General features: G+C 41.1%; 3 protein-coding genes across 3 annotated transcripts; 2 read left to right on the top strand and 1 right to left on the bottom strand.

Moving 5' to 3' along the window:
- Positions 1-3,721: 3,721 nt before the first annotated feature.
- On the top strand, positions 3,722-4,904 carry LOC310999123 (type-4 ice-structuring protein-like; the record flags this gene model as incomplete). The annotated part of the gene is made up of 3 exons (XM_083989448.1): positions 3,722-3,802; positions 3,945-4,095; positions 4,643-4,904. The coding sequence occupies exons 1-3, from the start codon at positions 3,751-3,753 to the stop codon at positions 4,902-4,904; spliced, it is 465 nt and encodes a 154-aa protein (XP_083845574.1). The 5' UTR covers positions 3,722-3,750.
- Positions 4,905-48,749: 43,845 nt separating this feature from the next.
- Positions 48,750-83,850, top strand: ntrk1 (neurotrophic tyrosine kinase, receptor, type 1; the record flags this gene model as incomplete). The annotated part of the gene is made up of 16 exons (XM_083988859.1): positions 48,750-48,946; positions 54,985-55,059; positions 55,493-55,564; positions 59,965-60,033; positions 61,263-61,417; positions 62,537-62,679; positions 64,072-64,210; positions 66,982-67,314; positions 69,056-69,114; positions 69,217-69,319; positions 70,968-71,123; positions 71,530-71,660; positions 72,723-72,895; positions 77,052-77,292; positions 79,760-79,918; positions 83,665-83,850. The coding sequence occupies 16 exons, from the start codon at positions 48,750-48,752 to the stop codon at positions 83,848-83,850; spliced, it is 2,391 nt and encodes a 796-aa protein (XP_083844985.1).
- Positions 83,851-88,631: 4,781 nt separating this feature from the next.
- On the bottom strand, positions 88,632-117,349 carry paqr6 (progestin and adipoQ receptor family member VI). The gene is made up of 9 exons (XM_083989429.1): positions 117,163-117,349; positions 113,620-113,859; positions 102,056-102,327; positions 98,376-98,503; positions 96,937-97,142; positions 94,159-94,285; positions 93,195-93,291; positions 92,272-92,416; positions 88,632-90,521 (listed from the first exon to the last, which is right to left on the bottom strand). The coding sequence occupies exons 2-9, from the start codon at positions 113,633-113,635 to the stop codon at positions 90,256-90,258; spliced, it is 1,257 nt and encodes a 418-aa protein (XP_083845555.1). The 5' UTR covers positions 113,636-113,859; positions 117,163-117,349; the 3' UTR covers positions 88,632-90,255.
- Positions 117,350-119,078: the final 1,729 nt, after the last annotated feature.

Below are 119,078 nucleotides of genomic sequence, written 5' to 3'. Positions count from 1 at the left end.
ATTACCATTAGTTGGACATTTAGAATTAAATAGAGTGTTGGGCATCACTGGCAGGGTTCACACTATTCACTCACACTCTGGAAGGGGCATAAACCAATGTTTAATTCATAAATCAGGAACAATACAGATTACCAGACTGAGACTTCCACCTTACACTCAACTAGTAAAGAAAGTAAAGAAATGTATACACAAGAGCTTAGTAGCTATTGAACATTTTCCGTATCTTAATACAATATATAATGCCTGAGTGTAGGAAACCTTCAGAAGGGTTTTATTTTTTGGCAGTAGGAGCACAAAGAAGTCAGGTAGTTAGAGTCTTGTCAGACATGGGGGAAGGCTGCAGTGATGTGAGAATAATTGTGAGTGACAGGTTCAAATACCTGTGTTCCCCAGATTATAGCAGTGAGTTTGAAATCACTGACTCCACTGAGTAAAATCTGTTTTCAACACAAGGTGGCAGGCCTCACTCTCCATGCAGCGGTTTCAGATGCCTGCTCTCACAACATTGTCCTCTAGTGTTCAGTGCCAGAAAGACCACACGTCTAACCAGACCAGATGAACCCATTAAACTTTAAAAGGCAAATTAGTCCCTCTCCTCTCCCAGTTTCCTACACAACCCAAAACCCACAGCACAAACATGGACTGATGGAAGAATAAAAATAAACCAGTCAGTTTCTTGTGCCTTCTTCAGCATTTACCACCATGTTGCACTAGTGTTGCAACAGTAGAATCTGTATTTAAAATATGCTGCACGCGGGGTTCAGCTTGGACTAACCACATAAAAGATTTCAATATTTTTAACCATCAGCTTTGTGATCTAGTATCTGACATCTGTCCATCTCTGTCCATGTAGTAACAGGTTAAGAGGTAGACTGTATGTGACACCATTTGACAGTTCTCAGAACCATTAGGCCTGAGGTCAGTGTGATGCTTGTGAGATAAGAACTGACCTGAACTTTAATCTTATGGATATTGAACTAGCATGTAGGCATGTGAATATGGACATCACCCCTGCAACAATAGGCAACTAAACACATAGAGGTGTTAAGTATCACACCTTAATCAATTAGTGAAAACTTTATTGCTTAGCTCTGCAGATGAGGCAGAATTTCTTTTCTACAGTTACAAACTTCTGAAACTCACTGAATGTAACACTTTCCACAATGCTGTGTAATGTATGATGTAGCATTTAGACTCAATGACAGACTCTGCCATCTCATCCCAATTTCTTTACCCACTCACGAATACAACACGAGAGGGAAACAACTTATAAAGGGAAAGAGACGGAAACCGAAATGTACAAGTGTGACCGTTAAAGGACCACAGACTTAGAATGAGGTTGAGAGCACGATTAAAGAGTCTGTATCACTGTCTATTTTTAAAAGAGATTAAAACAAAAACTGCTGCTGAAATATGTCTAAATCAAGCTCGGCTTGCTGTTTTTTTGTTTCATGTAGGCCTACCTGTGCCTGATGAGTTGATATTGTGTCATTATTGTGTTAAACCATAAACTCTTTGTACTTATGAATTACCTTAGATGGTTAGGGTTAGGTTAGATATTATGTAAATAGAAATTGTTTCTCATAATACTGTATTGTTGTTTTGATGTCTCTGGGACCCCGTTCATAAGCTATAGCTTCTGGAGTTACCCTTTTTACAAGATCATGTCTACATAGCCTATATCATGAATTGAATTTGGATTTTGGATTTTAAAATGATTTGTAAAATAAAACGAACCTTGAACCTTTGAATTCTTTCTTCGTATCTCCCTGAATCTGCTGCACAGTCATTCAGTCGTATTTATTCAGCTTTAAATTACAATGATTCATCCAGTTATTTTGACCTCACTGCTCCCAGCAAACAAAACATTACAACTTTGTTTGCGCAATATTTTTCACTGTCTGTTCCACATGCTTTGAAATGCAGGACCCATGACACACACACACACACACAGTGACAGTACAGTCAACTATTGAGATGTACAAAAACAGATTTGTGGGTTAACCACAGACAACAAATGTCCAACCTTTCCCACTGCTGTAACAAAAGCAACACAGCACGATATGTTCAAGCATTTAGACGAACTAAAATGATTTAAAGCAAATCAAAGGAACAATTGGAGGACTTGTGGACACATGATGCAGGGACAGTGTGGTTGTTTTAAAAAACATTAAGTAACAAGACAAAGACAGAACTGATAAAATGCAGGGACTGACAGTGTCTTCTGACGTATAGGCTATCTTTGGAGATGAGTTTATCAGGAGCTCTTCTCTGCTGTATGTCTGCTGAGTGGAGCAACTGCTGATAGGACTGAGTAAATGAGGTGCAAGGCCTCGTCAGCAGAATTGAGCAACTGTCTCATCAACTGATCCTCTTTAGTAGACCAACGATGTGAGGACTAACTGCTGCCATCACAAAAAAACACAAAAAGAGGACATTAAAATGGGTTCGGGGCTATTTTAATACAGATTATGTGAAAACAAAAGCATACTGTGGAAAATAATGTAGAATATGGACACGGTGATGTGATTATATAAATGCATGTTAGTCTTTTATTTCCCCACAATTAGCCTATATATTCTATGTTTTAATCAGTCACTGAATGTGTATTCACATCTCAAACTTAAAAAAATAGCTAATTATCGAGGTAAAATTGCGAGTAGCCTAATGTTCTACTCTCAAGGTACTTTATGTATGCAGTGTTACAGAGTTACACAATATAGTCTCCTGAAGTAGGCCTAAGTACAGACAAGATACTGTCAGTACTAGTTATTTGGAGAGATTTTTTCTTTAGTTGGTTGAAGGACTTTATGTGCTGCTGGGGAATTTGATTGTGATACATCATATAGTGTGGAAAAACCTTGATCTTCAAAAAAACAAAAAAAACAACAACAACTCAATTTACAGTGACTTAATTTATCATAATAAAAGACAGGACACAATATAGCCTACCCTTAAAAACACAGCTTGAGGTGGCAAAAGTGTTGTCCAAAAGACACCTAAACATATAGCAGTGCACACAACTTATAAATACATAAAGTTAAAGCAAAAGGAAAGCATACATATACAGAAACACATACATATACTAGCAAGAACACAAAATAATGAGAAAATACACAATTATGAACATGACAACAGACTAAAACATGCTCAGTGGATAAATAAAGGCAGTGAATAATGTTGCACTGAATCCAAAAAGAGACCCAAAAATGTAGAGCAAAATGTGTGAATGAATGCAGCGATTTCAAAATATGGTTTGGTTTCTTCAGGTCACAGCAGCAGACAGCTCAGGAATAACAGGAATAACGTATATCTCTCTGTTTCCAGCTGTCAGAGTGACCTTTGTGCCTTCCCTGTCACAGATATCAAGCACCAAGGTCCAGCCAACACAGTGATTGTGCTTGTCCTGTCAGGTCAGGCCTTTGCGTTGGAAGTGATTAAATTGTGATTAGCTGTGATTTACTCATCCTCTGGAGCTATAAAAGCTCCCTGGCTCCCTGACAGAAGGCACCACTTGGTCCAAGCACTCCAGGAGTTAAGGTATGTCTCCTGCTGCTCTCACCTTCCTGTTTCTCATTCTGTCTTCATCATATATCAGGAGGAAAACATCTTGAATCCTACTTAAATTTCTCAGCTCGTTAGAAACGTTTTAGCATGAAGCTGCTTTTCCACACTTTGTTATTGTAACTTTGACAACTTTCAGACTGATCCCTCTCACTTTCTTTAGGTCAGTCTCACTCATCCGCAGCCATGAAATTCTCCCTTGTTGCCGCTCTTGTCGTTGTGCTGGCTGTTGCCCATGGTAAGAAATTAAATGTGTTTTTTTTTTTAGAATCACATGTGGAATACAGAGCATATAATATTTTGGGCCTTTGACATTTCATGGTCATATTCTGATTCAGTTTAGTGGATTTGAGTAAAGGAGTTTAAATGTGTGCTCTCAGGCTCCGAGGCCGGGGCCCTGGTGAAGCGTGACATCCAGTCTGATGTGGAGAAGATCACCAAGCTCATCAACACCATGTCCGCCAGCATCACCACCGCAACCCAAGACATGGTGGAGAAGGTGAAGGCGTTTGAGGTGACCAACACTGCTCAGTAAGTAACCATACTCTCTTTTTCTTCTTCATCTGCAGCTTTAACTCAGACATTCACATTCAGTCTTCTAAGGGATGTTATTTCTTATGTGATTTGTTCTGGATTTTTTTCCCCCAATAGGATAGTACAGAGCAAAAAAAAAATTACTCTGCTATTTGACTTTATTTCTTATTTTTTGAAACACTAGAAGTAGTAGAAAGTACAGAAAATGTCATTTAACTGAGAATTTTGAGAGGGGGATTTTAGCAGCAATAAATGTGTCATTTCTCAGGATGAAAACCCTATATTTATTTAATTATGGTGCAAAATACAAGTCAAGGGAAAAGCCTATCTATGTCTGAGTAGAAAAACAGTTTTTTGGTTTGTTTGTTTTTTTACAGTACAACTCATTTTATCATGATCTAAAGACACACAACTGGTAGTGAACAACACAAAGATACTTTCTTCAGAGGCACACTGATGAATTGTCAGGCGGTTTTAGTTCATGTTTCTTTATTAAAACAAAGTGATTAACAGAGGACTGTCTCTTCCTGTGTGTCCACCACAGGACTTACATAGAGGACAGCAGGGCCAGGATCCAGCCTCTGGTTGACAAGGTCCAGGCTGAGGCAACCAAGCTGCAGCAGCAGGTCAAGCCCTTCATCGCCAACATCGAGGATCAGATCAAGCCCTTGACCGAGAACCTCAACGCTCAGGTTAAGCCTCTGACCGACAACTTCCACGCCCAGGTCAAGCCTTTGACCGACATGATGGAGAAGCTGTTCCAGCAGGTGATGGACCAGACCAAGGCCCTGCTCCCCCCTCAGTAAAGCTGTCGCTCCAGCCCAGCTACTGTTAACACCCAAGGGCAAGGACGCACGTTCCGTTCTATACCCAGAATGCTTCACTGGTGTTTGTCTGTCGCACTCCTGTGTCTTGAATGTCATCATTAAAGGAGTTTTGAAAGTCATTATTCTGAGCATGATGTATTTTGTTTTTTTTTCCTGCTTGTCGGAGCTGAATTTGTTTTGCATTCGTTTGAGTCCAGGGGTTAATTTATGAAAAGCAAGAGGGCAAGTAATAAAGCTGAAATGAAATTAATTCATAGCGCAATCTGATGAGAGTTACTCATTGAAGTTAATGCCAATATCAACATAACCTCTAACCTTTGGGTCATTGGGCTTTTCCATCATTCGTGGTTCAATATTCAGAGGTAGGCTGTCAAATAGAGGCAGGGGTCCAGCTAACAGCCTGAATAAGACCAGGCTTATGAGATTACTCCTTTGAGCCAATAATTAACCCAATACACAATCAGAATGATAACAAATTGGATCGTGGGAAAGCTTAACACTCAAGACTCGGAGGGGAAAAAACAAGATGAAGAAAAATAAAATATTTCCAGAAACAGGGAGAAAAAGTTAGCACATTACAAACAGATGCAGATAAGTGGCAAAGTCGATCAATGCCAATATACTGTCAGTGACTACAAGATTTCATATCATTTTTTTTTTTTTTTTCACAAATGTCCTTGCAGACACTGTATGAGCCTGGATTAGTTTCCTGTACTAAAGTCAATTGAAATATGTAAATCAGCCTGAAAGCTAATCAAAAGGGTTCATTAAAGATCTGAATTTCTTTTTGAAGAGGTGGTTATCAGCAATTGCTAGAAGTCAACTATAACACAGACTGGGGTAAAGCAGAAATCTACAATTCAAGCAGTCTTGTCTGACTCAGTGTTGTGTGGCTTCCCCAGAGCGATGGATCTGGATTCGATCCACATCAGTCAGTTGTGCACAATGGCGACACATCAGAGTGGAGTTTCTGCCAGTGCTAGTTGTTCTTGTCAGTACAGTCAACTGGAGCACTTGTTTTTTTTTTTTTTGTCCTCCTGTTTTATTATGTAACTACCCAAAGGGAAAATTGCGAAAGACATTTAACAGTCTTGGTCTGTGTTGGAGCTTGTGTCTCAAAGCAGTGAGGGAGACAATGACTTGTTGTCAGTTTAATCACAGAACAACAAAATCACTAGTCTTCCAAGCTGCTGTGGACTCATTCGAAGGCCACCAGATTTTACTGTTTGTCGAATAACTAAGCAGTGTTTTTCCTAAATATAGGCTTCATCACTGTGGCTAAATTTCTTTTCATGGCAACCACAAATGCACCACTTAAATCATACGAATATGTACTGTATATTAGCCTCCTCAAATAAAATGCATTCACTCTAGTGTGCTCCTTCCTGCTCTGTTGCCTAGCTTCCAGCCATACTCAAGGTGGCCTCCTTGAGCTAACGTACGATCTAAATCCTCCTGAAGGACTGAAAGAGCTTTTTCCACAAAACCTCCCATGGCTCTCTCTTGCCTTCAAACCAAACTTTTACTCAGAACCCTTCAAACCTCTCAGATGAAGGCCGGAACCTGTGTTTGGCAGCAGAACTGGCAGCTCTGAGCGGCCTTCTCCTTGCGCATGTAGAGATTAAATGAATGAATTGGCAGCCTGTCAAGAAACCATCTGTAAAAGTGTTTGAAAGAAAAAGAAAAAGAAAACACTTAAAGAACAGATGAACAAGTTCTCCTGCACAGGGTTATTATTTCAATTACTGCAATTATTTCTGTGAGACTACTTCATAATCTCTCCTCCAGCATTTTTCCTATTTGAAAGCAGGAATCATGAAGTCATCTCTATTTACCTGAATTGAATATTGTGTTCCCTTGCACTACTACACTAATAAATCTACTAATAAATCTGGGTGTTGGTGCATCACTAGAACACGCACTACTCTGACACATGTGAGGGAAATGGTGCAGTGTGAACCTGCTGGAGGACTCAGTGTTTGAGAACCTGATGTTCTGGAGGAAGGACGAGGCCGATGGAGACAGGAGTTTGAAGTCAGGAGTTGGGGGGGGCCAGGAGAAGGTCAGAGTCAGGGGTTATCTGCCAGGACAGGCTGTGTGATCCCAGGCTCGGCACAGCCCGTGACAAGCCCCGAAGGCTGGAGCAGAGAGAAACCCCCCCCCCCCCCCCCCCCCCCCCCCGCTGACACGCTGTCACTCAGTCACTGTGATGGGCTTTTATGTGCTGACGACGTCACTTTGATTCAGCTGTCAGTCAGCAACCTGCTGAAATAAATTAGGCAAATGGAGAAGAGAGAAAAAACAACAACAACTGTATTAATACATTCATTTAGTTCTCTGTAATTAATTAACTTAACACTGACTAGAGGCAGCAATCTGACAAGCTGTTTACTTTTGTTTCAAATGTTCTTTGGAAAGAAAAGCTGCAACAATTTGTTTTGATAATCAATTAACAGTTTCAGGGTTTGTTTTTTTTTATATGAGAATTTGGTGCTTTTCTAATAGTTAAATGAACATAAAACAAGACATCCTAGGATATTGTGATGGGTATTTGTTACATGCAGTGCAAGTTAAAAGAAATAGCTCTATATAGGAGACTACAATGAATATACAAGATTAGATAAACACAATTTAAGAATATACACTGAAGAATTGAAGAAGCTGTGAACAGATCAGTGAATTTTTTGCACCAGATAATGATTTTTCTTTTCATTTCCCAGTTGTTTCAATCAATCACTTCGCTGGAAAAGCTACAAAAATCAATCATTTTAGATGTCAAATCAAAATATTTTGCATTTTTTCCCCCCATGAATTCCGTGAACCAGCTCCCACTGAGCTCTGCCGACTCCTCCAGCTGCAAACCGCTGTATGGATGGAACATTCCTGCTGCATGCATGTGCTGTACTCTCCTCCACAGAGTGAGTTAGTCCACTCAGTGTTTTTATGTTGTCAATAACGATCTATAATTCAACAATAACAGTGTTTTGGACGTATGAAGTCAGCCTTTGAGGGAAGATGTACAGTCAGTTGTTTCTCACTGGCACTTTGCCATTTTGTTAATGCTTCTGCTGGACACATATTACAGTGCTGGACACTTATTATAGTGATGGACACATACATGTATTACAGTGAACAAATTATACATTACATTAGATGGTTGATTTATATCAGGAAAAGCGCTTTAATTGAAAATGTTATACCAACACGTCACCCTATATATTTGAATTATCACATACTCAGGTCATAAATGTACATACAACATATTAAGGATAAGGAATAGCTGTTGGCACGAGGATCGTCCTGTCGTCTTAATGCATGCTTTGTAAGTGTTAGTTGCTTATTCTTCGGTTCGAGCAGATAAAAACATTTTTTTTGTAGCAGACGATAAAGATATCATTTTCTGTTCTCTTGTCTCTTTTTCTGCTGCCCGAAGAAAGAAGTCACTAATCACTGCTGCATTCACTGTTCTGCACTGAGGATTTGTGTGAAATTTCACTTTGTGAAACTGATTCCCCCTGAATTTAGAGAATGATGCGAGTATTTACTGAAACTTGATAGCACATCGGCCAACAGTGCTGCCATCTCTCCGGACCCTCTACACAGACAACCCTGTGTGAGTGTGTGTGTGTGTGGACTGCACAGACACAATGAAACTTGATCTGCATGTATGTGCAGTGTGTATCGTGTGTGTCTGTGTGTGTGCGCATGCATCTACGGTATGTCAGTGTGCTGTGTGTGTGTCTGTGCCAATATTAGGAGTGCATATTTGCCTGCTTGTTTGTGTGTTGTCAATCAAAAACATGTGTGATTGAAACGGTTTTCATTAATGATTAGGAACGACCAGATTTGTCTGGATTTCACGTCTGTGTTCGCCAATTTGGTGTTAAATGCCGGGATGCGGAGACAGAATGGACCAGTCGCACAACTGAAAATCAATAAGAGAAAGCGGGTGACATTGGCAGACAATGGCAACAAAGTCAGGAATCAGAGAGAAAAACGCTTATTTGGGTTAGGGTTAGCGGAGCTAAATTGCAGCAAAAAAAAGGGGAAAAAAAACCCAAACCTGACAGAGTAAATATTCAAAAGGCCAAACAAATATTCTCACTGCCTATCAGTCAAAACAATTCAAACATACACAGCCACGGTGAAACCAGAAACACACAGATTCATGTAATGGTAAAATTGTTGCCACTTACCATTTCTGAATTAGGCACCCGGGGTCATCCACAGGGGCGTCGATTGCAGGTGCACAAAAATGAAAGCGCAGTCTTTTTCAAAAAGAAATAAAAATTAAACTCACTTGAATTCACAAAAGAGGTGTTTTTTTTTTTTTTTAAAGAAAGAAAAAGATGCAGAGAAAAGATACTAAAACGATTTTGAGGGGGGTTAGGAAAGTGGAAGGGCTGATGGGGGCCAGGTCCTAACACCCGTTGAAGACAGCAGAAGTCGATGTTGGCCTCTGAGGAAAAAAAAGGACACAGTCTGTCTCCATTGACCAGTGGAGAACACTGATAGATATGTTTTTGCTGGCATGGGTTATGTTTTTACTCAGAACTGACAGACAGACAGCCCCCATGCACACAGGTGCTATTCAAGGAAACTGTGTAAAAGTGACGTCACTGAGAAAAATCTAGCCCACAAACCTTTTCAACACTCAAGTCCCACCCACTACATGTTGCTCTGTTCATATTTTTCCCATTTTCTTCTTTTCTCTCTCTCTCTCTCTCTCTCTCTCTCTCTCTCTCTCTCTCTCTCTCTCTCTCTCTCCCTCTCCCTCTGTATGTCCACTTTTCTCTCCCTCCCCCTCTCTCTCTTCTCACTTTTTGTCCACCCATCTTTGCGAATTTCTATCTCTCTCTCTATCAGTTTCTCAGTCTATAAAGTACATTTCAACAAAATATGAACACATCATAAACACACCATGTGCTGTAAACTCACATAAAAAAAACCCTTACAGGCATCTCTCCATTTCTGTATTTCTGTTTCAGTTGCCCTCTTTATCAATCCCTCTCTCTGCGCTGTCGCTCAGGCGCACACACATAGCCTATCACACACATACAGAGGCACACACAAATGATATAGGTTGATTGCACTGCACCATATAGATCATTCAGTGTTTGTTTTCATTTTGCCATCACCGGCTGAACACACAATACACCCTAAATGTTCTTTGCTTCTCGGCTGTTTGTGTGGCTTTTGCAGCTCCTGATGTGAAACCACCAAATGAAGCTTCCCCCCGATTTCCATAGCCCTCCAATTTGGAGCACGGACGTCTTTCTCTCTCTCTCTCTCTCTTCCCCCCTCTCTCTCTCTCTCTCTAATGCTGAAACACCACTTTGTGAAATTACTGTACAATTTTGAAAAGTAGAAACAGGCAGCAGGCAATTCAGGTGCTCAGCCTCGGCAACAATGGAGTGCTGGCCTTGGTGATGGTTGCTAGGCGATGGAGGAAATACAATGGCTTCCTCTGAAACCAAAGGCCCTTAAGTGGACTGACAGCAGTGAAAGCACACACACACACACACCCACACACACACACACACACACACACGCCCACAAAATAGAGCGATGCAGGGAAAAGGAGAGTGCAAGTGAAGCTGTGCACCTCTGTGTGCAGACGCTCGACCAAAATATTGCAGTTGCTATTTGGAACAGAAGGAGGGATTGGACTGAATAGGTGTGAATCAGGTTTTTCTTTTTTTTCTTTGGCCAGCACAACACAAGAAAGTAGCAAAAAATAGTCAGGCTAGTCCTGGGTATATGGAAAGCTATGTCTGTATTGATTGTATATGACATACCTATATTGCATAAGGGCTTTTTTTTTTTTGTATTGGTAGACGGCTTGGGACAACCTGATAGTGGCAGATAATGTTTCAGACCGAGCAATGTATTGACCAATCACATGATCAATAGAACAACAATCAGGGGCTGCTCACGTCTGGCAGGCTTGTCTGCTCCACCATCCGTACAGATGACCATCTCTCTATCTGCTGCCTGTCTCTCCAAATATCCATCCATCTGTCAATGCATCCAATCCACCGAGCAACGACACAACAATGAAAACAGTCATGCAAACCTCTACATTTTGTGATTATACTTTACTCCACTACCTTAATTTGTCAGTTTTAGAGGTCTGCAGATCAATGATACAAAAATAATCAGCAAACAAATTGATAGATGAAGATAAAACTTATATTAAACCCAGATGGAAACATTAATGAGCTGTCCTTTAAAAGTAATTAAAATGTGACGCTTCTTCGATTGCTGCATACATTACATACTAATAATTGGGATTAATAACTTTTGTTTGATAGCAAATGTTAGGCCTACTGCTATTTTGCTTTTAAGTAAAAGGTTGTTTGACACTGCAATCAATGAAAACTAATTTCCAAGGTCAATCATTTAGGAAACTTTGGGAAAATATAAGAAATAGCCTACTCCTTTCCCTCTCCACTGATGTCGGATCTGTCTCATCCTCGGCAGGAAGTGAACACACTTGTTAGCGGTAGCACTGACAGCAGAGTAACAACACCAGCATCAGCGGGACAATTTGAATTTCCCTCCAGGAGATGAATAAAGTTGTCTTCTTCCTACATTTGCAGGTGAGTGTGTGCAGCAGCTGAGTAGAAGGACTTCAAGTTATGGAGGAGAGAGCTCCTGTCTGCAGTCTAGTAGGAGTCTGCTGCAGGAAAGCTAACTTAATGAGGGCCTATACTGTACTAGTTATACCGAAAACTTTAATTTTTAGGACATTTAAATATTAATTACAAGTTATACTGATCATTCACACAGTTCGTTCTTTGACCTAAATTGTGTAAAATTATATTTGAAGATACACAGCTAGCATAAACATAATTAGCCCACATGTATTTTTGCTAGCAGAGATGTTGTGTATGGTAGACAACTTTTTTTTTTTTTTTTTTTTTGTATGGTAGACAACTAACAGAGGACCCAGCCTGCCACTGTTCACACAGATAAGGGTCTGTCCTGCTCTACAAGGGTCGCTTACCTCCGCATGTTTCAACATTTTCGTCCGTCGTTTATCAGTTTTTTTTTTTTTTTTGAGCAAAGAAGAGGCCTCGTGTGACGCAGAAGATACTGCCAGGGAGGTTCACCAGTTGCCCTGGTAACCCGTTTCTGTGCACATTTCACTATGTAACCATGGTAGCAACTAGCAACCCACCATAACGTCGCGCATTCGAGTAACGTTATGCCATTTTGGGTATCGCCATTTCTTTCTTTCTTTCTTTCTTTTTTGAGCCAAACAAATACTATGTGCGGAATTGCCATTGCGTACAATTAATACATTGTGAAAAGTTGTGTAAGCTGTAAAGAGGGGAGCCTGGGTAAGTTTAGCCATTTTTCAGGATCAGGCAATTATAGTTCTGATGCTAATGCTAACTTATATATTTCAGGATGTTGTGCATCCTTACAAACAAACAGAATGAGTGTAAACCTGACTGTTTTGAAAATATGTCTAAAAAAGTGGTCTCATGGCACAACTTATGAGGTAAGTTGAGCCACCCCCCTCCTTCCCTCCCACCCATCTCCCACCTCAGGTTGCAGGTGAATACACTGCTGAGCCACCAACTCACTGAGGTTTGGTATGGAGGAGTTCTGCGAAATATCGAATCTTGGGAAGAATCTCTCACCTTTTTCTTAAAGCAGAAGTAAGCGATCCGGTCGTTTTGGCTAACTTTTTGTCAGCCGATGGAGCAGCTCCCACCCTCGTCGTGGATCTATTGGTCCTCGTCCCTACGTCACCACATTCACGCACATCCTTTGGCTGCACACACAGCCCTTCATGCCGTTCTCTCTCCTCATTGGATAAAGGTTGTAGGATACAAGGAAGTATACAAGAAGTTTTCTCCTCGGCTTACAGCAGAGCAGAGTGACTGACAGACCCGTGTTTCGGACCAAACACTCAATGTAAGTGATTGCTGTCGGAAGATATAACTATTTAAGACTTATATTAAAGCAGAAGTAAGCGATATTTTTGTATAAGTCTTAAATAGTTATATCTTCCGACAGCAATCACTTACATAGAGTGTTTGGTCTGAAACACGGGTCTCTCAGTCACTCTGCTCTTCTCTGAGCCGAGGAGAAAACTTTTCTCGTATCCTACAAGTTTTATCCAATGAGGAGAGAGAACGGCATAAAGGGCTGTGTGTGCAGCCAAGGGATGCGCCTGAATGTGGTGACGTAGGGACGAGGACCAATAGATCCATGACGAGGGCGGGGGCTGCTAACTCCATCGGATGACAAGAAGTTATGGTGCGTTCAAGGCAACCTGTAACACGTGTTTTTCCGACCTGTGAAGTCGTACCAGTTCGATCTGGTACAAGTTCACGGGTCGGAAGTTACGAGTGGCCGTTATAGTGCACTTTCACAGGTAAAACAGGTCGGAAAAACACGAGTGGGTTCCCTGGAACGCTACAAAGTCGTAAGTCGTGACTTGAAGCTGTAATTTACGGTTTCAAAAGCCTGCCTGGAACGCAGCATTAGCCAAAACGACCGGATCGCTTACTTCTGCTTTAACACAAACATTCCGCTTACTTCTGCTTTAATGGTGCGTTCCAGGCAACCCGTAACTCGTATTTTTCCGACCTGTTCCTATGGTTACCCGTTAGAACGTACAGTCAAACTCGTAACTTCCCACCTGTGAACTCGTACTAGATCGATCTACTCCCAGTTCCCAGTTCGTAACTCGTAACTTGCCTGGAACGCTGCAAACTCGTAACTGGTGACTTGAAGTCGTGACTTACGGGTTAAAAAGCCTGCCTGGAACGCACCATAAGGTAAAGCGTGGCTCACCATAAACAGTTTTGCTAATGTTTTAAGCAACGTACTCAGTATCACATACAGACTACCATATCTTTATTACTCCCCAGAGATGAAATGGTGAACTTTTATAGGGTTACCACAGGTTGTAGCTCATATCACAACAGATGTATAAAACAAATTTATAATTATATCTTTTGGTAAACACAATTCCCATAAAACAAATTATCGACTAAATTCACTTTCGACAGTGAAAAATATTTTTTTGGACATAAATGTCAAACCACTTTACCTATGTGGTCCTTACCTTACAGACTCCATGAAATGATGCCTTCCTCCTAAATATTTGGTCACGTGCTCAATTTTTCTTATGGTTTCATAGCAACAAGGGGTGGCTCAACTTGCCCCTATATGCTCAACTTGCCCCAGTTTTCCCTAATGGTCACTTCTACTATTATGCATTGCCCTCACACTGAAAGTATCACACTAAAGAATCCAAAACGTCATTACTCAGAGTAGCTCAGTCACTGTTAGTGAGTAGGAAGTAGTGAATGAGTGCGTGATTTTGGACACAACCCTGCTCTCCCTCTCTTGTAACAGACTGGCCTGTGTACAGCTTCTCACACTCTTTCAAAGCATGACCATGGATGGCAGGAAGGACTGCTTCTCTCTCTGTGGTGAGGATGCTAGTGTTGTTGATAATATAGACGGAATGGTCAGTTTTGTTTTTAATTTTCAATCAAAAGAAAAAGTAAAAGTGATAATTAATTGTCCCAAACAAACAAACAACGTCCCTGTCCCATCATGTCACCTTGAATGAATATATATAAATATATTGGATGTTGCACTTTGCCATATTGCAATTGCTTTTACACTGCAAATAATTGTGCAGCCGTGACTATACTACATCGACTACACCTGCAAGTGGATAATCTGATGTTGAATGTCAGCTCCTTCAATTCAGTTGAATAGTGAAAAATACTGTCAAAGACTTTTCCTGTTGAGACACAAAGAGAGTCAATACCAGAGGTATTAGCAGATCTGAGTGTCCCTAGAAACATAAGAAGACAGACTAGAAAGCCAGATAGTGTGATTTTGTATCCTATTCATTTATTTCTCCTATTCCCAGGTTTCAGCCAGTGCTGCAGTGGCACCTGTAGCAACAAGAGAGCGATAGGAGAGTATAGCTGCAGCTAATGATGAAGAGAGGTGTAGGAGAGGAGGAGGAGGAGGAGGTGGACAGCAGCCAGCATGCCTCTGTGGGAGAGCCAGCTAAAGCAGAAGCAACAGGTGAGACTTACAGCTAACAGAGACACACAGCTATAGATATTATTCATCATAACTTACAGTACTGTATATGGCAATTTAAAAAAAATTGCAGTGGAGCATCCATACAGAGTATAGCATAGATGTCCCATATTCTAAGGGTTGTTGGCAGATAATGGTCCTGAAGTGACCATACTGTAACTCCTAATGGCTGGCCTGAGTGGAAGTAAAACAATATGGTTCATTATCCTATTTAAATATTAAGGTGTAGGCTACATAAAGCCCATAACTTAAAAGTGTTATCACTTAACTTGTGTCGATGCTGTGTATTTTTACAGAAATTGAGCAAAGCTCCACCGACTTCCATTGTGGACAGTAGCAGAAATAAACACCAAATAAACCTGAAAATCATAAAAGCGATGAAATCAATATGCAAAAATAATGGTGAGCACTAACAGGCACTGCATCCCTGACTCTCTCCAGCGCGTGCAGGCAACAGTAATCAGGGGTAATATATCCACAGGCTAACAAGCACAGGGACTACTGTCTGACTCCGGTCACAAATCTGGCAAGCTGTGAAGTCCCCCTAAGTGGTCTCTTCATTATTCTTTGGCATACAGGCTGTAGTTGGCCATATACTGTACAGGAAGTGTAGGGGATATAGAGTATGTACGACAGCTGGCATCAACAGCAGCTGAGTCGTGTATGAATTTGTGAGGGTTTATAGACCTGAGCACATAAAGCTCCAGCAGCAGCAACCTCCTGAGTCTTTGTCAGTATCTCCTACACACATCCCATCACACATTAGTGGAGATTAAGAATTGTTTATTTTTCTTTGGGCACTACTAATAATATAGAAAGAGAATAAGATTATATGGAGAATAAAGATTTCTCCTTGGTCTGTATTTTTTTTTCTAAATGGAGAACTCAGGACAAGTAATATTGTACGTCAGATTTCCCCCAGCAACATTTCTATATAAAACAATCACATGTTGAGCAGCAACATGAAGCCAAATTGCTAAACGGTCTTGAAAACAGCATTAGCTGCTGTGTACTTTTATACTGATCTTTTGTTGCATCCCAGTCAGACAAGTGCACTTCGCTGTGTGTGTTTGTCGAACTGAAAATAACAATGTTACATATAAAGAATACTTTATGGTAATTATTTTTTTTCTTTCATGGCGATAACAATCTCAGGATGTAGGATAAACTTGAGTGCATCGGTGAAAATAACCTAATTAAATGTCTATTGTCCACGACTATATGAGATATATTTCAGTGAAATTAGCTGTATTAAGGCAACAAAGGGTGTATTCAAGAATGCAACAAGACCTATGGTAATGTCTTTATTTTTTTTAACAATAGCCATCACAATTTGTCGGTGCAGCTTGGATAATTACAGCGTGGAGGTTTGGGCTTCCTGGCCGCGCCATAAACACTGTGCAATCAAATGAGTCGCCAGGGCACACGCTGACCTTTTGAGACATTTTTAACAACGCTGAAAATACTACCAAGGGCAATATCTCTCTGAAGTACTCCCCTTCCCCTTCAATCTCATTTCCACCCCACACATCTCCCTCATCTGCTGGAGAGAAACTGAAGCACCACTTCAAGCCAGCGCTATTATTTGCTCCTTTCGGGGCCCGGCCCCTGAAGTACTGCACTCAGTTAGGACCTGTAATGTAGATTCCATTTCAGCTGCTATTAGGCCTCATCCGTTATATCAGACCTGCCTGTTATTTCTCTACTGCTCTCTCCATCTTCCGTGTCTCACGTCTACACGTGGCCATATACATCCCCCCCCCCTCCCTTCCCCTTCTGTTTTTTTGTTGTGCCACCCCTCCACTCATCCTCTCATTCCTCCTCGCTCCTCCACCCATCTGTCCCTCTATCCCATCCTGCCATCTCTCCACTCCAGCACTCATCTGACCACCCCGGTTTCTTTCCTGCTCCCTCCCTCCTTCCCCTCCTTCCCCTCCCTCCCTCCATCCACTTCACTCTACTCTACTCCCATCCCCAGCCTTGCCCCCAGGGGAGCCCTGCAAACTGCTTATTCAACAATCGGCCGCCATAAAGATATGTAATGACATTTTTGAAGGCAAAGAGGCCTGTGTGGTTTTTAATTCATATTTAATGGCTGTCAGGCTAAATAGCCCACTATCCTAAATGGGAGAGAGGCTGCTGCTCTTCCACTTAAGACTGAGAGCCGTCTGCTTGTGGATATCTGCTGGCCGTCCAGAGCTGCTGCTGCTGCTGCTGCTGCTGCTGTGTGTTCTCAAACCCACAGTGCAGCAGAGTGGGGGCTAGATCTTACAGCAAGAAGAAGAAGAGAAAAGCTTATTTCTATATTATTCATATCCCACATTATGAGAATAAACCTGACAGTCTTATCCATTAGAGCAGTGGTGGAAGATGTATTAAGACATTTTACTTAAATGTAAGGAAAGTTTAAGTCCTGCATTTGGGCTCTTTCTTCATAAAGCTATTATATAGGAAAATGTTAGAAAAATCATAAATTCTTTCTGTCAGATACTATATTATTGGATTATAATCATCACAGTTCCAATCATGTCTCAGCAGCATGTCACTTATACAGCTGCTGCATATGAAGCTATTTCTAACTTTATTCTGGGGCTGTTTTTTCATTTCTGATTTATCTGCACACTGTTTTATTTCAATGTTGTTGTTTTTTTGTCTATTAAAAAAAAGATCCTCAAAGATGTTCTGTTTATTTTCAGAGATGAGCATCAAATCCTCATAAAACCAGCAAATATTTAAATTTTTTGCTTTAAAATGATTAAAATGAAAATGTAAACTGTAAAGTTGTCAAAAAGTAGTGTTAAAACTATGACCCTTTGAAATGTAATTAGCATCAGTTGGAAATACCCAGGTCCAACTACCTCCTGTGTGTACTTGAGTAATCATTCCACCACTCATCATGAACAATTGTTTTGTACACAAAAGACACTAAACACTAAAGAACGTCTTATAGAATGTCTAAGAGACTTCTCTTTAAAATCGCTCGGTGATTACTACCTGTTTGCACTTTCCTGAAATCGATTGTAATTACAATGTGGCATGAAATAAACTCATAATAATCAAAGTCGTGATGTTGGTATTTACTGAGGCTATAACAGTAAATAAGCAGGTGGCTGTTTGGTATCAAAATTTGGCAGAACGTCTGGCTGTGCAGTCTGAATTTATGACTTCTACTTTCTGCATGGCTTTGTACTTTCTGTTTGGCTGTCTTCCTGTTTTGTGATGTCACTGTGTAATCTTTGATACACTGTTCTCTAACTGTTACATCCCTTTCTATAGAAGCTGAGTTGTTATATTCCCATTTCATTTTTTATTTTATAGTCAGCTATAAAGTTTTTAACTGTTGCTCATTCACAGATAAAACTTACCAGGTAAAAAACTAGCCTCATTCAGTTGGTTTCACTTGCATCTCGTCAGTGCTGTGTTTATTTTGATTATACCGGTTAACATGGGATAGAGCTACAGCTAACAGTCAGTCTACAAATCCATTGGTCTGTTGACTGAAATTTAATCAAATTGAATGTTGATAAAGAATGAATCAATCAATATCTTTTAATGTAAGAACTCACTGGTGACACTCTCAAATGGTTTTCTTACCTCTTTGTTCTGTTGTTAAGTGAATGTTTGGTTTTTCTGGGGCCAAACAAGGCATTTGAAGACATTTGAGCGCCTGAAAATGTAATACACAGACTTGGATTAGATGGATGGAAATGTTTGACAGATCCTCATCTGCCCAACAAGATAAAATCATTCTGTGGTGACTGCTAAGACTAACATCAAGTCAAAACTTTCATTTTCTCAGAACATTGGTTTGCCAGTTAATACCTGAAAGATAAATGTTACTCTAACTATCTCAGCTGTATGATGGGGTTTGTGCTGAGTAGCATATCATTGCTAAACATGGTTATCATTGCACCTGTCAAAGGATCAGCATCTTACAACCGTCACTGTGAACATGTTGTCGTGGCCTCAGGATTTAACTCCAAATGCAGCTTCACAGATAAAAGCTTGTGAATATTTCCCCACCATTTTTCCACAGACTTATCTCTGGCTACCAGCTGGCAAAGTCGCTCTCCATCCTTCACCTGCCAGCCAACGCTCGGTCGATTGCCGGCTGCTAACCTTCATCCAGGCAGGAGCCCAGAGGTTTCAGAGCTGGGACTGAGTGTGGGGTGCCTCCCTTGACCGGCTGGAAAACATGAGTGAGAATTGATCTTTTCCTACTTTAGAGTTACTGAGGCAGTGTAGACTGTTGTTGTGAAAATCATTCAGATGATACTGGGGGGAAAAAAGTGTGTTTTATTGGTAAATCTTCTCGGGATGGATAAAAAATAATAGGTAAATTAACACTAAGCAGTCAGAGATGCAGCCTAAAGCCTGAGAGAAAATGTGGCATTCAGCGGCTGATTTGAAGTAATTACATGGTAGGCACAAATTAAAACCTTGAGGGCCATTTATAATTTTAGATTGCACATCTGGTCTAATATTTGCCTCAGTGGGGGGTTCTGCAAAAATGTCTCTAAGCCTTTCAAAATGAAGTGACAGCCTGGCCATTTGGAGTGACTTGAAAGTAATCATAGTGGTACAACAACTGAGAAGTGCTGTAGTGTGCTCACTCAGATGTGATAATGCAATCACGTTCATGAAATAGCAATTGATTAAGTGTTAGTTAAAGTTAATTACAGATTTTAAAAAAAGACTTTCAAAGCCCTGCTGAAATTTGCTCAGCCATTTGAAAAGAATATCTCCAGAGGCATATTGTATATTAGCTATCCAAATGTACAATAGGCTGCATGTGTATATGTGATGGCCAGTAAACCGCTTGTGTCCATCCACTCCCAGCCAATGACTGACCGGCGCATCATGCAGCATCACCGGCGGCAGCATTAAGTCATGAAACAAAAGATCTGGGGGGGGGGGGGGTTGGGTAAACGGGGATCATCACTACTACTACTACAAAATATTGATGCCCCGGCTGGCTCGTATCATTTTTTTCTGAGTGGGGTCCAGGCGCTGAAATGTAAATAAATCTATCAGGGCAAGGAGCTGGGGGCTCCAGTTACCACTCCTAACAATCAAGAGGCTTTTCATGCTGCCCTGGAGGGCCATTCCTGTAACGCTAGCACACTGGAGAGAGCCACAAATCATCATCTCTCCTCCACACTCCCTCCGTCTGTCACACTCCTCCTCTACTGTTGCTCCTCCTCTTGGTCTTTTCTTTCTTTCTTTCTTTCTTTCTTTCTTTCTTTCTTTCTTTCTTTCTTTCTTTCTTTCTTTCTTTCTTTCTTTCTTTCTTTCTTTCATCCACTCACACATACAGTAGCCTACAGACACACCGCTGTCTTCTGTTCCTCAGTTCCCTCTTCAGCCTTCCTTTCTTCCTAGCACCTTCCTTTTCATTCTTAATGCTCTTCATCATAATCCCCTCATGCTCTCTGCTCTCCCACAGCTCCGTCTTTATATTCTCACTCGCACTCTTGGCTCTTCACAGCTCCCTGGCGCTTTTCACCGAAGCCCCCGCGACAACAAAATGAAAGACACATTTATCAAAAATCTCAAACATCATCATGTCATTTTAAGAAACACCCATCAACATGGCATTTACAAGATACTGTAGGTTCAAAGCCGGTTGAGGACGAGCGTCGAAAGGTGCTGCCTGTTCCTTTCCATTTGCCGTATCTTTATTTTCATCTTTTCTATCTACACTGGCGAAGTCTGTGATAAAATATTGTAACTTTTGCAGATAAGATCCTTTCATGTGGCTCTGTACTGATGTCTACAAAACCCAACAAATCCTTCAAATGACTTGACAAAATACATTGTTTGTATTTATCCTTCAGAGGGTTTAAGGTTAATCCATTATCATTTTAAACATGCTTTCACAGAAGAATGGAGTTTGTACTCGGGTCTCAGCAGTGCAACAAATTGACAGTAAAAAGCAAATGAATAAAAATGCCAGCATAATGTCCACAGCAGCAGCAGCAGCAGTAAGGGGCAGACGGTTCAGTTTCCTAGGCAGTGAGTTGGACACATATAAAGGACAGAAGGATACAAGCATTTTCTGAACTGACACTTGTATCAGTCATTTTATCTGCCATTTAAAGATCACTAAACAAAACTGTTTTCTCATCTTAAAGAGCTATGGACAAGGTTTGGTTAGGAGCCACAAAAATAACCTTGGGTTTATGAAAACATGTGGTTTTTTGGGTTAAAATGACAAATGTGTTAAGATTTGGGGACTTTGGTCTTAATAGTAACAATAATAACACACAGTTAAAGTCCTCTGTCCTCCGCTCCCAGTGGACTAGACTTAAAAATGACCGTGACCTGGATTTAAGCATGAAAAACCACCTCAATGTTTTCTAATAGTCTTCTCTGTAGAGCTCTAGTAACAACAGGTCATTGTCAGCCAATCAGAGGAGAGGAGGCTCTGAACTTCTCTATGACTGGGTGACTGTTTTCGGAGTGAAACACTCACAAAGTCTGGACTTTCACTGCTCACTTTCTGCATTACAGGACCTTTAAAATCAGCTCAAGTATATATAGCAAAGGTGCATATAGCAGGAAATGATGTAAAAAAGTAATTATCACTATCATAATGAAGTCACATTATTAGACTATAGTCCTTGATAGAATGACTATACCAGTGGTTTTAAATTTTTTGACCTTTTACAATGAATCGCTTTGCTTTACATCACAGCCAGCTGCTGAAACTTTGCTGTGCTTAGGGATGTACGATAATACAGATAATTTTCGGCCCGATATTGGCTGATAATTATCATCCAGTAATTATTGGCCAAAATATAAAGATACGTTTGATAATGACATTTTTGCCGATAGCCAAGAGAGCCAATTATAATAAGCCAACATTGCCTTGATTTCTGTTTGCCCCATAAGTTGATTTGAAACAATAATAAATGTTCATTTTTGAAGAGTCATAAATGTTTTTGTTTTTGTTGTGATTACAGTAGGGATGTGGGTTATATTATTTGGTTAAGTCAGAGGCTTAAACAAATAACCACATAGAGATAACCAGAGAGATCACGACTCTTAGCCTTTCTTGAGTTGAGAGTTATCGTGCATCCCTAGCTGTGCTTAAAAAACAGTTTTCATTCATTTGTGTTCTTTGGGATTGCACAACAAAGTCTGCCAAATGATTTTGGCACAATATTAAAATGAATAAAAACACAACTTGAAAGGAACAGGTGGCCGCTCTTAATACAACAGGAAATTAGTTTTGATTTGTCGCTCATGTTTACAAGTCAGCAGTCGCAGCAGCTGGAGCGGCCATGACACGGCTCACTGAGGCAATTAATGTGCTTGACATGGAAAAATGAGCCAATATTTGATATCAAGAGCATCACAGCCTGAAACTACAGCAGCTAAACCAAAAAGAGTAACATGAGTTGACTTTTTTTTTTTTTTTAAGTATATTTTTTGGCTTTTTGCCTTTATTCGATAGTACACAGTAGAGATAGACAGGAAAGGGGGAGGCACAGAGAGGGGGAATGACACGCAGGAAAGGGCCGCCCGACGCGGGATTCTAACCAGGGCCGCCTGCGGTGAGGACTGTAGCCTCTACATGGGGTGGCAGCTTTACCCTGAGATGACTTATTATTACTTATGACTGAGAAAACCCTAAAAGGCGAGATTGAAATAGTTGAGGAGGTGATTGATTTAGCGAAACTTGTGAACCCTCAGTACGTATTGACAACTGAATGTCTTTCTGCAGTCGTAAGCACATGGAGACATAGGTGTGGGACGTGGACACCAGGTTTTTCCAGCCCTCACGCAAAAAACATCTGTAGCTGCTGCTCGTAGAGTGATGATGCTATCTTTGTCCATTGATCAATGATGGCCTGAGCCTGTCATTGATCTGTCTGGCTGAGGCTCTGGGACTCGGTCTGTTCTGACCCACAGAGGCCAGCTGGGTCTCACAGGTCACGGCCACAGTTTGCGCTGGCACTGTCAGAGGTTAATATGGAGCAGGTAAACAAGAAAAACTTGACACTAGGAAAGCGACGACATGCTGCCCCTAGATGGTTTTTTCAGAAAATCAATAGATGAGGCTTTTCTCATTTTCTTGTCATTTTTGGCAAATAATCAAATGAACAATTGAATGAACAATGACTTTAGTGCACCCTAAGATTTTCTAGTCATTTCAACACATTGATGATGTTTTTGAATTTCTTTTTCTTGTAATGTCTGCAGCCAGACACTGCAAAAAAAAAAGTCTTCTCAATCAATAAACCAAAGGATATGTTTACAGTAGTGAGCTCCTGCCTTGGGTAATAATTTCAACCCCATGCAGAGCGTAATTTCTCCTCTCTCTACTTCCTGGGTGAGTAACTAAATCTCATCTCTGTTCCTCAAGTGTGATTTCCCTGAGTGCCCACTTAGATATCAAGCTGTAAGGTGGATTAGGTGGTGACAGTCGGGAAAAACGGGGGATGGGAAGCCGAGGGATGATCTACAAAGATAGGCTAAAAGTTGGGATTTGTGATAGACTTGCCAAGTCATGAATGTGTATAAAATTTGGTCAATATTTGATAAAGGGGATGTTCATTTTCAAATTTGATTGTTGAATTAATATTACTCTAAAAAATCGATATATAGCGCATGTTCCATAAAGTTTATATCAAAAGAGAATCATTCACTTATTAGTCTTTTTGAACATTCTACACATTCAGTCATTTACATAATAAGTGCTTTTATAAAATCTGTTTGGTGAAAAGAGCAGGAAGTGGCTCAGTGGTTTTGACCATGATAAAAGCACCAATCAGTGTATTTAAAAAAAATTAAAACCAGATTAGAATTAGAATTAGAATTCCACCAGCACTGGACCAGTGATGTACAATTTTCTGAGGCAGGCCCTAATTAAGGCTGTGGTCTGAAAGGACTCACCCTCCCATCCTGGTTTTCTAAAAATTACATTCATGTGACCAATTTGCAACACATTTTGAGATGACAAAAATGCCATAATCTTTTTAATCACATTGAGGAAATGTTATTAATGAACATACCTGCCATGTCACAAATCATTGAGGTTGTACAAATCTGAAAAGGCACTCGCAGCTCTTAGGGTTAAAGCAAAAGCGAAACATGCTTATTTGCTGTGTTACTGAGAACTATAAGAGAAGGCTGATATATCTCATGATTGTACAGTAAATATGATAAGAACTGCCTGTAGCCCATTAGCTTAGCATAAAGACTGGAAACAGGTGTAAATAACTAAACATGGCTATGTCAAAAGAATTAAACAAAATCCGCCAACCAGCACCTCTAAAGCTACTGATTGACAGGTCGTCATTTTACTGTTTGTGTTTGGACTAGTTGGAATTTTTACCCCTCAGATTCTATGTTAAGTAGTGACACACATGCAACATGAGTAGCTAGCTACAGTAGCGTCTTAACACAGGAAGTGTTCAGCTACAGTACAGAGTTGGTCACCTGAATGTTTGATATCAGAGCCCAATAGACAGTCAATCTAGCTGTGAGTTTTTTGAGATAGTGTTTTGTAAGTCAAGGCTTCATCCAGGATGTTGTGTGTGATGAACAGTCAGTTTAGTTTAAATACTTAGCTCTGTAACCCTGAAGGTTGATCAATATTTTGGTTGTGGAAATCCAAGAATCCAAACATCAAGGATGTTTTCAGGTGTTAACGTTATGTAAATGTGACATAACATTCTCAGAATGAACTAAAGAAACAGCAACAGGAGACAGTGACTCTTCAAGTTGAGGGCAGGATGTGGAGGTTGGCCTCAGTCCAAACCACTCGACATCAGCTTGTGTCGCTGTGTTGATCGATGTCCAACTGGTTGGATAGAGAGGCTCTATCCACAGCACCTCTTGTCATGTGACACAGCCACTGACATCCACCTTCACGATTTGTGCTAAGTTTGTGTCCTAACCTTTTATCCATATTTCACCAAAGCTGATGTGAAAATGTGACGCAGAAACCATTCCCCATCAATTTACTCCAGTTACAGCCAGGCCTCTGGTGGGCCACATCTCCCAACCCAGTTACTGATCCCCATCCATCCTGCCAAAATGGCAGCTTTATAGCCTCCTTCCAGGATTGGCTTCAGTTGGCCAATGGGATGGGGCAAGTCTCAGCCTGAACAGGGGGCAAACAAAGGGATACATCTGGTTGATGAATTATGATATTGCCCAAAGGGTTGTTGGTTGTGTCCTTGGTCAGTACACTCACCAATTAAACCATCATCCAGCAGTCGTTTATGTCTGCCTCACTCCACTTACTCTAGTCAGGATATTGCTAATTACTCTGATGATAAATTCTTTACTGCTTTACTATCTAGTAGTCTGTGTGCATTGCAGTACAATGAGGAAATCACATGGATAATCTAAAACTATAATAGGATCACTGCAAATTTTTGTACTTGATATATTGCTGTGGTCTGTCGATCCACAGTTTTGGTAGAAACTGAAACATCTTAATTATTGGATGGAGTTTAACCCATGTTAATGATCCTTAGAGGATGAATCCTACTGTCTTTGGTATGACATGTCTTTTTCTTTGAGTCACCACAATATTGGATCTTTCAGTTATTAAAGCAGAAGTAAGCAATATTTTTGTGTTAATATAAGTCTTAAATAGTTATATCTTCCGACAGCAATCACTTACATAGAGTGTTTGGACCGAAACACGGGTCTCTCAGTCACTCTGCTCTGAGCCGAGGAGAAAACTTTTCTCGTATCCTACAAGTTTTATCCAATGAGGAGAGAGAACGGCATGAAGGGCTGTGTGTGCAGCCAAGGGATGCGCGCGAATGTGGTGATGTAGGGACGAGGACCAATAGGACGAGGGCGGGGGCTGGTAACTCCATCGGCTGACAAGACGTTATGGTGCGTTCAAGGCAACCCGTAACTCGTGTTTTTCCGACCTGTGAAGTCGTACCAGTTCGATCTGGTACGAGTTCACGGGTCGGAAGTTACGAGTGGGTTGCCTGGAACGCTACAAAGTCGTAAGTTGTGACTTGAAGCTGTAATTTACGGTTTCAAAAGCCTGCCTGGAACGCAGCATTAGCCAAAACGACCGGATCGCTTAAAATAACTTAAAGGAGACATTATGCCCCCTTTCCACAAATTCAAATAGTTCCCAAGTGTCTTAAAGACATGTATGTGACATGCTTCGGTCAAAATACCCCAAGGATCAAGCATCACATATCTTTTCATCCACTCAAAACAGCCCTGTTCAGAACGGCTGGTTTCAGTGCCTGTCCCTTTAAATGCAAATTTATGGGGGCTGAAAGGCAAAACAAGCACCCAAATATAAAGGTCCCATATTATGATATGATTATGATATTATTATCTGGTCTCTATATAAACTGGTCCTCCCTGAGCCCTACCAACTCCTAGAATGAGGAAAGCAAACGGGTCCTGCATCGACTCTGCAGCCCACCCACTGGTAAAACGCCGCTCATACAGGCTGTTCAGACTCAACTCCTGTGGTGACGTAACGACAGGAGTAGGCCGGGCCCCCTCTGCGCGAGGACACTCGCTGGACCACGCCTGTTTCTGAGCTAAGTTGATGAAATACCGACCAATTTTAAGTCACAAAGTGGTAATAATCTTTGCCGTGTACAGTAACGATGTTACTTAAAAAAATTTAATTTATTGTAGACTGATCGGTTCATTGTAAAACATTTATTTATTTACATAAATGTGGTGATTTCAGTACGTAGCCCAGAGGCAGGACTCACTTTTCATTCAAACAAACTAATGCGACTGCCACAGTTGTTAGATTTCATGAGAGCAACATTAATCTCCTAAAAAGAATTTAACCAGCCAGTGCCTCTAAGAGCGTGCAGATAAGTTACTTGGCTCGTTTTCTTCCCCTGGATGACGACGGAGGTTGGCCCCGGCAGATCAGTTCAGAAGACCTGACGGCTGCCGCCGCTGTGACAGCCGCTGCCACGGTCCCCGGTCAAGGGGGCGACTCTGCACTTCTCCCAAAACAAACGTCGGAGCAAATTTCCTAACAAGCGTTATAAACTGACTGCAAACTCTGGATTAAACTGTGACTTTCTCGCATTAAACAATATTAAAACTGTGACGTGTTAACAGCGCTAAAGCCAGAATTAAAACAGGTTTTAGCAGCTTTACTGCTATAGCTGTCGGTTGCCACGAAATGGCAATATTTTACTTGCGCCCAGTGTGAACGCACTGTAACAGGCAAGGCAGGCGTTGACAGACGGAGCTCATTAGCATTTAAAGGTGCAGGCACCAACAGCCTGTTCTCAGTAGAGCTCATTTGAGCGACTTTTAGACAGATGAAATTCAGGACCATGGATCAGTTTGGGGCAATACATTTTGAATACAGTGTAGTTGGACATCTGACAGCTGTGTGAAATTGATTAAAAAGAGTATAATATGGGATCTTTAAAGAGCCTTCAAAAAGTGATATTTCCATAATAGGCCTATGTCCACTTTGAATATTCCAATTGCTTGAGAATCCTAATTTAAACTAATATAAATGGAAATGTTGTATTCTTATTAAAAGGTAAATGACTAGACAGACAGGGTTCAGTCAGTTGTGTTGACCATGTCAAATAATTGGTCCTGCAATTATACTGAGAGTCCCCCCACAATGTAAATGTAATCAGCCAATTATCTCAGACAGAACATCCACCCTGCTTGGTGCGCTCTGAATCCTGGAATTGGCAGTTCATGTCATACTTATCTTACTAGACTAGACCAGTGATCCGTTCTATTGGATTGACTGGAGTCAGGTCGTCCTCCCACTGCACTGGAAAAGCACTTGGCTCCTGTTGATGTTCAAACCTGCCCTCTTGACAAAAATGTCTTTTTTCAAAATCTGTTAGATGGCACTTTGAGCCCATTCCCTATAATATTTTCACATGCATAACAAATATGGAAATTGAGTTACTGTTGCCTTGCACCTGTTAATGGCCCACTTCTGCTACAAGAGTGAGAATGACTGACACAAATGCTATAAAATTGCAGGTAAAATTTTTCTTTATAGTTGAGTAAAATGCAGTTGTGACACTGGAGACAGTACTATTCATCATTACAGTATCACCAGCACCCTCTTCATGCACACACATGCGCACGCACACACCCACACCAAGAAAAGGGAGAGAGTGCAAGGGAAGCTGTGCATATGATATGCCAAGCAAGCATAGTTATGCACAAAAGATGCACACATGCAGATGTACAGACACATTTTGTCTCTTGTACGCACACACACACACACACACACACACACACACACACACACACACACACACACACACTGGTCTCTAGTGCTTTTCTCATCAGGGTTCTGTGTGACTTGGAAAGAGCTGCACTGACTCCTCCTGGTGTTGCTAACCACTAATCTGACATTCTGATCACAGAGCAGCAGCCGATCACACCAAGTCCACACTCAGCACACACCAGCAGCTTCTTGATGGCACAAATGTTGGCTTGTACCAGTGGCGTGCACAGGGGGGGGGCAGGGGGGGCGGTCGCCCCCCCTCGTGGCCCAATTGTTGAAAAACGCATGCTAAAGTGCCCCCTGGGAGCCAAAACGCGCGTTAAAGTGCCCTCTTGGAAGCCAAAACACGTGCTAAAGTGTCCTCATGGGGGGCAAAACGTGTGCTAAAGTGCCCTCTAGGAGCTAAAACGTGTACTCAAGTGCCCTCATGGGGGCCAAAACGTGTGCTAAAGTGCCCTCTAGGAGCCAAAACGTGTGCTAAAGAGCCCTCTAGGAGCCACAATGCGTGCTCAAGTGCCCTCTAGGAACTGAAACGCGTGCTTAAGTGCCCTCTTGGGAGCCAAAACGCGTGCTTAAGTGCCCTCTAGGAGCCAAAACGTTTGCTAAAGTGCCCTCATGGTAGCCAAAACGTGTGCTAAAGTGCCCTCTTGGGAGCCAAAACACGTGTTAAAGTGCCCCCTTGGAAGCCAAAATGCGTGCTAAAGTGCTCTCTAGGAGCCAAAACGTGTGCTAAAGTGCCCTCTTGGGGGCCAAAACACGTGTTAAAACAGGCCAAATCAACGTTTTTTTTAGTCTTAAGGTATCGATATTAAAACAGGCCAAATCGATGTTAAAAAAGGCCAAAATTTTTTCGCTGCCTACCTGTGGTCGCCGGCCAAACGCACCATGTCGCTACAGTCTCACTCTTGTCATTTTCTGAAACTTGGCAGCCCTGAAAGTGCCCTCTAGGAGCCACATCTAGGAGCCAAAACACGTGTTAAAGTGCCTTCAGGGAAGCCAAAACGCGTGCTTAAGTGCCCTCTTCAGTGGCGAGGACGCGCTATTAGGTGCCCCTTTTTTTCCTTTTCGCCCCTGCCCTTCAAAAAGTCTGTGCACGCCACTGGCTTGTACAAATGAAGGAGCTATGTTCTGCTTTTCACTGAATGTTACTGTTGTTGAGCTGATGAATTTCATAACAGACTTGAATGATTCATTAATTTTCCTAATGATAACCATGGAATTTAAAACGACTCATTGACAGAAATGCATATATCACCATCCTCCCATATTTAAGATACTAAATTGTCATTATGGTATATTCCCACACATACAATTAAAACACAAGGCTTAACCCCTTACCTTCACACAAACTAACAGAGTAACAACAAATATTATAATTAGTCTCAAATCAAAGGCCAAAATCCCACCCCTCCATCCATCCATCCATCCATCATAATGATTGGTTTTCTTACAGAAAAAAAAACATTAGAAAGTGACATCATGTGACATGTAATAGCAGTCACAGCAAAGTCATTAGTAATCATAGTATCCTATGCTTGGCTAGAAGAGACATTTGAACTGGAATAGTAGGCTATAGAAAGTTATATAGACTAATGAAGCAGATAGCTTTAAGTGCAGATTATTTAAGACAAAAGTATCATGATATGTAATGATATGTGGTAGGCCTGGGACGATCAGCGATCAAATTATGTATTGGCGATTGGAGGGTTACTAGGCGATTTACACGCTGATTTATAAAAGAGTAGCTCTGTTTACAAACAGACCTACAATCCACTTTCTCTCTTCTCTTCTCTTCTCTTCTCTTCTCTTCTCTTCTCTTCTCTTCTCTTCTCTTCTCTTCTCTTCTCTTCTCTTCTCTTCTCTTCTCTTCTCTTCTCTCCCCTCTCTCTTCTCAGAGCACAGGGTGTCACTGTCAGCCCTGCGCTGACAGTGACGGCCCATCTCTTTGATCTGAACGGACACAATTTGCTCATGCTTCGGGATCGTTCAATAGAGTAACTGCAAATAAATATTGTTTTAATATGTTGAAATGTTCACTAGGGCTTTCATACATTTCTTCAATGTTGCGCCACTGCTGCCTTTGTAAGTTAAAAGTTAATGACAGCGTCTTGAAGTGCAGGAGCAGCACACACTACAGCTGTGCTGTGCTGACAATCTTGTTCACAGTAATTGAGTCTAATGTCAATATGGAGCCAATCATTACTGCTGATTAAAAATTAATAAAAAACGAATAAATCGATGTGCCCAAGCCCCATACAAATAAGACATTGTAACAGTAAAATTCATGGACACACATTTGTTGCAAATGTTGGCAATTTAATCGTGTATTGGCAATCTAGAGCAATGACAATCCACAATATGAAATTTCGAGGCAATCGCACAGCCCTAATATGTGGTCTGATTCTAGACAGTCTGAGCTTTGACCAATGTGTAGCAGGTGTAGATGAATAGTACGGCAACATGCCACCAACAAAGTGTAATTGTCTGCTGCAGACACATTCTTATGCAAGGTGTCAATATGCACTCAAAGGGATCACCTGAGCCCCATGCCAAGTCTGAAAAGTGCCGAGAGCAAAGTATTGGTGCAATGCAACTAATGTTGTCACATTAGTGATATAGCCTTTCTTTGAGTGTGAGCATGTACTTGAGTATATGCTGTATACGAGTCAGTCATTGCAAAAATGTCCACTGGTTTGACCAAGAGAACAATTCTGCCAAAGTGTTTATGGTTAAAATGTGAAGCAGTCATCAGAGGAGGACTAAAAGACTTAGGGCCTGATTTACTAAAGCCACTTTCCCACTAAAATTAGCGGGTCAACGCAGGTTTTTTAAATGCGGGTCGACCCGCTAACACTCGGCATTTGGCTCCTTTCCTTAGAGATAGAAGTGTGCTGCTAAAAACTCTAATACTAACCTTCTGTTTATTCCTAAGTACCCTGGTGTTCCAGTTCACACAGGCTGACTGGCAGAGCCCTCCTGTTACAGGACTCCGAAAAATCTCAATGAGCTGGGGTTACAGTGGTTATTTTTTGTTGTTGTTTCCGAGTATACATGAAGTGATTCAACAGGAAAGACTAACCAGACTCGGTGATTAAGATGCTGAAAGTAGGGGTTGAATCATTGTTGTGATTCCTGTTCCTAGTGAGTCAAGGTAATGGGCAAATCAGCCAAACATTAAGATGAAGTTGTTTCCCAGAAAAAGTAATTTTACTTTAGGTTTATGTTAAACAAATCCCCTTTCTTTTCTTGATCAAGTCTACCTGAGATAATTACATGCCTGCATGACTGCTTAAAGAATAATTCAGAAATATTATCAATCACCTCAGAGAGCTGCTGTTGTTCTCCATCAGTAGGATCTGCTGTTCTCCAGGTTTCTCCATATTTGGACTGTATTCTCCGCTAATAACTCCCACCATCACAGAATAGAAGCGGTACATGATTATAGTGTTCTTTCTGTGTATTTCACAGCATTATTGACTTTTCCCAGAGCTCCGGACAGCGTATTCCATAAACCTATTTTACGGGAGCGGACCGAGATGTAGAACATGCAGTGTATGAGTCATAGAAAGCCTCCCAGTGCTAATATCACAAACAATTCTGGTAGTTCTGGGAAGTTTGTGTGTGTGTGTGTGTGTGTGCTTGTGCAAATGTGTGTTTGTTTGTTTATATGTTTTTGTTTCTTTGTATAATATATATATTGATTTTTTTTTAAAGTATATTTTTGCCTTTTTTTTTGCCTTTTTATTTGATAGATCAGTTGAGATAGACAGGAAAGGGGGAGGCAAAGAGAGGGGTAATGACATGCAGGAAAGGGCTACCCGACGCGGGATTCCACCCGGGGCCGCCTGCAGTGAGGACTGTAGCCTCTACATGGGGCGGCAGCCTTAACCACTGTGCCACGCACCGCCCCATATATATTGATTTCTAAAAAAAAAAAAGAAAAGAACATATAACGTCTAAATAGTACGAACTTTGTCATCTCAGAAATAGTGAAGATTTGTCTTTGCTGCTGTGAGATGAACTGCAGTGCATGAGATGAATAGAGGGGTTATGGCTGTGTATTGTGGATAAAGTGGCACTTTACTCTCATTTTTCAATTAGGATAATGGAGAGCAGCTCTTTGTAAACATGGATATGAGCTGGAGATGTGGCTGCAGGGAGGGAGGGGGACAGAGCGACACCCACACAATGAGCGAAGGAAAGGGAGAGAGTTGTCTTTTCTTTATCTATTTGTTTTTCATCATGGCAGGAGGCAGAATTTATAATGTAGCACCGTTGGTTTAAATGAGAGAGCATGACAGCAATAACTGTTAGTTGGAAAACCTATTCCTTTGTGAATGTACTAATGAATTTGCACACTTAAGTGTGCATTTGATAGCTACATCACTTGCCCAATGTATAGAGGGATTATCAGCCTACGTCACTTCTACTGCGCATGTCGCCTGCAGAAAGAGAGCAGCAAGAGCCGTGATCATGTCTTTTTGTGCTGTTAGTTGCACTAATTGTTTTGATAAAAATAACAAAACGCGCAAATTTTACAGAATACCGTCAACTCGCACCCCTTTCAAGGCAAACGAGAGAGAAAATAGTACATTGGCGATTAATTTCGAGCAATATAACGTGTTAGATACGTTGGTTTGAATGGTGATAAAGCTGGATATGCCCACAGGCACAGCTGTAGAACTGCAGCGAATGAGTTGTGAAATGTTTACTACGACAGTGACTTAAGACGAGGTCACATACTAATGGAAAGCAAGCTGAGATTAATTAATGTTAAGATACTCAGTCATGCAGGTAGCGTTACAGTCATAGACTGGTTACAGTTCGGGTCAGGATGCAGTTGTTCCAGACTTTAGACAGGTCCGTCCTCTTCCCTCGTCTCTGACCAGGCAGCATCAGTCCTCACAGCCACATAGTTTTGTAATCGTGAGTATTTTCCTGAACATGATTGTCTGTTAAATAGCTGCTGGTAATGTTAGGGATGCAGTGTTGTTTTTACTGATGACCGATGTGTGAGTGTCCGTGGCTTGTCCCGTGGCCGAGTTGCCGTTGCCGTGGTACAAACTCGATCCTCCGCCCTGACGTTTTTTTTTTCCTGCCATAATAAAACCTACAGTCTATGTAAACACATACTACATCAGTAGCTGGTAAACTGTTGTAGTAGGCTGACAACATCGCTAGCTAACACTGCTTTGACTACACTAGATCCATAGAGGTAACCATGACAACCGGTTCTTTCTGCTACTGACTTGTTGGTAAACATATAATCCCTCTATACTGTGGTTTACTGACATTACATTATGGGATGTCTTTAGGTTTACTGAAATAAAAACACACTCTCACTGTATTCTCTGAATTCGGTGTATCTCTCGCCATTGGCCAAGTCTGATGCTCTTGACCTGTTATAGAGGTGATAATCGTTGTGCAAGCCGGAACAGTTGACAGAGTGAAGAGTAGGCTTTACACCGATCGGATCGGCCGATATTTTGCATTTTATGCAATTTTTGTGATCGGCCGCTGGACCCGTCCACGCAAAGCTACATTTTTACAACCGCACCCTTATGTCTGACCCAAGACACTGGCAGCACTGAGAGACAGTGCTGCACTAACAGGGATTTCTTGCCCGCCCCAACAATATATATATATATATATATAATTTAAACTTGGTGATCAGTGATCGGCCCAAAAAATCCTGCTCGTGTAAAGCCAAGTGAAGAGTGACTGCAGCAAATGTTAGACTGGACTATTTGAAGAAAGAAAGAAAGAAAGAAAGACGAACGCAGGGTGCTGCTGTGAAGTGGTATAGAGCTTGATCAGGAGTTTGTCTTTTTTTTTTTTACTGTCTTTTTGAAGGAGGCTGTGTCTAAAACGCACCAAATGAGTGCGTTTGAGTGACTCACCAGCTCCAGACTGGAAGGTTGGTACAGTAGAAAGATGAAGAGACAGAGAGGTAGGCCGAGAGAGAAAATAGCTGTATCCAAGGTAAAGTCCTTCAAAATAAATGAGAAATAATGGCCTTCACCTGAGTGACACCTACTCTGGAGGCATTTTCTGATGTGGTGTGTCTGATATTGTTTAGATAAACATTTTCCAAGAGCCTTGACAGGAAAAGACATTCCCAGAGCTCCACTAGATTGTTCAAGTGAAAAGTGCAACAAATAGCTATGTAGCAAATGGAAAAGGAGAGGTTAGGGAGAAGTGTGATCTTCAGCTACCTCTTCACCTTTGCATAGTCGGCCAGTTCCTGACACACTCTACCATCCCACATGGAAGTCTGGACAGGGTATAAAGCTGCCTACAGGTGTTAAGACACTGTTAGAATCTGGCTAGTTCCACCTGTCTTTCCCCGTGTCATATTGTTCTACAAGTAGCCTATGTATGTCAACCACTCCCAAAAACACTTTCCTTGTTAAGGTTAGGGAACAGTTGTGGTTAGAGGAAACGAATGCTGACGATCGATGGATATCAATTCAACCTCCTTGGTCTTTGAATTTGTGGCTCTGTAAGGCTGAGTACACACCAGCACTCTTTCATGCAGTGAAAAAACAAATAAATAAAAAAGAATATGGAACAAATCCTGGCTGAGAAGATGATACAGGCATAGCTGCAAAAGCACACAACATTCAAGGCTCTGACTTGATCTGACTTGTCTGATTCCATTGGTATTTACACAACACACTTCAAGATTATTTTGACAAATAAATGAATTGAGTGCGAAGAGCCTTGAATTGGGCCCAAAATCATTTTTTGTGTAGCCGGTGTAATAGCGTCAAACTACTTTGTCCCAACAAACACAACACAGATACTGCAGCATCATTGGGCATTTCCTGAAATGACTGATGCTGATGTTTTCTCAAGTCTGAATGTCTCCCTAATCCCTAATCTCCCTAATACAACTTTTCCCATTAGTTTGACTATTTAAAAAAAAACTATGTTAAAAATGTTGCGCTCACTGTACGACCAAATAAAAAACAAAGGAAGAGAGTAAGGTAGGAGATTAAGACATCAGAGAAAAGAGGGATGGCAACAACAGATACACACAACTGTGGATGAGATGTTGTTGTTCATTAGCCTCTGAGCTAACTGCTGCTGTGTCTCACCCCCAGCCCCCACAGCTCCTCAGGTTTCTGCTCATCTGCATGAGCCTCTCAGAGGCCTCTGGTGTCCACAGCCCAGCTACTAATGAGGGGCTGAGACGGGCCGATCCAGTTACACACACACACACACACACACACACACGCACACACACATTCATAGACACACATGCGCACACTACTACTACAGCTTACTCCAGTCCATTGATTCTGGGTTTACCCTCGTGGTCTGCTTGTGCACACACACACACACGCTCATAAGACAAGCATACTACTGTATCCATCAGTGCATGCACACAGACACACAGGGCTGACTGCATGCTTGCTTGTCGAGAAACACACACATGTCCAGCGACCACACACACACACACACACACACACACACACACACACACTGATGCTGGCATTACTGGTTGGGTGTTGATGATCCAGCCACAGATGCAAATGGAAAATAAGATGGAAGAGGGTTGGGTGAATGTAAAAAAAGACGAGTGGAGCAGTGACGAATTTGAGATGACTACACCCAACACCGTTGTTTTGCTTGGTGGTGTATCGATCAGGGAGGAGAGGATTTCGTCTGACAAGGGGCTGGGGGGTGGCTTTAATGGTCAGATCTGTAGATAAAGACACTGCAGCATGTGATGGTTTACACAGATTCCCCTCTCTGTATCTTGTTCCATCTGCTTGTTCTGAACTACAGCTCATCTGATAAGAGGCAGAGGACACATGCTGCTGTAGAGCTCTGAGGACAACGTATGGCGTGTACATGACCGGGGCTGCAGCTCTGATTTCGGGTTTCTCAGGCCACCACCGCGTGCTGAAACCTCCCTGTTACTCTCTTGGTTGGCTCTCTTATCACCGACATACATGCTACCTTTAGATTTTTTCAAGAAGCTGTGTTTGGTTGCATTTCTTTGAGAAAAATCAATAACATTGTTGACCATCACTAATGAAACTCCTCATACACGGATTTAAAGATGTTCAGCCTTGTGGTCTCTTACAAATACATCAAGAACTGAACAAGACGTTTAGAATGGCTGGTCCTTGTTGTTGAATTGGTTAAAGTTCTCCTGAAGAGTTTTCTTGTTAAATACAAAGTTACAATTACATTCAAGGCCATAAGTTTCACAGTTTTTTAACCTCCTGATTTCCTTCTTGAGCTTTGCTTTTTTCCATCTGTGTGGTATGTTGGTGCCAAGAACAGAGTGTACTGTATAGTGCACAGGTGGGGATACAGGTTCAGGTGGGAGACTGTTCATTCAAATGAGACTAAATGAATGAATAGTTGTAATTTCTGTGAGCAATATGTCTTCTTTGACCCTGTGGTGAGAATTGACTTCTTTCAGAAACAGTGACTTGTTTAAGACATTATTATTTAACCAACACCGTCCTTTCCTAACTTTCTCCAATTTGCAATTGTTGTTACCCTAACCACATGTAGGAGTTGTGATCCAAACCTCAGTCTTTGGTATCTAAATTGTGCGTTTTGTAAGCCTTCCTCCCACCCTTATCCCCACCTGCATGAAATCTTTGCATAGAAAAACAATGGAGCACTTGTATCTTTATTATTTCTTTATTGATGGTTTATTTGATAAGGACAGTTACATTATACATAGACATACTGAACAGCTCTCCAATGAAAGTATCATAGTGTTTATAGGAAATAATAACTTACAGCACCTGTTGCTGTTGGAAGAAACATTTCTCCAGACAGCAATTTCATTTTCCTCATGATGTATGTGGCACAATAGCTTTGCAATTTATTAAATTAATTTGTACATGATAGGTTTGCCAGTAACACGGGCAATAAAACAAATTAGGATCTGCGAAAGTCAAGTTACTCATATATCCCAAAATCACAAGTTGGTAATACAACAACATACATCACCATGACACCATCTATCCTGTTGAATGGCTGCCACATTACAAAACATATAGTAGCAGCAGCAGAATCTACATGGAGAAAGAAGTGAAAAGAAGTAAATCCTACAGTAAACAAATCCATGAATAAATCTCACTTCAAATGTTAATGTCAATGTCAATGTTTATATTTCATGAAATTAGAAAGTAAGTTATTATATTACATTTGTCCCCATTCAAGATAATATTCAGTTGCTGCAAGTTGTTTCTTAAATGCACAAACATTTGAACAATAACTAAGAAGTGCACAGGTCAAAGCAGACCTTTTCTTTTATTGAATTGAGAACAACATTTCAGGAAGAGGAGGGACTGTATATATAGATTCATCGTGAACATCAAAGTTTAATCTACTCCCATTTTCACAAAATGAATATGAACTGTAAATCATATTAGGTGTACTTGTATCCCTGGTGTAATTGCTTAGAGCAGTGGATGTCAGTGGATTTCCAAATTATCCTCAAGTATGTTCAGTTAATAGAAATGTTTTACAAAAGAACACTTAGGACAAAATGATCACATTCATGATAAAAAGCACATTATTTGGCAGAACCATTGGTCGAGCTTTTAATAATAACAATAATAATGGTAATAAAAGAAACTTCATGACCAACTAAGAGAGGGTCATTATTTTTTTTTTTAAATGTGCTCAGGAGTTTTTAGAAATAGCAAATGTAATCTCCTGTTGACCCAACCAAGGCCTCTGCTTCTCTGAAGTAAATAGAAGGGGCATGTCAAAGTTTTTAGAGGCAGATGGGAAATTATAGGGTTTTTGCAAAAGCAAAAGTTTCACCAGGATTTGGAGTTGGATTGAGATGAGGCACAGGAACATGGTCAGGAGCAAAACAGACAAGGCACAAAGACAATCAGACAGAGCAAGTGGATACAGATTGGTATGTGTACAGCGGGGAGCAGGTGGTTGTAATGGTAGACAAGGCTGGGTCTGTAAACAGCAGAATCAGGACATACTGTAGATGGACAAGCAACTTGACCAAGTGCATGAAGGAAGAAATGAGGACATAACACAGGCTCCAGTTTTTAACTCTACTTCCAGTAAAGTAGTTTTAGTTGTGATGAACTGGAAAAACTCCCCTATGCATCCATAATGTTTAGTCCTGATGCTGACTCTGTAGTCATGCTACATAAGGTCTTAACCACTTCTTATGTTATGTTATGTATCCGTGGCAGTTCGCTGCCAAGTGAAACCAGTTATAGGTCCTTTAAATTCACTACTTGTATTGTAGTAATGCTAATATAAGACCTTAGTCGTCTACTCTACTGTAACCTGCAGTGATGATGCTCTAGTTGTCTGAGGTGAGGACATCGTCAGTGTCAGATGTCTTACTGACCAAGACCATAGCCTGCTGAAAGGTTTGTTAAAGGCCACTGAAAAATATCAAGCAAGCCACATGACATACTGTTGAGAAAGCTGCTGTTTCTGTTCCAAGGCTGAGTTTTTCTTTTACTTCATAACCTTATGTCAGCAGGATTTTGAATGAGGCTTTGTTACTTCTGGGGCAGAACCTGGAAGGTACAGATTCAGCTCTGTTCCCTGTAGTACTCCTCACTGATGTTTTTCATGAGACCTGCCCTGCTCCTCACTACCTGATTCTGTCTGACTCCATACAGTTTGAAGAATGTAGGTTTCAAATAAAAGCCAAGGCAAGACTTTTTTAATGTGGTAAAGCTCCTTTCAGAGCCACAATAGACATACAACTGCTTACCGTACTGAGGTGTGTGAAATTATTTAGTCCTTTTAGCTTTTTTATGCCTCCACTGTGATGACCGTCATGACCAGAGTCAGTGTGTTTGACTGGGGTTTTTCTTTCTAGTCTCAGAAGCACATTATCTCAGGAACCCTGAGATAGACAGACAACAGAAAAATGCAACACAAATTTGTATAGTAGAAGTAAATCACTTAACCTCTCACCTTCTAAAAATCTATCAACAAATGTAATGTTGTTGATGTATTTTTTCTTTAAAGGTAGAGTCTGGAGGAAGTGCTAGAATTATACAACTGAAATCCGGCTTAGTCATCACCTATGGGCTTCTAGTCCTGTGTGATGGTGACTGTGTCTGCAGAGCCCCCTGCCTGTATTTTGGTCTTTTGCTTTGTTTTGTTGAGCACGGGGACGCTTCTGGGTGGAGAGTCGTGTTTTCTCTCCAGTCAGAGCTCAGGTTAAGTTTTGTGCAGCACGAGTAGGAGAGCTGCTAGCCCCGCTAGCTGTCCTGGATGCTAGCGAGTGCTAGCGGCGGATGCTATCTGCCACCACTAACACCCACGCTAGCAGTGGCGGCTAGCATCCGCCTCTAGCACCCGCTTTCCAGCTCACCGCATCGGCCCTCCTACTTGTTGCAGCCTAATCCTCGAGGCTCCCGTTGCCAGTGGCGGACGGGTATCACTTTACAAACTGCAACGAACAACCCTCTACTCTACATTTAAACAAGCATAATAGAAATATAATGAAGTCAAAATGAAGTACAATTCTTTATGTTGGAAACAGCACTGTGAGGTCCATTTGGTTGTGGTTTGTGGGGCCTTTGACCATATCTCATGACCTTCATCAGCAGATGAAGTTTTACCAATCATCACACTGTTAGATGTTTTTACATTTGAAATGCTCTTAGAATTTCACAATTCCAAATGATCAAGATAAAATGACCTACAATGTTTTTAAACTGTCAGTTCATAACAAGTTGATAAACCCCATCCCCTCAGGAAGATCACTGATAAAAAGCTCCAGTCTGACAATAAAAGGAACCATGTTTTCTCATTGTCAGAGATTTTTTTTTTAAAGAATTAGTAAGTATTGTGTCAATGATGTCTGTGGCCTTCCAACTGGAGGGAATTTATTTATTGAGGCAATCAGTTTGATATTCAAGGTTGATGCTGGGGAAACCAAACTGGTTTCATTTCCCACAAAGATACTGAAATAAATAATAAAGAACATAATAACAATCCACCATATCAGTGCTCTGTACGTTAGTCGGTACAGGTAGTGAATGACAGCCAGTAGCAACACAGTCTATACAAACAGGGCAGCTGTGTGCATTTACCACTTAAAGTGTAAAAGCCTTTCCTTGTCCTTGGTCCAAAAGAGCTTTTACTCACCTGCTCATTCTGTTGTTAGGGTTTCTCTCTTTCTTTATCTGTCACTCTCTCTCCATCTCTCTCCATTGCTGTGCATATGAAACTGATTTGTTTGAAGTGCAGCCTCCCTATGACTCCTCCTCTCTGCATGCATTCAACATCCCCTCACTCAACTCCACCTCAACCCAGCCCTTTCTGTGCTTTCTCCCTACAGATGTACTGTTCATCTGCTCTATATAAAATAACATAAATGCCAGTGTTTATCACCCTTGGAAGTATTTGCGAGTCTTTAAAAAAAATGATGATAGGATGAATGGGAATACCTTGGTAACTTTCTCCAGACTGCCTGGAGGCATTTCCAACAAAAAGGTTTAATTTTTGCAAAAATCTCAAACAAAGATTTTCCGTTTCATAGATGGCTTCTTTGATATTTTCTACCAAATGAGTTACAATCAATGTGTTTCCTTTAGACATAGGAAAACAGAAGAAAGCAAAACAATGGTTTGTCCTTCGTGCAATGTAATAGTTGAAAAACATAACATGTTCAGGGAATGTTGGCTTCAATACTATATATTATGTATCTGTGCAGACGTAGTGGAGTAAAAACTGTCTACTGCCATGCTGGCAACTCTGTCAGGCAACTTACTGTATGACCATGCCCAATCAGTGGAAGGCAGTCGGCTGACGTCACGTTTTAGTATCGCTTCGGCTCGCTTGGAACCAGGGCCGAGGCGGTACTAAAATAGTACCTGGTACCAGGTACTAGGACTAGTGGAAAAGCAAAAAAAAGCTTGCCGTGCCGTGCAGTGCTGTACCGCGCTAGTGGAAAAGCGCCATAACATGCTGATGATTACTGTCTTAGTTTATGGTGTTGGAATATTAACATTTAGCAACACAAAAGCTGGAACTGATGGAAATATCTTAAGATTTTCAGGTGTTTCATCATAAACCAAAGAGCAGAACAAATAAAAACTTTGACTAGATGGTGGCAACAGATGGAATGTTAGCAGATTCATCCATTATACCAAATTTCACAGCAGTCAATTTGATCATTTTCAAGACATACCAAACCATTCTGTATTTTATGAGAGTTCTTAAAGGGGAACTATTTAAGTCTGTTAGCTTTTTCGCTGTTTTGCTATGTTATGTTACTTTGTAAAGATTTCATTTATTGTCTTAGTTGTTAAGAGTTGCTCTTTGGCAATATCTGAATTTGTTCTTTGCTATTTTATATTTTTGTGTATTTGATTACAATCATGCGCTGATCATTAAACAAATAAATCAGAGGTTACTCAGCAGTTACTCAGTACTTGAGTAGTTTTTTCACCAAGTACTTTCTTACGCTTACTCAAGTAAATATTTGGATGACTACTTTTTACTTTTACTTGAGTAATATTATTCTAAAGTAACAATACTCTTACTTGAGTCAATTTTTTGGCTACTCTCTACCCACCTCTGTCTGTCTTGTCTATATTGATCTGTCATAAACAACAGATTACAGGTTACGGGGCGTGTTCGTGTCGTGATGTCGCCAAGACGGGATCTGGGAAGCTGTGTCGGAGGTGCTGATCTTGCAAAGTTGGTTTTCGGCCAAGAGAAGCTAGGTGGAAGGCAGAGAGCCTCCATTGTCCCTGTGTAACAGGTCATTTAACCATCACAATTACTCCAAAGCTGTTTAATTAAGGTAAAAATCTGGCATAGTTCCTCTTTAAGCCAAGCAGATTTCTATTTATATGGTTAGCTTGACTAAAAGGACAAAGGTGAAATAACTCTAAGGCAGTTTTTGGCAAACTTCACTCTGTGGGCCCTAGTTTCTTAGACCGAGCGAAGTCTAAGTGCAGCGCAGCTTCGCCACGCCAACGGGGCATGGACCAGGTCCTTTTCGCAAGATTGGTGGGCCGCGCAGTCAGACTTAGACCAGCGTAAACCCTCCCCTCGTCCCTCCCACCGGCGCAAACGGCAAAGAGGGAGGAGAGAGGGCGGGAGGGAGACAGGAGGAGGAGAGAAAGGCGTGGAGTGGGTTTGACACAGCCGAGTCAGATCTTCACCAATCAAATGAGCTCCTCTCCTCACCTTTAACTGCGCGGCGGGTGATGCGCGCTGCAAGTTTGTCATTTTATACTTGGACATGGACGGAGGAAACAGCGACGCCAGAGGCCGAACCTCTCCCCGGAGGAAACAGCTGTGCGGTCCGGAGGTCCGAGCTCAGAGTGACCAACAATGAGTTTACTAATATACTTAACCAGGATTGATCTGATACACTGAGAACCGGTGCTCAGTGTAAGAAACAACAACTAATAAACTAATAAAGAAACTCACAGTTATTCAAACCCTGTGTAAGCAAGATGAAGGTGTAGCCTACACTAATCACAACATAAACAAACACCATGCGGAATGAAATCAGCGTAAAGGACGCTCTCTCTCTCTCTCTCTCTCTCTCTCTCTCTCTCTCTCTCTCTCTCTCTCTTTTTCTCTCTCTCTGTCCTCCTCTCTCTCTCTCTCTGTCCGTCTCTTTTTTTCTCTTTTTTTTTCTGTGATAGAGAGTATACTGTAGTAGGCTATATACTGACTATCTGATACCGAGGCTGTGGTGGACTAAGAGAGATGATGATTTGTGTTTTGTTTTTCATTACGGCTGCGTGATGCGGTCGCTCGCTCTAATGAATTAATAAGTAAATAAATAAATAAAGCATCATCACAAGGGCAGAGTGGTATCTCAACACGGCAGCGACATGCAGTCATCCACCCTCAGTCCTGCTTTTGGGACATCCACAGCTGCTTTTCAGTGCCAGTTCGTCCCTGCTGTGTTAATTCAGGTGGAGTTTCCTTTACGCGCCGACAGCCTTTGATCTCTGCTTTGATCTGACGTCAGATGTGACGGGACAATCTATATAGATATAAATTCACGTGTTGATTCCATTAGTTGCATTAAATAGTGGTTATTGTGGATATTTATTGCATTGAAATGTGTCTGGAACTGTGGAGATCTGCCTGTGAGGTCTTGGTGACGTGTGTGCACTGCAGGTCAGTCAGTCAAACTTCCACTGCACCTGCTGCGCTCCGCCCTGCGCTGAGAGTAGACCTGGTTGGAGGTGGCGAGCTTTCAGCGCAACCTCGGCGAGACATTTCCGCACAAAACTTCCACTGCACCAAGCTGAATCTGTGACGCCTCCCCCTGCTGCGCGGCCACGCCTATCTCAGCGCAGCGCGATCTACAAATCTCCCAATCTGACTTTGCGCTAGGCTGCGCTGGTCGAAACTTGCATTAGACCAGCTGCGTTACCTTGCGCCACCTGCGCTGCGCCAGCAAACTAGGGCCCTGTGTGTTTGTCGGTGACTATTTCAGCTGCAGATTGATGCACATTCAGTGTTTATTATTTGCAGCACAGGGGCTGATGGGAGAAGGGGAGATGTCATGCGGTGCATCAGTGTGGCCCACTGATGTGTTTTTAATAGTTTTTGGACAACAATGGGGCTCTATATGTCAAGAGGAACAAGATATATTGAGATTTGTTTGCTAGGCCTTTATCTCAGAATGATTTAATGAAGCTGCGCTGAGCAGTTGCACATTCGTGTGTGTGTGTGTATGTATGTATGCACCAGCGAGATAGGGAGAGGAAGTTGTAGACACGTGGTGGAGATATGGCTGGTAACATGGTCAAGTCTATAAAACAGGATGTAACAGTGGCTGTGTCTGTTCCTAGTGAGCTAAGCCCTACCCAGTGTATTTATGTTTGACGTGACAGGAGGAGATTGATTCACAATCCCAGTGTTGCAATTAACCCCTTCTATGACCATCAATCACCATGATGCATAAAAAGAGTAATCTAATTAAATACCAAGAAAGGGGAGGCCGTTATTATCTGTCAAACGTCCACTATTTCCAAATGATGGGAGGTTGAAAATTGTCACATGGCTCGTACAAAATTAGATTATTCGTAAATGAATTGTGCTGATTGACATGAGGACAAGAGCGGACAGAAATGAGCACGATTTGGTAAACTGGCAGTCGAAATCAGGAGACAAAAGACATGATGCAATGATGTCAAACAGGATTCTTTTGTGCAATGATGTAACATGAGTAGCTGAAGTGTATACAGTGTATTTAAAATTGAAAATATTATTATTACAAATATTACAAAACCAGTATGTTATGAGAAGGACAATATTTGAATTTAGTGTTATTTATTGTAACGTGAAAATAATAAGTGTCATATTTCTCAGCTGGTGGATATCTGCCTGAGTAAAACTTCAGGTCAGGTCTCATATTCGTCTATTGTTCAAAGCAGACAATTTTCAATGGATGTTTTATTCTAGTTGTCAACTTTATGAAGTTAACGTGGACCTCCAGAGGAAGCTGATGATGCGTGTGGGCGGTGAATGTAAACTGCTTGATTGGTTATTGTTTTATCAGGACTTATTGTGTCCAGCTCAGCTGCTGATTTGTGCCAACTCCTTTACTGTGCTGCTGCAGTTCTCTGAAGTTTCAGCAAAGTACAACATGAACAGGGGGGAACTCGCGTTTTACTGAGGTGCTAATTCTGTGTCTCTGATTGGATACTTCATTCAGTACATTCATATATAGTGCACCATGTTCACAGTGTAATCATTGGCATTGTGCATGACTTAGTATTGCCCCTATATGTCATATTACATGGAAAATGTTCAATTGTCTGAAAATGTGTCACGTAGCCACGATGGTGACCATTGAGGGTGAGGGTAATGAATGAATGCATCTACTTGTAGCGCCCTTGTCAATGTGATCAACTAAACAAACATCCATACATACAGTACATGCCTACAGTTAGTGGACAAACTGAGACATAGCATATGAGTCTATAGTCATGGCGTGATGACATGATCATGTCATGTTCAGGGGCAAAATCTAATTCAAATCACAAACCCACTTAGCGAGTCAGTCAGATAGTTTGGACCCTTTCTGGTTTTAATGGTTCATTAACATCCATACATGTACCTGTATATGCTTTTTTCAGTTTCCATCCACAGAGTCTGACCTACAAATGAGGTATGAGTATTATTTTTGACCCCGTTCGGTCATGGTTTTCACAGCCCCTTGGCTTCTCTTAACAAACACAGACAGTCTCACAATACACATTTTAAAACATGAACACTCTAGGCAAAAACCAAATATATGCTTTTTACAAACATCTTATATAATAATTTATGCATAATAACAAACAGGACTATCATACATAGCCAGTTGTAGCTCATGATAAAAATGAGAACATGCTTGTGGATGATGATGATGATGAAATTATTTGTTCAGTCACATCATATAATAGCTACAAACATTATCGACAAAATAGTGACTGAAAAGGCACAGACAGAAGCATAATGCTTATATTAATGCCTGTCCTACATACCAAATTAAGCTACCCAGCATTCTTACAATATGAAAAACATATTGGTCCATGGCCATGGTCCATGGTCACCTGAGAGCTGGGAATGTCATTGTTTTCAAAATATTTTGTCATAAAGCTAAAGTATATAACAAATGCACATTTTGACCTGATGTTGGTGCTATATCAAGCTTCAATAGGTAAAAAAAAGTTCACCTAGTAGATGTTGAGACGCTGTATTTCCCAGGATGGTGGCGCTAGAGGAAAGGTCAGATCACCACTGTGCTCCTTCCATCCAATAGCGGAGATGTTTCAGTTTTGATGAGTGTGGTGGACCCACTGCTATGGTGCCAATGAGTTAAAAATAGAAAGTGTTTTTAAAATTTTACAGGATATGTTGAGGGTTTTAAAATGAGTGCATATAATGTACATTACTATCTGTTTACATGATTTCATTTGCATAATGTTTATGTAGCATGATTATGCTAAATGTTGTCAATTACACCCCCCGTATGCCATTTCTCATCTTGTAAATGCTCGGCCGGACGAGCCCTCAAACACGTTTCCTGTGAATGAGTGCCTTGTCCTGCTGCACTATTTGCTGAGCTAAGACCAAGAAACGGAGGGGCGTAAAAAAAGGAAGAGTAATTAAGCCACCAGATAATCCTGACGACAGCAGCAAAAACGGCTATTCAGCTTATGGCCAGTAATTGTGGTCGGGACACTATGACCCTACTCATGTGCAGAGTGACTAAGAGGAATGGGGGTGGGGCACAGTATTTGTCCCATGGGTAAAAACCAGCTCCACTCATGTATGGAACATATGTGTGATGGACGGGGCCGAGACTCTGCAGTGGGTTAATGTTAGCAGTTATAGGATTAGAGGCACTGTCAGTGATGTCACATGGGGTTGACCTGCTGCCGTGGTTTCACTTCACTTACAAAGTGAAACCGTAAAAGGTGCAGTGGTGTAGGTTTGGTTTCAGTGGAGAGATCAGAGGTTCACCAACCAAAGAAGAAGACCTTTAAATACCGGAGTTCTTTTTCCTTATTGCACTTGAACTAGTTAAACTATTAATATGATTAGTGTTTTATCAAAGAAAAAATAAATGTTTTGTAGGCTTGATTCAGTATTATATATAGCCTGGCTAACACCAGACCTCATCTCAATGTAGTAGATTGAGATTCGGTTTGGGAATCACCCGTTCATTTTTTCGTATTTGAGGCGTGGTTTACGAAAGCCCAGTGCCGTTTATTGGGCGCCACGAATGTCTATCAAATGCGTCTGTGCGTAGCTTATAGCCAATTGTATCAATCATACCCGATGACGTATGTATCCGATGAGGAAAAAAATGCTAAACGTTGCTCTTTTTTCAAAATAAACTTGCGGCCCAAACTACTTAAAACACTTTCTAACACTGCATCGAAAGGTAAAGCGTCTGCTGTCATGTTGGATCCACAAGTCGCTTGTGTTGTGTGGTGTGTTTGTCTTGCTGCCCCCTACCCCGTTCTGTGATTGGCTGGCTCCCTCTCGGGAAAATTGGGTCCATGGTTTCCAGGCTGACTTGCAGAGCGAATAAAATCGCGCGCAAGACAGCATGGGTAGACCCAGGCTATATTATATGCATCTTTATTTAAAAGACCATTTTCCTTTCATATCTGATATACTGTACATGTATGAGTTAACATCATCCTATATGGAAGCAGGTTTTCTCCTCAGGCTGCAGGTGCAATTTGTGCCTGCTAGAAATTATGTTTCTATTCAGCTAAGCTGCAACAGCAGATGGATTTTGTATAGGAAACATAATTGTGACCATCCACCCAATCACCTGCTGGTGACTCAGCTGACAGCCTCTGAACATATTGCACCCAGCATTATTTTCTCTTGCAATGCAGTCACATAGAAAAATACCGTCATTTCTATGAGATATGAATTTTGAATTCCATTGGAAAAGAAAAGCAGATTTCAGAGGGATGTGTTTCAAGTGTTTGGAAGATTATTTCATTTCAAAACCAGTCGCCACCAGGGTGCATTTGTCCAATCTTGTGTAGCAAGAGATAATGTTCAAGCACTACAGTGTACAGTGTTGGAGTCTGTCAGTTGCCGTGAACACCACTTGAAATGTTTCAGGATCACAATGAGCGACATGCAAATTGTGTAGCAACATCTGTGAGGCTGACAGCACAGTGTATGTGCCAGGGAAGGAAAACAACACTCTCAGAGACTCGTCCTCCTTTTGCTTTCATTTCCTATCATTAAATCCCGCTTGGAGTTGACACTGTTTGAAACAGCTTATTACTGACAGTCATTTTCCACAGCCATTAAATTCATCACTGACCTCCCAAGTCTCAACAATCACAAAGCGTCCAACAATCAATTCTCCCGAGGACAGGGAGCTCCGTCCGTCCGTACGGGGAGGACGTCGCAGCAGTAGTGTGAGATTGATGCTGTGTCCTAAACGGGCGCCCGAGGGCCCTGACTTCTTGGCTCCGTGTGTTGGCGGGACACCAGACCTCTCACCCGGCGGGAGAGGAAGGGGGGAGTAGTGGGGGGGGGGCAGATGAGATCTCCATCACCATCTCCTCCTCTCATCATCATCATCATCATCATCATCAACAACACACACCCTCCTCCCTCTTCCTCCTCTCTCTCCGAGGTGTCTGGTGACTCTCTGGCCCCTGTTATCTTGCCCCTCCCTTCATCTCGGAGGAGAGGGAGAGAGAGAGAGAGGGAGAAAGAGAGAGGCTGCAGCCCACTACCACCATGTCCCCAGAGGCCCCTTGCCTGCCTGCCTGCCTGCCCCTCCTGCTGCTCAGTACAGCTGTGGCTCAGTCCCAGACCCTGACCAGCTGGGATCTAAAACCCTGCCAGGGAAGCCAGGAGAGGAGTGTGTGAAAGCACCTCTCTGGGCTCACTCTTCATTAAGTGAACCACACAGAGACACCAACTCCAGCTACAGCTGCCAAACCTCTGCACTGCTGCTGCTGCTGCTGCTACTGTACTGCTGCTGCTGCTGAGAGGATCCTCTTTTCAGCATGGCTGTGGCACCCCGGGCCCTGGCGCTTCTCCCGCCCCTGGTGCTCGCCCTGCTCAGCCTGGCCCCGGCGCCCGCCTCGGGAGGATGCCCGTCGGCCTGCCGCTGCTCGTTCGCCATGCTGCAGTGTCTGGAGCCTAACGGTATCACCGGCGTCCCGATTCTGGCAGCGCAAGAGAGTGAGAACGTGACAGAGATGTGAGTAAGACGTGTCACCCGCCCTGCATGTGCCTCTAAAAGGAGCATGAGCGTTTCAGATGCACTCACATGCCTTGATGTTTTGGGTTTACCAAGCTGGATTTTTCTGTTCACTTTTATTGCTGTGGGTTGGATTTGTGGAAAAGTTTTGGTTTAAATGGAGCATTTGAAGCTGGTTTTATAGCTGATTGTAAATTTTGGGGTTAGGAAAACACTCGCTGATCGTTTTGGGTTTTGGGGTTTGGGGTTTTGCCCACTTGCTCACGTACAGTGGACCAGGTGTTAAATTGCTCATCATCTGTAGAGTTCCCAGGACGAATGATACAGAGGCAGAAATCTCCAGCAGTCTGAAGATGGAGCAGCTGTGTTAACTCTATCATCTCAAGTTGTGCAAAGTTGCTTTCTGTTGCTTTTGATCAGAACAAGTGTTTCTCAGGATGCTGGGAGTGATTTTGTTACTAAATTGAATCGGAGCAGCTTTGTTTATCTCTTATTCTTTGATCGGCAGAGGTCCGACGTCAGTCCAGGGTGTTTTTCCAGTCATTGTGAGCAACAAATGATGTTCATGCCTCACCAAAGTGATCCAGCAAAGTACTGGACAGCATCATAACTTCAGTCCCTCGCAAAATGAGGACTGGCTTGGTGGTTTTGTTTATTCCTCATTGTTTGACACACTTAGATTCAGCTGTGTTTTCATACCACAGAGAGTGTTTGTTCTCATCCTTTGCCAAACCCTTGTGTGGCTTCATCTACCGCTATTTGAGATGCATTAGCTTGGCAGTGATTCAGGCACTATGGTTATTGGGAATCAATTACGGATCGGCGGTGACAAAAAACTGGCATAAAATGACGGGAACTGATGTTGTGTCGTCCGGCGTACAGCGAACTCTGGCCTCAGGGTCTTGAGGGACTCGCAGCCTCATCGGATCCTGGTTTATCCGAGCACGTGTTGCTGAGAGTCAGATTGTTACTTTGCGGAAAGTGAATAAAACCAACGAACAATGGGCCTCTGAAAAATGCTTTTACACTTTATTAGCAGAAAGTTACAGAGGAGAACCTTTACTCTGCTGCTCTGGTGCTGTCTCCTCAAAACGCACTTTAAAAGCATTTTACACCCATCTATCAGCAATTAAACACTTGATTCTCAATAATGACTCTTATATATTTGATGAATAGCATCTTCAGGTGTCAGTTTAAAAACCTCAGCTAATCTGCTTTTCAGTCCTACAATTTCTTTTCGTTAAGTAACTTCTTTTCATGCTGGAAATACAGAATTATTCTGATCCATATACCTAAGATATCTGGATATCTGCTCCAGTGTAGTGTAATGAGTAAACTTTTTGCATTATTAAACAAGATACCTGTGTGTTGAGATGAATGAATCACTAATTCCTGTTGCTGAAATCTGAGATCAAGTATTTTTCCATTTCTGAGAGAGCACAATGTAAATTATGTTCCTGCTTGTACCTCTGAGGTTGTCCTGACCTCATTGAAGTTCCCTTGCTGTGGCTCAACAGATGAAACAAGAAATTGCTCATGGTCCATGCTGTGGTTTGGAGGGAGGCTTGGCTCGCTGTAGGCACTGTAGCAGCTCTTAACAGCCGTACCTGGCGTGCTTTCATGATCACGTCGCTGATGGACGGACAGTTCCCTTGGGGAATGCATTTGAATAAAACTCAACCGAAGCCGGTTGCTCGGATGAACCGAGACTTCTCGCTCAGCTTTACAGCGTGTCTGCAGCAGATGACTGTTATTTAAAACGCTGGCTTTTTAAAACTTTGTATGGGAAAAGAAGTAAAAAACTGACCACCTGTGATTTAAAGGAGGCTGCTGTATTATTATGCAACCCACCATCAGCTCCAGCATGGAAAACTAAATGTCACTCTCTACACCGCCACGCTGTTCTCTCTTTGTTCCTGTCCCCGGATCTGAGCAATTAGCACTTGTTAAGACGGAGCTACATTTGTGAAATGCTGTTTTCGGTTGGAGTAAGTAAATTTTCCGACGCTCTCTGCCTCTATTCACCTACACCCCGCTCTCCTTCGCTGTCCCTCCCCCTCTGTCTTTCCTCTTTATCTTACCTCAGAGGTATTTCCTTGTACCTGCAGTTAAGCATGCTTCGCAGTGCTCTGGGTGAGGCTTGACATTCTCTCTCAACCGTTCAATCAATAAGTAAGCGGTTCTTTCTCTGCTTCTGTTTACCGCGGTGCTCTACATGCCAGCAAACAACAACACTCGCCGTATTGGCAGTGCAAAGGGAATACAGCCAACGCGCGGAACAAACAAGAGGCCATTAACTGTGGAACAGGGGCTGAAATTCATCATACGCTGAGTTATAAATTCAATTTTGTGAATTGCCAGTCAATGCCCCCACCCGGGAACAATAGATGATATACAACCCACTTGGCTCAATCCAATAAGTATGGGCTATGGGTGATCCTGGGCCCACCTGCCCTGTAATCACATTATTGCTGTGTGGGTCAATCAGACATGAATAAAAAGGTTTGTGTGTTGCAGCTGACAAACAGAGAAGTGGGAGGTTGAAACAATGTCACATGCTGAGAGTGGCTGTCATCATACAGAAATTGCTGCAGGTGTATCTATCTATCTATCTATCTATCTATCTATCTATCTATCTATCTATCTATCTATCTATCTATCTATCTATCTATCTATCTATCTATCTATCTAGATTATGATGTATTACTAGATTTACACAGAATAATATAAACATGCCGCTTACATAATGCACCACAATACAGTAATATGCCACTGACAGGATCTCTTCCTTCACTATAACTCTCTATCTCCCTGCCTCTGTCAGTGAAGGACATGCAGTCAACTAGACACACACTGTTTGGAGGTCTATCTACTTATCCGTGCCTCCATCTATCTGTTTGCCTTGACAATAATATCTCACAGAATGGGGCCATTAAGCTGCCCTAATCTGTGTTTATTGTTTTGATACTTAAAGTCATATTTCTCTGATAGAACTCATGCACTTTCCAGGAGGATATCTTCATTCTCTTTAAGTGATGAACATTAATGTAATATTCTCTCGAAAAAAAACCTCTGGAGATGCTGCAGCCCTATATGTCATATGACTGACTGGAAATCAGCTGGATCTTCTTTCTACTGCCCTCTGCAAATAACATGGTGCCTTTTTTTTGTTTCTGCAGAATGTCATTTAAAAGCATTTTTCTGACTAGCCTATTAAACATTTTAGCACAATAGTGTGCATTTAAAGCAATTCTTAAATTTGCCTCCGTGACATTTGAAAGTTAGACAGGAAGTGTCAATGAAAACACTCTGTAAAAACAAACAACATCAGATTTAGATTCAAATATGGCTTAATCCTTACTTGTGCATGGAAAACACAAGAGGAAAACAGCACAAAAACCACAGAATACAGACAGATCTTCTGTCAAATAACACAAACTGTGACCTACTACCTATGGCAGGTTATTGGGTGTTCATGTAGGATTCCATGACTTGATGTTTTATTCAGATGTGTACACCACATGCAGCTGAATCAACACAGCTTCAGCAAAAAACTGCACATCATAAACTTCTATTTGCTGTTTCCTAGTGGTACCTGGGGTTTGGAGTTGGAGCAGCTCCAACGTGCAGACTTTGACACCAGGAGGCTGTTTTCATATTCTTCTGTCAAATCATAGTTTTCGACTTGTTTTACAGGATAATTATTTGACATTACAGCTAATTCTGAAGTCAGCTAAGGTTCAATATGTTACTGTGAAACCTGAAACCTGCAAACATACACTCAACATGGATCTTTCAGTGAAGACAAAGACATGTTGGGTCCAGCACTTAAAACCTGAGCAAATAAGCAATAGTTTCATATTGATCAGTTTTAGATTTGATTGGATTTAGATTGTATTTTACTATTTTATGTCCTAAGCTTTAAAAGGGGAACTCCACTTACAAACCGCTTTTTTTCACAAGGGTCTCATCTTGAACTCTGCTACACGTATGAAAACGTTGCATAAAGCTTTTTGTGGCTTCAGAATATGAAGTATCTCAAATGATATCTGATGACGAGCGGTTTGAAAATGAAGAATATGATGGTGTTGGGTTAGACAGATGTGAGACCTCTGCAGATCTTTGTTTAAAAAGCTGGAGACCTCATTAGCCCCCAATAGCATGTTATAGCCGGATCTCCAACTTGGCTGTCAGTGGTTGAGTTGCATTGTGCGTACTGGGCACGAGGTTTTGAGAACAAACAACGCATGGCAAAAAAAACAAACATTGATTTTAGTAGGTACATCTGACCGGGAGAGCAGAATAAAGCTAAATGATTTTAAATGTACAACAAGCCTCTTTTCCAAAATAAAAGCATACAGTTCTCATTTTAGAAAAGCATTTAACCTCAAGTACCTCTTTGTTTGAGGCACATTCAGGTTGTTTTTCTGTTGTTTGTGTTGTTCGGTTGTTTTCTTGTTTAGAGCATTTTCAAAACGTTTGCAACAATAAAATCCAGCAAACTCACCTTCACGCCATAGTGCTCCTGTTTACCTGAAAATAATCTAATGTTTGTTACATGTCCATTCCCATTTCATCTTTTTTTTCCATCTTCGATTGTCCTCATTGCTTCAAGGCACTCCCCCTGAAAATAACATTACTTTTTTTTATAATTTCTTTTTATTTTTGCTCATTTGGCTCATTTTATGTGGAACAAGATGCTTTTTTTCAAGGATATTTTGTTTTATATGAAGAGATGAAGACAGTCACGTGGATAAAATCCCTCAGTATTTGAATTGGACGAATCTTATCTTTTCAGAAAAGCTTATCAAAAGAAGTGTCCTCCTGTGCAAAATGAACAACGTTCGTATATAGGACAGGAAGGAGGAGGAGAGGGGGGTGGAGGGCAGAGAATGGGACGGAGAGTTTGCTTTGGCGAGATCCTTGGTAGGTCCGATCAAACCATCTATTCAAACATGTCATGAAAAGGGATGGCTGTCCTTGCGCTGAGTGCTGAATTGATCTATAGCTCACTAGTTATTCTGAGTGAGGCTGAAAAGCGGAAAATGACTCATTGAGAAGAATTTCCCATCAGCCTCATCTACCTGGCGTCTCTTCAGGCATTATTTTTTTTTCCATATCCAGCAGTTTAAGTTGTGATATGCCGTTTGTGGGTCCCTGGACATCTCGGGCTAGTTTTGTGTGTTTGTTATTAGTTCGTTCAGTGGATGTCAGGGAGGTCATACACATGTCAATGAGGATGAATCTGGATGCTAACCACCTTCTTTTGTGCCATTATCATAATTTTGTATCCCACTCGCTCCCAGGGTTGCATTGTCTCTTCCCATCCTCTTTCTCCCCTGTTGTTCTCCTCCTCTCTGAATGACTGTACCTTTTAAAAAAAGGGTTAATGGTCCAAGTAATTAGCTGCTGAGTATTGACACAAAGGTTACACAGGTGACTCTAATTTGATTCAGCCTCCTCTGTTGCTTTCGGTCTTCAGCGTGGATTGTTATTGTTAATAGACTGGCATTTCTATGCTTTACTTAGAGTAAAAATAGGAGAACCATTTCTCTTTTGTTCTCTTTACTGGAATGGTCTTGTATTTGGTACAAAACTGACCTTTTTAAAATGGCAAATCAGTAGTCTGTGAAGATTCTCTGTCATCCAGGTCATGGTTATTCAGCTCTGTACTGAAGGAGCCTCTTAGATGAGAGGTGAAACGTCTTCAAGCGCCTATAGCCAGGTCCAGTTTGCATCTATTCAGCCCTTGTTGGATCAGTGTTTTTTCACTCATTTGTTCAAACTCCCCAAATGAGAAAAACAAAACTTATATGTCCCTGGTGAAGAAATTAATTCACTTGTTTTTTTTTGTAATTTTCAAGTGTTTTCTGTCTTTTTTTGTCTGTTTTCTATTATGTTCATTCAGCAGAGGCTTGAGAGAACATCAGCTACGCAGTAAGCAGCTGAAGGTCACAATGAAATCTGTGTATTTACCTTGCATCTCTCTCTCTCTCCTTCTCTCTTCCTCCCCCTCCTTTTTTTTATTTATTTACCAGCTATATAGAAAACCAAGCCGGCCTGGAGAACATAACAGAGTTTGATCTTGTTAACTACCGCGAGCTGAGGAACCTGTAAGTAATACACTTCTCACAACTTACCGTACGACAAAGACGCATATTCAGCAATTCATGCACCCAGACCACAGAGTAACACAAAGCTATAAAGCTGCGCTGCACTCTCCTTAGACCATCTGCGTCTGTTAGATTCTAAAAGAGAAAGTGAATTTGTGTATGATAGAGTTACTTATATTTACATATTACATATTACATTATAAGAAAATCAATTAGCAAATGTTTTATTACAGAAACATTTTAATCCTGCAGGTAGGCGAGGAAGGAAATGTGCCAAAGACTCAGTGGTCAAACTCTCTGACTTTGACTCTCGGTTACACAAAATGGAAATGTATAGAATTTCACAGAACTTCTGATTTCCAGTGTTTTTGTTCACATGTTCAGAATTTATAAGAAACAAACATTTTTGCGTGTTCTGCTTTCTTCCCTCCAGCACGATTACATCATGTAACCTCAGGCTCATCTCTCCCGCTGCCTTTGAGAACAACCCCAAGCTCCAGTATGTGTAAGTGTCCTTGTCAATACAAAGGGATTGTCCCTTCCCGTGTCATGTTTTGACCCGTGTGTGTGGGTCAGCTTATTTGTCCCTGTCAGTCAGTGCTCAACTGGCCTTTTAATAGTGCACGTGTCACATGAAGTGAGAGGTACATTTCTCTAAATTACAGGGCTTCAGTCGCTTGTTCAAATGGGGGTAATAGTCATCCACAGGTCTAGGGGAATCTGTGAGTCCATATAAGGCAGCGAAATCACCTCTAATCATCTTTCTAAATGGATTTTATAGATTGGATTGTTTAGTTGTTGAAAATGTGTAGGATGATGTAGCATCCCATAATGGACACAAGCAAGTTTAGACAAATTAGTATACTACTGATTTGCTGCTTTTCTCATTTTTAAATTGGTTTATCTAAAAAAAAAAACTAAAAAAAAACTACCCCTACCTTTCCAGTTGCGAGTAGAAAACACATCAGCAAGCAGCCTGGAGTTTTTTTTTTTAAGTCACATCATGTCAGTTGCTAATAATATGAAGACTTATCGACTGGAACCATCAGATTTCTCTATTCATCAGCAGCTGAGACCTTATCGCCACCATCTTGTCCTCATCGTTTCACTTGAGTGTTTGCGACATGTCCGATGTTGTTTATCTGAAAGACAAGCGGGTTGTGAGGAACAGAGATGGGTGGTAGTGGCGGTGCAGGTGGCGAGGTGGGCTGGGTGAGCTGGAGAAATTGGAGAAGACATCCACCAGTCACCTTTTACTCGCTCACTTTGGCGGATTATCGACAACTGATGCATAATAAATACACTCCACTAAGGGTCCATTATCACTTAATCAATATTTCACAGTGGAGGGAGAGGGTGGGCGGGGGTCGGGTGGAGTAGAGGTGCTTCTGTGTGACAGATGTATTTCTGAGATTAAGAGGGGACCGACTATAAACCAAACTGTGTGTGTGGAACTTGTGTGGGCTTGGACCGCTTTCCTCTCCCTCCTCGTTCTCTTGTTTCCATCCGCAAACCTCCCGGAGCTCGATTGTCTCTCCTGCCAGTGCATTCAGGTCTTAAAGAATCACTAACGGCTGGGCTACTGTTCCCGGCTCTGCTCCCCCTCTGGACTTAGGGAGGAATCGAGCTGGTAATGGATAAGCCCCAATGGCTAACCCATCTGACATGAACTTTTGGGAGCAAGGAAAACAAATAATTGAACCCTTGGCCCTGCCAGAGTGAATATGTATTGGCTTCCACATGCGTGCTCCCCAGTGTGGCTTTCTGTCATCTTCTGAGGGGAGTTTATTTACAGCTTGGCTTCTCGGCTGTCTGACGGTCATTTGAGAGGCTCTGTCATGATATTTCAGTGGTCTGAGAGAAGTGACAATAAGATATGCAGCAGTCATCTATCATAGCATTACTATTACATCTATCATTCTAGATGAAAGCTTAAAGGTGTTAGCTACAAGTTTAATTCCTCTCAGCCAGTAGGTGTCGCACTCACACTCGCCCGCTCTCGTTCCAAACATAAATTGTAGTGGTTGCCAGGTATGTCTATAGGCATAGGCGGCCTTACCTATGTTTCAACCGTTTCAATTGAAACGGGCCCCAGCCACCAGGGGGGCCCCCAGCTGCCAGCCACCAAGTAAAAGACAGAACAATAATTCATAGGGTTCACCTTATCATACACACACACACAGGCCTACATCCACCACACACACAAACAGCTCTGTCCACCGTGCGGTCACACACTCGACCCCTGATCCGCTCTACAATGACTGATGCGCGTATAATGCCACACAGCGACGGTAGCCTACTAATCGTAATTCCTCCTAATTAATAATACGGCAGGAAATATCAATAACAACGTAGGCTTACCTTTGAAAACGCCCGCAAACTATCAATAGACCCTCGTTTTCCTTCTCCCAGTATTATTCCTTTTCTCTTAGCGTTTCTAATGTCCTTTTGTTTTTCCTGCTTTCCTCCTGATGTGCGCCCAGTTGCGTAACCTGATGATTGACGTCTGTCAATCACTTTCCTCCTCTTTTCTTTTTTTTCCTCGGGTTAAAATGCCTCCAAACAGGCGATCTATGAGTACGTCCTAACTTAACAGAGAAATAAAACACAGCGAGAGCCACTGGAGCAGCTTTCCTCCAGTGGCTGCTCCAGCACGGCAGCACCGACAGGATCAGCGCCTGTAGACGTTTGTCTCGTCCTTTCCTTGTCGTGGTGCTGAAATAACGCGGAGCACTTTGCTCTCATTACTTTTGTTGCCAATTTAAATTCAGAATATTGTTAAAGCCTACAGTTTTTGACTGTGTTAAGATTCCTGTTCATGTCTGAAAATGTACATAATGATTTTGCTTTTTGATGAAAACCAACAAGTCCTCTTGCCCTGATAGTGATTTTAACACTTAAATGTGTTGTGCGTACCTGGGATGCATGGATAGTGCGTTTACTGCGTCCTTTCAGGGTTTAAAGCATCAGCGACACATGGGCACATAGCTGGCAAATAATTTTATGTTTAGGGTAGGGCCTCATATGAAATATTGAAACGGGCCCCCAGATGTCTAAGGCCGCCACTGTCTATAGGGAGCGGCTAGTAGCTAAAGCTAAGCTAACGCCAACCGTATTTAACCAGCAGCAGCTCCTGTGTTGACAGCAGACTGGAAACACATCTGAATCATTTCACACTAACTCACCTGCAGACAAACCTGCAGCATCGCCTGCACCGGAAACGTTACACACCGGCTGACCGTTAGTTAGCATTAGCATTAGCACAATGCCATTTTCTCCAGAGAGCTATCACAATCTGGCTCCCCCTGAGCTCCACCTCACGTGACATCAACGTACTGCTGTTGGCGCAGAGACATTTTATGCCGACGTTGCCAACGTAACCAGATGTAAATATTTATATATTTTGGACCCGTCAAAATTGATAAAACAATTATTTATATATTATTTGAAAAATTAATACTGTTATTCTGCACCCCTCTAGACGTTCTTTGGATGTAGTGTTTTTGAAAAATGTATCATTTTGATGAAAAAGTTGTAGCCATAACCTTTTAGTAAATCATAATCTTCATTGTTTCTGGCCTCCATATACGGTAAATTTGATATTTATCCAGTCAATATACTGTGTATATATATCCCCCCCCCCCCATATTTCAACAGTAGACAACACAGCAATTGGCTGTGCTGCTAGTAAAGGTCAACTTAACCCAGGTCAAAGTTCAACAAATTTTAACAAAGTGCATCTGAGGTTGATGGGAATGCCATCAGCAGGTTTCTGGTGATGAATCACAGCATTAGACAAATGACAGTTCCTACATAAGATGAAAATCATCATTATCACCACAGTGCTTACAGCTCATCGCAAAAAGGTTTTAGTTTTTTGGCTTTACATTTAATAGTTGTTGAGATATTTAACTCAAACCACAGATTTGAACCATGTCCTTATGCTAGAGGAGTAGTCAGATTCATCTTCTGGTAACCAAGGATTGTCTGTATCAAATGTCAAGGCAGTCAACCAACCAAAAGTCAGTAGGATTCATCATCTGGGGACCACGAATGTCGATATAGAATATCATGATAATCCATCCTGTAGAGATGTTTTACCCTGGACATGAGTAGTTAATTGAAATTTTGCTGAATGTCAGCCCTCTCATTCAGGGTGCACAGAGAGTACAGCCTGTAATAGCCTACATGTTCAACCTTCAACGACCTGAAATGAGTTGGTGAGGGCTGTTGTTTGTTTGATGCAACAAATACAATCTAACTCTGTCTGAAACACTGAACATTTCTATAATACAAGACAGAACTTTTAAAATGCAATTAAAACTGTGTAGACGAGGAGTGTCCTTCCTCCTCGGAGTGTTTGTGACTGATCACCTAATGTACTCAACGCTACGCAAACGCTGAAAGTTGTGCTGGAGGAGTTTTGTGAATGTGGCTCCTGGCTGGTGTGAAATACTTGTCAAGGTAATTGATCAGAATCCATTTGGGTACATTAACGTTTTCCGCTGAGAGTAATTCAAAAGCAGGTAAGCATTGTTCTGAAAGTGAGCAATCAAATCACATTGTGACTCAACTGCAGAACAGGACTGGGTTACAACAAAGAAAAGAACATTTGTCTTGTGTATTGTGTGTGTGTATATGTGTGTGTGTTGTGGTGAATCAACAAGCTTCAACAGATGTATTCTGTTCAGCTGGTTGTTTCCTCTCATGCTAACTCAGTGCATAAACTGCTGTTTGTGTCATTAGAAAAGTAAGATGTTGGCAAAGCCGCGCTACCTCATGTAAAAGCTTTTCACAAACTGGATATAAATAGATTAAATTACTCTTGTGTGTGTTACATACAGTATAGCAGCAAAGAAGGGAAGGATATGTTGTCAATATGTGTTTTCTCTCTCTTTTTCACAGGAACCTGGCATCAAACTCACTGAAACACATTTCCTGGAGAGTCTTTCATTCTCTGCCTTTGCTCAACCTGTGAGTCCCTTTATATCCAGACGGTCTCTAGGATTCATATGAAGTCTTAAATAAACTCACTGACTGGGTCGGACAGACAACAGAAAAAGCCAAAAAAGTAGCCAAACCTGAACAAGCAGATCTGCAGCTTGCCAGCTCTTCAGAAAACATGTCCATTAGTGTGAGACGCAGAAGACATTTACTGTATAGTTAGTTCCATTTGTGCCCTCAGCGCTCTGCAAAGCACAGTGATTTGGTCACCTATCGCCTATTACCAAGAATCAAATGCATCTTAAAAAGTCATTTCTGGGATTTCACAAAATGTGTTTTCATCCACCTGTTTTTATGTGCATTTTGCAATATCACAGAAAAAAAAGGCTTACAGTGCAGGTGCACTGTACTGCAGTGGAGAATTAGCGCCACCGTGCACCCATCTCCTGATATTTCCCCACGTTTTTGTTTTGGTTTGTGAAACTCTTTGCGAACTTGTTGAAACACGACCCAGCTCGCTAACTACGGTACATTTACGTTGGGCTTCCTCTTTTCTCTTCCTTAAAAAGAGAAAAGAAGTGATGTTATTAATGTACATTGTCCTTTTTAAATAAATATATAAATTAAATTAAATTAAATGAAACTATCTGTAGCGTAGCAAGGTTTATGACTGGTGTGATTTACTTTGTCTGGCTGAATGTGCGTTTTTATTCACTAAGTCTAAACTAAGTCAAACCTGATCATTTCTTTTACAAACAGAAAGGCCTTTGTGCTCTTAACTGACTTTATGTGCATCTTATATTTGGATCTTATATGACTACAAAGATGACATGTAAAAAAATAACAAAGATTCTGTCAAATTATGCATTTATATTAAAAGTAAATCTCTACAATAGGTGCCCTGACAATGGCATTTCTTACATTATTGTGCTTTCACTAGACTTTAGACAGTCTAATTGACAACATTCTTCTTATTTCACTTTTTCATTAGGTTTTTGAAAGCACATTGAAAATGGAATCATCATCTTATCTTAAGTTAGTTAGAGGTTATAAAAAGTTACTTTTTATATGCATATAAGATTCTTCAAGGATTTGTATTATATGAACATTTTTACATGTTTATGATAATTGAAGTTGATTTTAAGTGGCTTTAAAATGAAATAGTTTCAGAGTATATTCCATTCTATCTTATGTTTGATGGTTGAAGCTCTTGTCTTTCCGACACAAAGAACCTCTTTTTCTCCCTTTTCTCCCCTCAGGGTTTTGAGATTCAACCCTCTGATCTGCTCGTGCGATCTCTACTGGCTGCAGGAGTGGCAGCGTAACGACCGCGGCGACCTGGACAGCCAGTTGTTGTCTTGTTTCACTGACAATGAGGAAAAACTTCTCAACACCCTGGTCATAGAGAACTGCAGTGAGTTGTGTTTTCATTTTCATATCTGTACGGAAATGTATATTCACAGTGAGACCTGCAACATTTTTTAAATCAATAATATTTCATAGTGAATATAAGGCCCACACTGAGTTTTGTTCACTGTTGCTTCACATGGATGTTTGAGCTTCATCGTGCTGATTTATAGCATTGAGCAGAAGGTTACTCACTTTACTAGTAAAGTGAGTATGGTTTCAAAAGTAATACTATGAATGCTTTCAGTCAGTAGGTGCTTTTAAAACAACAATTCCCGAGGTACACTTTCACACTGTACCTCAGAGAACTTGCCACAGTTCTTCTGTCTCAGTGTCTTCAGCCTCTTCATATTCTCCCAGACTGACACTGTGAAGTTGAGGTCAGGTCATCTGTTGCTGGACCTTGTTCCTCTTGTCTCTAAAGATAGTTCCCTATGACTCTGGCTCTTTTCCATGCTGTTTGGGACCACTTATCTGATGAGACTCCAAACATCCTTTAACTTTTGCACGGTGCCGTATGTGCAGAACTTGACTCTGAAAGGTTGTTTCCACTTTTATCTGCTTAAGTGGAAAAGAGTCTCTGTTCTCACCTCAAACCTCAACAAGTGTCAGTGCAAACATGGTCTTCACATGGTCCAATATTCACATTACACACATGTGAAGTGTAAACTCAAAGTATCCAGTGCGCATTCTGTAAGAACTGAAAACTTGACTATGAATTTCTAAATATCTAAACTCAGTCATTTAATTCTTTTTTTCTGGAAAATGCCAAACAACAACAGGAAAAAACCATGAATTGAAAGCAGAGTGATTTTCTATGTTTTAAAATATGAAAGAAATTTAAATGATGGAGCTTCATCCAATATCCTTGAAAAGGAAAAATAAAAATAAATCATTTGTTGTTTGTATAACACAAATTAATTCCTTCCACAGGCAGGTGCAGGGAAAATGCAGGGTAGATATTGGCTCACCTTTGTTGCCTTAATCACATACAGTAGGAACATCCTGTTGCCAGGAAACTATTAGAGAGTTTTTGGCCCTGTGCTGTTTCTCTAAACTGCTAGAAAGCCCCAGCTCAGCTCAGTCCAGTACCATATCATCAGCGACCTTCCTTTGCTGCTCTCAGGTCTGCCTGAGGTGAGAATCAACTTCTCCAAATCCAAAATCCAAGAAGGAGGCAACCTGACGTTTGAGTGCCAGGTGACAGGAAGTCCCACTCCTGATGTCAGATGGAGAACTGATGAGCTCAGCTCCACCTTCAAACCTGAGGTAGGGAAAATATCTCAGTAACAATATGACACATGATCAAGTTTGAAAAAATATGATAGACCGATAGTAAAATGTTATCAAGCACTCAGCACATCGCTGTTGTTACGCTAATTTATATTTTCATAAGATAATGTCACAGCTGCAATTCTCTGCAGCGAGATTCATTTACAAAGTCTTTTATTTAGTCCACGGCATTTAACCTCATTTTGCATAAACATTTTAGTCATCTACTGCATGATTCAGACAAGTCGGACATGTTTTATTGAGCTCTTTTGGTCTTTTTTGTTCACATCAGTTATGGTTAGTCTGTGTGTCTTGTGAAGATTGACTCCCCTCCCCCGTAGATCTCTTTTTTTTTCTTTCCTCCTTGCCGTTTTTTTCTGATGTTTTTATTACACATGTTACATGAAGGGTTTGAATTCATTACTAGTTATCTATAACTACATTGCTAAATTAATCATTTTTTAATCCATTTTCTGGCTTTTGTTGACATGAAGGTTGTATTGGTTTTCACATTAAGCTTGGAAAGACTAAGAATGTGTAAAAAAAAAAAAAAAAAAAGCCTACATGTCTATGATCGGGAAACAGCTTTAGGATTATATTCAGTGTTTATTTGATGAATCCTGCAGAAAGTCCCTGAAGGGAGATTTCTGATTTGTGATACTGAGCTCTACAATAAAATCAACCCATCTTGTCAGATCCAGTTTTAACTAACCCATATATTGTTTTCAAACTCAGGACTTGTTACTGTGAGATTTAGGAGATTTGTTGCATGTACACATTCGTATCCTTAATATGTTGGTGTTTCTAAAGGCTAAATGATTGTCTTCCTTTTTCTTAATGTCCACAAATTCCCCACTGTGAGATATTATTCCTCTGTGCATCTGAGCCTCATTTATGTTCAAATAATGTTAAAAGCACATGAGTGAGCCACACTGTTAGACGTGTTCCTTCATTACCATGAACATGGGCTGAGAGCCACAGACAGACTTTTTATTTTCTTCAACCTTTCTCCGTCTGCTACACTTCCTCCCTGTTAGTGAAAGCCTTTAAGCGCTGAGTGGACCCCAGACCACACAGTCAAAGATATAAAATCGGTGGCTGTCTTGGTCATACCTGTGGGACTCGGTTGCTGTTGTATTTATTCTATTTTAGCGATTTCTGTCCCTTTCAGATTCCCTGGCTGTTCTGTTAAGCTCTTTAGATCAGCAGAGCTTTGTTTAAAGGTTCAGTTGGCCACTGTAATCTATTGATCTACAGCCGAGTAAATTGGCTCCCACTTCATCCCTGTCACCTGTATACCTCTAAAGTGACCCAGCAGTGATTGTGTGTCTGTGACCCATCTGGATTAACCCTCCTGTGCTCTTTGTGTGCCGCTGTCGCCCGCTGCAGAAGAGAATCTGGGGCTCCACATTAGAGCTGGTCCTTTACCTCACTAACGTTTCCTCCAAAGACAACCTGCACAATCTCACTTGCGAGGCGGAGAATCAAGCTGGGCCCAGGGAGGACATGGTGCAACTGGACATTGAGTGTAAGTGCCTGCAAAATAAAACCGCACTCCTGAAAGCTCACAGCCTCAATACAAGTTGTCGGGCTTAATGGAGGTTAGGGCGAGAGCACACTGGGGCCATTTTTCTAGTGCAGGCAGGGTGGACAGCCAGAGAAAAGAAAATTGCACTGCACTGATTTCTTCTAAATGCCCCTTCTACAAATACGAGTATGTACCCACCATGCTTCTAATGGAGCTCTCTGTCATCTGCCACTCACTCTGGCAACTGCTGAAAAGTGTTAAAATAATATGAGTGAAGTGCTGCAGGTATGGCTTGCCATTTAATGCAGGGATACAATGTGAGGACAAAGGAAAGTGAACTTACCTCTCCTTGCTCTTAAAGGAACTCCTTCACCCCATATACACCGCGCTGTACTAAATTACACTTGCAGCTTGACCCAGGAGGTTTACTGTTGTTTCCTCTTTTCAGATGCATTAGTGCATCTGGAAGTCAAGGAACACTGAGGAATGACAGCACCCAGTGGTCCCACAGAAAACGCAGCGAGACGCATTAGTGATGCATTACTGAAAATACTGCCCAAACAATATCATATATCACCAACTCAGTGACACTCATTAGAAAATAAAGCCAAAAAGAGCGAAGGCGCCAATCAGCTGAAGCCAAATGCACAAGCATCAAGGGACAGATAATGAACATCAGGAAAATGGGGCTGATAACCCTCGCGAATATCTGATTTGAGCCCGTGCTAATGGACTTTTCCCTCCTACTCCGGAAAACCGCTTCATCCGCGGTGATTGACAGTCTCTAAATGCGTTAGTGCAGCTAATCTATCAACATCAGCCCCCCTGGTGGACGGACACTCGTTAACCGCTAGCCCTTTAATTACTCTTAATTACCTCCCAGAACAGTGGGTGTTTACTGCTGAGTGGCTCTCTGTGCCATTGATTCATATGGTGCTCGTGCAGCTTCCCCCCTCACAGTGGAGCTTTTTTTTTTTTTAATATAAATTCTGGTTTTCACAATCTGTTTTTTTTAATTTTAAAGTTTAAAGGTGAACTCGGGGCATATTCTTTTTATCTTTTTACTCTGCGTGCAAAGGTTCTGATTAACTATGAGTCAGCTGGAGCAAATCATTTTTTGTTTTTGCCACATTTGTTGAAAAAAAAAAAAAAGTTTCATTGTCTAATTCTGTGGTGAAGTCTGAGAACTGGCAGGCTCATTAAACATAATTCTAGCCTTCCTTTTAACCCCCGCAGTAAAATCACTTGTGTAAGATTATCAGAGGTCGCTAATGGATGATTAGTTAAATGTGATAATAGCGTTAATTTTCACTGGGTGTAACAGACTTTAGCCCTGAGTAAAGAGACGTGCGCCTCGGTATCCCCTTAGCACAGCACTTTCTGAGGCTGGGTCACGGGTTAAGAGCAGCAGGATGAAGGGTCTCTGCACTGTTCGATCTAAACGAGGCCATTTCCTGTAGCTTCATGTCCAGACGCGCTTCCAGGTAGCTTTTGTGGTCAGGGGCACGAGGCACGACGACGACCGGGGTTCATTATTCATAGCGGGTCAGGACAGGTTTGCAGTAGAGATGGAGAACATTGATTGGTGGGTACTCACAGGGAACCTGCAGGGCACTTCACTCACCTTTGTGTCATATACAGAATGATCGAGGTGCACATTCAGCACAAAAATGTAACGTGATGGCTCGTGCATTCGGAAAGTGCATTTACAAACATGATCTACTAAGTTGTTTAAAAACATATTGATTAGCTCATGAAAATACATGAAAGAGTTAAAATGAGATCCATCCAGTACATCATAATGTAGCACATCATATATAGTAATAAAAGTAACACTGTAATGCTGCATAATGAGCTACCTCTGGTGCTGTGGTACATTCGGCTGCTAATACTATAATAAGTCCATTTTTGAATGTTGTTACATAATGATATCCCACTCTTTAAAGCAATTATCAGATATTTTTGGAAAAGCACTCAGATCACTTTATGGCAGCAGCTGAACACCATCAACTTATCCAAAAAAATACGTGTTAATTATTATTACTATACAGTCTCAAAAATCATGACAGTAACATCATTAAACACAGTATCTTTGTCCCTCCGACCTCTGAGCCTAAATATATTAAATCCACAATGATATCAAACAGACAGAAGGAGCTCATCTACACACACATGCTTACTGTAACACACACACACACACATTTTTAATACACAAACATGTTTTTAATACAGAAATGTCTATTTTAACCCACGCCCACAAAGCAGAATACTGTACCATACATTGTTATTTATTTATTTATTTATTTAATCTATTCACGAATGAATTTTCTGTTTGTCTGTCGGTGTCTTGAGTGTGGTGTTATTGTTGTTTTTTTCTTGCCAGAGCCGAATCTCATCTCATGTAAGATAAATGGACAATAAAGTTTTTCTGAGTTCTGAGTAATGGTCACATCGGTGAAACTGGAAGTGTAGAATATTTGGAATTTCTGCTTAAAAAAGATGAATTATAATCCTATGAATAGTTGTAGTTAAGTTAGATGAGAAGATCTCTTACTGTAAAGACTGGAAAAGGGAGGAAATAGTAAGACTGGGTAGGAACTCTAGAGAAGCTTTGGCGCTAACCTTTTGAAACTGGCTTGTAGCTTCTCTTCGGTGTTTTTGCCAAGATAAGATAGCTGCTCTTAAGATAGTCAACTCTTGCTGAGGAGGAAAGAGAGCTACAGTCCTTCTCTTCCTACCCCTGAACTCTCAAATCTGTCGTCTGTCTACAGTTCCAGTCAAAATCATCTCCCTGAAAGACGCCGTGCAGCAGCATCACTGGTGTTTTCCCTTTATCGTGGATGGAAACCCTGAACCCAGCATCACCTGGCTGTACAACGGCAAACTGCTGAATGAGACCATCTACATGTACACCCAGTTCATCACCGAGTCGTCCGACGGATCGCTGAAGCACGGCTGTCTCTTCCTCAACAAGCCCACCCACATCAACAATGGCGACTACACTATGATCGTGGAGAACAAACTGGGAAGGGATGAGGCCACCGCCACTGGGATGTTTATGGACAACCCCTTCGACCCGCTTGATCCTGAGGGGATCATTCCCGGTGAGTTCCTGAAATTGTTTTGTAGCTGCAGGATGTTTTTTTTTTTTTTTTTTTTTCCGAGCAGCGTTTCATAACAAACCAGAGGAGGCCATTAGGACGGAGACAGAGCGATGAGCGAGGAACGAATCAGAAACAACCTGACAAATCCCTTGTAACTAGTTTCTCTGCACTGATGACTACATGAAACAAGAATCCATGAATCAACATACTGACCACTTCCCTCATCCCTGATTAAGCCTGAATTAGCATCTAGCCTCCCTACTGCTCACTAATTACTTAAATGTTAGCTTCTATTTTTTGCCCCCTCAATTTAAGTGGTGCATCCCACTGAGAATGTGCAAGTGACTCTTGATTAATTGTATCATCCAAGTGGTGGTGAAGCTTTGAATGGAGAATTTACAATGAGTTCCTGAATAACAATGCAGAGACAACAGCATCCAGCCCCACAATCTGCACATGCACATACAAAATTCACATCTAATATTATGTTATGTAATGTAAAGTGACAGGTTGTTACTGCAGATTGCAGTTATGTTGACTTCAGCCCCCATCAGTCAGTAACAAAGCCCCCTTCATATTCTGGCAACCAGACACCACAGCCTTAAACAGAGTTTGAAATTGGTACCATTGTTTCACTGATTTACACCATCATGGTTGAAGGTGATTACTATATGTTGTGGGAATTTTCAAAAACTGAGTAGTATTCAAGATGAGCGTCTTGCCGGTTTATTCACTTGCAAGTGGACGTTCCCGAACAGAAACAGCCATAGTCACAAGTTGGGAAAAGCGTAACGGCCTTGGAACAAGAGCCTGCTTATATACACGTCACTATGTTTCAGCACCTGTGGTACATACGTCACTTCCTGACGGCTACTCCATACATGGTCTTGCGCTATGTTAAGCCTTACAAAAACAGCCACAGGTAGATAAGGACAGGCTTCAGAAAGTGTATTTTCCCAGTGTTACACCATAGGAACTGTTTCTAACAATTTTCAACATAGAAGTGAAAACATGAAAAATGAAATCATGTTTCGATGACATGAAAACAAAACATAATTCAAATGATCTGTGACTTATGATATTGATAAATAGGAGGGTAAAATTACACTATTGCAGCAGCCAACTCACATAAATTACATAACAAACAAGCCAGGTAAGAACCAATTGCAATTATGAAGCCTAATGTCTACAGTATACACTGCCTGGTGTAGACCACATTCATTTAGAGGTACATATAGTATAGAATAAACAAAACAAAATAAAATGTATGACAGCCATAGATTGTATTTCATTGCATATTGCACCTAATTATCTACACATGTATTGTTATATAGCATGTAGACAGAGGAGGGAAGAGAAGAGTAGGAGGTAGATTACTGGATGCTTGACACTGTGATGATAATTGGAGTGGTACTTGGGATTGATTGACATTATGGATAAACAGATGTACCGTATTGTATTGTGCACTGCACCTCCATCTATATCAGGCCTTCACTGCTCCGGCTTTGATACTGAAAGAGGCTGCAGTGCAGTGAGCGCAGCCTTGAATATCACAGGCTGTATCATTGGATCTGTTCACCGTATGCTTATACAAAGTGTTTGTGCTCTCACTTCCAACATGCCAGTCATTGTGGATCCAGGTAAGTCTCTGATTGATTTTTGATTCTCCTCAACATCTCCAGTATGTCTCCTCACAACTGTGAAGTGTTTTCCTCAACAAATCTCATTTTCTGACCCTCAGTTCCTACAAACAAATCAGACATGGACGTCACTGAGAACCCAGAGAGCCGAGTCTTTGTGGTACGTCCACGAGTCGTCTTCGCCATCACAAATGTAGTAACCACTGTATTGACCGGTGGTGCTTCTGGACGTAATTGTGACTGTGTACCTCTGTTTGGACAGGTGTCTGTGGCTGTGGGTCTCGCCGTGTTTGCCTGCACTTTTCTTCTCATCATGGTTTTGGTTATTAACAAGTGTGGCCAGCATTCCAAGTTTGGCATTCACCGTAAGTTTGTCTTCACCCCGAGAAGCTTAATAATCAACATTTTACTGTATATCTTTGTTTGCTAAAGACAATCTAACTGTAACCATGACAAACTGTGGTTTTTAGGAGCGACATCAGACCTGATACATAACGAGCTGCTGCACATAATTCACTGCTAAACCAGAAGCAAACAAACAACAGTAGCATGATAACTACACTCACTGTTTCTATGATATTTCCTCTAGTACTAAACATCTTGATGTGCTCGGCTCTTTCCTGTGAGCCAACCACAAACGATGGTGGGCGGGGCTTAAGGCCTGAATTAAGCATAAATGTGCCTCCAAGACCAGTTTTTATTTTATTTCTTCCACTTTTTTTATCAGGGTAAACTATGTTAGATCAAATATTAATCATAGCACAATATTTTTTTTCACATTTTTAAACATGTTTAGAGATTAACTTTATCTATAGTTTGTTTATTTTATTTATTTAATTTTCAGCTTCCTTTCTGATGAATGATAAGTGGATTGACTCCCATGTCTGTCTCCATACTTAACACACAGACATGAGAGTGGTATCGATCATCTCATCTACTCTCATCCCAAATCTCAAACTATCCCTGTGTCTCTCCATCTTTGCATCACTCTGAGACAACAGGGTTGGAATCCCAAATTTTTTTTGAGAAAGCGTCTGACTGGTGCAACATCACTTTCACCATCATATAGTTCAACCTGCATATCTGGCTGTTGCTGTTCCTGTTGCTGTTGCTGACATTGTCTCAGGCCAGAGCCACGTGTGAAAAATGCTTTTGTGAGTGAGCGGTAATCAAACGTCCTACTAAATTATTGTTTCAAAGTTGCGGACGGCTCTGTCAGGCTCTCTGAAGGTAAAGCATAGGAGAGACTGGCTAATATAGGATTTCCACTGAGCTGTAACTTAGCACGCAGGCAGCCGCTGTGTCGGCCGGGCTAAAGTGCCTTAATTACTGCATGAAAACGGCGGCAGAAACCTCCCTTGGCCACCGCCACGTGGTGAGGGCCATTAAAGAAGATGGATGGATGGATGGATGGATGGATGGATGGTAGAGCAGCTAGACGTGCTATAGCTCCACTTGGACCCCACCCCCTACACACACACACACACATACACACACACACATATCCACCCTTCTCACTCTCAAAGTGCCTAAGTGGGCCTGATTGCCTAAGTGGACCCTGCTCCCTGTTTCCTTCCCTCCATTGCCTCTGTGCTCTCTCTTTGTTGTTCCATTTTCTGCCGTGTTGGACTCTGGGGGTTCTGTGGTTTGCCTTGCTGAGTGGAGTTTTACAATTTGGGCCCCACTTGTTTGGCTTTTAATACGCGCCGTATTCAGGAGTTGCTAACCATTCAGGCTTTGCTATATGGTCATTTTTCCAGTTCAATGTGGCCTGATTGCCGCGTGGTTGATGATGGTGATTATTAGGGTCTTGTCATCATCTGTCACCATGGTACCAGCAAATGTGCGACCAAGTTGGTGGTGGAAAGCGTCGATTCCTCAAAAGGGGGTGAAAAAATGGGTTCTGAATTACTCCTTTTGATGGGTCATTGTAATCACAAACGGTTAGAGGCTGATTAGGAGTTCCATATCTCTCAGTTTTTGCATGTTTGCATCCCTCCCACATTTCATTAGGTTCATCAGTTTTGGGCAAGGAGGATGACCTGGCCGTGTCACTGCGCTTCATGAACTTTGGAACCAGCCCGCCCTCCTCAGATGAAGACTCTGGTTTGTCCAGCTTCGTAGAGAATCCACAGTACTTCTGCGGCATCATCAAGGACAAAGACATGTGTGAGTTTTATTGGTTGCTCTGCTCTAATGTTTGATAGCTTGTTACACTCAATTTCCATGTCTTGATAGCTGGTATTTATTTATTTATTTTCTTAGGTATATTTTTGGCCATTTTAGAGAGAGAAAGGAAATGGGGAGGCAGATAGAGGGGGAATGACATGCAGAGAGGACTATTAGCCTATGCATATGGGGCGCCTGCTCAACCCACTGTGCCACTCGGCATTGGTGGTATTTATTCTAACAGGTTTTTATGTGGGGTGTCTACAAAAAGTTAAGCTCTAATAACTAAAGTGGTGAAATTTTCAGCAAATATGACAAAGAAACGTGACAACACATGTGATGTTCAGGTCCCTCCAAATGTTTTCATTCAGATTTTTATATTTTTTTTGTCTTTTTTTGCTATCAGGTGTCCAGCATATTAAACGGCAGGACATTGTGTTGAAGTGGGAGCTGGGTGAAGGAGCGTTCGGGAAAGTCTACCTGGCAGAGTGTGCCAACCTGAGCCCAGACAGTGACAAGATGCTGGTGGCCATTAAGGTGAGTAACTCTCAACCAGGTCCTCTCCACTGTATCAAAGGCAGTGTGAAATTATTCTTAGCAAAAGGCTAAATCTTATTATTAAAGCTACCAAAGGGAGAAGCACAGCACTTATACTTAAATGTTCCATATACTGATATAACACCCTGCGGTTTCAGAGTGAGGCGTCTTGGTTAAAGGACAGTCAGGTGGTTTTAATACACGGCTCATGTTACAACAGGTTAATGCAAACCACAGCGGATAAAGACAAGACGATGAATCTATATCATCCCATTAATTGTGTTGCTTTTATTGCAACACGTCATCACTGGTGGGAAGCTGTTTAACAAGGAATTCAGGGAACAGAAACAAAATCTCAATGGAAACATACCAACTAGACAAAAAACCTCACAGTTTGCTGCTTTTTATGCAGTTTATTTTTTAACTTTATTTAAATTAGATATTTTCACAAACTCTTAGGAGGCCTCTGTCCCTGTATTCAGAAAGCTCCATCAGTATATGACATGAGTAGGCTATTCATTAGATATGTATGTTTATAAAAAATCTGTACATCTTACCACTTTTTCTCACATCATCTCTTAGCTTCATCTTTTATTCTTCAAGTCTAAGTCCCTAATTTATTCTCATAACACTTTGGCCATTCGGACAGTTGTTCCCTCACATATGCTATAGCACAGATGTGAAATACCACAGTAGCTATAATCAAAACATCACTGTGTTTCAAAAATGTTTTAAAGAATTTGTCATTACATTTAATTCATGATGTCTAATTACAGTAGGTATTGATTATGTTCTATTCTTTCTTTGCTTTACATTTCATTCACATTATTGTCTGCTGTTGAACTTAGTTGTTAATTTAGTTTTCTCATTGTACTTTAATATCTTTGTGTATTTATTTAATATTTATTCTGATAAATTGTGCTGTACCGTTTGTTTTATATGTTTTGTTTTTTATAAACCTTAAACCATCAATTTTATTAAAAAAAAAAAAGAGAGAAAGAAAAGAAATAGAATGAGCACCATGCATAAGTACGTGTGCTGTATGATCTTCGGTTGTCACAGACTCTGAAGGATGCCAATGAGTCGACCCGGCAGGACTTCCAGAGGGAGGCGGAGCTACTGACGGTGCTCCAGCACCAGCACATCGTACGTTTCTACGGCGTCTGCACCGATGGAGAGCCGCTGGCCATGGTGTTTGAATACATGAGACACGGAGACCTGAACCGCTTTCTCCGGTATGTACCCATCCTGAGGGCCACAAACTCAAAACACAACTCAAGAAACATCAGGCCTTGAGTCTGTTTCTTATCTTAATAACACAGAAAAAGTCACACCAGTATCTCCACATCACCAATCTGGATGTTTTTCTTCATTACAGACTTTGATTTAATTAAATCACTGACTCTGTTATATTCAAAATCAGTGTGACAGTGAAACAGCAGGACACTGTCATGCCCATGATTCATTTGATTCTTTTTTACTTTTAAGTTCAAATCAAATTAGCTGATTAATCAAACTTCACTTCAGAAAACTGAACAACGTTTTCCAGTATTAATGAGCTAATCTAATCTTTAGGTGCAGTCTAAAATCACAACTGCCAGCCCCTGTACAGTTAATCTGTACATGAACCAACCACATTTAGTATTATCATAAACTGTTTCTAACAAGTAGAAATGTAGTTGTGTGCAGATATGATGATGTCACGTTTGCAATTAATGTACACATATGTCAACATGTGCAACTTCTCCTATGAAGATATATTATTTGATTTATTTATTTAAAGGTCCAGTGTGTAAAATGAGGGGAAACAGTGACATCTAGCATTTATCTATTATTTGTCTATTAGATAATTCTAGTCTTTATTTATGAACGTGAAACTCTTGAAACATGCTCTCTGGTTGGCTGGATTTTCCATTCATGGCGGTGCAAGATGGCGACACTCTCTAAGCAAGACCCTTGCTATATGTATATATATATATAAAAGAAGAATTATAAGGCTATGAAAACCAGACAGCGATTATACACTTATACAGATACTGTATTCATTAGTAGTGTATTCAGATTTTGCCAATAAACCTTGACAAATATTACACACTGGACCTTTAAACTTTATTTAGCCAAGTAAGTCAATTGAGAACCATTTCTCATTTACAATGACGACCTGGGCCAGAGGCAGCAATAACAACATGACACATACATAGGCACATCATGTACTGTACACCTTATCACAACTGTAATTTTACTATATTTCATTACAGTGAATAATGTAGAGACTGTAATAATCCTGATAGTGTTTTGGATGCTGCTCAGTGGTTGCTGTGGTTGTGCCCTCAGCTCCCATGTGAGCATGTTTTCGGTAAGTGGCTCCGAGAAGCACATGGACCACACTTCTGTGAGCGGCCGTGCTTCTTTCAGGCCAACCTGACCTGCACTGTGCTTAAAGGTTAAACCCACTTATCTGACCTCAGCGGACTGTGTGGTTCCAGAGCTCTTTCAGCCTTAACCATGGACCCTTTGTGTTCAAGCAGAAATGCACGACTGTGGTAGAGTTTACAGATGCTGTTATTTTTTTAAATATTTTTGATATTGCTGCTTTTCCTCCATCTTTGCACTTTCTTTTAGCTCCCATTTGCATGAAAAATTATCTGGGGACCTCGAGGTAGTCAGTGATTGAAATCCCCTGGAAGTGTGGCTTTGTTTACAAATCTAAAATAAATTGCCCACTGTTTTTTGTTCAGGTAATTCAGACCTTGCTTGTCTTCACCCACTTTTCTCTCTCTTGCTATTTATATCATTATAATTTTAGAGAAAACGAGGCCGCAGTGAACTGTATACAGAGGAATATTTTGTTTCTAAATCAAAAATGGTAGGTCTCATATTAGAGCGCAAATGTGATTCAGAGCATGTCAGGGGGCAAATATATAATTTACCAGGTGTTCTCACATCATAATAGCAAACAGAGTGAATTTGAGATGTGGCAGGATATTATTTGAATATTGATGGGCACTGTAAATTACCACATTCAGCACTTAAGCAGAAATAGAAAAGTTTCCTTGAACTATATTCTGAACTAATGTGATATCTTAAGAGGAAGTTCTGTAGCAAATTAGCTCGTAACGACACTTGACTTGTTGTTTGGCACGGTGATGGAGGAGTCTTTTAAAACGTGTTCTTTCCACCATTTAAAGTATAATTTTTAAAAAAAGTTGAGAAACCTGCAGAGAGGCTGAGACAGTGTTTGACCTGTTAGAGCTCGCTCGGCACCTGGGAAACCATCTGACAAAACTGTAGAGCAGACGCAGTTGATGCTGATGTCTGCCAGGTGTCTTCCACAGGAGACAGATTGGGAATGAAACACACACACACACACACACACACACACACACACACACACACAGGCATGCACACAGACTTTGCCTGAGATATATGTTCACCAATGGATGGAAAATCGCATTTCCAGCAGACAGAATGGGTGAAACGTCTGAGGGCCCCCACAATGCAGCTGCTTTCCCACCCTACCACCTGCCTCTTAAACTAATAGTGATTGTATAGACAACTTCCTTTGTGAGGAGGGGACAAAGTGCAGAGGAGAGATATTAGGATGGATGGAGACACATCATCTGTGATTTGCTCATTTAGGCAGGAGTTAGATGTGAGAGTGGGTGTTTATGATCCACAAGAACAACTGAGAGTCAATGTGCTCTGCATCTCTGAATTGCATTATTGCCAATCAGTTGTAGGCGTATTACAAGCCTTGTGTTTTCGATTAACCATCACTGTCAAATGGCTTTATTATGGCACGGTCACACTGACCATGTCTGTAATGCTCTCAAGAGCTCATGCATGTCAGAAATGTTCAATCTGCAGATTGCATGCTGGGTTCATTGTCCCCGCAGGTCAGGCAAGGTTGATGCCATAGTTACCAGCGTACTGAGAAACCAACCCCACTCTTGCATTAATCCCATCAGCCAATAGAAACGGAGAATAATAGCAGAGGCCAGCATGTTCTGTTCCTTACATATGGAAATACAGAGTGACCCCTTTACTCCACAGAGGACACGAGTTCAGGTGCTGCTGAACTGCAGTAATCTCCTCAACAAGTAAGAAACATCGTTCTATTGTTGAATAACTGGAAAAAGCTGGAGAGGGTTTCTTGGATCTACCGTGAAAATGACGACCAACCCTTTTCACCTTTCAAGTACACCAACAAAGCAAGTGGCATACACCACTGTAATATAATAACACACCTAATCCTCATTAGAAACTCACTGACTTGAGAGATTTTCTTGAAGCAGGTGTGTGAAGGAGAAGAGAGAGAAAGAAGGAGCCATTTGCATTAGTTCTTTCTAAAACTGAGATTCAAAACTCACCGAGGACATCCAAGGCCTGTTGAGACACTCACCTGACCTCGCAGTCTGTTGCAGCTCTGTTTGAATCAGCTGAGCTGCTGAGTGACAGAAATGAAACTACTTGGTTCAGAAATGGAGGGGAACTGAATACATTCAATGCGCTTAAACACAATTTAGGTTGCTTTGTCCGAGTATGTTGGGATTAGGTGTTAGGATTTTTCTTGTACTTCTACTGCGCTACAGAAAATATAGGATCTTTCATTGTTTAAGATTAAATCAGTGCCTTGGTGACTACCTGTTTCGCCGTTTACTATAATAAATACTACCTTGTCAATAAAATGCTGCTCTTACTTTTATATATAAAAACATCATCAACACTTCATCAGTCACTGAATTATAGTCTCTTCAAAAGCACATTTGGCTGGTAATATTCATTTATTTTCACTTAAATAGGCTTTTGAAGCACTACTCTTGACAGTAATGGTGTATTTTTACATTCTTGTATGATATAATGATAATAATCTTTATTTATACTGTATAGCATTCTTCTTCGCAACTAAATGGTTACTATTATAAAAGATTTTAAAAACAACAAGACTTCAATTAAAACAGTAATAAAACTATAATAAATAATACAAATAAAACAATAAAAATTATTGATGCAAACAGAACTTAAGTTTTCATAAAAGATAAAGTATTCACATTTGAACTAAAGGCAGTAACAGACTGAGCAGACTTTATCTCTGCAGATAAAAAGCCCCATGACCCTTAGTAAGTAAACGTGTTCTGGGAGCAAGCAGAAGACGACTGCCTGCTAATCTGAGAACATCCAGCAAGTTAATAGGGTGAAGTCAAATAAAGCTGATACATTTTGAAATCTAGTAGTACAGTACTGTTATGTCATAGGTGGGAAAACTTCTTCTACCACTGTCTGGTTCTGTTTTTTCAAACCTCAAATCTCATCAACAGTGTGGACTGTGGATGGAGCCGCTTTTGATCTGGAGACTCTCACTCACACCTGATGTTGTATCTGTATCCACAGAGCTCACGGTCCTGACGCCCGTATCCTGGAGGAGACCAAGATGCCCCCGCTGGGTCAGCTCACTCTGCCTCAGATGCTGCACATCGCCGCCCAGATCGCCTCGGGCATGGTCTACCTGGCGTCGCTGCACTTTGTCCACCGCGACCTGGCGACGCGCAACTGTCTGGTGGGCGAGGGCCTGGTGGTGAAGATCGGAGACTTCGGCATGTCTCGAGACATCTACAGCACAGACTACTACAGGGTAAGTGGCTGGAGAGGATGGAGACCAGAGTGCGCTCATGTTTTCCTTTGGTTCTGAGGTGAAAGTGTTTCGTTTTTAGTTTTGTTCACACACATCCATCTCATGTGTCAGTGAAGGTGAATGGAAATTAGTTTGCGGTGCTCACAGCACTTAAAAATGTCCTGATCTCTCTCTACTGTCAACAGTTTTTACCAGAACTACTTAAATAACTCCTCTAAGACCCTTTTGGTTTAGTTCTGTCTCACAATGCACAGTTATAACCAGTCCAATCATAGGCAAAGCTGGAATCACAGCTGTAAATCTGACAAATCCTCTATAACTGAATCAATGCGTTTGTAGAGTTCATAGGGTTATCACTAAGTTTGTGTGAAAATTTGCATATTTCACTTTTCTTTTCTCAGCACTGTGATGACTGTAAAATATAATCTGCAATTATTTTTGATAACTGTCAGGTGTCTGATTATATTTGTCATGAATAACAATGAACAGAACAGAGGACAAAATGAAAATACAGGAGACACACGACTGAATTTGTGTCTGAATCGTCTAATTTTTGTAATTTCGGAACACAAATGACTGATTCATTGATGAATGGTTGGTGGTTCGATCCCCTGCTCCTTCGGTCCACATGCTGAAGCATCCTTGGGCGCTGTGTGAACATGTGTGTGCACTTTGAGTGGTTCTAGAGAGTAGAAAAGCACTATATAAATGCAAGTCCATCTACCATTAATGAAATTACAGTCAATCAATGTATTTTTGTCAAGAGGAGAATGGACTGCGTGCACCTATGTAGAAGCAGCTGTGATGCTCTGATATGGAAAGAAGAAATAATCCGACAAACTATTTCTTCAGCCAACAGGATTCTGACATTGTAACATTTCTAATGTCAGGATTTCTGGGCACGAAGCTCTACCGTCCAGTCAGATGCCAGGGTAATGTTGTTTTCCGTGGTTTAAAGGGATAGTTCAACATTTTGGCAAATTGGCCCATTACCATAATCCCTATAGTCATAGCAGTAGGTTCATTACCAACAACTCTAAAACGCTGTTGTGGACAAGTTGTGACCTGCACATTCACCAAGCTATGAGATAATAATGTAACATTACAAGACAGAGTTGTTTTTGAGGCAAATTCATGCAGAGCCGCTGATGCATGTTCCCATCAGAGGCAGTTTTTCAGCAAGCAGTCTCTGCATTTACCTCGAAAACAACTCTGTCTCGTAACGTTGTGTTATTATCTCATAGAGTGGCGAATGTGCAGGACACAACTTGTCCACCAGAGCGTTTTGGAGTTGTTGGATTATGTATTTGATGAGTTTGATGAGGGAAACCAAGAAATCCCATTAGCCTCCGTAGCGTAGCTCTGAGCAGCTCGTGGTTCTGCTCTGCTGTTCTAAAAATAGCTTGCACCGACAATTAAAGGTAACAAACCTACTGCTATGACTATAGGGATTATGGCAATGGCAAATTTGCCAAAATGTTGAACCATCCCTTTAATATCCGTATGCAGGGCTTAGGAGATGCTTCGCTGTCTCAGTCTTCTCACCATCCAACCTTGTTTTTATCATTCATTGCTAATGAAAAATTACTGGACTTCACAAAACACCCAATAACTTTTAATGTCCAGGCCTTAGAGTCGAATGTCCTCACTGATTTTAGTGACCAGACAAGTTCCACTTCATTCTTATTCTGACTCTGAGACTGTCAGCTGGTGTGGACAGGTACTTTTCTTTTTATTTTTTGTTTCCTTTCAAATATGAAAAATTGAATTAATATGAATCATCACAGCATGTTTTTATGTCATCGTTTTTCATCTGCTGATGGTGTCACAAACTGTAGAGCTCTGTGTGGTATTACACTATTTGGTTTTCAACCAGACTAATAAACGTTGCTGTGTTTTCTTGTTCAGCTGAAGAGGCCTTGGTGATTTGAGGCTGATTGTGATTGGCCAAGGTCGTCTCTGTTACAAAATGCTTTATCTCTGCGGCAGTTTGAACTAATAAAGATTCATTCCTCTCTTCACATGAGAGTTCTTCATACTTTCCAGTCATTGAGGCCGTGTCGGTGCACGACTGCATTGAGAGCTCCGAAATTAAAATAAATAAATGAATTCAAACTAAGCAAAGAGACTATTGCAGCTAATTTGAGTTCATTTTCTCTTTCACATTGAACTACAATGAACTGAAGCTCTTTTAGATGTTAAACCTTGATTTTTGTCCAGAATATTTGCCTCACATTGATTCCAAGCTGCTCTTCATGTTTGTTATACATAGATAGTTCAAGGAGAGGAGCAGGAATGTGTCTGACAGACTTCTGTATAGTTAAGAACAGCACGCTGCTGTCTGCTAAACTCTGCTAAAAGGTGAAATATTCACCATTTCACTGTTCAGCCAGTGAAATCCTGAGAAAATGCTCCAGGTGAATGCCAACTAATATGTTCATAAGCACCGCCTCCCCTTCCTCCACAGGTGGGTGGACGCACCATGCTGCCCATCCGCTGGATGCCCCCGGAGAGCATCATGTACAGGAAGTTCACCACGGAGAGCGACATCTGGAGCTTCGGCGTGGTCCTGTGGGAGATCTTCACCTACGGCAAACAGCCCTGGTACCAGCTGTCCAACAGTGAGGTGAGTCGGCACTGGAAGTTGTACAAAAAATAAAGTGTTATTGTTTTGTTTTTTAATTCTAAGGAAAAAAGGATGTGTCACACTCATAGCCTTAGATGCAGATGCAACCTTTTGCAACGGTCGACAACCAAGACCATCATGGTCGAAACATTGGTTAAAGATTGCGGTTTTGTGGGATGTAAACAGCCTAAACAGCGTAAGATCGGTCTGCTCCCATCATACGTTGCTGTGGCGATGCAGGGACAGGCAGAACCCCTGCAAAACAGGAGACATTAGGAATCTATAGCCCCAGGTTGAATTTGCCCGGAATTGTCCTTTAATAAAAGTTTGAGATCCAAACGCCTGTGAGACAGAGTTCAGTGTTTTGAACTTGACACTATGAGCTCAGATTTCCTGTCAGACTTAGAATTTATTTTGGCATCAGGTTAAATTGAATTTGGTCTAAAAAACCTCAACAAATGAAACTTCAACACTCTGAGTGGCTGGTGCATCAGTGTGTTGTTTTGTGTTTGTGTGATGTGTGTGTAGTGTTGTTTATTTTCAGAGGCTGAGATGTTCTGGTGCTTTCAGCAGCACTGGATGTTACTTGTGTGTTACTATTATTTCTCAGTGTGCTTTAGTTTCCACTTTCCTCCTCCTAACTATGTAGATTTTACACAGAAAACATATAAATGACATATAGAAATAATATAGTGTTATAGGTTAAATGACTAAACAAGTGAAAGGATTCCTAAAAGTCAAACATTTGATGGTTTCAACTTCTCCAATTCTAAGTTTTGCTGTCTATTTTCTGAATAAATTTTTTGAATTTATTTTCTAACCATTATGATGTTTGGACAAAACATCACAATGACTCTGTTTTGTCCAATCTCAGCTATTTGGCAATTTTCTGAAGCTCTCCAAACCAATCAATCAATCAGCTAAGAACATAATCAGTGAATAGTGAAAATGACTACTGGTTACAGTCTGAAATAAACTAGTTAAAGATGAGCTGAATCTCGACCAGCGACAGAAGTTTGCAAGTTTGCACTTGCAGGATTTTTTTAACGCTGTTCTTCTACTTGGAGTAAAAATAATCTAAATTTAGTAAAGGACCTGCCGGCTCTCGCATTATCATTGCTGTTGTAGATGCTCGTGGGGTGAACGTTGCTGAAGTTTTACACGGCTCTTAAACTAATCAATAAGTTGATAGTAATTAGGGGCAGTCCAGTCTGGCGCTCTCAGCTCAAGCACCAAGAAGTGGGACTCCATTGTAACCACAGTGGTGCTATTACTGCACCAAACCCTCTCTCCTTTCAAGAGCAGGGTAGATCACTTTCCCCTGCACTCAATCCTAATCTCATTGCTTTTCATTTCTGCCCGAGGCCAATGAGCCGTAACCTCGTTAGCCAAATCCGTCTCGGCCAATGAGGGACAGGTGAAATTATCATGTTGCCTAAACATGCAGTGGCGTTCATAAATCATTCCAAAACACTGACTCTGCACGCCGGCGGCCATTTTGAGTCTTTTTCTGTGGCTCCGGGCCTCCGCTGTCCACCGGATCAGGACAGGGTTCAGACTGAGACAGTGAGCCTTCACATGGAGAGCACAGGGAAGTCCTCACTCTCATCTGCCACACTGAGTTATCCACTGAGCACTGAGTTTTGGCTGACTTCCTGTCAGCCGATGGAGTTAGCAGTCCCCGCCCTCGTCCCTACGTCACCACATTCACGCGCATCCCTTGGCTGCACACACAGAGAGGACTGCCCCTTTATGCCGTTCTCTCTCCTCATTGGATAAAGGTTGTAGGATACAAGGAAAGTTTTCTCCTCAGTTTACAGCAGAGCAGAGTGACTGACAGACCCGTGTTTCAGACCAAACACTCTATGTAAGTGATTGCTGTCGGAAGATATAACTATTTAAGACTTATATTAACACAAATATTCCGCTTGCTTCTGCTTTAAGATAGAAACATCTTGTCCTCATGTGGAGAGAGACTTTGGAGATTTCTGAAGTCTCCGAATCAATATCTGGATTCATTATTGTCATGGTGTGTAATTCTGTCACTGTGTGTACATCTCGATTGCAAGCTACTGTACCATGGGACTGCAGGCGAGCATGAACTTATTCTATGTGGGTCCTTACAGAGAAAACAAACTGGGCCGGCAGTCGGTGAAGCGTACATATACCTCCACCAAGGCCAAACAATCCGCATGTTCAGAAGAATGTCTTGATTCTCTGAACAATATTTCCTCAGAATCTGATGGAAAAAAAATGCTATATTCTTCTTACAATGTTAAGAAAAGTCATATTTAAGACATTTAAAAAAAAATCTTGCATCTGTGCCATTAAGGGGAGCGGTACCAAAATGACAGGGCTCCCTCCCTGATCCAAACCTCATCACTCCACCAGAGTGGTTCAGTACTTTTTGTGTAATCCTCTAAAATAAGATTTGTGCTGCCCCCTCAAGATAAAGCAGATGAACTGAGCTCCACTAACGAGGGGCACAGCTTTGAAAAGTCTGCATTAAAAAATCACCAGCATCTCTTTCCAGAAACAACGTCCCTGTCGCTCCAGACAGATCAGATATTTATTATTAGGCTATTATAATTATTATTATCAAATGTGTTTCAATGTTGTGAGCAACACAAAGAAAATTCAGTTCACCTCCATGGGCAGACATCTGGACCCTCTGACAAATAATCCACAACAGAATCAGGGTTTGTTACCAGAGCTGCTGTAGACAGAGATGTGTTTGAGGTGGAGAAGCAGAGTGTCCATTACATGCAGGAAAACAAGAAAAAAAAGGCTTCATTTTGTTAGGTTTTGAAGTCATTTTGCAAAACAACATCTTGATTGACATATAATCTATATTTCCTGTTCAGCAGAGTATAGGATATAAAACAAGAGGTCATCAGTTAAGTATTTTTTTTTACTTAGGTGTTCAGTGGTTAGAAAAACTAGAAAAGTTCTCCTGACAGAGGTGGCGACTCTGTTGTTTGATTTGAACTCGATGCTATGAGCTCAGATTTCCTGTCAGACATCAGAATTTATTTTGGCCTCAGGTTAAATCGAATTTGATGTAAAAACCTCAACGAATGAAACTTTAATATAGCTGACACTGATAGTCTAATGCACTTTGATTGACAGCTGATATTGCGCAATATGGTGGTGAATTAGTAATACAGGTATTGATTTGAGTCAAAGCTTAAGTCTTGAGTTATAAATCTCAAATATCAACATCAGCCTTAGGAATCTAGTGATGGCGCAGCGGGTCAGACATTTTATTTTGAAATTTAAAGGGATATAGACATAATCTTTATAGTTTTAGGAGTAGGTTTGTTACCTTTAATTGTCGGTGCAAGCTATTTTTAGAACAGCAGAGCAGAGCCGCGAGCTGCTCAGAGCTACGCTACGGAGGCTCATGGGATTTCTTGGTTTCCCTCGTCCACGTTTTGGAGTTGTTGGATTGTGTATTTGATGAGTTTGATAAGGGGAACTAAGAAATCCCATGAGCCTCCGTAGAGTAGCTCTGAGCAGCTTGCGGTTCTGCTCCACCGTTCTAAAAATAGCTTGCACCGACAATTAAAGGTAACAAACCTACTCCTATGACTATAGGGATTATGGCAATGGGCCAATTTGCCAAAATGTTGAGCTATCCCTTTAAAGTTTATAGTCAGTCAATGACCAGAGAGATTTTGATATACAATGTATGCAATTTTCAACACAGACACACAACATTTTTTTAAAAATTCCTTCCCCAACAGGCCATTGAATGCATCACCCAGGGCCGGGAGCTGGAGCGGCCTCGTACCTGCCCCAAGGAGGTGTATCTGCTGATGCAGGGCTGCTGGCAGAGGGAGCCGCAGCAGAGGATGGTCATCAAGGACATCCACAGCCGCCTGCTGGCCCTGGTCAGGAACCCACCGGTTTACCTGGACATCCTGGGATAAAGGGGCCGGGGGGGGTGGAGGTCTGATTTGAGGCTTCAGACTTCTTCTTTTCAGTCCATTGGGTTTCTCCTGGTTTATGTTTAAAAGTCTGCTTTTTTTCTTTTATCCATTTACGACCAGTAGGAAGTAGCAGTTCCCCAGTTCTCCCAGTTGCTGCCTTGATGCTTGACGGACAGTACGCACCGTACACACAGCAATCTTTTTTGCTTCCTTTTAGCCTCCTTTCCCCCCTTTGACCCTGACGCCTGTTTAATTCCTGTCAAATAACCTGTCAAATGTTTACCAGAGTGCTTCGTGTTTATCTGAGGGGAGGGGGAGGGGGGCCGGTGGAGGGAGGACATGCATGGGTACGTGTTGAAGTAACGCTATATGAGCTTTATGTTGCTGGGGGATGTGATTTGAGGTGACGGCTCGTCAGGGATCTTTGGTCCCTGCAGAGGTTTGGGAGCGGAGCTGCGACTCTGCCGGCGACACTTGTGTTGAAAGGTAATTAGAAAAGGAAACGGATGATTACAAGAGAGCGCACTTCACTTCATGAGGCGAAAGTGAAAACCAATTTACAGATTTGGGGACAAAAAACAGTCATTTGTATAGTTGAGCCTGTGATTTTGGAGATGTTTTGATATAGGAGGTTGTTATAAGGCTTTCAGTCAATGTATATAGGCGAACGATGTACAATCAAAAACCTTCCAAAGCCTGTTTGTTTGTTTCTCACGTGTCAGATCGAGTGTATCATATGAATATTTTTCAAAGGCAAGAACCGAATGTCATCTATTAGCAGTGAAAGTGTCTCCTGGTATATTAACTACTGTGTTTACATTTAATGCCGTCGGTTTTGCTGTTCAAATATGATATGAAAAAAAAATCGAAATATATATATATCCACACTTCCAAGAGAAAAGCAAAAGCCTGAGGTCTGACCTGCGGCCCTGCTCTCAGGAGCAGCTTTTTGTACCAATGTTTAACATGCTACTGTAACTACCCTCAAAAATCAAAGCACTGCAGTGAAACTCGGTACGGTGGGAGGGGGAGGGGGAGGGCGGGGTGGTGGGGAGGTGACACACTGAGACGGTTTCAGAGGTAACAGATGGATTAAAGTGAGTGAAACTCCAGGAGGAGGCGGACAGATGGCTCTGAAACAGAGACTGGAGCTGAGGCCGCCACCGTGAAGAGAGAGAAAGAAAAAAAATCAACCAAATGGGGCGTTTAGAGGGTGAAGAGACCACTGTGATGCCTTCAAGTGTAAATACTGAATGTACATACTCTGTATTAATGTCTAAATACATCTATATATATATATATATATCTTCATGTATTGTTACTCCAGCACTTTGTATATTCTGCCCTTAAAGAATAAACAAACTTGATTTAAAAAAACTGTCTGCAGCGTGTGCAAGGAGCATATCCCCCGCCATCAGTCAGTCCATCATTATGGGATGCTTCAGAAGGAACAATGATTTGGGATGCCGTCTGTACTTAAAGTTAGACATCTTAACAAGGCTATTCAAGAGCTTTCTATTATTTTGACGAACTAATCAGCAACCTGCGTCGTCTCTACGGGATGCTCAGCAGACAGTTATTGAAAAGGAATAATCAAGTTTCATATTGCCTTACCGCCGGCCTCCAACAAACAAACACCCTTCAAAACCAAACCTCTCTCTCTCTCTCTCTCTCTTTACCTCACACTCCCAGCACCACCCTCCCTCCATCACTCTGTATGCAGAGCGTCTCCAGGGAGTGGTAATGGATTGTGAGTAATGCTATCATCCCTTTCTCTGTCTCTTTCTTTCTCTCTACCACCTCTGGTCTATTGGGGGGTGAAAACACTCGTGTCTGGCTTATTGTTTCTTCTTCTGCACTCGGAGCCTCCAGCCTGAATAGATGTGAAACATGACGACTATAAATAAGAGCTGGAAATGAGGCCACTTTAAAGTGGAGCTCCTGGTGGAGCTCCTCAACGGGGAAACTTTACTTTTTAATCTTCCACCTGGTCCTTTAATGCACAGAATATTGATTTGTTATGGTAATTATTTCTTCCCATTCCTTTTTTGCTCTGTGTTTACTGCTAATAATAAATCACTGCGTGCTTCACTATTCTTCCTGTGAGGCTGTGAAGACGACGCAGAAGGACGATAACTGTTGCACTCTAACTTAGAGTCACATCTATATAAATAAATGCTAAAGAATAGAAGAGAATGGAAAAGACTTCAGTTTCTCCACTTGGAGGTCATGGTTATCTTGTCTGAGTTCATTATTCAGTAATACAGCTTCACAGCTTTCAAATCCACAGATATTACAGAAAAAAAATGAACTTGGACATGTCGTAAAAAGAAAGGAGCATTTAAATGTCCTGTGTTTTTGTGCTTTTTTTATATACTGTAGGTTTTATCTTACAATGTTGACCCTCATTTCAAGGCCACTTGATAAAAGAAAATCTCCTCTGGGAACAAAAGGAACAACCTTAAACCGATGGATCTCAAATTAAGAATAAAAAATCTGCCTTGAGGGCCAAATATTGGACTAATTATTTTTTTTATTTTTTTGCATCCACCCAGAAGATAAATGTTTGGGGATCCACACGCTGTTGCTGATCAGTAGATACTGTACATCAATGTGGACATGTTCTTGTTGTGCTGCTCTGCCCTCTGCAGGACCAACACACACACTGCTCACACTCACACAGGTTCACATGACAAAGCTGCCAAGAAAACTGATTTTATATCAATTTTCTTTCACCACATGAAGACAATCAATTTGCACAGTTCCGGCAAATCCACATGACCACAGGCTGCATATTTTGATGTAATATTCATCTGTGCAACAGCAGAGCTGCAACAATAAGTTGAATTAACTCAGTCAATTCACAGAAAATTATTTTGCGGTTATTTCACCTATTCAGGCTTGTTTTAAATGTGTAATATTTAAAAATAGCAAACACAGTGTGGAAATGATGCTGAGGAAACATGTTTTTCTTTTTCACTTATAAGAATATTTTCAGGGTTTGGCCAGAATGTAATTAGAAGAAATCGCCCTCGTCTTTTTTCCTCTGGTTTCATACACATGCAATAAAGACAAGAATAATTAGTAACCAATCAGGTTTTATAGCTAATATTTTACAGATTATGCAAATACACAAAATGTAAAAGTGAATCCAATGTGATTTGAGAATTAATAAATAACAGAGACAGTCATTACATTTATAAAAGGCTTAATTTATTACACAGGTCTAGTAGAACAAAAGTAGCAAATTACAAATTATACACAGCAAAGAACAAATAAGTATTTACACATTTTAAGAGTAGTTTGTGGTCATTTTTTTTTTTGCAGATGAGGAATAAACGGAGCATTATATCAAAAGAAAAGTTGCATAAAACATTTTTAAAAAGGCACCAGTAACTCTTCAAACCTAGTTTTTCCTTTTTTTTGACACAGAAATATTGTTGTAACAAATGGTTCATCCCACACTCGTCTTAACTCTCTGTTTCACGTTATCAAACATCCTTCAATACACTGTATAAAAAAAAATAAAAAAAAGTTTTCAAATGCATCGACTTGTCCACTGAGGAGAAAACCGAGACGGTTTACAGGACAAAAAAGTCTTCAGAGTAACAGTGACCTGGTCTGGACAATATCTGGATTTGTAATTCATAATTTGGTCAGAATAAATGTTTATAATTCATAACTCACAGAGGTAACGTCAGCACTGACACATGAGGATGAGTGAGATGACAAAAACACGACAGCAGCTCAGAACTGAAGGAGTTTCCAAACTAGTTTTTGGGTCGATGAGGAACGAACCACATCAGAAGCCAGAAATGATGCAATTCCAAGAATCAACAGGGTCAAAGTGAGGAACGCTGTAAGATGATGAGTGTGGGGAAAATAAAAATCGATCAACACTCGGCAGGAGAGAGGAGATAAAATAAGAGTCGGTGGAAACCACATGGAGGGTAGATACTGCTCGGCTCTGTCTGCAGCATTAAAAAAAGGAGACGAGACTTTTCTACTGTGCTCACCAATCCTTGAAAACATCAGAAACAATGCCCTAATAAAAAGTGTGCGTCTGTGTGCGTGTATGTGTGTGTTTGTGCTCTTTGTGATTCTACACATTCACTCTGCGTCCGACATTTCCACCTCGGTGTCCAACATGCACCTGTTACCGCACCTCAATCCCATAATATCACATACATTCCCCCTCTGATTTAACTCTCCACCAACATATAAAAACAGGTTTATGTGTGTTTGTGTGTGTGTGTTAGACACAACTAGTGGTGTTAGTGTGTGTAAATGTGTGTCACTAAAACGTGTTTAATACAGAAGAGTCTGTTTGTGAGATGAGTGTGTGTGATTTAGTACCTGCTGTGTGTTAATGCTACTACACACACTTTAGTAATGAGCCACTCCCAGTTTCCCATTAACACTATTCACTGCTACTTTTTTTTTTTTTTGCCAGTTCCTGAACCACATGGTGTATAAAATCCTACTATGGTTGCTATGACAATAATATCAATTTTTATTTAATCTAATTTATGCATCTTATCAAGTGACTTTTGTCCATTAAAAAATGTTTTAAATAAAGAATAACCAGAGATGGGAGATGATTAGTGTTATCACCAAGTAGTATTTTCATTATTAAACTTATCACTTTCATCATTTTCTCATTTTAATATTTTAGCTATAAAATATGGGAAAAATGCTCATCACAGTTTCCCAGTTTTGTCTGATCAACAGGCAAAAAGATATTACATTTATCATGGTGTTAAACAAATAAAACACTCAATATGTGCAGATATGAGGCTGAAACCAAAGATTATTTGAACATTTTTGCCTCCTATCAATTACAGTAGTTCTGATCAATTAACTGGTCTGATATTGATCTGTTTTTTTTTTTTAATCCACAAATAAGATAATTAGTTCTGGCACCTACTGAAACAAATACATTTAGATTGTTTTAAGGCTTAAAAATGGTCAAAAATAACATGATAAGATGGACTTTGTTTCAATATGAATCAGTTTAATACGAATTCTAGTTACCTAATCTATAATAATCTGCTTTCCCCTGAACAAAAGGAAAATAAGAATCTTCATTCCTATTGCTGCACCTAAAATAAGCAATAAATATCATAAAGATCTATAAATAGAAGACAATTATTATTTCAGTGGTAAATGTAAACATCAGTCTCCATGGGACGACAAGATAACACAGTATATACCGAGTCTTTTTTATACTATGTATGCACCAAAGTACTGCAATACCACAAGACTCCCACATTAATGCAACCCCTAATATAACTAAATGTTTGTTTTTTAAATAAAAATCACAATTTGTCATAATTGCATCAATAGTTGGAAAGTGTTGGAAATTTGGCTGAATTGAAAATATGCAAATCCTTCCAAGCCCAAACTGAAGCCAGTCATTTCTCTTCTTCTCCGAGCGTAATAACACATGATGGATGTTCAGAATGGATCTTATTATATGTGATGGAAGAACAAGAGAAAATGGTGCCGTTATATCAGAATATAAAAACCGTTGAAGACCTTCAGGGGGCATGAGGCCACTATAGCGCTGCCATGGAAACGCAGTTATAAAAATGGTATCTGTCTTTTAATCACCGCTGTGCTGTAACTTTTTTTTCTTTTTTTCCCCCTCCCCCTGTCGAGGGCAGATTGTGGGGTTCATAATTAGGCGGGCAATCAGAAAAAGCAGCACAGTGGCCTGCTAATCAATTCCAGCCAGTGTAGAGTGGAATCAATAAGTGGATGTATAAGAGCTGGCAATCCAATCTGCCTTATATTATGTTGAGTTGAATGCAGGTCGTCGTCTGTGCTGCGTCACACCCGGAACAACCACACTAACCAATTAGTCCAGTCCCAAAGAATATGTTCAATTAATCCCTAATGAAGTAAAGACACTAGTGGCACAGTAAATATGATGAATAATCCCTGCTAACTGTGACGTTCACTGGTTCCAGTTTCAGATTTTAGCCTGCACCTGTAGTGATCTACTGTAAACACTGTCAGTAGGTGTATGTCTACAATAAGGCATCGGTGTGTTGTGTTATTACAGTGAGCTTCCTTCAACCCAGAGCCTCTGTGACTGTCCACGTCCACACTGAATGAGACATGAGACAAGAGGCTTCAGTGAGCCAGACTGGGTCCTCAGCTTCTGAATCAACACGTGAGCAAATACTTCAGTTGTGTAATGTTAGAAAAATGCTTGGTCAGAGACCTGGTCGTCTCTGAGCTGATGGAACTACAGGTGTTAAACGGCGCTACGGCGCGAGGCTGTTAATGCTCATCTCAAAACGCACACACACTGCTCAGACAGACAAGACAGCCCGCACCTTTCCTTTGGAAGGTGAATCGGCCGTTTGTGAATGGGCCGGTGGGAGGAACACCGGGCGCTCACTGCTCCTTGCGCTCGCAGGTGGACGCGTGCGGCTGGCCGGAGCCGCGGCGAGGGTTCAACAGCAGCGGCGCGCTGAAAATGCCGATGATGCCCAGGTTGAGGACGAGGCTGACGACCAGCGCCCCGATGGTCCCCAGGAAGGCGGGCGTCCCGCCGTGGGCCACCAGCCACGCCCTCCGGGACGTCATGTCCGCGATCACGCCCTCCATCTGGAAGTGGGTCCCCACCACGGCGCTGACGTGGAAGAGCTGGTGGCTGTGGCCTGAAAGGACGGACGGGACAGGGGTCAGTGTGGAGACAGAGTGTCCATCCATTTATCTATCTATCTATCTATCTATCTATCTATCTATCTATCTATCTATCTATCTATCTATCTATCTATCTATCTATCTATCTATCTTTCTTCAGATTCTTCACACAAGCTGCTGTTTTAGCTAAGAGCAGAAATCATTAAAGTCATTCAGGAAAAATACCACATGGTACACATCTGTATTAAACCTGAGAGATGGTGATTGATCACTGATCTTCTTGACCTTTTCAGTTTCAAGCAAAAATGTTTCAACATTTTTTGGTCCTCAGCTTCTCAAAAATGAGATTTTTCTGCTTTTCTCTGTTTTGTTTTATTGAAGAACTGAGATGTTGATTGAAAAAACTTCTCATCTAATTTTACGACTGACATGAAGTAGCAGGTTTCCATCCAGCTGAACTGAGTGGTGTCCAATACCCACTTTTCTTCTCAGCTTGAGCTGCAACAACTAGTCAGTTGTTTAATTAGTTGATCAATTGGAAAATAACTAGAAAACATTTCATAAACTCAGTGAAACAAAAACAGCCTAATGGGCCAATTTCCTATCATTTTATAAGGAGGTCATTAATCAAGAAATGTATCAGCAGATTCATCAATAATGAAAACAATGATGGTTACAGGAAGAAGAATTTAGAATTTACTCAGTAAACTGAAGAAGTTGAGTGAACTGATGCTTAGTTGACTAGTTGATTTTATATTGAAGAATGAATAGAAGATTTTGTACTGTGCAGAATTTAACTGGCAAAACACAGGACGAGATAATGAAACAGAAACAGAGTGCAGAGCATAAATTAACACAATTTCACCGAGATATAATAGTTTCTATGACAATGTTAAAATTTGATGGATTTATCTATTTGATTCAGTAACTGTTAATACAATTTTCTATTGATCTGACGTGGTTGTTTTGAAGGAAATCTTGAGGCACACACACTTTTACAGATTCTTCTGTAAAATACCACAACCATTTGTGGCAGATGTGTACGGAAAACATTTCATCTGGAGACTGGTGACCTTAAGTGGAATTGAGACGGCTGCGTATTAAACAATAACGTCTTTGTTTGGTGCAAAACGTTCCTGAAAACGACATTCTATTGAGCCGGTTTTAACATCAGAAGAAAACTCTCTCTTTCTCCTCCTCTGAATTTGAAAGCGTGTGAACCTCGGCCAGACATTTGTAGACAAAGAGACTTGTGTGAAACCTTTCCCATAATAAACAAAACAATATAATAATAGTGTTTACACGCTATCGAATCAAAAGTAAGTTAACACACCACTGGTTTTTTTGTTTTGTTTTTTTGTGTGTCAATTGTCCAGTGGTCAGCAGGGAAAACAAAAGACAAAAGACGGCAAAAATAAAAATTATGGCTCCATGTGGAGAGTAAAAGCTGCTGATAAAGTCCAGTTACGACAGAACATTGTGGTTTGAGTGTTTTTTCCTTCACCTGTGTGTGTGTGTGATTCACAAAGCTGCACTTGATCACACCTGGGAGTGGAAACGTGTTCATGTACGACTGCATTGCAGCTGCTGAGGATACAGCACCGCTCTCACACGTATTTCCACTCTCCAAGTTGATGCTTTCACTGTCTTTTTTAATAAACTCCTTTTTGCTGGCGCCAATATTTTAAAGCATTAGTCAGCGTTCGCTGTTCGGAGCCAAACAAGCCGGTTACAACCTACGGCGACATCCGTGGAAGGACGTACCAACGTAGTCGAATCGCCCTGGGGCCAGCCTCTCCGGGAGGTGGGCCGTAAACAGGAAGCAGGTGAGGAAGGCGAAGAGGAGGTGGTAGAAGTGACTGGACAAGGCGTCACTCGGGCTGCAGCTTCCTCCGCAGCACAGGAGGATCTACACACACAGACAAAGAGAGTTTTAAATGAAGTACTTTCAGAAAACAGTGATCAGCAAATTCGCCGGAGACACTCAGAGGAAACAGGAGCTGAAATGCTGTTACAGCATTTCTGACCTGGTTAAAGGACAAAAACCAAACATCGACTTGTGTATTACACAAACTCGCCATCACAGTGATTAGTGGGAATTAACTGATGGCAGCAATACCTTTGTGTTAGATTAGGAGAGGAACTCAGTTCCTGGGTTACTGAGCCAAAGTCTTGCAACAAGTATTAAAACCAGCTCTTTAATATTGTTATGTAAAAGCACAAACACACAAACCAGTGAATCATGTGGCTTTAATGAAATAGAAAAGTTAACAGTGGAAATGAAGGTTTTAAAGGGATAGTTCAACATTTTTGCAAATTGGCCCATTGCCATAATCCCTACGGTTTTAGGAGTACGTTCGTTACCTTTAATTGTCTGTGCAAGCTATTTTTAGAACGGCGGAGCAGAGCCGTGAGCTGCTCAGAGCTACATTATGGAGGCTAGTTGGATTTCTTGGTTTCCCTCGTCCACGAGAGTGTTTTGGAGTTGTTGGATTGTGTATTTGATGAGTTTGATGAGGGAAACCAAGAAGCTCGCAGCTCTGCTCCGCCGTTCTAAAAACAGCTTACACCGACAATTAAAGGTAACAAACCTACTCCTAAGACTATAGTGATTATGGCAATGGGCCAATTTTCCAAAATGTTGAACTATCCCTTTAACATGTTGCTAACTGCAGACGTGCACTCACCCTGTAAAACAGAGGGACAGTGTCAAATATAAACGGCAGCACAAACGCTCCTGTCCTGATCGCTTTACTTCTCTGTGGGAACTGCAGCTCCAGGAACCTGTGGAGACAAACAAAGGCTCGTACAGAAAACTGAGGCTTCAGGTGATTTTTTCATATCAGCAGCAGGTTAAACAAATGCTGGTCGGCCTCTACTTCTTACATTGTAAGTATGCAAGTTAGTATTATGTAACCGCCGAGCCTTTGACCCGTCAATGAATGGCTGCGGTGGGTCACCGTGTCTTTAAGAGCTGCTGAGACTTAGAAGAATTTAATTTGTCTGGGCAACAGCGGAGGGTTTAACCGTCACATGACGCTGTAAACGTTTTAGAGACTTTTCCAGCCGAGCAGCAACAGAAGACTGAGGGAAGCACTAAAACTTTGGCATAACAACAAGTCACGTTACATAATTTATGTTCTGGAGCAGGTTTTCCTGCAAGGACCTCTGTGGAACTGGCTGCATTCGTCCCCTCCTGTCGATGTGATGTGTCCCCTATATAGCATGATCCTGTGCTTCAAACAGCCTGTCGGATGTGGCCACTCCGAGTCTCATAGAGTGGCTTCTTAGCTCTCCGTCACCTCCCTGACTTCATCCATCACAGAAGCACTCAAACATTTAGAAACTGTAGATCAGGGCCACAAAAAAATAAATAAGTAAATGGCTGCCATCTACACAGAGTTTTTCGGGACATTGTGGCACAATTCTTGTCCTGAATTGTGGACCTTGTGTATAAAGGTGCATGCCTTTTAAAAAACTATGTCCAGCCCAGTCAATCAGGTCCTAGAAGCATCTCAAGGATGATTAAGATAAACAGGATGTACCTGAACACCATTTGCCTCAACGAATGTGAACTTTCTGAAGCCACTGTATATTTACCTCAACTCCCTGAAAGGGACATTCCTGTAAATCCAAGACAGAGCATCTCACCTGGAGTAGCAGGACAGGCTGGTACAGAACAATGTGTTTCCAATGGCGATGGGGACAAAATGTTGGTGGAGGAAGCTGTTCACCCAGCAGTCTGGCATGACGTAGTAGCCGTAGCTAATGGCACAGCCTGAAAAAAAAAAACACAGAGCATGATCAAAATTTTAAGTGGCTTGAAGTGAGAGGTTCATGTAATTCCATTGTGCCTCAATTTATACAAGCCTTCAGATTCCTGCCTCTACGGCACAGGCCTTGGTTGACTTCAGGTATGTTCAGTAGATTTGGGTGAAAGCGTGTTTGTATATACACAAATATATCTCTGCACATATCATATGTTTTCTCATAGTAGTGTTATTAATTTTTTATTGTGTGTGTTTTTTTTTTAAACACTCAAAAAAAAAAAATTCATTTACAATTAAAATAGTATTTGCAGTTATTTGAGTATTTAATGCCACAGCTTGTGTCTTTTCTGATTTAACCACTGGGAGTCGCCAAAGTATGAAAATTCTGCACAATGTGGTTTAATTATATAATTATTATATTTAATTATATTAGTCTTTAAAATAATTTCACACAAGCCTCATTTACGATTTTACAGTTTGTTTTAAATCACAACCAATGTTTTGTTGCGCTTCAAAGCTTCTCAGTGCTCTGGAACAATCGGAAGAAGCGCAGTGCAGATGTTATCTTCTTCCCTCTGCAGCATCTACATGTTTCAAAGGACTCCATTCATCAAAGCTCAGCCTGCGACTGCAGAGTTTGTCAAAACCCTTTGTCCTGCAGTGAGAAAACAATCCTGGGGCTCTTATCCCTAAGACAAACTTTTAAACGTTTGAAACTGGATAAATCTTGGCACTGAGAGAGGTTTGTTTTAGATCAAGAGTCAGACTGTCAGAGGCCGTGTGAAGAGACCCTCACTTAATGTTTAGCTGCTGGTTTGCAGATGAGATCTTACAGCTCATGGTGTAGGGATCATAAACACCTGCATAATGACAAATACACTATATTCTGACATGCACACACATCTGTGCAGCTGTGTGAACATGTACAATGATTCATACAGTTGGATGGGAAAGTCAGGTGCTAACAGAATACATCAGTCCTGCATGTAGCCGTCTGACAAACCTGTTTCCTGCAGCATCTGCTGTCACTGTCTTTTTTCAAACGCTCACTTTTGCAACAAGCTCTGAATTGTGTGTAGCGGCTGGTGCACAGCGACAGGGAAATATTATTCATAGGAGAAGTGGATGTGATGCCAAACAAACACTGTCTGGGGCACGGACAAGCCATCAAACAAATCATTTCTCAGGGAAGAGGCAGAGAGAGGAGAGATATGATGACACGTGGTTTAAGATGATATGGACATCAGACATGGCCTGATCACACCCAGCTGAGCTGTGAGAAAAGGCAAACAGGCGCAACAATGCCTTTCAGTGCTCCGCTATGTCATTCGCCAGGCAAACAACATATTATAGAAAAGTAAAAAAAAAAAAAAAAAAAAAAAAAAAGAATCCAGATACTCTGCCAGCTTTCATCTCATTTCAACCTGCAGACCATAATTAACACTGTTTACATGTTTTCTGGTTTCAAACCCTTCCAGGTTGCTGTCAGAGGGAGAGCACCGAGATGCTTTTCTTTCTCATCACATTTTCCATTCTTCGAGTGGCTGACAACAACACAAACGCATTGTGTGACTTCAACATTATGAAATCCAACTTTTCACGAGAGCAGAGGAAAAAAGTCAGACTGAAAAACAAATTGGAGAATTTGGATTCAGCCCTTGGAGCTGGTCATGTGCACGGGTGTTACTCTGACTCATTTTCAATAAGTTGCCCACAGAGTCAAAGTGAAGTTTATAATGATACTTGAAATCTGATCACAAGACTTTGTCTAAGCAATGACAAGTAGCTTCGCCTTCATTTGATAAATGTTTCTCCTACATGTTTTCATTTTTCCTACTGTTGTACCAAACAGCTGCACACTCTCCCATTCATATTGGTGAAATCTTACATTTATGTTAATATTTCTTCACATTTTCTATTTTGTATTTTTGTTTGTAAAAAACAAAAATTTTCGCACATCTATTTCTTAGGCAGGTGCGTCGAGTTCCCGCACACATGGCCAACTTGTTTGAACAAACATTTGCTTGAAAAAGGTCTAGCACTGAAACGTTGCAATACAATAAATTCTGTGTACGGGAACTCTTCTTTTTCTGTATTTTTGTTTGTAAAACTGTCTTGGAAACATTGCCTAATTTTATATTAGCTGTGTCACTTGCAGTACTTACTTTGCTTTATTTTTTGTTTTTCCTTCTTGCTATTGTAATGCATTAAAATATGGTAAATTATGTGAAAACCTACTTGGCAATTTGCCACGGTCAACTTTGACTTTTCTAATCTAACTAGTAAATCTGGATGAACGTTTGAACGAAATATTAAGAAATTTGCCCCAAGTCTTTCTCAGCAGAATGGGATGTGCTGTACGTGTTACGACACAAAAACTGTCAGCAAAAAGATAAAAATCACACATGATTGACACTTATTTTATGTCAATATGACGTTTGCTGTAATTCTCATACAGCAGGTGGTTGTGTGATGTTGCAAACTCTGGAAATTCCGCACATAAAGATTGTGGAAAATGCAAATTAGCTGTTTATTTATGATTTACTTTTTTTTCCCCTATTGAAAATGAATTCAGATATGCACCAAGTAGTTTTAAGGTGCTAGAAGAGCTCAAGCTGCCCCTAAAGTCCAGTAGAGTATTGCCTGTGTGGGGCCTTACCCAGGCTGTAGAGGCTGAGCGCTCCGTAGTCAAAGAAGTAGCAGATGTGGCGAGACTCTGGAGACATGGTGCTGAAGGTGTGTGCGCAGCTGGAGGTGAAGGGGTAGATGCAGATGAGCAGCATGTACACCAGCAGGGGCCAGGTGTAGCTGTCGGTCAGGAAGTTGAAGGTGGAGCAGAGGACGAAGAAACGCCACAGGAAATACCTGGAACACAGAAACAGATTTTCTTTTGTCTCATTCCTTTGTAATAATCAATTCAGCCCGGAGCTGCTTCTCCTGCTGTCCCACGCTCTACATGGCTGTTGTGCTTGGCCTTTCCCAACATCCTGGACTTGTCCCGTGTGCATTTCGATTCATGCTAATCTAATTTTTTTGCGCCAACTTTTTCCCACCTATTTGAAAATCTTAAAATGATGTTTTACCCGCCAGTTGATGTTCCTCCAGCTCTATGAAGAGTTTAAAAGATTACAACTGAGATGGCAAACACAGATCCTCATACTTCTTCTGATCCTTCCAAACCCCTTCATGTTTTTACAACTGGAAATAAAACCTGTGCTCATTGTACTGCTTGTTTTTTCTGCTCTCAGTCATAACTAGGGATGTTATAATACTGATACCAGCATCAGAAAGGCCCCTGATGAAAGTGCCGGATCAGGCATCGGCAAGCATGTTAATCTATGACGCAATCTGATACCACGTCTTTTATTAGTTTCACCCAGATTAAACTATAGTTTTCTTACAAATATTATTAGTTTTGAAGTTTTACACTATTACTGAAATACACAGATCAGAAATATTTTATTACTCTAAACTGTGACGGCCCTACTAACAGTTTTACCAAAAATGAACTGTCATTTATTCCTGGATATAGGTAGTTATGGAGTTACTGTTGCACTGCCGTTTGATACTGTACTGTTTAAAACTTAAAATGTCTTTATCTTAATGCACTTTGGCTGCATTTTAACGGCTGTCCTTTTTCTGTCACGATGACCGTCAGACTAGATAATAAAGGAAGTTTCATGGTTATTCAACATTTTATCCAAGTTGTCGAAGGTCAGGCATCAGGAAGGAAAGAAAAGGTATCAAAAACCTCTAGTCAAAATATGCTCTTTGATAAAAACACCACGTTATAATGATGAGGAAAAAGACCATCAGCAGTGCTTTAATGTGTTCTATGTACTGTATCTGTGATTGTGCAAATTTTTTTATTAAAATGGCATAAAAAAACCAAAAAAAACCCTGCTGTGTTACGCATAAAATACAGAGTGGTAAATAATGGGTAAAAACAACAATGTGACGTGCGCTGAAAATAAAATCTTAGTATGAATTTGTTTGTTAGTTTAAGAGACATTAAATTAATATGAACAGGGAGAAATCAATACATTCAGTCAGTTTGTGTTATATTCAGAGATTTCTTTTTTTTTTTTTTGCACACACCATGTTGGCAAGAAGTGGGTCCAGATGTTGATGGTCTCATTGTTCATCTGGAAGCTGCTGAGGACACAGTCCAGCGCTGAGCTCCGAGGGTGACGGTATCCAGAGATGATGCTGTCCTCCCTGAACACCTGAGGACCAACCACACCGTGCAGGTGAGTGATGACATAGTACAAAACTTTGTTGATCCCTGTGGGGATAAATTCATCCTCACTGTTCCCTCTCACCCCGAAAAAGCCACAGTGTACGCGGAGTCTGCGCTGTCGTAAAAAGGCCTTCTGTAACTTTGTGATATCACAACAAATCTGTCTGTACGATTTGGTTTCTTTGAGTGTTTTACCTGAAAAAAACAGCCACATTTTCATTTTATCACTCAGGTGATAGCTCACTGACCTGTTGCTGTTCTCCAGAGAGAAGCCTCAGAGAGGAGATGTGAAACTACAACTACAATGTTTTCATTCATACTTAAAATCACAAATCTTTCTTCTTATTAGGGCTGCAACTAACAATTATTTTCATTATCGATTAATCTGTCGATTATGTAAACCATTAATCGATTAGTTGTTTGGTCAAAAAAAATGTAAAAAAAATGTTGAAAAATGTCAATCAGTGTTTCCCAAACCACCAGATGACGTCCTCAAATGTCTTGTTTTGTCCACAAACCAAAGAGAGACTCTTTATTGTCATAAAGGAACAAAGAAACCAGAAATATTCACATTTTAAGAAGCTGAAATCTGAAACTTTTGACTTTTTTTCTTAAAAAACTACTCAAACTGATTATTGGATTGTCAAAATAGTTGACGATTAATTTAATAATAATTTATAATTCATTGTTGCGGCTCTACTCCCATTAAGCTGGCCTGCTTTCCCTGCCTTCCCTCCCACCAGAAGCTGCCTCCATCAGCTCTTGTTAACATTTCCATGTTTCCCACATTCTGTGTTATAAGCTGTTTTCTTGTCTATACACAACATCTATTGCACATCACCCCGTCCTGGGTGAGGGATCCTTCCTCTGTTGCTCACCCTGAGGTTTCTCCAATTTTTCTTTGATGCAAAAATACTTACCTGCCAAGTGCCAACACATAAACTGCTGCATCTGCAGTAAAATCATACATCAACCTGTCTATTTTACCGTTCTGGCTCTACTCCAAACTTGTTTTAATCTCTTCAATCATTTGTCACAGACAGCAGCACAGAGCGGTTTCTTTCTAAAGGGTGTTCAGCCCAAAAGAGGCAGAACTAGTGAAAGATCAAAGTTTAATGAAAAGCAAAAAAAAAAAGAAGAAAAAAGAAAATACCCTGAGGCAGAACTCTGAGAAACATCTTAATTTCAGTCTGCCTCACTACTGTAATTGACACACAATGAGTGGAAAACAGGTTTCTGTGAGCCACAGTGTCTCAGCCTATAAGTATATGTGCAAAGAAGGATGATGTCAAGATAAACAATGACAACAGAGTAAATATTTCCCCAAGCAGGAGAGATCTGATCAGCTGTACTACACAATTTCACTGACTCAAGTCATGCTTTAACACTTTCAAATCTGACAGGATGTTTTCTACATGATTAAGTGCATCAAGCTGAGATCTAAACACTGTTCAAATATCACAAGCCAAATTTCCACAGGCATGCTACAGCAACTAAATACTTTATGTGTTCCTACTACAAATATTGTTCTTTTACATTTGCTGTTTTAACAACTTGACAGTGCTGTTTGTACCTCACCCATTTGTTTAAAGCACAAAGACGAGCGCTGGAACATTAACAGGATGGACGAGACAAAAACAAAAGACTAATCTGCAAAATAGAAACTCAAATATTTAAACTCTACCGATAGAAACTCAAGGAGACGTATCTTTTTAGACTTAACACTGTTAAAAGAGTTCAGTGGGAACGTGATGTAGGACGACTGCAACAATGAACACTTGTCACCTCAGATAACGTCACCACAGCGGAGGGGACGTCTGCCAACAGCAGTGTTTGAACTGTCGGGCTCTGCTGCCTGTTGACAGTCTGTCTGACCCCAGAACCCATATTGTGTTTACTACTGAGGTGTGAATGTTTAAAGGGATAGTTCAACATTTAAGCAAATTCGGCCATTGCCATAATCCCTATACTGTAGTCATTTTTTATTTGTCGGTGCATGTTGTTTTGAGAGAGAGGCGCAGAGACGCGGTACACGGTACTTTCGGTTTTCTGCAAATACACACTCCAACAACTCTAAAACGCTCTCGTGGAGAAGTTGTGACCTGCACATTCACCACACTATGAAATAATCATGTATAATGTAACATTACGACACATGAAGCAAATGCTTGGAACTACTTGTGTTTTTGAAATCACTCCACGCAGCAGCCGTGTCTGGACTCTAGTTCCGGCTACGCATTTAATAATAATAATGGATTACATTTATATAGCGCTTTTCTATTGTTACCCAATACCCAAAGCACGTACAGCAACCATTATTCATTCATACCACATTCACACCGGTGGTGGTAAACTACGTGTGTAGCCACAGCTGCCCTGGGGCAGACTGACGGAAGCGTGGCTGCCATTTCGCGCCAAACGGCCCCTCCGACCACCACCATGATCATTCATACGCATTCACACGAGGCAAGTGGGGTTAGGTGTCTTGCCCAAGGACACTACGACAGAGACTGGGAGAGAGCGGGATTCGAACCGCCAACCCTCTGATTATTGGACGACTGATTTTGACTTTACTCTACTCTACTTGACTCTACCGCCTGAGCCACTGCCTTGAAAACAACTCCTTTTAAAATCTCATAACTCAGAGCAGCTCGTCATCTAAATTATAAATTAAAAAATAATTAAAAGTAAATCTTAAAATGCAAACCTTTAATCCACAGAACTCAAATACAGAAGCTGCCCCTTTACTATTGTGGAGAATTATGTAAAGCACTACACTAGAAAAAGCTATTTACATGAGCAGATCCTACAGATATTCCAGCTATTTAAAACATGTAACCATATGTGTCCTAAAGGTGACGACACAAATGTTACTGACTGTTACAGAGAAGTGACTCTACTGTACATGTTGAGGTGTAATCTGCACTAAGTCAGACCTCATGTCTGCTCAAGTCCTGACAGACAAACCTGCTACATACCTACTGTTACATAAGAGGACTTCCTAAGGAATTTCAAGTACTTTGAAACATGCAATACACATAATAATGTCAGGACATGGAACCCAAAAGATACCAATTTATTTCGTTTAATTTATAAATTTCCCTAATAGTTTCATTTTAAGTCTCCAAAAAGATAAGTCTTGTGGTGAGCAAGTCAGAGAAAACGGTTATATTTATCGAAACATTGGTATAATTAGAGCTGCAGAGAAAAACATCACTAAAGAAAACGACAGTGGCTTTAATAGAGCTGTGTAGTTTCTCCAGGATCCAGCTCCTGTACAGTGACTGACTGAGCTGCATGGTTTACTGGTTTTCTATCACAGTGTACAGAGTGCCTCCAGTCATTCAGTGTCCCAATAGACTTTAATTACAAGTTACTCAAGTCACTCAGCATCATAAAACTACCCCTCCTCGTAAACATCACACCAAGAACTAATTTAATAACGGCCCTCTTACAGACTTAATAGGGACTCATTTGACAAATGTGTAAAGAGCAGTAAGCCACACCTTTATTGAACTGATAATCACGGCATCCTTACCTTGGGCACCTGGTTGATGTCAAAGAGCTGGGGAAGCTTGATGCTGAGCATGTCTGTGGGCAGTCTGATGGCGCCCCTCCCCCTCTGACAAACCTCCTTGAGCCTGGCACGCCCCCCACGACAGAGGACTAACCAGACGGGATAGTCAAACACCGGGATCCGGGCCCCCTGTCCTGGACTGTTGGGCTCCCATCGCAAGCAGCGCCCCCAACCCTGGCTCCACCCACCTCCAACACCGCCGCTGGCCCCGATCCCCCGCCACACGGGAAACACTGCAAAGGACACACAGCAAAACACACAACAAGATCAATTTAAGATGCCAGTGATCCAGTGATCCAGTTGCGTGTTGAATTAATCGTCCCTGGCAGGAGTACATGAAGTTATAATAGGTCAGCTGGAAGTTTATCACTCTAATTGAAGCCCATCTCATTACTTTACAAATTCAATAAAGTCATCCTGTGTCTTATGAAAGTTATGAAGGGCAACATTATCAAAAAAAAAACAAATTGACAAATGTCAATTAAAGTCTGCAATCAATCAATCAATCAATCAATCAATCAATCCTGCTGCACAAATTTACATTCAACATTGCCAGGAAGTATTATGCATTTTTGCTGTAATCAGTAATTGACATTTTTCTTAAAATAATCATAATTTATGCCGTTTTTATTCATCTTGAATCTGTATTTTGTGTCTTTTGCTTTATGTTTTAATTGTGAAGCACAGAATGTTATGCTCCTGAGTAGGGTTGTACGGTATACCGGTACTAGATTGGTACCGGGGTACTAACGCATTTAAAACGGTACCATACTGCGCTTAGATGGGACCGGTACTTTCATTCTGCGCCGCCGGCAGCGGTGACGTCGCCGCGTGAAGTCGCCGCATTGTAATTTGAGCCGCGAGGAGCGAGAGAGCGAGTCACAAACGAAGCAAGGTGCTTTTATCATTACCGTTACAGCGCCACCTGTCCATGTGCCTGTGTTTGTGTGTGTGTCTGTGTGTGTGCGCCGCGCGCGAGAGAGAGACGGCCGCCACAGCCTCGTTAATAAGTTTTGTTTTTACCGCGGATCACCACTGGCTGCATGCTCTCTCTCTCTCTCTCTCTCTCTCTCTCTCTCTCTCTCTCTCTCTCTCTCTCTGTGAGTGAGTGAGCACGGCGAAGCAGCGCTACGCAGAGATGAATTAACGGAACGATATTGCGTTGATGGGGGTGGGGGGAACAGAATCAATTTGGTCTACATATGGGAAACAATAGGTGTATGTTTGAGTAACATGAACATTTGTGTTTCATTCTATAAACTACTGATAACAATTTCTCCCAAAAATTACAACTGGTCAAAATAACAAAAAAAGATGCAGTGTTTTCAGACCTCAAATAATGCAAAGAAAACAAGTTTATGTTCATTTTTAAACAGACATTTTTTAATTTAGGAAGAGTTCAGATTAATATAGATGGAATGTTAATCCTGCAGCAGCAGTAACTGTTTACTGATTTCCTGTTTTATGGTCCAAAATTTTTCTATTAAAATAAAGCCAATAATGACATTTTTTGTGTTCTCTTTTTATGTGGAAAAGTACCGAAAAGTATCGAAAAACATGTTGGTACCGATACCGGTACCAAAATGTTGGTATCGTGACAACACTACTCCTGAGGGCTGCTCCAAAACACACTCCCTTCCCTGCTCTTACTAAATCTCAACATAATTTCCAAACATTTATGAAACAGAATGTAATGTGGTTGACAGATCAACAGATGTTATGCCTCCACCTAGATGAACTTTTTTTAAAACAGGGCAAGATAAGACTTCAGTCATCGATCATAAACCAGTGTCCTACATGTTTTGCTTTTTGCACGCTGCCCGGGTTGAGGTATGAAACTGGTAATGGGATTTGTTTTCCCTATAGGAGGTTCAAGTGGTGAGACACCAAAGGAAACATACACTTCTATAGAATGACCGGTAATTATTGACCTGTATCCAGAGACCTGTGGTTGTAGTTTGGTACTGTAGCTTCACTGTTTTCAATTCTATGATGCAAAATAAGCAACATTAAAGGGATTGTTCAACATTTTGGAGAATTCGCCTATTGCCATAATCCCTATAGTCATAGGTGTAGGTTCATTACCTTTATTTATCGGTGTATGCATGTTGTTTTGAGATCCAGGGGGCAGAGACGCGAGCTGCTCAGCGAACACAATGGAGATAAACTCAAAGCTCTCGTAGACATGTTGTGACCTGCACATTCACCATGCTATGAAATAATATTGTAACATTACAAGACAGAGTTGTATTCGAGGCAAATGCATAGCCGAACTACAGTCCAGACACGGCTGCTGGGTGGAGTGATTTCAAAAGCACAAGTAGTTCCGAGTATTCGCTTCATGTGTCATAATGTTACATTCATAGTGTGGCAAATGTGCAATTCTCAACTTCTCCACGAGTGTTTTGGAGTTGTGGATTGTGTATTTGATGAGTTTTGAGGGACAGGGGTCAATGTACCATTCACCTCCATTGTGTTCCCTGCGGATCTCAAAACAACATGCACCGATAATTAAAGGTAATGAACCTACCCCTATATTACTATAGGGATTATGGTAATAGGCAAATTTGCCAAAATGCTGAACTACCCCTTTAAGTTTTCCATTCTGTCGTCGTTTTCCAGCTATTTAATTAAGGTAAAAATGTAGCATACTAGCTTCAACCTGACATCGACAGCAGCAGAAGCTGCTTGGATTTCTGGATGTTGCGTTACAGGTTCATCTTTTGTGATGATGATCACAGTTATACCAGCATTACAAAGATTTTGTGACAGATTTCAGAGTCCCATCGAGTGCGATGTGTTTGTTGACTGGCACTGACACTGGGAACAATCTGCCATTGTGGCAGCTCTTGAGATGCACCCAGACATCGATTCGAAGAATGCCAGGCATTGTCACGTCGCAGTTGCCTGTGACAGAGAAGCAAGCATGATAATAACACCATGTGTGTGGGAGCCAATATTACATAGAGCATTCCTTCTTGTGTCTGCACAAGGGATATATCATCAGATGCCCGTCTCTTTAGCCACATCTTTTTTTTTTACTTTTGCCTTTAAAATTTGGACATTTGCAATTGTGCAAGTAGTAAACACTCTGTTAAAGTAATTAAATTCTGCTTAATACTCAAAGACAAGTGTAAAAACATATGACTATTTAGTATTGTGCAACACTGTTCTCTTTTCATTTACTTATAATACGTTTATTTCAGAAAAAACTGGAGAAATTTCTATAAAATCAAACCAACCTCATTAAATACTTCTCTGTGCAATGAAATGCTATAGTTCTTCAGGGTGAAAGATATTCAAACCACTTCGGCCTATCACAGACACAGATACTGGTGCGTGCATGTCAGAGGATATATAACAGGAAAATGATGCGGTTAAATTTCACGGATACAGAATGAAAGGGGCTTTTTTGTTTATGTAACATGATAGAATACAAACATGGGTGAATCCCAATATTGGCATGTGGTTTGGTTTTTTTTTTTTAATATACACCAATCTGTTTTTATTGCCTGACTACCCTCTGTTACTGCAAAAAACGGAAGAAAAAAAAGTCACATAATTTTATTGTGCTGCGTTGCTGTAACACAGTGTGTCACACTACATTTCTTGCTCAGACCACATTTTGATCATGATTTTTTAACCACCAAATCTGATTTGTGGTAAGTATGTCAAGCGTTTAATGTTGTAAACAAATATAAGCCTCAAACAAGTAGGTTTCTGGATCTGCTGCAGTGTAAAGAATTTCATTCTTATCTCACATACTCAGAAAACCTTGCATGTTTTTCCTCTATGAAAGTGTCCCGTGTGATCCGGCTCCTCACACACAAACAAACTGTTCTGCCGTCATGTCGTTAACTCACCGTGACCGTCAGCATAAACTGTGGGGACATTCTTAATTTGCTGTAATTATGTGTTTGTATCAGAAACTAGGCCAAGGAAACAAACATGTGTCTTTCAATATATGCAAGTGAATATTACCGGTAGTGTCAACTCGGACTTCATGGAAATTTCATTAGATTTTAACCTAACCTTCGGACCTTCTTCAAAATACTAAAGAGTCAAAACTAATGAGAGTCAGAGCTCTCATTAGCCCATAACCCCCGACAGTTTTATGGTCGCCAGCGTCTCATCAGAGTCGGGGCATCTCCCCCCAGACCTGGCAGGATAAAACATTTCCTGGCGTCTCTCCTGTCATTACAGCTCATACCTTGAGGGCCTCCACTCTGGCCGTGTGGGAACAACGAGAGGCGACCTCCGCTCACTGCAGCCCAGCTGCAGGCCCGGGCCTGTTAACTGTGACAGAGTGAGCTTTGTGGAGAGTAAAGCCTTGAGAGCACAGGGGCCAAGGGATGACTGTTACACACTGCGCTGGATGGAAATGAGGCGGCTAGCACTCTCGCACGCACACACAGACACACTATCTGACCCTGGAGAACACGCACAAGCTCTCTGTGCGCTAACATGCGTGCACACTGGTACAAATCCTGCTTTCATCACGGCTGGAAGAAAAAACATAGCAGCACACAAACAGCAGCACACACAAGACCACAGCTTGTGCTGATAACAATAGCTACTAAAAAGCCACTGGGTTCAGTGTGAAGGGGAAAAAAACTCATTTGAATTCAGATCATTAGCATCATGTGGTGCCAATGATTTGAATAGACAGTTTGAGATTTGAATGTGTTGTCTGCAAGCTGTGTGACTGATTTGAATTTTACATCTATGTATGCAACATCTCTTTCTTGTGCAGCAGCACACACATATTATATAGTATCTACGCATGGAGAGACATTATTACTCACTGTGAAAGATGAAACCTTGAGACTTTAGGAAGCTGTGCACAGCCTTCGAGGAGCTGAATGAGTTATAGAGTTTTTGTAAATGGCTTTAACAGGGGCTGATTTAAAAGGGACATATTATGGAAATATCACTTTTTGAAGGCTCTTTAACATAATATTTAGGTGTTTGTCTTGCCTTCTGGCCCCCAGGATGTGAGAATTGACAAAAAAAAATCTGTAATGTGCAGGTTCCCTAGATTGAAATCCATGTGGTTTTGTGAGCCGTTCCCTCAGTTGTCCTCCCGTGATGTAACTAGGATTCAAATTTGCATAATACCACCCCTACCTGGTACCAGTAGAAGGGGCGGGGCTAGCAGTGCATTTAAAGGGACAGGCACTGAAACCAGCCGTGAACAGAACTGTTTTGAGAGGATGAAAAGAGCTGTGAGGTTTGATCCTTGGGGTATTTTGACCAAAGCATGTCACGGACATGTCTTTAAGACACCTGGGAACTATTTTAATTTCTGGAAAGGGGGCATAATATATTTCCTTTAATGTGAAATGGGAATACAGAGACTCTCCTCAGACATTCGTGTACTGTAGCTCCACAGAACTCAGTGACCCAGGAAGTGTGTCACTGTGTCCTGTCGTGCTTTCGGACTGCGTAAGTAAGAAACAGCGTGACAAAGTTGTCCATGCTCTACATTTGAATGCAACACAAACAGAAGTGTTGACTGCAGAAGCCCGAGAGCATAAAAATGCTGTTCTCAACTTCAAACACAAGATAGACGTGAAAAGAAAACAGCTTCCAGTCAGAGTCAGCAGCTCAGGGCCAGAGCCAAAACATCAGCACAACATGCTGATCCTTCAATAAACAAGGAGACACTGAAGAACCTGATAAGTGAGCGCTGTCTTCTTCACAGCTGTGAACCACAGACACAATACATTAGTGGATAAAAAACACACTCCAACTTGACAACTTCACTTGCATTAAAGGCAAAAACACATTTGTGTGTGAAGTGATTAACATCCTGGATTTTTCAAAAGAAGTTTCCAAGGATCCTCGAACCTGTGATGCAACAGTGTTGATGTGCAGCGTCATACCACCATGTACAGGCCAAAAACACACTCCTCTCCACCCCACCCTTCTCTCTGAGCTCATCCTGCTTACTTGATGGAATAAATGAGTCACTTCTCCTCCTGTTCTCAAGAGAAAGTGTTCACATGGTATAAAACACATGGATGTGTTTGTGTGCTGAGTTAGGCTGGACAGACACTGAAGCTGCCCCATACAACACATAGGATGCTGTTGTTAAAAACGTTCCCTTTGTACAGCCTCTCTAAACCTTGGCTCGGACACAGGCTTTTGGTGTTTGTTTGTTTTTTGTTTTTTCTAATCTTGCATGCATCCTCCCTCAAAAGATAACATCCACCATTAGAGGAGGTGGTTTCCTGGAGACGTTGCGAAAAGTTAGACGGCCGTTATCATGTCATATACAGAAACGATTGAAGAGCCGTTTGCTCCAGGTGATTTACCTCACTGTTACATGTTTGCAAAAAAGAGAACACAGTGTGTCCCCATTAACCAAGACTTCAGCTTTGCTTTAACACTAAACATTGTGGGAGATCTCCAGCGTTTTATAACTCAATACCGTGCAGCTATGATATTATCATGGGGAGAGTGGGGCTGTTTCAGATTCAGTCAATGCTGTCACTAAACAGCAGTTCAAATTCTTGTTTGTAGCCAAGGTGCAATCAATGTTCAGAACTGAAAAAAACAAAATGGAATAATAAATATCAGCTCAACCATAGATGATTCTTTAAGTCCATGACAGCATGCCTTTACAAACATCAATCAAATGAGAATCCATGCCGCGGCCTTAAAGGGATAGTTCAACAGGAAAGTACGGAGAGAGACTGAGGGAACAACATGAAACAACCAGCGATCGACTGCTTTGGGGCAAACTCTGCCCAGACGGGACGTGCTCCAGTCCAACCACTCGACCACAGAGCACCCTGGGGCTAAGATACTTAATGTTGGGTTTTTCTTCACTTATTCTCTGATCTGCATCTTCGCTGGTGATGCTCTGCCAGGTCCACACTGCTACTCTTCACTTTTCAGTCTGGTCTGCAGCAGGTAAAACACTAACATTTGCTGAACTGGACTCCATGGATGGTCTGTCTGTAGGTTTCATTTCATCGTTCCAACATCGACAGGATCAAGGACCAAGCCCTACAAAATATGACCCACACTGACACTGATATAAGCAACATGACTGTGAACACGTACTGTATACTGACAAAAACGCTCTTGAAGAAAAGTTCAGCCACTTTGTCATTTTTACACAGTGTTAAGCAAACAACATGTTAAATATTGACCCTCTGAGATGCTGGAGGGGTGATTTTACTACCTTTAATAAAAAAAACAGGTTAGCTGTTTATCTGTTTCCAGCATGTACTGTATGTACAGTATTAACACAATACCAGACTCACCCCTGGGATTAAAATAGTTTACATGTGCATGAGCCTGAAAAGTTTTCTAGCTTCAAGGTTTTGCATTGTGTTGCATTTCCCACCACGCAAATAGACCTGCACACACTGGTCTTCATACTATACACTGAGATGACATCATGATAAAATAATGAAGATAAAATGAGTGGCGCCGCTGTATCCGGCTCTTTTTGTGCTATAAGCTAGGTTAGCTGGCTGTAGGGGATGAGAGCAGTGCACAGTATCTTCTGTAGAGCCGCAACAGTTAATTGCACAGTAATCGATTATTCGTCAACTATTTTAATAATCTAATAATCGGTTTGGGTAGTTTAAGAAAAAAAGTTAAAAAAAATCCCTGATTTCAGCGTCTTAAATGTGAATATTTCTGATTTATTTCCTTTATGACAATAAACTGAGTGTCTCTTTGGTTTGTGGTCAAAACAAGACATTTGAGGACGTCATCTTGTGGTTTGGGAAACACAGATTTTTCAACATTTTTTTGACCAAACCACTAATCGATTAATCGACATAATCAACAGATTAATCGATGATGAAAGTAATAGTAGTTGCAGCCCTAATCTTCTGATGTAACTCATGGCCAGACTGTCCCAAAAATATGAACTGTCCCTTTAAAGCCGAGGGTCAACACTTCAACCTCATAGTCAGTGTCTCACCCAGTGTACCAGAGTACAATGGAGCCACAGCAATAAATCAAATATGTGTCACTGCATTGATACTTTCTTGTGTAGATATAAGGAGCCTTTTTTCATGTTCTTTCCTCATGTGTACACAGTGGTGCTCATCTGCTACAGGGAAGAAGAATTAAAGTCTAATAATTAAAGACGCCAGATATTTTATCTGACCTCTCACATGACCACAGACAAATATCACCTCCAGACTGCTGTGGTTACCTGCGATTCCTGTCTCAATGCTGGATTTACTCAAGCAGCAAACACTTCCTTCCCTCTTTCTCCTCGGTCTCTGAAATTCTTTACCCTCGCTTGTGATTTCGTCATGTGACCTTTCTCAATGGACGTCTTTATTGGCCTGAGGCTGACAATAAGACGGCTATGCACGGAGCATGTTGCCCACACAGATGGACACACACAGTCCCTTCGTCAGCCTCGCCTCATTCTTCTCCTTAAGCTATAATGGAGCATTCCACCGTCCTGCTCCAACATGCTCGGCCCAGCAGGGCAGACAACATCACCCATCAAGCTGGTTGGTTCACTGCTGGCTGTCACTAAATTGATATGGCATGTTGTGATCGTTCATTACAGTTAATCATGAACCGATCATCTATTAAACTGTGGGTATTTTCCCCAGAGACAATTTAAACAGACTGCATTCATATTGCATATTTCTTGTCCTTATACACACAAGCACTTTACACCACTAGCCTACATGTAATGTGCTTTTCTAAGATATGCACATATTCACACACCGATGATACAACAAGGTCAATATGGGGTTTAGTATTTTGCCCAAGAATTAGGTCTGGGGATCACCAGAGGCCCTGTGATACGATATTATCACAGCACTTGAGTCATGATACAATATCATGTAATCATGAATGATTGTGTACCTTTTTGAAACTGTGTATGATATCATAAGTTCATCATCTCAAGCTTTCAGTCTGTTCATTTCACTTAAAATCAGTTTTATTCTTACAAAATGAGACTCAATACAATATTGTCACACAAAGTATCATGATACTTTGCTATATCGATTTCTTGGACTAGTAGGGACTGAACCACCGACCTTCTGATTAGTGGACAACCCACTTTACCTCCTGCGCCCCTTTGTTTCCTACATTGAATTTCTAGTTTGTCTTGAACTGCAGCGCTTAAAAGTGAGCGGAGAAGATGCACACCTGACTTGACATCAGTCAGAGAAAGCAAAAATGAATTGACAGAACAATGTGGTAAGAAAATAAACCATCAACCATTCTAATTAGATTAACTATCATTTTAGGATACAAAAGTCATTCCCTGATCACTGCTTCTCAAAAGTTGAGATCATCGATGACCGATTTACCCATCGACTTCTAAATAGATCAGTTCATTATCTGGTCCAAAAAAGAAATAGCGAATCGAAAAAAATAGAGGGATCATTTCCTATCACAGACAACATTTAAAAAAACATTCAGCCATTACCATATTTACTGTTACTGGTTATTCAAATCCCTGCATATTGATAATATGCAAGAATTCACAATATCACAAATTTCCCTTTAGGGCCTGGTGCCTGGACCATTTTCACCATTTCCTGATGGTTTGTGGAAAAACAACTACAACTGAGTCCCCCTTAGAAAAAAAAACACATGTTGTCTCACACAGCACAAATATAGGCTAGTAGCTATATCTGACAATTTGTGGGGAAACCGTGCACAAAGTTTAAAAAACCATGTCATGCAACTTTAAAACTTCCCTATTTTTGCTTTGTGTCTTAAGTCACGCAGGAACGTTTTGCTAAATAGGTGTTCCTCCCTGGTCCCCCCCTTCCCAGTAAGTGTCTACACTTCACGTGAAAAGAACAGCTTCGGGTTACGTAACACAGCTCCTATGTGTTCTTACAGATGACAATATAACTGCAGAAACTAAAACGTCTCATATACAAGACCAAGAGGACATCAACATATCTTTTGTATTATATCATTCAACCAAGAACAACACCAAGACAAAACCTTCATCTGAACTCTCTGACTAACAGTCCCGTCAAAGAGTCAGCATGTTACTGCAGCATGTGACTCTTGGCAGCATTTGACAAATAAAAAGGGAACATGATGTCAAATAGAAACTGGTTTTAACTCACAACTCATCAAACATGAGCTCATAAAAGTCATATAGAATAATAATTTAAAAAAAACTGAACAGGCTGGTCCTGTTATGTTGTGGAGACATATCCACTCTTAGCCCCTCCCCCTGTTCCCCAACATGTTTGTTATCCTCAACCCTCACTCCATTCCAATACTACAGTACTTGCACCTGAATATCAACATAGCTTATCCTTGTTCCTGCACAAGAATTTCCTGTTTTCTCTCTCCCGTCTCCTACCACACTCACTATCACACTTTTTTTTTAAATAATAATTGCAAGCAGTAGAATAAAATAAACAAAATATGGGGTAGGTTTGGCTACAAATTGAAAAATGGCTACAAATTATGTTACAGTAGCATCCGCAGGCTGTTTCCTCAATTACTCACATAATCTATACAAAGTCAGAAAATTGTGAAGAAAAAAAAAGCATAAGTCACAAGTTAAAGTGTCTTATTCTGATCAATAGCCTACTCCAAAAGCCCTAAATATTCCATTGACATCATAAAAAAAGAAAGAAAAACACATCAGAGTAGTGGTTTGTGAGAAATCTAAGGGAATGTTATCTTGGAAAATTACTTATCCTAACTGACTGACAATACAACACAATTAGAGATTAACTTCTAAAGTTTACTGACCAATTTGTATCTCTCTGTAGCTAACAGCTGCAGCAATTAGTCAATTAACCCATGAGATGCTCAACTGTGTCAAGTAAATCATTTTACATCATCTAGTCTGGAAATTGCTAAATATTCAGCTTCTCAAACGTGAGAAACGTAGATGATAGTGAAGTGAACATTTTGGGATGTCAGGCTGATGGTTTTTCTGTGGACGAAAACAATGACATCGATGACATGACCGCGCTGGCTGATTATGCAACTCTGCGCAGTGGAAATCATGAAAACATTATCAAACACGATAAAACACTTTTCCTTCTGTGCTGTTACAGATGACAACGTGTGAACTGGGAGCTGGAAGATGACTTTTAAATGCATGTAGCTAACTGCTAACAATACGGAAAAAGCCAAACATCTCAAAGCTTGGAAAAACACAGAGAGAGAGACTGGACTGTGTACTGGACACATCTCCAGAGCAACCAGTGGGAAAACACGGCAGTCACATGCAGTCAATTCTGAGAAGGACTTGGGTTTTCTGTCTCAAGCCTTCAACCCCATGTGTGTGTTTGCCATTTCCTCCTCCATCCTCCTCTCTAAACAGCTGCACTCTCTCCAGCAGGACGTCCTACAGTGCAGCGGCTTTAAAAACCACAACTTGTACAGACTTGTAACTTAAACAAACCAGTTGTAAACACAGGAAACAAGGGTCAAAGACACAAACTTCGCCTCAACAAAGCTACGGTGGACAGCGACGGGGGGGGGAAACATAGGCTATAGTCCGCGTCATTTTCGCGTAAATTGCGTTTAGTTCGGGGACTTACCGCGTCCCTGGGACATGAGGGCTGTGGACGGGTCCCCGACGTGTGTCCCTCCGAGAAAACGCTAGAAGCTGTGGGAGGTGGGACACGCAGGACTGTCTGAAGTCTGTCTGAGTGTCCTCTGTCTTCGGTCCTCGCCTTTGCAGTTGTGTGTCTGTGTCAGGTCTCCAACTCAGCCTCCTTTTCTCTTGTCCCCCTCAGCACGAGCCAGTAAGAAGCGCTGCTCGGTGCTCACGTGGACCACTGGAGGAACAACAACACGAGCCATGTGTAGTCCAGCAGCTCAGCGCGCGCCAATGGTGACATGATAATAGTTACTGTAACCTACTGTATGTGGCAACGGTTAATCGACGAAAATCGATTTTCGAGTTTTACACACGAACAGATTTAATTTCTTTCATTTTCATTTGTTTCATTTACACTCACGGCAAATTATTCTATTAGAGCTCATGCAAAAGATAGCCTACATGACGTTTCAAAGCATATTACCATTAAATGATCATCAGACAGCTCTATAGGGTGCAGACATAGGGGGCTTTGGCCTAAAGTCTCTAAATGACGTTAATAGTTATCCTATGACAGTTACAACTCACTGAAAAGCACAAGAGACATGACACTGACTCAAATTAAACACAAAATGTAGCCTATAATCATCATAATGATACATAAACAGCTAAAATGTAGCCTACAAAAAATGACAACAAAGACAAGCAAAACAACCACAAACGAGCAAAATGAACAAAAAAAAGAGAGACAAAATAACAAACACTGCAGCTGGGATCATGAGGTAAGGATGGGCCCTTTTTCACTATTTTCACTATTTCTGTAGCCAAAACACTGAATTACTGAAGAAAGTAGCCTAACTGTATATTGGTAATGAAGATGCTCCCTGGTGACAGCTGCTACATCTGTGAAAGGATAATCCAGCCACACACTATTCCCACCATCCATTACCCCACCACACAGGGGGGGTTTACAACCCTGGGTAGTTGCCAGCTATTTCCCAGCTTGTAATCTAACACCATATGAAAACATAATAAAAACCTTAGAACAACACTATAGTCGTGTGAAGCTTGTTTCAACAGCAGCCGACACTTATAGGTGTCAACAGGAATGGTTAGTTGTTGACAAATACTTAGTAGGCTAAATACTTTTATACATGTACAACTACATTGTAATTTTAAGTCATCTATTAATACTTGCATACAAAGGCAAAAGAGTGGGTCTTAAGAGACCACTGTGTAGGGTTAAATGGAATCTATTGAAATACTATAATGAGTTCATTTGTGTATTTAATCATGCAACTAAGTTACAGTAGCTTGGAATAAGCCCTTCATATTTACACAGGGATCAGGTCCTCTTCCTTGGGGCCCACCATGCAGCACAGCCATGTTTCTACAGTAACCCAGATAGGACAATACAGGGTCTTCTATACACAACCTTTTATTGATTTAACATTAGAATTCAGTAAAAGCCACATCAATCCAGCAGTAGCACTCAACTCTGTTAAGGAACATGGACCGGCTGGTGGTACAAGAAAAAAATCAGTAATTTTTTTGAGCACTGTAAGTGTTTGTAAAAAAAATTGCAAAGACATCCATAAAATAGTCCTTGAGATATTTTGTAAATGTCCCAAAGATTACAGGAAGTCGCCTTTGACTTACTTATGTCACATGACTTCACTAAACCTGTGGGAGACACTCCTTTGTCCCGAGTCTAACCACAGAGGACATCCTGTTTTATTCTGCACAGGAAAAGCATCTAGTTTTATGTCAACACAACTTTCTATCTCATCATATGTCTACAAGGGTATAGCGTTCACAAAAGTCACACAAAAGATAAAGATATAAATTATACCAGCCCTGACGACACACCACCTCACCAAACTACTACAACTTGAGGGTCAGTGACCTCCATCCACCCTTCCTCCCACTGAGTTTATTTGCTCAATCATCATTGGCTATGAATATCAAAAGGCCAGATTAGACTGAACTTCATAGGCCCAAGGCAAATGCTAGACCTTACTGTCCATGAATTCATGTTTTGGCTAAATAAGTCACTGGTTGTGTCATGTTCCAAAAAAGCAAGTGAAACAGTCACAGTCACACTCTGTGTCCCGGTCCAACGACACACCCAACTGCACAGCGTATTACTCTGGATCCTTAAAATAACAGACTGTACTCAATAGAAAAAACAGAAAAAAAGACAACAAAACTTTATTGTCCCTGTGGGAAAATTCCACAGGATTGATACTGCCTCCTTTTGTATAAAATCAGTAACACAGCAAGAAAATCAACAAAACAATAACACTTTGTCCTGTTGAAAGTTTGTGAACAACTCAGCTGCTGCACTGAAATTATGAAACTAGCTTCCCACAAAGTTTTAGTGCCTAGTCCTGGAGCCAGGAGGAACCTTTCCACCAAAGTTTTAGGCTTTTCAGTGATACATTTTTGGTCAGCAGTTTTATCAAAACAGCTTCAGATAATACTGACTCCACATGGCTCCAAGACTACGGCTACAAGTCACTCATACCAGCCATGTTAAGCTTTGTGCCGACTTTCATGAGACTCATTACTGTTCAGTTAGTCTGGGTTAGGGTGTCCGCTCTGACTCCACTCACCTCCTGCTGTTTATCTATGGACTATGTTGAATACATCTACTATCTTAAACTGCTTCACACCATGTTATCTGTACTTGTTTGTTGTCTACTTTATGTTTTCTCATTATTCTGATTATACAAGGTGCTTATGCACTGACACTTTCACACAAATGTAATTCCTAACAGATAAATAGTTATTTTAAGTTTGAATTGAGTTGATCAAAGTGTAGCTAGTTAATATTATTATCATTAATAAAAAAAATTATGGTGGAGGCAGTACTGGGGCACTAAGCGAAAGTAGAAGAACACCAGAACAAAACAAAAAAAAGAAGTTCCTGCAGTCAAATATTTCATTAATCACTATATTTATATCAAGACTTTCAGCAAAATGAAGTTAAGTGAAATTTAAAACACTCAGGCAGAATGGCCTCTGTCAGACTGGTTAATGGTGAATTTGCATTAATTGGAGTTCATTTTCAGCACTGATTATATTAGGCCATTATGGTTTGAAGGTAAAACATCAGTTTGTTAAATAACTATAACAAAAACAGATGGTAATTAAAAAAAGTTGGATATATAAACGTAATAAAAAGTAGTTATTATTGTCTTCATGTCTTTCCCATGGACTTTGAGCCACAGACACTGACACTGGATGTTCCCTCAAACTCTTAAAACATGCCCATACAAATAGAGTTTGATGAGACGTTCAAAGCCCTGTAAATTCTGTGTTTGTCACATTGAAGTAAGAAAACACTCAGGTAGATATTTCGCAAGTCGTTCTTTTTTTTTTTTGTCTTGTCCAATTCTCAGAGATGGGAGTGACTTAGGGGTGAGAGTACATGAGGAGGAGGGGGGTCAGGAACATCAGACAGTTCAGTCACGCTCGGTGTAGCTGCGCTGTTATATGATAGAAAACCCGCCGCTCAAACACTGAAACCTGCTCTGACCTTTCAGCTTTATGTGTCCGATCGGATCATTGCAGACAGACGAACCGAAGAGGCGTCGAGTGGAGAGAAAAAGTAAAAAAAGAAAAGAAAAGAAAAAATCAATTATTATAATTTTTTTTTCTCTGAGTAGCTATCTGAAAAGTTATAAGTCCATCCTTATGCTCCCATGCAGCCTGGCCCGTCCCTGCTGTACCAAACACCCGCCTCTCTTCCTCTCCCTCCGCACATTCCTGCAGCCAACGAATAAAAACAATACTGGACCCTCCGATGTCGAAATCCCTCCCTCAGGGCTGAGACTTTTTTTCTATTGGATGTTGCAAAGAAAAGAAAGCTTGTCTTTCTCGGTTGGGAGACGAGGCAGAGGGGACAAGAGCCCCAGCATCATTAGCATGGGGGCAAACATGGACAACATCAGTCCTGTGCAAAATGCATGAAGATGCTGCTGTGCAGAAAAATGACCAGTACAGTAAGTTTAGGCCCAGACATTTTTCAAAGAGTCAAATAAAGGAAAGTTACTCACACATAAACTCCAAGCAGGCGAGGCATTTACCCACTGCAAGCACTGACCCCTGCATGGACATCTCTCAGACAGATCACAGGCACTTTGAACTTAAAGTTAGGAATCCAAACTAATTTGTCTTGTGCATGTTTAAACCTCTCATCCTGTCCCAGCAGCCAGATCCGTCCGTCCACTCTCCCAGACCTCTCTGCAGCCCTACAGCTTCATGGGCTCCCAGAAAGAGGATTGCGTTGGGTCAGTGAGGTTTCCCAACCCCCTTACCCAGCAGAAAAAAAAAATTGGGCCGGCAGCAGTGCCAGCCGTCTCCTGTTAGGGTGGCACTGACCCTGCTGACAGGGGATTGGTTATTCTGTGTGTTGGGCTGGTGGTGGCGGTGGTGGTGGGCATGAGGCCCGGAACAGAGGAACACAAGAGATGGAAGAGAGGGGGGGGGGGACTGGAGAGAAAGAGTGGAGGCACATGGAGACCTAGTTTTAGAGAGGAGGCAGACAGGTGTTTTGGGGGGAGGGGGGTTGTGAGGGTGTAGGTCGCTCAGGTTCACTCTGAGGATGTTAGGTGCAGGATCAGTATCAGTATCCAGGCTGCTCCACTGTCAAAGGACCAAAGAATGTTTGGCTTGATAAAAGTCTTATGTAACTTCAGAGCACACTGTTGTTACACCTCCACGGTTTCATTGAGTTTCTTTGCTGTATTTACACTGACTTGGTTTAATCAGTCTGAATAATCCTAATAACACTACTCACAAAAGTTAGGGATATTTGACAAGAATATCCTATAAAAAGTTCATGCTATGGTGATATTCTATCATGAAAGCCTTTTAAGTAGAAGGATGCTATGGTAATTTCTTTATCTCAAACAAAAGCTAACAACAGTGGTGGCTATAGCACAACAAAAATCTCAACTTGATCAATTTGATCAAAGTGTTGTCTTGGTCTCATGATGACAACATGTGAACATGGTGGAGAGGAGAGGGAGAGAGAAGAGGACTGTATACAAATTGTCATTGAACCAGAACATTTAGTGGTTCAGTTGTCACTGAATCACTAAATCAGACGGTGCTTGTAATGTTTGTGGTTAATCACCTTGTTAGAGAACAGCATGTTATTCAATAAGTACTGAAACATTGAGCAATTGTGGACATGTGCATTCAAAAGTTTAGAGAAGGTTGAATGAAGTTCACCTGGAAAGATTATAGTGCATTCTGAAATTTAATCCAAAAGCCAAACATCCCTAACTTTTTGTGAGTAGTGCATGTTGAATTGCACTTTTATTTTGGCGAGATTTATAGAAAACGCATGGTAGTGGTAACAAGAGAACACACTTCTGTTTTTGAAGAAGTGAAACTGGTATTACAAGCCAAACATTTAGTCTACATTGTAATAAAAAAAGCATTTAA

The sequence above is a fragment of the Trachurus trachurus genome (genome assembly GCF_905171665.1).
Source record: "Trachurus trachurus genome assembly, chromosome: 16".
NCBI classification, from domain to species: Eukaryota; Metazoa; Chordata; class Actinopteri; order Carangiformes; family Carangidae; genus Trachurus; species Trachurus trachurus.
This window is presented reverse-complemented; position numbering and strand designations above follow the sequence as displayed.

What these genes read in the sequence shown, in the direction of transcription:
- paqr6 (XM_083989429.1), bottom strand. An exon ending in ACCCACTTCTTGCCAACATG is followed by an intron (nt 97,143 to 98,375) that starts GTGTGTGCAAAA and finishes TCTGTGTTCCAG; the next exon opens with GTATTTCCTGTGGCGTTTCT. An exon ending in AGGGCGATTCGACTACGTTG is followed by an intron (nt 90,522 to 92,271) that starts GTACGTCCTTCC and finishes CCGTCCTTTCAG; the next exon opens with GCCACAGCCACCAGCTCTTC.